The 144,179-nt window shown below is 42.0% G+C and overlaps 3 protein-coding genes across 8 annotated transcripts; 1 reads left to right on the top strand and 2 right to left on the bottom strand.

The window, feature by feature from the left end:
* Positions 1–30,558: 30,558 nt before the first annotated feature.
* On the bottom strand, positions 30,559–36,029 carry agtr2 (angiotensin II receptor type 2). Its single transcript, XM_003226711.4, has 2 exons — positions 34,937–36,029; positions 30,559–33,360 (listed from the first exon to the last, which is right to left on the bottom strand). Exon 2 carries the CDS (start codon positions 33,268–33,270, stop codon positions 32,119–32,121), a length of 1,152 nt encoding a protein of 383 aa, XP_003226759.2. The 5' UTR covers positions 33,271–33,360; positions 34,937–36,029; the 3' UTR covers positions 30,559–32,118.
* On the top strand, positions 34,566–48,920 carry LOC103280478 (nyctalopin). The gene is made up of 5 exons (XM_062964016.1): positions 34,566–34,569; positions 40,946–41,117; positions 43,718–43,940; positions 45,360–45,445; positions 45,643–48,920. Exons 1-5 carry the CDS (start codon positions 34,566–34,568, stop codon positions 47,039–47,041), a joined length of 1,884 nt encoding a protein of 627 aa, XP_062820086.1. The 3' UTR covers positions 47,042–48,920.
* A 1,302-nt stretch (positions 48,921–50,222) lies between these two features.
* Positions 50,223–139,525, bottom strand: pls3 (plastin 3). Of its 6 annotated transcripts, none has more exons than XM_062963734.1 (18): positions 139,425–139,525; positions 90,992–91,127; positions 87,389–87,477; positions 85,633–85,796; positions 82,095–82,224; positions 78,900–79,032; positions 74,069–74,150; positions 72,016–72,181; positions 69,065–69,207; positions 68,775–68,801; positions 68,564–68,659; positions 66,731–66,926; positions 62,950–63,028; positions 61,331–61,445; positions 59,577–59,710; positions 56,117–56,240; positions 55,872–55,996; positions 50,223–51,721 (listed from the first exon to the last, which is right to left on the bottom strand). In XM_062963734.1, the coding sequence occupies exons 3-18, from the start codon at positions 87,453–87,455 to the stop codon at positions 51,589–51,591; spliced, it is 1,914 nt and encodes a 637-aa protein (XP_062819804.1). In that variant the 5' UTR covers positions 87,456–87,477; positions 90,992–91,127; positions 139,425–139,525; the 3' UTR covers positions 50,223–51,588. The 6 variants fall into 6 exon arrangements, with proteins under 6 accessions (XP_062819804.1, XP_008117834.2, XP_062819803.1 ...); XM_008119627.3 differs by having other exon boundaries at positions 91,019–91,127; XM_062963733.1 differs by lacking the exon at positions 139,425–139,525 and adding an exon at positions 101,861–102,136 and having other exon boundaries at positions 91,019–91,127.
* Between the last annotated feature and the right edge of the window lie 4,654 nt (positions 139,526–144,179).

Here is a 144,179-nt window from a genome sequence, read left to right as displayed (position 1 = left end):
AATAGCAGATTCTCCATACGCATCTTGGGAGAGAAAAGAAGGGGAGAAGATGGCAAGTTCCAGGCAAAAGCAGCCTCAAGAACATTGCCCAAGGCACAACCTGGTAGAGATGGTCCAACTCAATGCCTATCTGGGCTACCATGCCCGCTCCAGCTGTGTCCCATTGAGAGGGATGGCAAACCCAAAACTAGCAATATCTTCAGGGATTGCCCAGAAGAGATGGGGATTCTTGGTGTGTTGTTTAAAAAAATAGGCAGCGTGCTCCAAGGATGATCCATCACTATCCCATGGGCAATAAAGGATTCTGGGCTTCCTTTCATACTTGTCCTTGGCTCTCCAAGGCGACTTCTTTGGCCAGACTAGAAAAGCTTTATGACAACAAACTCACAGCTACCTCAAAATGAGCAAACAATGAAACAGACAAAGAAACAGAAATTTCCCTTGGATGCATGACTTCCTATGTTTTCTTCCTCCATCTACTCCCCTTGCCCTTTTGAGTGTCATTTTGGTCAATTTGTCAGTGTTTTATAACTTACTAGCTGTGCCCGGCCACGCGTTGCTGTGGCTAGGACTTAATTTTTCTTTTCTTTTTGTTGTATGAACATAGAGGTGTGGATGAGAGGTTGTGCTGTCAATTTTCGAGGTTGTGGGGCGTTTAGTTTAGTTGTTTTGTCCGGTGCCATGATTCCATTACCCTTTTATATATATAGATCAGATGGTTGTTTGGGGAATTCAGAGGGAAGGAAGGCTTCAAATGGAACTGAGAATGCTTAGCTTGGAAAAAATGGAGAGGTGATATGATCTCTTTCTTTTCTTCCAGAGACTTAGAGCATGAGCTTACGACATGAACAGAGATTCCACCAAAAATTTAGGAACAATTTCTGGAGTGTAAAAACCTTCGACAGTGGAATAGGAGACACCTAAGAAGGCCCTTGGCTTTCCTTCATTGGTGGGCGACCATTTTTGGAGACGTTTTAGCAGTGGATCCTTGCATGGCAAGAAACTGGATGAAGAGATGCCTTGCATGACTAGGAATATTGCTAAAAAGAAGGTGCCAGAATCACACTGAAGCAAGAAATGTAGCCACATACAAAGGGCAAGCTTGTGACGCCTCAGGGCAGCGTGAGCACTGGGAACCAGACACGGAGGCCAATAAACATTCTAATATCTTTATTAAAGAAATAAAGGAGACTAACAAAAATAAGCAGAGTATATAGTCCAGCAATAGTCCTTTCAGAAAAGGTCAAATATAGTCCAGTAATGTGGAAGTAGATGTCCAGTATTAGAGTTCAAAGTTTTAAATCCGATAACCGAAACACACTCAAACTTCTAGGCTGTTTGAGTGGGGATTATAGCAAGGTTTGCCAAAGAGTTCCAGGTTTCAGTTCCAAGGCTAGGATACAAGGCAAGGCAAAGTTAGCCATGGTAGAGCTGAATCGCTGTCCAGGCTTGGCAGGGAGACGAGATGCAACGCCTGGTCTACTCGAGAGTAGCGCGCTGCAGAAACTAGAGTTGATGTGAATTCCTCAATTGACACGTTGAACACCGCAAAGGTCAGTCTGCGCCCAGAACTTTTATGGGACTACAATCTCCTCTCAACCCAGGTGTCTGAACACTCTTTCCCAAGGGAAAGTGGACTAAAGTCAACAACTTGCCAGATGCAATCCTCCCAGAGAACTCTCAAGGGAACTGGCTTAATTAGCGCTTGCTCTCTCCGCTAATCTAGCGCTTTTTCTCTGATTCTGCTTCTCCGAGCAAAATGTTTCCCAAAACAATCTTTGGTCAAAAGGAGCACTCTCTGGGGAACCGGGCTCTGGCGTAATTAACTGTAGGCTAAAACTGTCAACAGGGGACATCTGGAAGGGAGCTGAATCTTGCTGAGTCGGCGCAAACCCCATATCTTCGTTGGTCTGATCCATAATGGCTACGGGGTCATGACTCGAGGGTCTCTGAGACACTACAAAGCTTTTGCTACTCCAGAACAAGTCACGTCAGCTGATGGTCATATCTGGGGTTAGTCCTACGCTGGTCAATACAGAAATGCCCCAAAGCTCCCTTTCCCATTCCACTTGAACTGGTTACAAGGTGTACGTATTAGGCCGAGAATGAAGCCTTGGTAACAGTGAGTGAGACAGCCTCCATTTTGTTGAGGAATGCCAGGCAGCCATCTTGAGTGTGGTTAGAAAGGGGGAGGAGCTTAGAGAGAGATTCTTAGGATTGGCCAACCAGAGCAGATGGGAGGAGCCAAGTCTTAGAGTGCAGAAAAAAAAGCTCCAGGCAGTTCTGGTTTGAGGTTTGAAGAAGTGGGTTGTGTTTGAGGGTTTGAAGAGAGCAGTTTGGTTTTGGAGTTGGGAGAGTGTGTGTGTGAGAGAGAACTGAAAACTGTGGAAACTGACAGCCTAAGTCAGGCAGTTTGGATCTCTTGGGGGAGATAACTCAAGGGATTGTCTCTCAATATTGGGCTGGTTAATAGGACTCTAGGTTAGAGTTAATTAACAACCCAGGGGAACTCGTGTCTAGTCTCAGCAAATAGAGGGAGGGTTTTTGTGACCAATAGATAGATTGGTTGGTTGGAACTGTTTGAGACTAAGTGAAGTAAATCTGAAACATACAACTAAGTTAAGCTGAAGAACGTCTGTAACCAGTTATGCTTATGAACCTCTGTGAAGTAATCATTTACCTGTTTTCAAGAAAATAAATTTTTATTCTATTTTCAACTTTCAAGAGCCTCCACAGTGTATATTTTCCACCGAGAAGTCTTAATAAAAGTTCCAGCAATACAACAATAAAATACCACAGAAAAGCCTCATAGTGAACATCAGTTTGGGAGCCTAGGGGTAGAAAATGGTGTGGGCAGAAAAAAATGTGCCTCAGACACATTTAACAACAAAAATCCTAAAGACATTTTAGGTTGGTGGCAGCTACCATTTTAAAAGAAAATCTGTTATAATTAGTCTCTCAGCCTAGCCTTCCCGCTTTGCTCATATTTCCTTTATATTGGTGGTGGAGGTGGGATAATCTATATATATAAAAGAGTGATGGCATCAGGGCAGCGGACAAAACAACAAAACTACAGGTCCCCCAACCTCGAAATTTGACAACACAAGCCATCATTCATGGCTCTAGGTTGATACAACAAAAAGAAAAGAAAAATAAAGTCCTAATTACAGAGAGAGGAATAATAGTTTTTATCCAATTGCTGCCAGTTTGAAGGCTAAGCTCCGCCCACTTGGTCTCCTAGCAACCTACTCAGCCCAGGGGACAGGCACAGTTAGGCCTCACTTAGGCCTCTTCCACAGATTATCAGATTTTAACTGGATTATATGGCAGTGTAGATTCAATGCCCTTCCACACAGCTATATAACCTATTTAGAATCTTATATTATCTGCTTTGCAATGGATTATCTTGACTCCACACTGCCATATAATCCATTTCAGTGTGCATACTAAACATAAAGACAACCATACAACAGACATTCAATACCACCACTACCTCAACAATTTTTCACCAACACCACCAGACAACGCCAGAGCAACGCGTGGCCGGGCACAGCTAGTCTATATATATAAAAGGATAATGAAATTTCGGCCTAGGACAAAACAACAAAACTACACATCCCAGTAACACTACACTTGGCAGCACAACCCCTCATCCATGCCTCTACGTTCATACAACAAAAAGAAAAGAAAAAAAAGTCCTAATTAGAGGGAGAGGAATAATTGTTTTTATCCAATTGCTGCCAGTTAGAAGGCTAAGCTCCGCTCACTTGGTCTCCTAGCAATCCACTCAGCCCAGGGGACCCTTTACCTTAACTACCACCAATTCCTCAATACTTTATTTCCCATACCACCATACTTCGCCACAGCAACGTGTGGCCGGGCACAGCTAGTATATTATAAAAGGTTTCCCCCTTGCCATCGTTTCCTTTATACAAGGCAAGAAATGGTTCTTGGTTTTTGGTTCGGTTCCAGCCCTATGACTTCAATATGCAAAGGGCATTTGTTCCGAATTCCGTTATCAGTGTATGGAAAGTTTCACTGCATTTCAGGGCCAAGCGTTGAGATCCTGGAACCCGCTTTTGAAATCTGTTCCTTTCCATGGCTTCGTCACTCCAAACGCTCTTGGGATAAAACATCTAGGAAGAGATGGTGCAATTTGCAATCTCTTCTTTCTGCGAAAGTCCCCTCCGCCTTTTTCTTTCTTCACTGCATCCTCCCATCTCTCTTTCTCTCTCTGTGTCCCAGATTACGCAAACCTTCATGCCAACGGGAATGCCCAGAATTTTTCACACCCTGCGTTGGGTCGATGGCACTTAATGCAGGAATGTGCTGTTGAAACAACTCGTCACATGTTCCCGTTCTTTCCTCTCGGTTTCCAAAAAGGAAAAGTCGAAATGTACAGAGCTTACATTATCTGACACCTATTTATAAAGGTGATTTATCTTCCCTGGCGACAAAACTGTGGGTTTTAATTTCCGCATCTGTTCGTCCTGTTGTATCTGCCTGGTCTTATTTTGCGCACAGGGAACAAAACCGCACAATGCGATCACACACCCCTCGAGACTTCCTTCACAAGTACAAGGCGTCCAAAGGGAAATTGATTGAAACAATCGCTTTGGAGTTTGGCCACCAAGGAAGCCACAAAGGCAGGACTGGTTGGGCAGCTCCTTTTGGGTGCAAAATGTCCACAAAAGGCTCTCTCATCCTGTCACCTTCAGACTGGGAAAGATGGATATGAGAAATCAGAGCCAGTCGGCACACAAGGCAATGTTAAACTTGCCTAAGCGGTTCCAGTTGCTTAATATAGACACCAAAGCAGAGCTACATATAATCTATCTATCTATATAAAAGGGTAATGAAATTTCAGCCTAGGACAAAACAACAAAACTACACATCCCAGAAACACTAAACTTGGCAGCACAACCCCTCATCCATGCCTCTACGTTCATACAACAAAAAGAAAAGAAAAATAAAGTCCTAATTAGAGGGAGATGAATATTTGTTTTTATCCAATTGCTGTCAGTTAGAAGGCTAAGCTCCACCCACTTGGTCTTCTAGCAACCTACTCAGCCCAACAGACGGTCACCCAGATTCTTAATAATAATAATAATAATAATAATAATAATAATAATAATAATAATAATAATAATACTAATACAATCCTAAGGTTAGCAGATACCCCTAAGGATCATCCAGTTCAACTTCCTTATATCATGCAGGAGGACACAATCCAACCACTCCTCACAGATGGCCATCCAATATCTGCACAATAATAATACACATCGAATCATAGCATCAGACAGTTAGGAGACACCCCTAAAGGCCATCCAGTCCAACCCAATTCTGCCATGCAGGACACAATCCAAGCACTACCAACAGATGGCCACCCAGCCTCTCAAGGATCATCCAGATCAACTTCCTTCTACCATGCAGGAGGACACAATCCAAGCACTCCTGACAGATGGCCATCCAGCCTCAACAAGTTCTCACCAACACCACCAGACAACGCCACAGCAACGCGTGGCTGGGCACAGCTAGTATATATATAAAAGAGTGATGGAATCAGGGCACTGGACAAAACAACAAAACTACAGGCCCCCCAACCTTGAAATTTGACAACACAACCCATCATCCACGCCTCTAGGTTGATACAACAAAAAGAAAAGAAAAATGAAGTCCTAATTAGAGGGAGAGCAATAATTATTTCTATCCAATTGCTGCCAGTTAGAGGGCTAAGCTCCGCACATAGACCCCCTCTACCCTCACCACTTTCACAGTACACAAACAACCAAATGCATACTAAGCAACCATACCACACACATTCAATACCACCACTACCTCAACAATTTCTCACCAACACCACCAGACAACACCACAGCAACGCATGGCCGGGCACAGCTAGTAATAATATAATAATTATTTTATTTTTATACCCCACCCCATCTCCCCAAGGAGACTCGGGGCAGCTTACATGGCAATAAACAATATAAAACTCAACAATAAAAACAAATCATAAACAGATAAAATCACATATACCATGGCAACATTAGGAGAGAATGAGACTTAAGGCCTCGTCATAGGCTGATTTCTTCTGTTTTTACTCAATTTAAAGACATTTTAAAGATGGAGTCCCACAGAGCCCGTCAAACGACACAAGAGTACTTCGGTCGGATGCCAGCAAGTGTGTAGAAATTGAGGTTTTTTGAAGCCAGGGAGCTATCGACTTCAAATCTTCTCATTCAGATAGAACTGGCTAAAGGTGCTTATTTTAACGTGAGATGGGAACTATCAGATTTCTCTGTTTTATATCATTTTAGCGATGTGATAGTGTGGGCATTCACCTTCTGTTTCCATGAGTGCAGGGGACTTCAAACTACGGCCCACGGGCCAGATGCAATCCTTAAAGGCCATATACTAGGTTAATATTATGATATAATACAATGTAATAATAATTATAATTCACTATTATACAGTAGAGTCTCACTTATCCAACACTCTCTTATCCAACGTTCTGGATCAGGGGTCCCCAAACTTTTTAAACAGGGGGCCAGTCCACTGTCCCTCAGACCATTGGAGGGCCAGACTAGAGTTAAAAAAACACCTATGAACAAATTCCTATGCCCGCTGCATATGCCTCATTTTGAAGTAAAAAAATAAACAAAACAGGAACAAATACAGCCTTGATGATGATGAAGATGATGATAACAACAACAACAACAACAACAACAACAACAACAACAACAAAGAGGGTTGGAAGAGAGCCCTTGGGCCACTAAGTCCAGCCCCCTTCTGCCTTTGTGCACCCAAAGCACAAGCAAAGCAACCCTGACAGATGGCCTCCCAGCCTCAATGTTAATACAGTAGAGTCTCACTTATCCAACACTCGATTATCCAACGTTCTGGATTATCCAACGCATTTTTGTAGTCAATGTTTTCAATACATCGTGATATTTTGGTGCTAAATTCATATATACAGCAATTACAACATAGCATTACTGCGTATTGAACTACTTTTTCTGCCAAATTTGTTGTAAAACATGATGTTTTGGTGCTTAATTTGTAAAATCAGAACCTAATTTGATGTTTAATAGGCTTTTCCTTAATCTCTCCTTATTATCCAACATATTCGCTTATCCAACGTTCTGCTGGCCCGTTTACGTTGGATAAGCGAGACTCTACTGTAATAATAATAATAATAATAATAATAATAATAATAATAATAATAAAGAGGGTTGGAAGAGACCCCTTGGGCCATTGAATCCAACCCCCTTCTGCCTTTGTGCACCAAAAGCACAAACAAAGCATCCCTGACAGATGGCCACCCAGCCTCAATAATAATAATAATAATAATAATAATAATAATAATAATAATAATAATAATAATAATTGTAAGAGAAGAAGAAACCTCTTGGGCCATTTAGCCCAACCCCCTTCTGCACTTGTGCTGTGGGGGCCGGATAAATGGCTTCGATGGGCCGCATCCGGCCCCCGGGCCTTAGTTTGGGGACCCCTGTTCTGGATTATCCAACGCATTTTTGTAGTCAATGTTTTCAATACGTCGTGATATTTTGGTGCTAAATTCGTAAATACAGTAATTACTACATAGCATTACTGTGTATTGAACTACTTTTTCTGTCAAATTTGTTGTATAACATAATGTTTTGGTGCTTAATTTGTAAAATCATAAACTAATTTGATGTTTAATAGGCTTTTCCTTAATCTCTCCTTATTATCCAACATATTCGCTTATCCAACATTCTGCCGGCCCGTTTACATTGGATAAGCGAGACTCTACTGTAATTGTATATTTATATTACATGCAATATTACTAATAATATTGCAATATAGTCGTATAATATAATATATTGTATGTATATATACTTGTGTTGGAGCCTCCAGTGGCTCAATGTGTTAAAGCGCTGAGCTGCTGAACTTGCAGACTGAAAGGTCCCAGGTTCAAACCCAGGGCGTGGAGTGAGCGCCTGCTGTTAGCTCCAGCTTCTGCCAACCTAGCAGTTCGAAAACATGCAAATATGAGTAGATCAATAGGTACTACTCTGGCAGGAAGGTAACAGTGTTCCATGCAGTCATGCCAGCCACATGGCCTTGGAGGTGTCTACGGACAACGCCGGCTCTTCGGCTTAGTAATTGAGATAAGCACCGACCCGACAGATTGATGGATAGATAGATAAGATAGATAGATAGACAGACAGAAGATGGTAGATGATAGATAGATGGATGGATTGATTGATAAGATAGACAGACAGACAGACTAGAGATAGATACATAGGTAGATACATAGATGGTTGCAATAGATGAATGGACAGACAGACAGTAGTTGATAGATGGGTGGAGTGAGGGATGGAGAGACAGACAGATGATGCATCCATCATCTAGTCTGGATGGATGGATAGATGGATGGATGGATGGATAGATAGATAAGATTAGACGGACAGACAGACAGATGACAGATGATAGATAGATGGATGACCCCTCTTGCCTAGTTTCCAACAGACCTCACAAACTCTGAGGATGCTTAGAAATGGAGATGAGCATCAACCCCCAGAGTCGGACACGACTAGACTTAACGTCAGGGGAAACCTTTACCTTTTTATATATACTTGTAAATCGCCCTGAGTGCCCTTCGGGGTGAGAAGGGCGGGATATAAATGTCGCTAATAAATAAATAATAATAAATAATGTACTTGGCCCCTGTCCAAAACTTGTCCTTCGGTGTCTGTGGCTTGAGGGCAAAGGATCCTATGGAAAGTGGTGCATTAAGAGATGGGATTCAAAGAGGGAAAAGGTTATGGAAAGGCGTGTTAAAAGTGTTCTGGACTCCTCAAGGGAAGGGATTGGAAAAGAGGAGGGGAAAACCCCATTGAAAGGAGTGCTTTTAAACTGTGACACGGAAGGAAGCAACTCCAGATGGGAAATAAGTGGATGGCTGATCTAGAAGCGTGAGGAGGCGATCCTGTGTGACGGGGTGAGTAAATTCTCCATCTTCTTTAACAACCGAATCCATGAAATGCCATCCAAAGAAGATGATTCCCCGCTGCTGCTTCTTCCCACCCCGCAAAACACGTTTTGTAGGATGAGGTCCTTAGAAAATATTTGAAACATCATCCAAAAAAGTAGGTTTCTTGAGTGTCATGAAACTGGGCGTCTGATATGGTCAGGGATGCTTGTGCTTTGGGATTGCGGACATGAGTTGTTTTGCACAGGAAAACGGAATGTTTTATGCAAAACGTTGTTGTTCACAATGTAACACAATTTTTATTCCTGGGTTATAAATGTCATTTCATAATTGGTTCTGTTATAAAAACATGGAAAAAGTTTATTAAACTGTAACAACGTTGTTTTTGTGGGAGGGACATCCTGCAGCACATTTTTCAAATCTCAACCAATTCAACATATGTTGTCGGAGGTTTTCATGGCCGGAATCACTTTGTTGCTTCCAGGGATCTCTGGGTCTTCTAGTCTATATATATAAAAGGGTAATGAAATTTCGGCCTAGGACAAAACAACCAAACTACATATCCTAAAAACACTAAACTTGGCAGCACAACCCCTCATCCATGCGTCTACGTTCATACAACAAAAAGAAAAGAAAAATAAAGTCCTAATTAGAGGGAAAGGAATAATTGATTTTATCCAATTGCTGCCAGTTACAAGGCTAAGCTCCGCCCACTTCAAGGCTATACAGTGCTATTCAACCTGGCCAACCAAGATTTCCCCTAGATAGAAAACTCCCAAGCTCTGAAACCACAAGGCTACTCCATCCCATTGAACCTGGCCTAGCAAGGATGCCCTATGTAGAAAGCGGTCAGGCCTTTAAGCTGCAAGACTATTCAGTGCAGTTCAAGCTGGCCAAAGAAGGATTCCCCTACTGAGGAAGCAGCCAGGTTTCAAAGCTGCTCTTTGATTGAGGGTGCTACTCCGGCTACTCCAGAAAACGGCCAGGCTTTGAGGCTGGAAGTCTATTCACTGCTATTCCACCTGGCCAACAAATGATTCCCATAAGCCACAGCAATGCATGGCCAGGCAAAGCTAGTATATCTCTGTGCTCATTTTCCAGCAGAAGTTGTTCATAGACAGTGCTGGAGGACTTAAATGCCTCACAACCTCTGAGGATGCCTGCCATAGATGTGGGTGAAACATCAGGAGAGAATACTTCTGGAACATGGCCACACAGCCTGAAAGACATACAACAACCCTGACTTAAATAAAGTTTTAAAAAGCAATTGTTCTATTCACGGTTCTGCATTGTCGGAGGTGACAATCGGCATGGGACATTTCTTGTTGAGGGCCTTCAAAATGCTTCCAATTTATGGCAGTCCTAAGAGGACCGAAGGTGACCCTGTGATAGTGTTTTTTGGAGCTGAGTGTATGTAACTCACTAAAGGTCACTTAATGGGTTTCTATGGCTGAGCAAGGATTTGAATCCTGATCTTTAGATACCTCCCTACTGCACCATTAAGCAGAACTGGAGCAACACCCTCCATGAATTCACCCTCCCTGATCCTTTTGTTTTGTGTTTTTATCCTTAAGAAAATGGTGGATCTCAATCATCGCTTAAAAAACAAATGACTCACAGAGGGCTGGCCCAAACCACAGATACTTATCGTCCCCACACTTAATAGTTTGGGTTTGGATAAAGCATGTAAATGAGCAGGCACCATTTACAGGAAAAACAAGGCTGTTCCCTCTGCCGATCGACGCAAACCATGACTCAGGCCTCGATCCGGTTTAGAGCAAAAGATTGTTTAGGTGCAAACACCACCATCCGAGTGACTCCCATTTCCAGAAATTGCTCCAGTTTGAATGTACCAGGCCCACTTTTGAGCCTCACCATCCAAGAAGGACAATGGGGCTCAATTGTGGACAAGCTGGAGACCAAGATGACCCAAGTCTGGAAATTAAGCTTTATGAGAAATAACTTGGAGAACTCTCCATAGTTTCCTATTACAGTAGAGTCTCACTTATCCAACTTCCACTTATCCAACGTTCTGTATTTTCCAACGCCGTCTGCCTTTTAGTAGTCAATGTTTTTGTAGTCAATTTTTCAATACATTGCAATGTTTTGGTGCTAAAGTCATAAATGCAGTAATTACTACATAACGTTACCATGTACTGAACTACTTTTTCTATCAGTTTGTTGTAAAACATGATGTTTTGGTTCTTAATTTGTAAAATTATAATGTACAGTAGAGTCTCACTTATCCAAGCCTCACTCATCCAAGTTTCTGGATTATCCAAGCCATTTTTGTAGTCAATGTTTTCAATATATAGTGATATTTTGGTGCTAAATTCGTAATTACAGTAATTACAACATAACATTACTGCGTACTGAACTGCTTTTTCTGTCAAATTTGTTGTAAAACATGATGTTTTGGTGCTTAATTGGTAAAATCATAATGTAATTTGATGTTTAATAGGCTTTTCCTTAACCCCTCCTTATTATCCAACATTTTCGCTTATCCGACATTCCGTTTATGTTGGATAAGTGAGACTCTACTGTATCTAAAAAAGGTAAAGGTTTCCCCTGACGTTAAGTCCAGTCATGTCTGGCTCTGGGGGTTGGGGCTCATCTCCATTTCTAAGCTGAAGAGCCGGCGTCCGTAGACACCTCCAAGGTCATGTGGCCGGCATGACTGCATGGAGCGCCCTTACCTTCCTGCCGGAGCAGTACCTATTGATCTACTCACATTGGCATGTTTTCGAACTGCTAGGTTGGCAGAAGCTGGAGCTAACAGCAGGCGCTCACTCCGCTCCCGGGATTTGAACCTGGGACCTTTCGGTCATGTAGTTCAGCAGCTCAGTGCTTTAATACACTTCGCCACCGGGGCTCTACTGTATCTACATGATCCCAACCCAGTCCAAGCCCATTCTGCCAGGCAGGAAGACCCAATCCAAGCCCTCCAGACAGATGGCCATCCAGCTTCTATTTTAAAAGGCATAGAAACAAGGAGGTTTTATCACAATTTGAGGCACCATATGCCACTTTTGATCATCAGGACGTTATTTCTAATGTTTAAGTGGAATCCTTTTCCTTCAATTTGAACTCATTGCTACTTATCCTATCATTGATAGCAGTGGGAAGGGGATCTGGCCCCTTTCTTGATTATGAAATCCTCACAAATATAATCATGTCCCTGCTCAACCTGTTAGAAATATTGACACAACTGGCAGATCTGGAGGTTGGATCGTGCTGAAAGGCAAATGTTTGTTTCTGCTGTTCTTCAGAAGGACTTTTGGGTCTGATCCAGCAAGGTGGCTTCTCCTTGGTTGAACCAGCGCTGGCACAGAGAGCTATTGCTCAGAAAGCTATGATATTATTTAGCTTAGCCGTGCTTGGTTTGTTGACAAAAGGGTGGGTGACCCATTTGCTTGACTGGAAGAAGAGTGTGAGATCATGGGAATGAAAGCTTAGCGTTGCAGATGCACTTGGTGGAAGAAAAACCTTGTCTTACAAGCTTCTGTTGAATTGAAACCTCGCACTTTTAAAGTGAGTTACTGGGAAAACCCTCCCTTTCTTAAAGGAAGGAACTCAATCTGCGTGTTGTTATGGGCATGTGTTTGGGTCTACCAATGGAGACACACATTGATTTCATAGGGATGGTTTGGCCAGTTCCTTCCTCTGAAATAGAGCTTCCAGAACCAGGGCTTCCTTGGTTGTCCTTCTGGATTTAGGAAAGGTTCTTCTTTTTGGACTGTCTTCTTTTTGTGGTTTCCATGGCTGGTCTCCATAGTTGTCCATCTGCACTGTAGAAAAGAGGGCTGGTGTCATGTGTTTGAATCCACAAACTGAGCCTATTCTCTTGGGAAGATTAAGGGAAGATGGGTGATTGTGTTGGAATCCACAAACTGAGTCTATTCCCTTGGGAAGATTAAAGGAGGCTGACATCTAGCAGGTTGTTGTTACCAGTTCGTTCTCTTGGGAAAATGGGGAGCTCTTGAACTTCCATAAAAGTTCTGTGCACAGGTTACCTGTCGCGGAGTCAATGTGACTGTTGGATAGCAAACTTCGACTCTTGTTCCTGAGCTTCCCAGCGGCCTGTCGGTGCGCTTACTCTTGAGAAGACTGGAAGTTGCATCCCTTTCCTTGCCAAGGGTGGACTGCGTTTAGATCCACCACGAACAACCTTGCCTTGCCTTGAAACCTTGATCTGGACATTTATTCCAAGAACTTCCCTGGAAGACTTTGCTCATTTCCCCACTCAAACTGCCTGAGAGTTTGAGTGTGTTTCGGTTAATGGATTTAAAACTTTGAACTCTAATACTGGACATTGAATTTCATTCTATTGGAATATATTTCACCTTTCCTCAAAGGACAATTGCTGGACTATATACTCTGCTTATTTTTGTTCGTTTCTTTTATTTCTTTAATAAAGATATTAGATAGTTTATTGGCCTACGAGTTGAGTTCCAGTGTTCGCGCAGCCTAGAGGCGTTACAGTGTGTTTCTTCAGGGATCAGCATTGAATTTGATGATTCAACGTGGGTCTCAAAAAGGAAGAACCAGTCAAAGTCAACAGAGATGTGATGGAGTCACCCCATGCTCTGTGACTTAGGCCTTCTTCAGCGTGAGTCTCCACCATGGTTCTGTTGTAGATCAGCCATCATGGCCTGTATTCCATCAAGAGATGGAGTTGGAAACAGATGAGGCTGAGGATTTTGCAGACAATTCTGCTCCAGGCCGAGGCCCCATGATCTTGCAACTGCCTGATATGGTGGTTTCAGAAGAACCACTAATTGGCAAACATTCCGAAGTCTCTTCATCGTTACCCACACTAGATGGTGTTCACCTGGGTGAAGATGAGACTTTTAATCAGAAGGAATTTGTTACTAGAAATAGAAGTAAGTATGAGGAGTGAGAAGGTCTCAAAGATTAGCTCACAAGTCGGATGGCTAACTTTCCCATGGGAAGTTTTTGTGGCTCCTGTACTCCTTAATTTCACAGGCTCGGGATTTCTTAAAAGTGCTCCTCACTGTATTCTTGTTGCGGTGTCAACTTTGCCTTTCCTCGGAAAGGTTCCAGTTTCCAGTTCCTTGCCCGTGCCGAGTTCCCAGATCCAGGAGAGCCACGCCGAGCCGTGACTCCCGAGTAGACCTTGCCTTGCTACCATGTCTTCCTTGTTCCTGAACCGAGTTTGACTCTGCTTTGTTTACTTTGCTTCCTTGATCCTGCTACGGGACTTTTCAAGTAGATTTGCAACGATTTGTTCCTGCTATTGTTTCATGGACAGACTTTGATTTCTGAAAAGGAAGCTATCGAGCTTCACAATTGGATTACAATTTGGACATTGCTGGACTCTTTCTGGGTTGCTCTTTACTATATATTAAGGACTATTTCTTATTCTGACTTTCCACCTTAAATGCGCATACATATATATATTCTGCTTCAATAAACGGCTTGTGTGTTATATTGGCTCCGATCTGGTTTTTGAGTGCTTCCGCTGCCTTGGGGTGCAACAGGTTCCTTGACCCACAGAGAGCTTCTCGCCTCTGGTTACTAAATTAGGAAGTTCCCCAAATGGAAACAGGATGGTGTCTTGAAACTAAACCAAAAAGGCAACCAACCAATCATGACATTTACTCTTCCTTCCTTGCGTTGGACCATCACAGCAAACTTCACATGGCCCTCCTTTACCTTTCTACAGTGTGTTTTTTCTGTGATCAGATCTGGATTTGGTGATTCAAAGTATGTCTCAAAGAGGAAGAAACAGACAGTAGCCAATGGAGACATCAAAAATGATGAAGTAACCCAAACTCTGTGACTATTATTGTCATCCACCTTTGACTTAGAACTTAGGTCTCCTACATCATGAGTCTCTGTCATGGTTCCTTGGCTCACAGAGAGTTTCTCACCTCCGGTTGCTAAATTCGGAACTTTCCAAAATGAAAACAGGATGACATCTTAAAACTACAACAACTCAACCAACCATGTGGTGGATTCATTCTTCCTTGTGTTGCACCTTTGCAGACGATTTCTGGATCTGTAGTGGGTTGAGCATTGGACTGAAAGGCTTTGCCTTCCTTCACCTTTCCTTGGTGTGTCTTCTTAGGATTTGGTGATTTGAGGAAGTGGTTGTGGTTTCAAGACACCATCCTGTTTCCATTTTGGGAACTTCCTAATTTAGTAACCAGAAGTGAGACAATGTCCATGGGCCAAGGAACCATGACTGACACTCATTATTTAGAAAACCTGTCCTAAGCCAACAATGAATGATAGCAATAGCACGGAGCTTGAGATGACTTCATCACTCTTGACGTTTCTGTTGACTTCTGACTGATTCTTCCTCTTATTCAAGGCATGCATTGCATCACCAAATCCAGACTGATTCCTGAAGAAATCAACTATGATCAAGCATGAATGTCCATTAGTTTCCTTGGCTTTCATCCATTCTCACCTCCAGTTACTAAATGGGAAGCTTCCAAAAATGGAAGAGGATGGTGTCTTGAAACCACAACCACTCAACCAACCAATCAACCATGTGGTGGATTCATTCTTCCTTGCATTGAACCTTCACAGACAATGTCTAGACCTGTAGTTGTTTGAGCATTGGACTGAAATGCTTTGCCTTATTTCACCTTTCCTTGGTGTGTCTCTTCAGGGATCAAATCTGGATTTGGTGATTCGAGGAAGTGGTTGCAGTTTCAGGACACTATCCAGCTTCTATTTTAGGAACTTCCTAATTTAGTAACTGGAGGTGAGACGATGTCCAATGATGGACACTCAGGATGTAGAAAATCTAAGTCCTAAGCTAACAGTGGATGACAACAGTGGTCACAGAGCTTATGGTGACTTCATCACCCTTGACTTCTGGCTGCTTCTTCCTCTTGTTCAAGGCACGCATTGAATCACCAAATCCAGATCAAATCCCTGGAGGGATCAACCATGGATATCCATCATGTTATTTAGCCCGTGGCTAGTTTCTCACCTCTGGTTACTACACCAGGAAATTCCCAAAATGGAAACAGAATGGTGTCTTGAAACGGCAAGCACTCAACCATGTGGTGGATTCATTCTTCTTAACCTTGGACCTTCAAAGCAAATTTCTGGACCTGTAGTGGGTTGAGCATTGGACTGAAAGGCTTTGCCTTCCTTCACCATTCCTCTTCAGGGATCAAATCTGGATTTAGAGAGTCAAAATGTGTGTTTTGAACAAGAGGAAGAACCTGTCAGAAGTCGACGGAGATGTCAAGAAGGATGAAGTCACCACCAGTTCTGGTTTGATGAGGCACCTGCCTTTTTGGACGAAGAAGGCCATAGACCTTGTCAAGCTACAGCTCCCTGTTAGTGTGTTTCTGTTGTTAGATTGAAATGTTATATCAAGTTTTGCTGTTGGGTGTTTGCAACTGTGTGTTTCTGGCAAAGCATTCCAGCAGCGCATGGGTTAAGCTTAAGCCAGCTTGATTGATTGCCCACAGGATCAATAGGTCAAGGCTTCCATTTGAACTGTTCAGCATGAACTGAGGAATGCGGGAGCTGCCAACTTTGTATAGATAACAGCCTAGCCGAGTGAGTAGAGAAGATGCGCCATGTGTCCGGAGAGCTATGGCTTTCAGCAATTGTATATATTTGTATAATAAAACAATTAGACCTGCTGGGATCAGCAGTAAATAACAACTAAGCTGTAGTTTTGTCGGTGCCACTTTTGCTGCTGCATCATGTGGTCCTTCGGATGAGCAGACGGAGAGAGCTGACTTATCAAATCAGTCAGGGCGACGGATGGTTGATTCAACTCCCCATCCCATCATCCATACCCTGACACTCCCAGCATTCCACAGCATTGAGCCAGGGCAGTTCAAGTGGGGCCAAACTGCATCTGTTCTACAATGCAATGCACCCCTGTTCGGCTAGACTAGGCATGGGCAAACTTTTTTGCCTTGAGACCACATTGTGGGTGCCAGGAAGGCCGGGCCAGGAGGGAGGGAAGCCAGGCACATGCTGGGTGGGGCGGGCCAGGAAAGGGCAGGGCAGCGATCATCCTCAGGTTGTTCTTCCAGCATCTGGATGGGGCTGCTCACCCCATCCTCATGCTGGGAGAAAGGCAAGACACATGGCAACTGCCCCGATCCTCCTCCCCTGATCCTTGGGCTGTCCTCTTGGCATTATACCAGGAGGAGGGTGAGACAGGCGGTGGTTAAGAGTGCTCCGGAGGGCTCTCAGCCACCACATGCCTTCCTCAAGCCGTCCTCCTGGAATTATGCTGAGAGGAGGATGAGACATGTGGTGGCTGAGAGCGCTCCAGGGGCTCTTAGCAACTGCATGCCTCCCTCCCTCATCTTTTTGGTATAAGAATGCGATGGGCCACCATGTCCTTATGCCAAGAGTACAAGGAAAATAAGGAGGGCCTGACGTAAGCCCAGGAGGCCATATAAGGCCCTCGGGCCTTAGTTTGCCCATGCCTGTGCTAGACTTTCGGGAACTAACTCTCATGGGTTTTTAATGGTGTGCTGTTTTGTTGGTTGTTCAAAATATTGCATTTTATATGCCTCTAATAACATTTATTTATTTATTTATTTATTTATTTATTTATTTATTTATTTATATATTTGACTTGTATACCACTACTCCCAGTTTGGCTCGGAGCGGTTTACAGAAATAGATTAAAACAATACACTTAGCTTTAAAATAACAATAAAAACAATAAAAACAACAATAAAAACAGACATAGCCCCACGTTTTTCACCCATTGAAAGCTTGTCGGAAGAGCAAGGTTTTGCAGTTTCAACTGGCAAGGCATTCCATAAATGAGGGGCTACAATCAACAAGGCTCTCTGCCTAGTAGAAGACAAATGATAAGTCCGTATGTTAGGGACTTCAAGCAAATTTTGGTCTTCGGACCGAAGTAATCTCTGGGGTTGGTAGGGGGATAAGCGGGCCCTCAGGTACGCCGGCCCCAAACCATGTAAGGCCTTAAAGATTATATAACATAGGTTATATATGAAATTTGTAAAACTGCCATGACTGCAAAACCCTATGTCCATCATTTTAGTATAAGGTAAGGTAAAGGTTTCCCCTGACGTTAAGTCCAGTCGTGATTGACTCTAGGGGTTGGTGCTCATCTCCATTTCTAAGCCGAAGAGCCGGCATTGTCCATAGACATCTCCAGGTCATGTGGCCAGCATGACTAGATAGAGCACTGTTACCTTCCCGCCGGAGCGGTACCTATTGATCTACTCACATTTGCATGTTTTCGAACTGCTAGGTTGGCAGGAGCTGGGGCTAACAGTGGACGCTCATTCCACTCCCGGGATTTGAACCTGGGACCTTTTGGTCCGCAAGTTCAGCAGCTCAGCGCTTTAACACACTGCTGTGAATCTAAATGTTCCAAATGCTTTTAAGCCCAATTATATAATTGACTATGATGCATGTATTTTTTAAGCCCTCCCACATACCAAAACATTAATACAAGACTATAAACTATTGTTTCATTTGTCCCTGGCAGAAAAAGAGACAGAAACAAACATTTAAATGCTGCGGCTACTGGAGATGAGGAGGAAGAGGAGGAGAAGGAAGCTGTCATTGGGATTTCTCCCTTTCTAATTTGGTCTCTCTTGCTCAGAATTGCACAACAAGAATGAATGTTTGGAGTTCATTCAGAGGATTAGATAAGGAAGAAGAGTTTATTTATTGCTGCAACTCTAAAAATCCCTGAAAAGAGCAAAAGGTGAGCCAGAGGAAACAAAAGGTATTTCGTCACAGCACAGAAACTATTGAAGATCTATTTTGTGATGTTAGAATTCTTTTTTTAGACCAGCTTTTTTCTTTCTTTCTTTCTTTTGGCTTCAAGATCTACTTGAGGATTGGGAAATCAAAGCAAGAAAGGAAAAACTTGGCAGAGTTTTCAAAGTACAGTAGAGTCTCACTTATCCAACGTTCTGGATTATCCAACGCATTTTTGTAGTCAATGTTTTCAATGCATTGTGATATTTTGGTGCTAAATTAGTAAATACAGTCATTACTACGTAGCATTAATTTGTAATGAACTACTTTTTCTGTCAAATTTGTTGTATAACATGAAGTTTTGGTGTTTTATTTGTAAAACCATAACCTATTTTGATGTTGAATAGGCTTTTTCTTAATCTCTCCTTATTATCCAACATATTCGCTTATCCAACGTTCTGCCGGCCGTTTATGTTGGATAAGTGAGACTCTACTGTATTGCCAATTTGTTGAGATCCAACCTTTGGGAAGTTGAGTGGATTAGGACTCGGCTGCTCTCTAGTGGCCAAAGAGAACAGATACGTACAAAAGAATCAAATGTGTATTTTACATTGTTGAAATAATGCAGTTTGGCAGCACTTTGGCACCACTTTGACTCAATGCTATGGAATCATGGGAGTTGTAGTTTCATAAGGCCTTTAGCTTTCTCAGCTCAGGACTGTCAAACCACACTTCCCAGGATTCCACAGCATTGAGGCATAGCAGTTAGGTAAAGGTAAAGGTAAAGGTAAAGGTTTACCCTTGACATTAAGTCTAGTTGAGTCCAACTCTGTGGTGGTGCTCATCTCCACTTCTAAGCCGAAGAGCCAGCGTTGTCCATGGACACCTCCAAGGTCATGTAGCCAGCATGACTGCATGGAGTTCTGTTTCCTTCCCACTGGAGCTGTACCTATTGATCTACCCACATTTTTATGTTTCAAACTGTAGTAGATAACGTGAGAGATAACAGCAAGAGAGATCCTTTGAGAGGCCAAAAAGTCCGGTTTATTATATTCAGCTGAAGACTCTGGAAGTGGAATCTCTTCCGAAAGAAAAACCAGAGCCCTGAACAAGGCGTTGACATGGCCTTTTATACATTTTCAGACAAAGAACATGCTTCTACATACATCTCGTCATTAGTACGTCACTTCACATGCTTACATACATGGACATAAATATGCACAATCAGCATTTTCCTATCTAAGCACTCTTAAAGCGTGTAGCAAGTCACAGACACCAAAAAGAGAGATCCATCAAGAGGCCACTCTTGACTTGTCGAGCTGTACTAGGAACCAATTCACACTGGAATGTATAGATAACAGCTTGTTCTGTCAGCTTGTGCATCCCTAAAATCTAACACACAGAGAGTCCGATTTTTCTACATTTCACTGCTTCTAATGTGCATACAATATATGTCTAAAAATCCATATTTTTCAGTTCCTCATCAGAACTGCTAAGTTGGCAGAAGCTGGAGCTAACAATGTGAGCTCCCTCTGTCCTGCAGATTTGAACCGCCAACCTTTCGGTCAGCAAGTTCAGCAGCTCAGTGGTTTAACCCACTGTGCCACCATGGTCCCTGGAATAGCAGTTAAAGTGCATTAATTCTGCAGTGTAGATGCACACCAATTTGTCAATGTTGGGTTGATACAAATCTCGGGTTGGGTTGATACAAAGTGGATTTCCTCCAGCTGAGACACACTGTAGCATACAACAATAGATAATAAATAAACAAATACATTAAATATACACAACAACAACAATGAATGGTGTTAGAGCAGGCATGAGTAAACCTGGGCCCTTCAGGTGTTTTGGACTTCAACTCCCACAATTCCTAACAGCCTACCGGCTGTTAGGAATTGTGGGAGTTGAAGTCCAAAACACCTGGAGGGCCCAAGTTTGCCCATGCCTGCATTAGAGAGTCAATGTTGAAGTGTAAGAGCAAAGAGAGAGATGGGCCAAGTCCTTCTTAATCAGACTTGGAATCATAGAATCATAGAAGAGTCCCCAAAAGGTCATCTAGTCCAACTTACTTCTGTCAGTTAGGAAGACACAATCAAAGCCTTCTCAACAGATGGGCATCCAGAGAAGGAGACTCCACCAGACACCCAAGTCGCGTTTTCAGACAGCTCTTCTCATTATGACGTTCTTTCTGACAATAAACTCTTTTCCTGTCATTTGAAGCCATTGCTTCCTGTCCCTGTCATCTTCAACAGGATGCCTGGCCATAATTACTTGCACTTTATTGATTATTTTAGCCATGAAACTACCTCTCCCATGTGATGTCTTTCTGCACTTTGGCCCAGATCTGTTTTTAGCCTCCCGTTTTTAATATTTTATGCAGTATGTTGATTTTTATGACTGTTTTACTGATGTTGATGTCTTTTTGATGTGAAAAATTGTTTTTACTGTTTTATTGCTGTGATTGTACTTTTATGTCGGGCATGGCCCCATGTAAGCCGCTCCGAGTCCGGGGAGATGGGGCGGGGTATACAAATAAAGTTATTATTATTATTATTATTATTATTATTATTATTATTATTATTATTATTATTATTTTATTATGACACAGCAAACAAGATAGATATGCTGGATTTCATATCACAAAATCACAAGTCGAACACTTCCCAAGTGTCTAGGACTGTGTGATGTATTTTCGGATGATGCGTGCAGATCCCAGCAGGGTGGCCTTTTGCAGTTGGCAGATCGTAATTTTGTCAATGTCTATTGTTTCCAAATGCCAGCTGAGATCTTTTGGCACGGCACCCAGTGTGCCCATCACCACCGGGACCACCTGTACTGGTTTCTGCCAGAGTCTTTGAAGTTCAATCTTGAGGTCCTGATAGCGGCTGAGTTTTTCCTGTTGATTATTATTATTATTATTATTATTATTATTATTATTATTATTATTATTATTATTCAACAGGACATTTATTCAGATATTAAAACAGGGCTGTAATGTTCGCCAGGAGCCTCCGGTGGCTCAGTGTGTTAAAGCGCTGAGCTGCTGAACTTGCAGACCAAAAGGTCCCAGGTTCAAATCCGGGGAGCGGAGTGAACGCCCGCTGTAAGCTCCAGCTTCTGCCAATCTAGCAGTTCGAAAACATGCCAATGTGAGTAGATCAATAGGTACTGCTCCGGCAGGAAGGTAACGGTGTTCCATGCAGTCATGCCAGCCACATGACCTTGGAGGTGTCTATGGACAATGCTGGCTCTTTGGCTTAGAAATGGAGATGAGCACCAACCCCCAGAGTCGGACACGACTGGACTTAACGTCAGGGGAAACCTTTACCTTTTACAATATATTATATATTGATAAATTATTATAAATTAATAATAAATATAAAATATATGTATAATACACTATTATAATTGTATATTTATATTACATGTAATATTGCTAGTGGTGTTGTAGTGTAGTGGTACAGTATAATATGGTAGTGTATGCTGCTTACATTGTGCTATGCTAATAATATAATGTAATATAATATTATAATAATATAATAATATAATATAACTAGTAAGCTGCCCTGAGTCCCCTTCGGGGTGAGAAGGGCGGGATATAAATGTTGCTAATAAATACTAATAAATAATAATAATATCAGGAGGGGAGAAGCTGACTGCACACAAAAGGCATGACAACAAGCCTCCTGACTGCTGCTTCTCCTCTCTCTCAATCTAAGCAGAGCCATTCCATGTGACACCTGGAAGCTGAGACGTCTTGGTGTCTGTTTTCAGGCCTATTCCTAGGGTCATTCCTAGGGCAGGAAGGTAAGGGCGCTCCATGCAGTCATGCCGGCCACATGACCTTGGAGGTGTCTATGGACAATGCCGGCTCTTTGGCTTAGAAATGGAGATGAGCACCAACCCCCAGAGTCATTCACGACTGGACTTAACGTCAGGGGAAACCTTTACCTTTACTTATAATGTTCCCCTCGCAACCGTCTCTTATTTTTTAACAGGGACTAGACAGGCATCTGTCGGGAGGGCTTTGATTGTGTCTTCCTGCCTGACAGAATGGGGCTGGACTAGATGGCCCTTCCAATGCTGAGGTTCTATTCTGTTGCCTGGAGTTGAATTGCACTCAGTTCTTTGCATTTGCCAAGGATCGGATTCCCTTCTAAACCCGAACCCTGACACTTTGTTTACATGAGCAGAGGCCCAGCTGGAAATCCTTCTGCAACACGATTTGCCATTTTGAGAGCCTTAAAACCATTATTTGTGTAAAGAAGCAATCCAGCTGGGAAGGGGGAACCTTTCCAAAGACTAGAAGGGGTTTGCACTTCAGAAAAGTTATTTTTTCCCCAAACAAGAGGACAGGACGGTTGGAAGTACACACTTGAACTGCCGTAAAATAGGAGTAAAAGGCCAGCAAGGGAAGTCCCCCACTTCAGCCTTTTAGGAGGAAAAGAAATAGAGAAATTCACAATAGTTTGGTCGCTGCCAGAAATCTAGGATTTCGGGCTCGGGCTGTGGTGCAGGCTGGAGAGCAGCTGCAATGAATCACTGCAATGAATCACTCTGACCAGGAGGTTATGAGTTCGAGGTCCGCTTGGAGCCTATGTTTGTCTTGTCTTTGTTCTATGTTAAAAGGCATTGAATGTTTGCCTATATGTGTAATGTGATCCGCCCTGAGTCCCCTTCGGGGTGAGAAGGGCGGAATAAATAAATAAATAAATTTTAATTTATGTAAATAAATAAATAAATAAAATTTTCCCCACCTGAACTACTATGGCTCAATGCTATGGACTTCTGGGATTTGCAGTTTCACAAGGTCTTTAAATGTCTCTATCAAGGAGTGCCGATGCTTCGCCGCACTATCGCTCCCAGGACTCCGTTTGACCCCACTTTAACTGCCATGGCTCAACACTATTGAACCCTGGGAGTTGTAGTTTCACAAGGTCTTTAGCTGGCTCTGCCAGAGTACTGTTGCATCACCAAACTATAACTCCCATTTGACCCCACTTTATCATGGCTCAATGCGCAATCATGGGATTTGTAGTTTCTTAAGGTCTTTGACCTCCTCTGCCAATAAGTGGAGATGCCTAACCAAACTATAACTCCCAGAATTCAGCATGACCCCGCTTTAACTACTATAGATAAATGCTATGCAATCCTGGGATTTGTAGTTTTGCAAGGTCTTTGGCCTCCTCTGCCAATAAATGTGTGTTCCTAACCAAACTATAACTCCCAAAATTCAGTGTGACTTGACTTTAACTATCATGGATCAATGCTATGCAATCCTGGGATTTGTAGTTTCACAAGATCTCCGAGCTCCTCTGCCAATAAATGCACATGCCTAACCAAACTGTAACTCCCGGGATTCAGCTTGACCCCACTTCAACTCCTCTGGGTCAATGCTATGGAATTCTGGGATTTGTAGTTTCACAAACTGTAACTGCCATTTGACCCCACTTTAACTATCCTGGGTCAATGCTATGGAAATCTGGGATTTGTAGTTTCATAAACTGTTACTGCCCTTTGACCCCACTTTAACTATCCTAGGTTAATGCTATGGAATTCTGGGATTTGTAGTTTCACAAACTGTAGCTGCCATTTGACCCCACTTTAACTATCCTGGGTCAATGCTATGGAATTTTGGGATTTGTAGTTTCACAAACTGTAACTGCCATTTGACTCCACTTTAACTATCCTAGGTCAATGCTATGGAATTCTGGGATTTGTAGTGTTACAAACTGTAGCTGCCATTTGACCCCACTTTAACTATCCTGGGTCAATGCTATGGAATTCTGGGATTTGTAGTTTCACAAACTGTAACTGCCATTTGACTCCACTTTAACTATCCTAGGTCAATGCTATGGAGTTCTGGGATTTGTAGTTTCACAAACTGTAACTGCCATTTGACTCCACTTTAACTATCCTAGGTCAATGCTATGGAATTTTGGGATTTGTAGTTTCACAAACTGTAGCTGCCATTTGACCCCACTTTAACTATCCTGGGTCAATGCTATGGAATTCTGGGATTTGTAGTTTCACAAACTGTAACTGCCATTTGACTCCACTTTAACTATCCTAGGTCAATGCTATGGAGTTCTGGGATTTGTAGTTTCACAAACTGTAACTGCCATTTGACTCCACTTTAACTATCCTAGGTCAATGCTATGGAATTCTGGGATTTGTAGTTTCACAAACTGTAACTGCCATTTGACTCCACTTTAACTATCCCAGGTCAATGCTATGGAATTCTGGGATTTGTAGTTTCACAAAACTGTAACTGCCATTTGACCCCACTTGAACTCCCCTGGGTCAATGTTCTGCAATCATGGGATCTATAGTTTTGCAAGGTCTCTTGCCTCTTCTGCCAAAGAAGGCTGGTGCCTTGGCAAACTACAAATCCCGGGGCCCACCACTCCCAGCTCTCCTTTCTTCCTCAGAGATGCTCTTTGAAAGAAGAAGATCCCTTCGAAGGAAGAAGATTGTAAGCTTTTAAGCAGCAAAGCCCTTCTTTCCCCTTTTAGCCGACTGACCCGGATTCGGAGAGCCAGCCAAGCCAAATGCCTGAGCAGGACTCTTGAACCGCCAGGAAAAACAAATGGAAGGAGGCCAAAATCTGCTTAAGAGGTTTTGCATCTCCAAGAATGGCCTTCCAGAAAAAGGCAGCAAATCTCTGTGGGATTGAGAGACAGAGCGAGAGAAACGGAGAAGCAGAGGGTGTCGAGTTAATGTAGTTTGACACCAGTTTTACTGCTGTGACTCAATGCAATATAATTCTGGGATTCGAAGTTTGGTGAGGCACCCACACTCTTTGGCAGAGAAGGTGAAAGACCTTGCGTAACTACAACTCCCAGGATTTCTATAGTATTGGGCCACAGCCGGTCAAGCGGGGTCCAACTGCATTCATTCTGGTGCCATCCATTTTAGTTGGTTGGTGAGGTCCTCTCCGAGTTGCATTCCAAAATTTAATGATTCTCTGAAGCTATTTTGGTAGAATGGAGCCCCGGTGGCGAAGTGTGTTAAAGCACTGAGCTGCTGAACTTACAGACCGAAAGGTCCCAGGTTCTGCCAACCTAGCAGTTCGAAAACTCACAATGTGAGTAGATCAATAGGTACTGCTCCAGCGGGAAGGTAACAGCGCTCCATGCAGTCATGCCTATGGCCACATGACCTTGGAGGTGTCTATGGACAACGCTGGCTCTTCGGCTTAGAAATGGAGACGAACACCGGGGAGCGGAGTGAGCGCCTGCTGTTAGCTCCAACCAACCTAGCAGTTCGAAACAGGCCAGTGTGAGTAGATCAATAGGTACCGCTCCGGTGGGAAGGTAAGGGCGCTCCATGCAGTCATGCCTATGGCCACATGACCTTGGAGGTGTCTATGGACAACGCTGGCTCTTCGGCTTAGAAATGGAGACGAACACCGGGGAGCGGAGTGAGCGCCTGCTGTTAGCTCCAACCAACCTAGCAGTTCGAAACAGGCCAGTGTGAGTAGATCAATAGGTACCGCTCCGGTGGGAAGGTAAGGGCGCTCCATGCAGTCATGCCTATGGCCACATGACCTTGGAGGTGTCTATGGTCAACGCTGGCTCTTCGGCTTAGAAATGGAGATGAACACTGGGGAGCGGAGTGAGCGCCTGCTGTTAGCTCCAACCAACCTAGCAGTTCGAAACATGCCAGTGCGAGTAGATCAATAGGTACCGCTCCAGCGGGAAGGTAACAGCGCTCCATGCAGTCATGCCTATGGCCACATGATCTTGGAGGTGTCTATGGACAACGCTGGCTCTTCGGCTTAGAAATGGAGACGAACACCGGGGAGCGGAGTGAGCGCCTGCTGTTAGCTCCAACCAACCTAGCAGTTCGAAACAGGCCAGTGTGAGTAGATCAATAGGTACCGCTCCGGTGGGAAGGTAAGGGCGCTCCATGCAGTCATGCCTATGGCCACATGACCTTGGAGGTGTCTATGGTCAACGCTGGCTCTTCGGCTTAGAAATGGAGATGAACACTGGGGAGCGGAGTGAGCGCCTGCTGTTAGCTCCAACCAACCTAGCAGTTCGAAACATGCCAGTGTGAGTAGATCAATAGGTACCGCTCCGGTGGGAAGGTAAGGGCGCTCCATGCAGTCATGCCTATGGCCACATGACCTTGGAGGTGTCTATGGTCAACGCTGGCTCTTCGGCTTAGAAATGGAGATGAACACTGGGGAGCGGAGTGAGCGCCTGCTGTTAGCTCCAACCAACCTAGCAGTTCGAAACATGCCAGTGCGAGTAGATCAATAGGTACCGCTCTGGTGGGAAGGTAAGGGCGCTCCATGCAGTCATGCCTATGGCCACATGACCTTGGAGGTGTCTATGGTCAACGCTGGCTCTTCGGCTTAGAAATGGAGATGAACACTGGGGAGCGGAGTGAGCGCCTGCTGTTAGCTCCAACCAACCTAGCAGTTCGAAACATGCCAGTGTGAGTAGATCAATAGGTACCGCTCCGGTGGGAAGGTAAGGGCGCTCCATGCAGTCATGCCTATGGCCACATGACCTTGGAGGTGTCTATGGTCAACGCTGGCTCTTCGGCTTAGAAATGGAGATGAACACTGGGGAGCGGAGTGAGCGCCTGCTGTTAGCTCCAACCAACCTAGCAGTTCGAAACATGCCAGTGCGAGTAGATCAATAGGTACCACTCCAGCGGGAACGTAACAGCGCTCCATGCAGTCATGCCTATGGCCACATGATCTTGGAGGTGTCTATGGACAACGCTGGCTCTTCGGCTTAGAAATGGAGATGAACACCAACCCCCAGAATCAGACATGGCTGGAATTAATGTCAGGGGAAAACTTTACCTTTTATTTTGGTAAAAAGGGACTCAGCTCCTCCAACTGAAACCAATGGTGAATCTACACCAATGTTTCTCAACCTGTATGTCGGGACCCTTGGGGGGGGGGTCATGAGGGGGTGTCGGGGGGGGGTCACCAAATACCATCAGAAAATACATATTTCTGATAGTCTTGGGAACCCCTTTGTCAGAGAAGGCTGAAGATCTCTTCCTGTTTGGAGACAGACAGTGAATCCTCCCACCAAAAGCCTAATTTGCCCAATTCTATCATTGGTGGGGTTCAAGGAGCTCTTTGATTGTAGGTGAACTATAAATCCTAGCAACTACAACTTCCAAATGTCAAGGTCTATTTTCCCCAAACTCCACCAGTGTTCACATTTGGGCATATTGAGTATTTCTGCCAAGTTTGGTCCAGATCCATCATTGTTTGAGTCCACAGTGCTCTCTGGATGTAGCTGAACTACAACTCCCAAACTCAAGATCAATGCCCACCAAACCCTCCCAGTAGTTTCTGTTGGTCATGGGAGTTCTGTGTGCCAAGTTTGGTTCAAAATGGCAAAACCAATCCCCCCCAACGCCACCAGTATTCAAATTTGCGAGTATCGGGTATTTGTGCCAAATTTGGTCCAGTGAATGAAAATACATCTTGCATATCAGATATTTAAAGTAAAGGTAAAGGTTTCCCCTGACGTTGAGCCCAGTTGTGTCCGACTGGGGGTTGGTGCTCATCTCCATTTCTAAGCCGAAGAGCCGGCATTGTCCGTAGACACCTCCAAGGTCATGTGGCCAGCATGACTGCATGGAGCACTGTTACCCTCCCACCGGAGCAGTACCTATTGATCTACTCACATTTGCATGTTTTCGAACTGCTAGGTTGGCAGAAGCTGGAGCTAACAGCAGGCGCTCACTCCGCAGAACAGCAGGCGCTCAGGGATTTGTACCTGGGGCCTTTCGGTCTGCAAGTTCAGCAGCTCAGCGCTTTAACGTACTTCACCACCGGGGCTCAGATATTTACATTACGATTAATAACTGTCGCAAAATGACAGTTATGAAATAGCAATGAAAATGATTGTTGTTTTATTGATTGTTTTATTGTTATGTTTTTATATTGTTTGTGATTTGGGCTTGGCCCCATGTAAGCCGCCCCGAGTCCCTTCGGGGAGATGGGGCGGGGTATAAAAATAAAATAATAATAACAACAATAATAATAATAATAATAATTATTATTATTATTATTATTATTATTAGGGATCACCACCACGTGAGGAACTGTATTAAGGGATCACGGCATTAGGAAGGTTGACAACCACTGATCTACACTGTACAGCAAATGCAATTTGCTGCCATTTGACCTGCCTACGGGATCCTAGGAGTCGTAGTTTGGACCTTGTGAAACTACAATTCCCATGAGTGGTGCATTAATCTCACATTTGTACATTTTGCTTTTTCCTCCTTTCCAATTTGTGATGTTTTGGGGGCATCTTTTTTGGGGGGGAGCCAACGAAGAGATTTACAGATCCCTCAACTTTGCACGATTTCTTTTTTGTATTCTGTTCAATGAACTTTGGATTTGGAAACCTGGACATCCTTCATTCCAGACCAAGGAGAGAAGAGGAGGAGGAATGCAGCCGAGGCCAAGCGGCAAAGAGGTCCAGCTGGCCCCAGATGTGTGGCAAGAGGCCATGTTGCTCCATGCCATAAATCAAAGAGGCATCTTGCAGCGTTTGCTGCTGCTGTGGGACCAAGGGGAAGGAACGCCTTGTCCTTAAACCGTGTTTACTCACTATAGAATAGATCAACAAGAACGGTCTTCTTTGCAGAACGTGCAAAGCCTTTCCATCAGTGCAAACCCAGCCCCATTTAGCCATCCTTTCTGAGGCACCGACAGTGGAACAAATTTGCAGGGATTTACACAACTTGATATAGATGTACAAAATTGTAAATATTGTCCTTGCAGCTAGGAAGGGGTCGGTTTGTCCTTTCCCTTTCAGCGATGCTCATTGCTCAAGCGAGCATTTGTTCATTACGACAGAACAAAAATGAAACACAACACTTGATTTGGACAGAATATGAAATTTTCTGCATATAGATAGATAGTACTATATATACTCGAGTATAAGCCTAGTTTTTCAGCCCTCTTTTTAAGACTGAAAAAGTCCCCCTCGGCTTATATTCGGGTGAGAGTCCTGGCTGGGTTATATTTGGGTCAGCTTATACTCGAGAATATATGGTACATTTATTATTTTTCTCTATTATTATTGGTATTATGGTAGAGTCTCACTTATCCAACATAAACGGGCCAGAAGAACGTTGGATAAGCGAATATGTTGGATAATAAGGAGGGATTAAGGAAAAGCCTATTAAACATCAAATTAGGTTATGATTTTACAAATTAAGCACCAAAACATCATGTTATACAACAAATTTGACAGAAAAAGTAGTTAAATGCGCAGTAATGCTATGTAGTAATTACTGTATTTACGAATTTAGCACCAAAATATCACGATGTATTGAAAACATTGACTACAAAAATGCTTTGGATAATCCAGAACGTTGGATAAGTGAGTGTTGGATAAGTGAGACTCTACTGTATTTTATAATACAATATAATACTAATCATGCAATATAATAATATTAATTATATATTATATATTACATGTAATATTACAAATAATATTACAATATATTGATATAGTACAATATGGTAATTTATTGCAAGTATTGTGCTATGCTAATAATATAACATTGTATGTAAATTTAATTTGTAAGCCACTCTGACTACCCTTCGGGGTGAGAAAGGTGGGATATAAATGTATTAAAGAAATAAATAATAGACATTTGGGGACAAAAGGGGACTTTCATCAAGGATTACCCCTCTTATTTAGTGAGGCAAGGTCCTCATTTTTGCAACTCTCTGTGCAATCTTCCCATCTTCTGAAACTTTTGGGGAAAGAAATAGCAGAAGCAGCCAAAAAATCAAAACAAACTCCAAACCAACAAAGGAGGTTTTTGCAAGTGGATGACAACATTGTATGAAGCCCCCATAAAACCCAGGCAGTGGCCCAGAGTGTCTCCGAAATCACTTTATTTATATAACTTGGCCTGAAGTGAGTTGCCAGGAATTCTCCCATTGGGCTTTTGCCCCAGAAAAAGATTTTCAACACACCAAAAATAAAAGGGCATCCGTGGGCTGGCAAGCCTCCTGGTATGTCTTGTATCTCAGACTTTCCCCCTCAATGGCCATAAAAACAGAAAGCATCTGGGCTCATGATGTCCTTGCGATGTTTACTGAAGAGGGATTATTGCATCCCCGGTTATTTATTTTAAGATGCTGCAATGAAAATATACGAGGGCTCTTTCCAAAGAAAGAGTATTCCCCCCAGAAATGAAAAGCAGGGTTTTCGCTGAACAGTTTGTGCTTTGGTGAAATGGGGACAAACAGAAGAGGTACATAAGGCGCATCTACATTGTAGAACAAATGCAGTTTGACAACACTGGTGCAATATTATGGGATCCTGTGAGTTGTTAGATAAAGCACCAGCACTCTTAGTCAGAGAAGGCCAGCTATTTTGTAAATCTACAAATCTACAAATCTACAAATCCCATGTTTCCATAGTATTGAGTCACTACAACTCTGAGGTTTCCATAGCATTGAACCATGGCAGTTAAAGTGGTATTAACCTACATTCATTATACAGTGTACATGTACCCATAACAGAGAGACCAGAACATCCATAGAAGTGCCAAAACGTCTAATGAAATATTTCCATAGCTTGTTCAGGAAACTCATAATGGCTCGGTTTGAGGTCTTTCTTCCATGTTCGGCATCTACCAAAAACTCAATGGCACAATGGGTCAGTTTGAGATCTTTCCTCCATGTTTGGCATCTACCAAAGACTCAATGGCACAATGGGTCAGTTTGAGATCTTTCTTCCATGTTTGGCATCTACCAAAGACTCAATGGCACAATGGGTCAGTTTGAGATCTTTCCTCCATGTTTGGCATCTACCAAAGACTCAATGGCACAATGGCACATGTTTGGCATCTACCAAAGACTCAATAGCACAATGGGTCAGTTTGAGGTCTTTCCTCCATGTTTGGCATCTACCAAAGACTCAATGGCACAATGGGTCAGTTTGAGGTCCTTCCTCCATGTTTGGCATCTACCAAAGACTCAATGGCACAATGGGTCAGTTTGAGGTCCTTCCTCCATGTTTGGCATCTACCAAAGACTCAATGGCACAATGGGTCAGTTTGAGGTCCTTCCTCCATGTTTGGCATTTACCAAAGACTCAATGGCACAATGGGTCAATTTGAGGTCTTTCCTCCATGTTTGGCATCTACCAAAGACTCAATGGCACAATGGCACATGTTTGGCATCTATCAAAGACTCAATGGCACAATGGGTCAGTTTGAGGTCCTTCCTCCATGTTTGGCATCTACCAAAGACTCAATGGCACAATGGGTCAATTTGAGGACTTTCTGTTCAGCATCTACCAAAGACTCAATGGCACAATGGGTCAGTTTGAGGACTTTCCGTTCAGCATCTACCAAGCACTCAATGGCACAATAGGTCAATTTGAGGTCTTTCTGTTCAGCATCTACCAAAGACTCAATGGCACAATGGGTCAGTTTGAAGCCTTTCCTCCATGTTTGGCATCTACCAAAGACTCAACGGCGTCTCCTCCATGTTCGGCATCCACCAAAGAGTCAACAGTTTTGACTGAGTTGATTTTGCCGGCACGAAAAATATCCCGATTGCTATTAAACTGGTAGAGGCTCAGCTTCAGCAGATGTTGGAGCCTGTCCTGGAACTGCCTTCCGATGAAGTAGTACAACAAAGGGTTGATGCAGCTGTTGGTGAAGCCCATCAAGAGGCCGAAAGGCAAAGCGGCGTCAATAGCGGAGGTGACCTGGCAGTCGCTGATCACCTCCATCCAAAACAAGGCATCCAGAAAGGTCAAGATGTGGAAGGGGAGCCAGCAGATCAAGAAGGCCACCACCACCGCAGCCACCAGCTTCAAGACGTGGTCCCTCATCTGCTTGGTCTTCCTGAACCCCCTGGCCTTCATCAAATGGATCCTGATGGAAACATAGCACACAGTGATAACAGAGAGTGGGATGAGGAACCCCAATGTGTTCTTCACCAAGGCAGTCCCGGCTGACCATTTCGAGTACTTCTCCAATGGATAGGCCATGATGCAAGCGGTTACATCCAACTCTGGGATATACTTGGTGTTCCTGAAGTAGAAGGTGGGCAAGGAAGCCAAAGCAGCTAATCCCCACACTGTGAAGGCCACAACTGACGCCTTCCTCGGAGTTCCTTGTTGGGACCTGAAGGGGTGAACAATGGCCTTGTAGCGGTTGCCGCTCATGCAGGTGATGAAGAAGATGCTGGCAAACATGGTTAAGGAGAGGAGCGAGCCGGAGATCTTGCACATCGCCGAGCCGAAGAGCCAGTTGTACCCATAGGCGTAGTAAGCGGCCCAGAAGGGGACAGTGACCAAGGTGAGGAGATCGGCCACCGCCAAGTTGACAATGTAGATGTTGGCTACCGTCTTTGGCCTCCGTTGCCAACACAACACCGCAACAACGATGCTGTTGCCCACCAGTCCCAGGATGAAGATGAAGCAGTAGAGCGTTGGGATGACCACAAACTGGTAGTTGGAGCGGAGGACCGGACAAGGAGAGGACAAGTTGGAGGCATTCGTCGAGGTTGAGAAGAGGTCATGTGGCGTCTCTTCCCTGGAGAGGGTCATGGAGTCATTGTTGGAATCCATAATGGAATCCAATGAAGAAATGTGGATTGTGGTGAACTCACAGGCATGGGATAGTTTTGCTTTGTTGCCAAATGCTAAGGCTTTGTTGTCCTGAAAGAGAGAAAACAAATAAGCCGCGGGTTGCATATTTGTGCTCTGCGATTGTCAAAGTTTGTTAAAAAATTTACTTTTTTGGCTGTCATATCCAACCATCCCAAACAGCATGGCCAGAACCCATTGTAACTGGGGACTGTGGAGGTTGTAGCCCCAAAAAGTAAGTTACCAAAGCTCACATAATCATAAAGAATGTGATTGTTTATCACAGGAGCTCGGAGTCTCTGATTTGCGTTTCGTTTATGAGAGAAAAGGACGATGATGATGATGATGATGATGATGATGATGATGATGATAATTCAATCTAATAACCAAGCATTAAATAACAAGGAGTGCTCACCTAAAGGTTACAATGATTTTGTCAAAAATCATTCTAATTGTTGAATGACTTTGAAACCAAACTTCCCGTATAGTATTATTATCATTATTATTATTATTATTATTATTATTATTATTATTATTATTATTATTATTATTATTATCATTATTATTATTATATTATTATCATTATTAATTATATTAATAATAAATAATTATTATTAATAATAATAATTAATAATAATAATAGTATTGCAATACTATAAGTAATATACTATAACCTCCCTTATAGAATTAATAAGGAACCTACTTTTTTAATCATGTCAGAAGCGAATTGAGAACATACTGCAAGTTGCTTCTGGTGTGAGAGAATTGGCCGTCTACAGAGATGTTGCCCAGGAGATGCCTGGATGTGTTACCATCCTGCTGTGAGGCTTCTCTCATGTTCCCACAAGCTAGGGCTCACAGACGGGAGCTCACCCCGCCTCACAGATTTGAATCGCTAACCTTCAGGTCAGCAGTTCAGCCGGGACAAGGGTTTAACCCATTGCACCACCGTGGCTCCATAGGAATAATAATAATAATAATAATAATAATAATAATAATAATAATAATAATCTTATACCCCGCCCCATTTCCCCGAAGGGACTCGGGGCGGCTTACATGGGGCCAAGCCCGAACAGAACAATAAAAACAAAACAATAAAACCAATATAACCAATAGGAATCTACTGAAATATTTTTTGTGACTCTGGATTAATATTACGATTAAGATTCTTCCAAAACCTTGTCTCTATTAAAGCAATTTAAGTCCCAATCTTAAATTGATGAGCCTTAATTCATTATATGTTGGGTCAATCAATAAGAGTTCAAATTTACTAGCAAATGAGTAAGAAAAAATTAAATTTTAGCTCTCGTGTATCCAAGATCAAAGAGAGGTTGAATTTAGGGAATTTACTAGCAAATTACCAAGGGTTTAACTTCAGCTTTGAAACTGCTCCGTTAGAGAGAAATCTTCAAATTAGTACCACTGGTTTCTTTTCGAGGTTCAATGTAAGTAGATATCTATGTTTTAAAAATAAAAACTAATTGCAAAATGAAGTAAACCGCTCATTAAATCTCTGATACGATCCAGATGTTGCCAAACGCTGCTGCGAGTGGCAGTTTCACATCAAACCATGCTCTCCTTGGAAAGAAGCACAATTTTCACTGCAAATAAATACTCCAAAGCTCAAAGAGGAAAAGTGGCTGTTTACCTTGGATAGGTCTGAAAGCTAGTGGGTTTCGGTCCGCATTGGGTCCAACACTGATCTCCGAAACACAGGCTCTCTGGGCTGCTTCCTTCAAGGAGAACCAAGTGTCTTCTTTTGACAAAGTTGGGAATGCAACTCTGACTGCAAAGAGAGACACAGAAAGGGAGGGGATTTCATATTTGTGGCAGCCAAAAATGCCCTCGCCCCTCTGAGCGAGCATAAGTTATGCTCATGCATCCATCCGTTGCCGGCCAAGTTTGCAGCTTTTGGGAGGCAGAGCTCAGGGAGTTGTGACATTCCTTTTCCTTCATAGCCAATGGGAGAGGAAAGCCCAGAAATTGAAGCTTAACCAAGTAGAGTTGATTGGAAAGAAAAACAGTTTGCATCTTCCAGCTCCCTTTTGGCACCGGTTTTCAGTATTTCTCCCCGCCACCACCTCATTTTTTGATTTGGTCTACACTGGCAAATAATGCAACTTGGAACTGCATTATATGGTCAATGGAGACCCACACAATGCGGTTTGAATGGCATTGAGCTGTCTTTGTATGGTCTACACCAGGGGTCCTCAAACTTTTTAAGTGGAGGGCCGATTCATGGTCCCTCAGATTGTTGAGGGGCCGAATTATCATTTGAAAAAAAACCCGAACAAATTCCTATGCTCACTGCATATGTCTTATTTGTAGTGCAAAAAACAAACAAACAAAAAAAAACCAACAACAATAATTTATTTATTTATTTATTTGCTACATTTATACCCCACCTTCTCTCACCCCGAAGGGGACTCAGAGCGACTTACAAGTTGTATGTACATACAATATATTATATTATTAGCATAGCACAATATTAGCATTATATATTACTATATTGTACTATACCATTATACCGTAATATTATTAGTAATATTACATTTAATATATAATATATAATTAATATTATTATATTATACAATATTATTATATTGTATTATTATTATTAGCCGCCCTGAGTCCCCTATTGGGTGAGAAGGGCGGGGTAGAAATACTGTAATAAATAAATAAATAAATATTATATTGTATTACATTATAATATTTATTATCAATATTATATGTATACACAATATATTATATTATTACCATATCATTCATTTACAATATTTCATTTACAATATTGGTAAATGAAAAAACAATACAATATTTAAAAATAAAAATAATCTTAACCAACATACTGTGAACTTATCAGGATTTCAGTGGGAATTGTGGGCCTGCTTCTGGCCAATGAGATAATCAAATAGGATTGTTGTTGTTGTGCCTTCAAGTCATTTCAGACTTTGGGCAAGCCTAAGTCTAAAACTGAGGGTGGGGGCCAGGTAAATGGCCTTGGAGGGCCGCATCCGGCCCCCGGGCCTTAGTTTGGGGACCCCTGGTCTACACTGACCATACAATGCAGTTCGGAAGTGAATGACTGTATATACTCGAGTATAAGCCTAGTTTTTCAGCCCTTTTTTTAAGACTGAAAAAGCCCCCCTCGGCTTATACTCGGGTGAGGGTCCTGGTTGGCTTGTATTTGGGTCAGCTTATACTCGAGAATATAAGGTACATTTATTATTTTTCTCTATTATTATTGATATTATTACATTTATTATTTTTCTCTATTATTGTTGCTACTATAACATTTATTTTACTCTATTTTTATTATTATTAATACATTTATTATTTCCCCCTGATCTTATTATTATTATTGCATTTATTATTTTACTCTATTTATTATTACAGTAGAGTCTCACTTATCCAACACTCGCTTATCCAACGTTCTGGATTATCCAACGCATTTTTGTAGTCAATGTTTTCAATATATTATGATATTTTGGTGCTAAATTCATAAATACAGTAATTACCACATAGAATTACTGCGTATTGAACTACTTTTTCTGTCAAATTTGTTGTATAACATGATGTTCTGGTGCTTACTTTGTAAAATCATAGCCTAATTTGATGTTTAATAGGCTTTTCCTTAATCTCTCCTTATTATCCAACATATTCGCTTATCCAACGTTCTGTCGGCCCGTTTACGTTGGATAAGTGAGACTCTACTGTACATGTATTATATTACTCTATTATTATTAAAAGGATACATAAGCACATTTACATTGAAGAAGATGAGAATAATTATTTGATCAGAGTTGGACAGTCTTATCTTGAATTAGAGCTTTATGTAAATATTCAAAAACATTTAACCTACTGATGCCTCAATTAATGTAATTTTATTGGTATCTATTTTTATTTCTGAAATTTACCACCCTCGGCTTATACTGGAGTCAATGTTTTCCCACTTTTTGTGGTAAAATCAGGTGCCTCGGCTTATATTCGGGTCGGCTTATACTCGAGTATATACGGTATATTGCAATGTAAAAGGTAAAGCTAAAGGTTTCCCCTTACATTAAGTCCAGTCATGTCTGACTCCGGGGGTTGGTGCTCATCTCCATTTCTAAGCCGAAGAGCCGGCGTTGTCCGTAGACACCTCCAAGGTCATGTGGCCATAGGCATGACTGCATGGAGCGCTGTTAACTTCCCTCCGGAGCGGTACCTATTGATCTACTCACATTTGCAAGTTTTCGAACTGCTAGGTTGGCAGAAGCTGGAGCAATAGCGGGCACTCACTCCACTCCCGGGTTTTGAACCTGGGACCTTTCGGTCTGCAAGTTCAGCAGCTCAGTGCTTTAACACACTGCGCCACTGGGGCTCCCAATGAAATGTAGATCCAGCTAAAGTCTAATAATGGTGCATCTGTATTGCAGAATTGGAGCTCCCAGTGGCGCAGTGGGTTAAACCCTTGTGCAGCAGGACTGATGACTGGAAGATTGGGTTGCTGATCTGAAGCTTCCCAGTTTATATTATTTATTTTATTTATTTATTAAACTTGTATACCACTACTCCCAGTTTGGCTCGGAGCGGTTTACAGAAATAGATTAAAACAATACACTTAGCTTTAAAATAACAATAAAAACAATAAAAACAACAATAAAAGCAACAATAAAAACAGACATAGGCCCAAGTTTTTCACCCATTGAAAGCTTGTCAGAAGAGCAAGGTTTTTCAGGCTTTCCGAAAGGCAAGTAGGTCTCGGTTTGAATCCAACCTGGGGAGAGTGCGGATGAGCTCCCTCTGTCAGCTCCAGCTCCATGTGGGGACATGAGAGAAGCCCCCCACAAGGATGGTAAAAACATCAAAACATCCGGGCAATGTCCCCTGGGCAACGTCCTTGCAGATGGCCAGTTCTCTCACATCTGAAGCAACTTGCACTTTCTCAAGTCACTCCTATCACAAGAAAAAAAAACTTGTAGAATTAATTCAATTTGATATCAGCTCAACCGCCATGGCTCAATGCTATGGAATCCTAGGAGTTATAGTTTGGAGAAGCATCAGTACTCTTTGATAAGGTAAACTACAATTCCCATAACTTTGAGCTATGGAATCAAAGTGGTGTTAAACTGAGTTAATTCTACAGTGTAGCAGCACCATCAAGATTTTATAGGATTTTGGCTTCATGGTGCTATAATTCTGTAGCATAAAAAAGGCCAAGGACTATATGGTCTGGATATATTGTCCATAAGGTTTTTTTTTTTAATCGTGTCAGAATTGAGGCAAGTCGCTTCTGGTGTGAGAGAATCGGCCATCTCCAAGGGGATGCCCGGATGTGTTCCAGGGGGCTTCTCTCATGTCCTTGCATGAGCTAGGGCTGACAGATGGGAGCTCACCTTGTCTTGTGGATTCAAATCACCAACCTTCAAGTCAGCAGTTTAGCCGGCACAATAGGTTACATTGCGCCACTGTGGCTCCTCATCCATAAGGGTGAAGTCAACATTAAGGATTCAAGGAGATAAATTGTTGGAAACCTATGATCGAATACTTGCAAGAAGAGAAAATTAACTGTTGTATAAAGTTTGAGTAAGGAAATTCCAGGGGTTAACAACATAAAATAAAGGTAGTTAAATATGTGTAACTACAAAACTAAAAGACAGGAAAAATAAAACAAAAGGACCATATCCAGAGCTCTGGAAGTAACAAGGACATTAAAGCAACTGTATACATGTATATCCCAAGCTGTTGTTGTGGGTCTTTTTGTTTCTGTTTCTGTTTTTGTTTTTTTGTTTTTTTTCTGTTGTTTCAATATTGTCATTCACCTTTTATGTCAATGTTTCCCTTTTATGTTGAAGTTACCTACCCTTTCTTCCCCCTCCCCCCAATACCCTGACTTCATGTATGTTTTTTATTATATGGTGAAAAAGAGAATTATTATTGTAACAAGAAATGTGCGAGTTGCTTACAAACTGCATAATAAAAATATATACCAAAAAATGAGATAAATTGGAATTAAAATATGCAATGCATCTGTAAAGAAGTGTGTTTTTATTTTGATTTATAGATGTCATGTTTGTTTAATTTCATTTTAAAAGTCATGTTTGGCTATGTTTAAAAGGGTAAGTATTAGTTACCAGTGTGAGGGGGATGGTAGCCAGCTCAGCATTCTGAGGCAGGTTACCATAGCAACGAGGGCGGAGCCAACCGCCGTTTGAAGGAAAAGGAGGGAATGTTTTAAAAAACAGTTTAGTCTGTGATCTGAGAGTCACAGGAAATAGACTGGTTCCAGGTTAAGGGAAACCAGGGAAGTTCAAATTTTAGTCTGTGATTTTTAGTCACAGGGAAGACACTGGTTCCAAGTTAGGGAAACCAGGGGAACTCAGATCTCTGGTGGTGTTAAATTAAGCAAGTTAGGTGACTTGTTTAGATTTATTTGTAGAGTCTGAGTAGGAAGGGAAAGCAATCCCAGTTGGATCCAAAGTGATCAGTTAATAGCTTTGCAACGATTATCTAAGTGTCTTTAAAAAAGTTACTGCAACCACCAAGCTCTGTGACTGAAATAAACTTGTTTTTGTTCTTCAATATCCAAGTCTCTGTCACCTATATTCAAAATTAAGTAACGCTACCATCTAAAGTGAATAAGAATAAAGAAAATAAATTCCCCTCTGCCTGACATCTCCACAATTGGTGGCCGCGGTTAGATAAAACATATTTATATTGGTGGCAGCGGATATAGTTAAATATATAATAATACTAGCTGTGCCCGGCCACGCGTTGCTGTGGCATTGTCTGGTGGTGTTGGTGAGAAATTGTTGAGGTAGTGGTGGTATTGAATGTCTGTTGTATGGTTGTCTTTATGTTTAGCATGCATTTGGTTGTTTATGTACTGTGAAAGTGGTGAGGATAGAGGACACTGTTTATGTTGGATTAGTGAGACTCTACTGTATATTTGTAATCTTATATTAGCTACCTAGAACTGCCCCTTCTACACAGCTGTATAAAATGCACACTGAAGTGAATTATCTGGCAGTGTGGACTCAAGATAATCCAGTTCAAAGCAGATAATATAAGATTCTAAATGGGTAATATAGCTGTGTGGAATGGCCTTGAGACTACACTGCCATATAATCCAGTTAAAATCAGATAATTTGTATCTTATAGGCAGTGTAGAAGAGGCCTGAGGCCTAACTGTGCCTGTCCCCTGGACTGAGTAGGTTGCTAGGAGACCAAGTGGGCGGAGCTTAGCCCTCTAACTGGCAGCAATTGGATAAAAACAATTATTCCTTTCCCTCTAATTAGGACTTTATTTTTCTTTTCATTTTGTTGTATCAACCTAGAGCCATGGATGATGGGTTGTGTTGTCAAATTTTGAGGTTGGGGGGCCTGTAGTTTTGTTGTTTTGTCCGCTGCCCTGATGCCATCACTCTTTTATATATATAGATAGATAATTAATAAAAAGATTCCTCCTCTAACCCACATCTCCACAATTGGTGGCAGCGGTGGGATATAAAGATTCCTCCCTACCACATCATTACAGCATCTGATAAAGAATTAGAATATATTATGCATCCGACATAACTGCGGTTGAGAAAAAGAAGACAGTTTGGAGGAATGGCTGAGGTTTCTCTGATCGTTTTAAAATGGCGGCATTAATTTTCCTTGCATTGCTTGAAAGGAAAACCTGTGGAGGTTTTCTGCGGGAAAGGAGGCAAAAATGTGGGAAGTTTTCCTGGAACGGTGCACAAAGCTCAGAAGGATAATCGCAAGAAGAAGGAGATCGTTCAGCTTAAGAGTGATCCCAAGCATCATGTACTGATAATCAAGGGCAAGATTAGAGGCCAGAGATGGTCAGCATTAGCCTAAGGTCATCCCAGGTTGTGGATCTCTATGGAAGGGGTTTCCATACAGACATGGATGGGATTTATCTCCATTCCTGGTGGGATGAAAAACTACTGGAGGAGTTAATGCCCTTCAATTTCACGTGCCAATCAAAAGTAACCTTTATAGGTCCTCTAGTGCAATTCTATGTTATGCCTTCCCTGGACCTTGACCATTGGGTCCCAGTGGAAGACCTAGAAAAGCTAGAAGAATAGCTTCTGTAGGCATTTTCTGGGTCTTCCAGCACAATTCTGCGGCATGCCTCCCCATAGAGTTGCACTAGATGACCTAGTAAAAGGTAAAGGTTTCCCCTGACGTTAAGTCCAGTCATGTCTGTGGGGGTTGGTGCTCATCTCCATTTCTAAGCCAAAGAGCCGGCATTGTTCGTAGACACCTCCAGGTCATGTGGCCGGCATGACTGCATGGAGCGCTGTTACCTTCCTGCCGGAGCAGTACCTATTGATCTACTCACATTGGCATGTTTTCAAACTGCTAGTTTGGCAGAAGCTGGAGCTAACAGCGGCCACTCCCTCCGCTCCTGGGATTTGAACCTAGGACCTTTCAGTCTGCAAGTTCAGCAGCTCAGTGCTTTAACACACTTCGCCACCGGGGCTCCTAGATGACCTAGAAATGCTATAATATTGACCTCTTTAGGCATTTTAGGCATTTTTAGGCACAAGTCCTTTGTTTAAAACTGCTATCAAGGTCCTATAAATATTTCTATATGTTTGTATTGAATCATGTCAGTCTTTAGAGTGCAGACTCTGCTGACATCCACTTTGGCCAAGGTGAATAAAAACCTCTGTTCTTTGCCTTCATTCTGCCTGTGTCTTATTCGGACATTTGAGAGCTTAACATACCGGGCTCCAAACCCGTGGTTCTTGCGGAGCTGAAAACACTCAATGCTTTGCTAGAAGAAATGTGGGTTATACGAGGGCTATCCAGAAAGTAGATAACGTTTTGGAATTAAAAATGAACAAAGTATGGGAGAAAACATTTACCATATGCAGTTGAAAGCCAGACCCAAATACTGTTAATGTGGGATTTGTGTATTGATAGTGTTTAAATGCAATTTGTGTCTTGGTTTGTATTGCATACTGATTGCATCATCCAGAGTGTACTATAGTCTGTAAAGGGTTAATTACTGAGAAGCTGTGATGACCTTGATGTGTGGCTGGAACTGGGGAGTGTCCAGACACAAGTGTGTATGCATTACTGATTGCATCAGTTCAGTTCTGTTCTGATGTCTGCCTAGAGTGAGAGTCCTGTGTCTGTGTTCGTCTGCAAGCCTGTTTGTCTTGTACAGTAAAACTTTGTATATAGTTTTACCAACGTCTCTGGGTGTCTCTTCGTTCTGCGTTCCACTGACTCCATCTACTGCTGCGCTGCAAATTACTCTGATAAATACCACTTCTCAACATAGTCCCCATTGAAATCTAGGCACTTCTCATAGCGATAAAAGAGTTTGGAAAGTCCTTCCCCACCAAACTTTGCCGCTTGGCTTGCTTCCTCAACCAGGCAGGCATCCCTTCCTGCAGCTGCGCATGTGCATGCGCTGAGCTTTCCCCCACGCTCGTCCTGGATCGCTCTTCTAAGGTTTTGCAAGAAGCACACCTTTCCTGTCCCAAAAAACAGTCGCCATAACCCTTCTTGCAAGCATTTGCAAAACAGAAGAGTGATCCAGGATGAGCGTGGGGAAAAGTTGAGCGCATGTACATGCGCGGCTGCCTGGTTGAGGATGCAAGCCAAGCGGCAAAGTTTGGTGGGGAAGGACTTTCCAAACTCTTTTATCGCTATGAGAAGTTCCTAGATTCCAATGGGGACTATGTTGAGAAGTGGTATTTGAGTCTGGCTTTCAACTGCATGTGGTAAATGTTTTCTCCTATACTTTGTTCATTTTTAATTCCAAAAAGTAATCTACTTTCTGGATAGCCCTCGTACATTGAACAAACAAATGATAGCCAGTTCCTTTTTAAAATTAAGATTCAAATCCTGGGGAAAGGCAACTCAGCTTGTGCTGAAAACTGATCCGGCCTCGTGCCCATAATGTTTATTCTAAGGGAGGCCCTGAGAGGGTTATTGAGCTTCCAGACTCAACAGACTTTCTTCACACATTCGCCTTCCAAGTGGACCGAGGGGAAATGTTTTTCAGACACAGTCATCCTCTGTTCCTTTCACCCACTTTCTCAGTCTCCCTGTTGTATGTGTCTGCCTTCAAGTTGTCCATCGACCCTATTATTCAGGCCCTGTTATTCATTGGTAGTCTCCCATCTAGATCCTAACCAGGGCTAGCCCTGCTTGGCTTCCAAGGCCAGGCAGGTTATTTTGGGCTCCCATTTCCATTGCCTAAGAAATAGTGAAAACCAACTAACAAGATGTTAGACCTTTCTTATCTAAGGCCAACCGCTGTTCTATTTCTCCACTCTCCTACACAATAAAAAGGGGGAAGAGAATAATTTTTAAAAGAAGGGATCCTGGCATTTTTGTGATAATGTTTATTTTTATCAGCATGTTTTGAAGATTGGCATGGAAATGCATTGCAGAGGTAACATATCCACTAAAAATCCAGGAATGTTACCCATGTCAATATGGGGCTCCCACCCAATTTCCAAACAACCTTTTTAAAGGGTTGTTGTATGTTTACCAGGCTGTATGATCATGTTTCAGAAGTATTCTCTCCTGATGTTTTGCTCACATCTATGACAGGCATCCTTAGAGGTTGTGAGGTATATGGAGAAACTAGGCAATATAAACTAAGGTTTATATTTCTGTGGAACGTCCAGGGTGAGAGAAGAACTCTTGTCAGTTGGACAAGAGTTCTTTTTTAAAGGAGGAAAGAAGGGGGAGGGAAGAAGAAAAAGAAGAAGAAGAAGAAGAAGAAGAAGAAGAAGAACAACAACAACAACAACAACAACAACAACAACAACAACAACAACAACAGAAATGCGGCACACCTTAAACACCTCCTTCTTCCTCCTTTTTATACTGCGAGACTTAAGGGTGCATCTACACTGTGAAATTGATGTCGTTGAATCCTATTTGAACTGCCATGGCTCAAGTCTCTGGGATCCCGGAGATTTGTAGTTTTGCAAGGTCTTGAGCCTTCCTTTACCAAGCCTGCTGGTACCTGCTCGAACCTCAGCTTTCATAATTCCATAGCATTGAGTCATGGCAGTTAAAATGGTGCCAAACTGCATGAATTCTACAGTGAAGACATCCCCTCCCTTCGTCGTAGCAAACAAAATTTTTTATATCTCGGCCTTATCTAGAATTGACCAATGGCTTCCACAAGGTCTTCCACCAAGGTCTTCCTCACCTTCCACACCTACTTTGGCACAAGTGATACCAATGACCTCACTTGTTTACTCTGAGCTTTCTTCTCTCTCTGGAACTTCTTGAAGAAAGGCACCATCTCACAGGAAGGGAGGAGTACAGGCCCTGTGTTGCACATATTACTTTGGTTCATACAAAGTGCTTATATTGTCCATATAAAGGCTATAGGAACCTCCGGTGGCATAGAGGATTAAAGCCTTGTAACTTGAAGGTTGGGTTGCTGACCTGAAGGCTGCCAGGTTCGAATCCCACCCAGGGAGAGCGCGGATGAGCTCCCTCTATCAGCTCCAGCTCCATGCAGGGACTTTCCTCCCACAAGGATGGTAAAAACATAAAAAAACATCTGGGTGTCCCCTGGGCAAAATCCTTGCAGACGGCCAATTCTCTCACACCAGAAGCGACTCAGGTTGCTCCTGATATGAAAAAAAAGCTATCTATCTATATAAAAGGATAATGAAATTTCGGCCTAGGACAAAACAACAAAACTACACATCCCAGAAACACTAAACTTGGCAGCACAACCCCTCGTCCATGCCTCTACGTTCATACAACAAAAAGCTCCAGCTACTCCAGAAAACAGCCAAGCTTTGAGACTGCAAGGCTATTCACTGCTATTCCACCTGGCCATACAACAACCCTGACTTAAATAAAGTTTTAAAAAACAATTGTTCTATTCACGGTTCTGCATTGTCGGAGGTGACAATTGGCATGGGACATTTCTTGTTGAGGGCCTTCAAAATGCTTCCAATTTATGGCAGTCCTAAGAGGACCGAAGGTGACCCTGTGATGGTGTTTTTGGGGGCTGAGTGTATATAACTCACTAAAGGTCACTTAATGGGTTTCTATGGCTGAGCAAGGATTTGAACCCTGATCTTTAGATACCTCCCTACTGCACCATTAAGCAGAACTGGAACAACACCGTCCATGAATTCCATAAGCCACAGCAACGCGGAGAAGCGGAGAAGTAGCCCATTCCAGACCAAACCTTTCTTTTCTCTTGCATTTGGTTACTAATGCCATTGCTGTCTCCTCTTTGCAAGGCATGTCATCCTTCCACCTGGTGCTTGGACACACTGAGCAGGGATTATTAGCCTTCATTTGACTAATTCCCTCATCCTCCGGCTTCCCCCACCCTGCTGCCTGGCCTGTGGCCGACTTAAGCTCTCTCGGTTTCATTGCACTCACCCGGCGCCTTGTCCTTTGCTGGTCTTCCTTTTTTGCCCGGTGCCATCATCCATGCTCTTTGCCCTATGCCAAGGCTATGCGTGTCTCCTTCCTCCTGCTCTTCCTCCTGCTCCTCCTCCTCTCTCTCTTGACCAGTCCTTTGGGGTCCGGCCGGGGCTCAAGCCGCCTGCCGTGCCCTCCCTCCTGCAAATGCTCCCCTGACGCCATCATTTCCTGCGACCGAGCCGGCCTCCGACACCTCCCGAGGGACATTGCAGCCTCCACCATTTCGCTCAACCTCTCCAACAACTTCCTCCGCCTCCTAACCGCCGACGCCTTCAGCAACCTGACTTACCTCAACAACCTTTGGTTGAGCCGCAACAACTTGACCTTCTTGTATCCCGGGGCGTTCAAATCCCTCTGCAACCTGAGGGTGCTCCACCTGAGCCAGAACTCAAGGCTGACCTACCTCCACGCCAACACCTTTGAAGGCCTCAAGAACCTCATCAGCTTGGACCTCTCCCACTGCAACCTCTTTGAAATCCATCCATTCGTCTTCTCCCACCTGCCGTCCTTGGAAGCCCTCGACTTAACCTCCAACAACATGCGCTACATCCCGGAGGCTTTCCGGAAACTGGTGCACCTGACAAAGCTCTCCCTGGAGAGGAACAACATCGAAGCCATCGGGACGGACTCCCTGAAAGACATGGTGGCCCTGAAGGACCTGAACCTGCGCAAGAACCGCATCTGGACCATCCAGAAGGATGCGTTCCTCCGACTGGACAGGTTGGGCGTGTTGAATTTAGGACACAACCGCCTCTCCGATTTTCCTAAGCAGCTCTTTGCTGGATTAACGCGGCTCAGGACCATGCACCTTGAGGCCAACCATCTCACTGGGATCAGCTGCCCCTTTGGCAGCCTACGCAGCCTGCGGAAGCTTTACCTCAACAACAACCACATCGCCTCCATCGCCGACTCGGCCTTCTCCGCCTTGAAGGAGCTGGACTTCCTCCACTTGAACCGCAACAACCTGAGTCGCCTCTCCAGCCATCTCTTTGCGGACCTCCCCAAGCTGAGGCGCATCTCTTTGTCCCACAACCCTTGGGAGTGTGACTGCTCCATGTTGTGGTTGGCCACCTGGATCCTCACCTACCAAGGGCTCATTGAGGGACTCCACTGTGCCAACGAGACCTCTCTGCTCAGCCTCCTCGACCGGGAGGCTTTCTTGAACTGTCCACCACCTCCAAAGTTCACGCGAGAAGATGGTTGTGATGGGGGACACCAAAACGGCGCATCCCATCTCCCTGCCCTTTCTCAGAAACTGGTCTATGCCCTGCTTCCCTGGTGGGGTTCATTTCCTTTCTCCTTCCTGCCATCCAATCTTATCTCATTGTGAGCACTTCAGTTTTGGGAAGATGCACCAAACAAAAAAGAGGTAAAAGTGGATTTCTTCTCTGTTAGCAACACACTCCGCTTGCTCCAACAAAACTGCCGTGCTCAATTAACCAGAAGTGCCATTCTTGCTGCAGGCAGGATAATAGGAGGCAAATTTCACTATTGTTAGACTGGGATAGAGATGGACAGGAGAGCTTAGGAGGGCAGTTCAGGAGGTCAGGGTTTGATGGAGGTTTTGCTAACTCTCTTATATTGATGCTTTTTACTATGAGTCTTTCAACATTATACATACAGTAGAGTCTCACTTATCCAAGCTTCGCTTATCCAAGCCTCTGGATAATCCAAGCCATTTTTGTAGTCAATGTTTTCAATACATCATGATATTTTGGTGCTAAATTCATAAATACAGTAATTACTACATAGCATTACTGTGTACTGAACTACTTTTTCTGTCAAATTTGTTGTATAACATGATGTTTTGGTGCTTAATTTGTAAAATCATACCCTAATTTGATGTTTAATAGGCTTTTCCTTAACCCCTCCTTATTATCCAAGATATTTGCTTATCCAAGCTTCTGCTAGCCTGTTTAGCTTGGATAAGTGAGACTCTACTGTAGTTAAGTTTGCTTCCAGGACCCAAAATCCATTGATCCTTAAGTCCCAATATTCTCATAAAGGTAAAGGTTTCCCCTTTGAGTTCTGTTTGTGGATTATAACTTTGAAAGACTTTGCAGAACTATCTTTTGAACTATTGTGGACATTATATTATGGACTACTGAATCTATTGACACTTTCCGCTGTTTACTTGCATACACACACACACACAAACATAGGTAAAGGTTTCCCTTGATGTTAAGTCCAGTCATGTCTGACTCTGGGGGTTGGTGCTCTTCTCCATTTCTAAGCCCAAGAGCCGGCTTTGTCCGTAGACACCTCCAAGGTCATGTGGCCGGCATGACTGCATGGAGCGCCCTTACCTTCCCGCCGGAGCGGTACTTATTGATCTACTCACATTGGCATGTTTTCGAACTGCTAGGTTGGCAGGAGCTGGAGCTAACAGTGGTCGCTCATGCCGTTCCCGGGATTTGAACCTGGGACCTTTTACTATGAGTCTTTCAACATTATACACAGTTAGGTTTGCTTCCAGGACCCCAAATCCATGGATTTTTAAGTCCCAATATTCTCATAAAAGTAAAGGTTTCCCCTTTGAGTTCTGTTTGTGGATTATCACTTTGAAAGACTTTGAAGAACTATCTTTTGAACTATTGTGGACATTATATTATGGACTACTGAATCTATTGACTTTTTCCGCTGTTTACTTACATACACACATACACACAAACATAGGTAAAGGTTTCCCTTGATGTTAAGTCAAGTCATGTCTGACTCTGGGGGTTGGTGCTCATCTCCATTTCTAAGCCCAAGAGCCGGCATTGTCCGTAGACACTCCAAGGTCATGTGGCCGGCTTGACTGCATGGAGCGCCCTTACCTTCCTGCCGGAGCGGTACCTATTGATCTACTCACATTTGGATGTTTTCGAACTTGCTAGGTTGGCAGAAAATATATTGTATATATATTGTATATACATATAATATTGGTAATAATATTATTATGTAATACAATATTATACTAATAATACAATATAATAATATTAATTTTATATTATATATTAAATTTAATATTACTAATAATATTACCATATAATGATATAGTACAATATAGTAATTGAATGCTTATATTGTGCTATACTAATAATATATTGTATGTACATTTGATTTGCAAGCTGCTCTGAGTCCCCTTCGGGGTGAGAAGGGATATAAATGTAATAAAAGGTAAAGGTTTCCCCTGACGTTAAGTCCAGTCATGATTGACTCTGGGGGTTGGTGCTCATCTCTATTTCTAAGCCGAAGAGCCTGCGTTGTCCGTAGACACCTCCAAGATCATGTGGCCATTGGCATGACTGCATGGAGCGCTGTTACCTTCACGCCGGAGCAGTACCTATTGATCTACTCACATTGGCATGTTTTCGAACTGCTAGGTTGGTTTGAGCTAATAGCAGGCGCTCACTCCGTTCCCCGGATTTGAACCTGCCGGGGCTGGGCTGTGGAGCAGGCTGGTGAGCAGCTGCTGCAATAAATCACTCTGACCACGAGGTCATGAGTTCGAGTCCAGCCCGTGGCGGGGTGAGCACCCATCAATTAAAAATAAAATATAGCCCCTGCTCATTACTGACCTAGCAACCCAAAAGATAGTTGCATCTATCAAGTAAGAAATAAGGTACCACTTATAAAAGTGGGGAGGCAAGTTTAACTAATTTACAACGTTGGAATGAGGAAGTGAGGAAGTGCCATCAGAGTGGATGAAGAAGCAGCTGCTCCCCCCTGTGGCCAGAATCGAACATCCCCTCAGGAGAAGATTAAATTGCCTCTGCGTCTGCCTCTGTCTCGGTTCTATGTGTATATGGGCATTGAATGTGTATAATGTGATCCGCCCTGAGTCCCCTTCGGGATGAGAAGGGCGGAATATAAATACTGCAAATAAATAAATAAACCTGGGACCTTTTGGGCTGCAAGTTCAGCAGCTCAGCGCTTTAACACATAAATAAATAAATAAATAATATTATAATGATATTGTATTACAATATAATATTATTATCAATATTATATGTATATACAATATATTATATTATTAGGTAAAGGTAAAGGTTTTCCCCTGATGTTAAGTCCAGTCATGTCTGACTCTGGGGGTTGGTGCTCATCTCTATTTCTAAGCCAAAAGCCGGCGTTATCCATAGACACCTCCAAGGTCATGTGGCCGGCATGACTACATGGAGCGCCGTTATATTATTAGTATAGCATAATAATAGTATTATATTGTTATATTGACACAGGTTGCCTCGGCACTATCAGAGGGTTTCGTGAGACCAGTCGCTCCCGTTGCAACGGTGTAGTAATGGTGAGGCTGCGGACCACATTTTAGTTCTTAGAGCCACTGGTGGTCCATGGACCACAGGTTGGGAGCCACTGGTGTAGATGCACTAGTAGATCTCTACTTGTGCTGGAGAGGAAAAGAACCAGACAACTGGGACTTCACTTGAAGTTTACCCAAAGCAAGGTTTCGAACCCACATCTCAGAACTCAAAAACATGACAGAGCTAGGTTTTGATAGAAATCAGATCCGCTTGTATTTAAACGGTTTTATTTTAACTATTGCTTTTGCCACCACATTACATCATTTGGAGTAACTCAAGACAGCAATACGACCTCAAGGGATAGCTAACGTTTTGCCAAAGCCAGAGTACGGACAAAAGGCCTTCTTCTTTGGTGATGCCGCTTTCCTTTTCCCCCTTCCCTTTATAAAAAAATAGTTTCTTCCTTCTCGGCACGTTTGGCTCTTTAAGTCCCTGATGTTTGTGGGACTGACCTGGTCCCATCTGTCTAGCTCTGAAAATAATAGTATCTTAAATATTGCATTTTTTTAAAAAAAATCCACAGATCTAAAAAGAAGTTTCGGTGCCTAAGGGAAAAGACGAACAGAACCGAAGTTGGATTTTTAGAAATTGCATTGGTTTGGTTCTCTGATGAATGCCTCAAAAGGTGGTCCTTCTCCCCCAAAAGGAGTGATTTTTTTAATACCAAAAAAAAAGAAAATAAGCAAAATAATGGAAAATATGGTGAAGCTGTACAGGAAAAGAGCACCACCGTATTTGGAAAATACTGCTGGAAGACTTGTCTTTGGAAGTACCATTGCTTATATCCATACCATGATGGCACAGAATATGGATTCCTGATAGCTTGGAAGTCTCCCTTTAAAAAAAAAACTAACACAAAATAATAACAATATTTAAAAACACCCTCATGTTCCTAATCCTAATATGGAAAGAGAAGATTTGAACCAATGCCTGGTCAATGCAACCTTTCCAAATGTGAGATTCCTGGTCACAAGATTTCCAGGAGTTGGAACCAGACTTAAAATCATACTGAATAGCGTTAAAACCGCAGGCGTATGTTATGCAAAATGTTAGAAAGAATGCCTGGTTTGCACCGTTTATTATATTTGCTGAAATATGTAGCCTTTCTCTTTACAGCCAAGATCTCCCTTTTTGGTTTCTCTACATGTTGCATCTGCATAGCTTTTGAATGGAGACTGCAATGGACGTGGCTTGAGTTTAATGAAAAACTCATTATGACGTGGACCAGCACAAATCATTAAAAAGGGCCTTTTGGGGGGGATTTGGTTAAGACAAAGGAATGAGATGTGTCCTGGAAAGGCGACAAAGATGCCAGCAGCCGTCTCCTCTTGGGAGACACACAAATGCACTTGAGAAAACCCCCTCTTTAAAATTTCTGGGGCTGGGAAAAGGGAGCGTTTGGGTTGGGTTTAGGGGGTTCCCACCGTACTCCCACTTTGCAAAGCCAAACAAAGAGTCCTTCTCAAAAAACACAAAGACGCAACAAACGAAGTCCTGGAAGCCGGCAGCATTTCGGTCCCGAAAACAGCTGAACTGGGGAGGTGGGCTTGGGTGCCTTTGGTTTGGCGCTTGCTCCTCAGACCCGCTTCATTCCGCGGCCCATCAAGCAGGCAAAGACGGTCATCACCATCTTGGGCTTGACTTCCACCAGGTCGTCAGGAAGAGCGTAGACCCGGGCTCCAATCCTCCGAGCCATTGACACGGCATACCTAGGGCCAAAGACAAGGAGAGGTTGGCTACCTGAATGTCTGAAACCAGGAGAGGATGGACATCTCAAGGGTTCAAAACCAAGAGAGTTGGACACCTTTAAGGTCAGAAACCAGGAGATAATGGACATCTGAAGGGTCAGAAATCAGGAGAGGATGGGCAACTTAAGGGTCAAAAGAAATTAAAGGTTGGACATTGAAGGGTCAAAAACAAGGAGAGGATGGACATCTCAAGGGTCCAAAACCAAGAGAGGATAGACACCTTTAGGGTCAAAAACCAGGAGAGATTGGACATCTTTAAGGAGAGAAACTAGGAGAGAACGGACATCTGAAGGGTCAGAAATCAGGAGAGGATGGGCATCTTAAGGGTCAAAAGCAATTAGAGGTTGGACATTGAAGGGTCAAAAACAAGGAGAGGATGGACATCTCAAGGGTCCAAAACTGAGAGAGGATAGACACCTTTAGGGTTAAAAACCAGGAGAGATTGGACATCTTTAAGGAGAGAAACCAGGAGAGAATGGACATCTCAAGGGTCCAAAACCAAGAGAGGTTGGACATCTTTAAGGTCAGAAACCAGGAGAGAATGGAAATCTGAAGGGTCAGAAATCAGGAGAGGATGGGCAACTTAAGGGTCAAAAGCAATTAAAGGTTGGACATTGAAGGGTCAAAAACAAGGAGAGGATGGACATCTCAAGGGTCCAAAACTGAGAGAGGATAGACACCTTTAGGGTCAAAAACCAGGAGAGATTGGACATCTTTAAGGAGAGAAACTAGGAGAGAACGGACATCTGAAGGGTCAGAAATCAGGAGAGGATGGGCATCTTAAGGGTCAAAAGCAATTAGAGGTTGGACATTGAAGGGTCAAAAACAAGGAGAGGATGGACATCTCAAGGGTCCAAAACTGAGAGAGGATAGACACCTTTAGGGTCAAAAACCAGGAGAGATTGGACATCTTTAAGGAGAGAAACTAGGAGAGAACAGACATCTGAAGGGTCAGAAATCAGGAGAGGATGGGCATCTTAAGGGTCAAAAGCAATTAGAGGTTGGACATTGAAGGGTCAAAAACAAGGAGAGGATGGACATCTCAAGGGTCCAAAACTGAGAGAGGATAGACACCTTTAGGGTTAAAAACCAGGAGAGATTGGACATCTTTAAGGAGAGAAACCAGGAGAGAATGGACATCTCAAGGGTCCAAAACCAAGAGAGGTTGGACATCTTTAAGGTCAGAAACCAGGAGAGAATGGAAATCTGAAGGGTCAGAAATCAGGAGAGGATGGGCAACTTAAGGGTCAAAAGCAATTAAAGGTTGGACATTGACGGGTCAAAAACAAGGAGAGGATGGACATCTCAAGGGTCCAAAACCGAGAGAGGATAGACACCTTTAGGGTCAAAAACCAGGAGAGATTGGACATCTTTAAGGAGAAAAACTAGGAGAGAACGGACATCTGAAGGGTCAGAAATCAGGAGAGGATGGGCATCTTAAGGGTCAAAAGCAATTAGAGGTTGGACATTGAAGGGTCAAAAACAAGGAGAGGATGGACATCTCAAGGGTCCAAACCCAAGAGAGGTCAAACACCTTTAGGATCAGAAACCAGGAGAGATTGGACATCTTTAAGGAGAGAAACCAGGAGAGAATGGACATCTCAAGGGTCCAAAACCAAGAGAGGTTGGACATCTTTAAGGTCAGAAACCAGGAGAGAATGGAAATCTGAAGGGTCAGAAATCAGGAGAGGATGGGCAACTTAAGGGTCAAAAGCAATTAAAGGTTGGACATTGACGGGTCAAAAACAAGGAGAGGATGGACATCTCAAGGGTCCAAAACCGAGAGAGGATAGACACCTTTAGGGTCAAAAACCAGGAGAGATTGGACATCTTTAAGGAGAAAAACTAGGAGAGAACGGACATCTGAAGGGTCAGAAATCAGGAGAGGATGGGCATCTTAAGGGTCAAAAGCAATTAGAGGTTGGACATTGAAGGGTCAAAAACAAGGAGAGGATGGACATCTCAAGGGTCCAAACCCAAGAGAGGTCAAACACCTTTAGGATCAGAAACCAGGAGAGAACCGACATCTTTAAGATCCAAAACTCAAGAGAGGTTGGACATCTTTAGGGTCAGAAACCAGGAGAGGATGGGCATCTTAAGGGTCAAAAGCAATGAGAGGTTGGACATTGAAGGGTCAAAAACAAGGAGAGGATGGACATCTCAAGGGTCCAAAACCGAGAGAGGATAGACACCTTTAGGGTCAAAAACCAGGAGAGATTGGACATCTTTAAGGAGAGAAACCAGGAGATAATAGACATCTGAAGGGTCAAAACAAGAAGAGGATGGGCATCTGAAGGGTCAGAAACCAGGAGAGGATGGGCATTTTAAGGGTCAAAAGCAATTAGAGGTTGGACATTGTGTTGGTGTATATTGTTGTTAGATCGAAATGTTAGATCAATTGTTTGCTGTTTGGATTGTGCATCTGTGTTCCAGCAGCACATGGGTTAATCACAAGTCAGCTTGATTGATAGCCTGCAGAGCCAATAGGTCAAGACTTCTGGACTTAGCTTGGAAAGAACATTCATCATCGGGAGTGGCCTGCTTGAGTTGTTCGCAGACGCTCGACAAAGAGAGAGGTCATGCTTTACCCTTGCTAGAGAAAGCATGAGTCCTAAGAGCAATGGACTTTGTAAATGTATATAGATGTATATAATAAAGCCTAAGAACCGCTGGGATCAGCAGAATTACGACTGAGGTGTCGTTTGTCGGTGCTGCTTTCGCTGGATGCTTAAGCGGTCTGACTAGAGAGGAGTTGGTGAAAGTTCAGACTCACCAATAAATCAGGGTGTTTTGGAGTCAATTAAAAACAAATCACACACCCTGTCAAATTGAAGGTTCAAAAACAAGGAGAGGATAGACATTTCAAGGGTCCAAAACCAAGAGAGGTCAGACACCTTTAGGGTCAGAAACCAGGAGAGAACAGACATTTCAAGGGTCAGGAACCAGGAGAGGATGGGCATCTGAAGGGTCAGAAAAACAACAGGAAAAACTCAGCCGATCTCAGGACCTCAAGATTGAACTTCAAAGACTCTGGCAGAAACCAGTACAGGTGGTCCCGGTGGTGATGGGCACACTGGGTGCTGTGCCAAAAGATCTCAGCCGGCATTTAGAAACAATAGGCATTGACAAAATTACGATCTGCCAACTGCAAAAGGCCACCTTACTGGGATCTGCGCGCATCATCCGAAAATATATCACACAGTCCTAGACACTTGGGAAGTGTTCGACTTGTGATTTTATGATACGAAATCCAGCATATCTATCTAGTTTGCTGTGTCATACAATAATAATAATAATAATAATAATAATAATAATAATAATAATAATAATACATCACACAGTCCTAGACACTTGGGAAGTGTTCGACTTGTGATTTTATGATACAAAATCTAGCATATCTATCTTGTTTGCTGTGTCATACAATAATAATAATAATAATAATAATAATAATAATAATAATAATAATAATAATAAATCACACAGTCCTAGACACTTGAGAAGTGTTCGACTTGTGATTTTATGATACGAAATCCAGCATATCTATCTTGTTTGCTGTGTCATACAATAATAATAATAATAATAATAATAATAATAATAATAATACATCACACAGTCCTAGACACTTGGGAAGTGTTCGACTTGTGATTTTATGATACAAAATCTAGCATATCTATCTTGTTTGCTGTGTCATACAATAATAATAATAATAATAATAATAATAATAATAATAATAAATCACACAGTCCTAGACACTTGAGAAGTGTTCGACTTGTGATTTTATGATACGAAATCCAGCATATCTATCTTGTTTGCTGTGTCATACAATAATAATAATAATAATAATAATAATAATAATAATAATAATAATACATCACACAGTCCTAGACACTTGAGAAGTGTTCGACTTGTGATTTTATGATACGAAATCCAGCATATCTATCTTGTTTGCTGTGTCATACAATAATAATAATAATAATAATAATAATAATAATAATAATAATAATAAAAGTAGTAGTAGTAGTAATTTACTTGTACCCTGCCCTATCTCCCCGAGGGGACTCAGGATAAGCCACTTAGTGTCTCAGGAAAGATCCGCAAGAACGAGGCTTACTTGGCGTTGCTGTGCTTGTCTTCTTCTGATAGATCTCCTGTCTTCACCAGGTCATAATTTATGCAGCCGGGCTGGATCGCATCAATTAAATCCACCACCGCCAAACTGCTGCTAATACTTTTGTCCTTAAAAGGGAGGAAAGGGACACATCTCAGGAGGAATAACAACCAAAGAAGGTGTTTGCACACACACCAAAACCAGTTCAACGGCAGAGAAGGACCAACTCAATGGAATAAGTCGCCTACCTTAAAGCTCTGGATGGAGCTGCTTTTCCCAGCGTCTCTCAAGGTCTGGTTCACCCAGCTCACAATAATGTCGTCATTGGCTTTCTGGCCATCCCCAAGGTCTTCCAAGATGTTTAAGGTATGTCTGAGGAAGGCAGATGGTATTAGTCAAGATATGAGAGGGAAAGACGAATATCACTATGACGTCGCCCTAATAATAATAATAATAATAATAATAATAATAATAATAATAATAATAATAATAATAATAGACAAAATTGAAGGAAAAGCTGATAAGGAGAAGACCTGGCTCTGGCTCACGAATGGGACCCTGAAGAAGGAGACAGAAGGCCTGATCCTTGCAGCCCAGGAGCAAGCCATCAGGACCAAGGCAATTAAGGCCAAGATCGAAAAAATAGGCTGATGACCCAAAATGCAGACTGTGCAAGGAAACTGATGAAACCATTGATCATATCCTCAGCTGCTGTAAGAAAATCGCACAGACAGACTACAAACAGAGGCACAAATATGTGGCCCAAACGATTAATTGGAACTTATGCCTCAAGTACCACCTCCCAGCAGTAAAGAACTGGTGGGATCACAAACCTGCAAAAGTATTGGAAAATGAGCACGCAAAGATACTGTGGGACTTCCGAATCCAGACTGACAAAGTTCTGGAACACAACACACCAGACATCACAGTTGTGGAAAAGAACAAGGTTTGGATCATTGATGTTGCCATCCCAGGTGACAGTCGCATTGACGAAAAACAACAGGAAAAACTCAGCCGCTATCAGGACCTCAAGACTGAACTTCAAAGACTATGGCAGAAACCAGTGCAGGTGGTTTCGGTGGTGATGGGCACACTGGGTGCCGTGTCAAAAGATCTCAGCCGGCATTTGGAAACAATAGACATTGACAAAATCACCATCTGCCAACTGCAAAAGGCCACCCTACTGGGATCTGCACGCATCATCAGAAAATACATCACACAGTCCTAGACACTTGGGGAGTGTTCGACTTGTGGTTTTGCTAAACGAAATCCAGCATGTCTGTCTTGTTTGCTGTGCCATACAACGTCGTTGTGTTGATAATAATAATAATAATAATAATAATAATAATAATAATAATAATAATAATAATAACTTTATTTATATACTGCCCTATCTCCCGGATGGGACTCAGGGCGGTTTCCAATCATAAAAGCAACACAAACATTACATAGCAACATAATAACACATTATTAAGCAAAGTAAAAATACAATTATAGAAATAAATAACACTTACACGACCTGATCAAGGGGACGGGAACCATAAAACCAATATATTGAAATGTATCATTTTAGGCTAGAGCAATCTTGTGCAATATATTCAGGCCCAGAAATTGGCGGTATTCCAATTCCTTTTTCTGCTTTGGTCTTTCCTATCTACATATAGGGAAACCAATGAATAGCAGGATTTCCAATACAAGCCAAATCAGTGTTTTCCAGATCTTCAGATGGTTTCGTCAGTTGACAGGAAGGAAAAAGAAGGGGACAGTCTCAATGCCTTCTAAACATATGTTGTTGAAGGCTTTCATGGCCGGAATCACTGGACTGCTGTGAGTTTTCCGGGCTGTATGGTCACGTTCGTCTCGACAATTCGCCCACGCAGGCATCCTCAGAGGTTGTGAGGTCTGTTGGAAACTAGGCAAGTAGAGTTTATATATATCTGTGGAATAAAGTCCAGGGTGGGAGAAAGAACTCTTGTCTGTTTGAGGCAAGTGTGAATGATGCAATTGGTGACCTTGATTAGGATTGAATGACCTTGAAGCTTTAAAGCTTGGCTACTTCTTGCCTGGGGGAATCCTTTGTTGGGAGGTGTTAGCTGGCCCTGATTATTTCCTGTCTGGAATTCCACTTTTTTAAGTCTAAATAAAATGACCTTGAATGACCTTGAATTCTGGTCTGTTTGAGCAAAGTGTGAATTTTTAAATGTATTTATGTGATTTTCTTTTATTGTGTATTGCTGGGCTTGGTCGGCATGTGAGTCGCCCCGAGTCTCTTCAGGGAGATGGGGCGGGATATAAGAAAAACATTGTTGTTGTTATTATTATTATTATTATTATTATTATTATTATTATTATTATTGTTATTAATGTTGCAATTGGCCACCTTGATTAGCACTGAATGACCTTGAAGCTTCAAAGCTCCCTGCCTAGGGGAATCCTTTGTTAGGATGTGTTAGCTCCCAACAAACAATCAGGGCCAGTTAAGACTTCCCAACTGGAGCCTCTGGTGGCCTAGGGGATAAAAGCCTTGTAACTTGAAGGTTGGGTTGCTGACCTGAAAATGCCAGGTTCGAATCCCACCTGGGGAGAGCACGGATGAGCTCCCTCTATCAGCTCCAGCTCCATGTGGGGACATGAGAGAAGCCTCCCACAAGGATGGTAAAACATCAAAACATCCGGGCGTCCCCTGGGCAACGTCCTTGCAGACGGCCAATTCTCTCACACCAGAAGCAACTCCAGTTGCTCCTGACACGAAAAAAAACAAAACGCCTCCCAACAAAGAATTCCCCCAGACAGGAAGCAGTCAGGCTTTGAAGCTGCAAGGCCATTCAGTGCCAATCCAGGTGGCCAATTGCAACATTAATAATAATAATAACAACAACAACCATGTTTTTCTTATATCCCGCCCCATCTCCCTGCAGGGACTCGGGGCGGATCACATGGGGACCAAGCCCAGCAATACACAATAAAATACAATCACATAAATACAATAGAGTCTCACTTATCCAACATAAACGGGCCGGCAGAACGTTGGATAAGCGAATATGTTGGATAATAACGAGTGATTAAGGAAAAGCCTATTAAACATCAAATTAGGTTATGATTTTATAAATTAAACACCAAAACATCACGTTATACAACAAATTTGACAGAAAAAGTAGTTCAATACACAGTAATGCTATGTAGTAATTACTGTATTTACGAATTTAGCACCAAAATATCACGATATATTGAAAACATAGTCATTGTTGAATGTTTTTAGGTTGAATGTTTTTAGGTTGAATGTTTTTATGTTGAATGTTTTTATATTGTGGAATGATATTTTAAATTGTAAGTCGCTCGGAGAACTCGGGTGGCGACTAATTAAGAAATAAAGTGAAGTGAAAACATTGACTACAAAAATGCGTTGGATAATCCAGAACGTTGGATAAGTGAGACTCTAAGGTACATTTAAAACATTCACACTTGCCTCAAACAGACAAAGAGTTCTTTCTCCCACCCTGGGCATTATACCACAAATATATAAACCCCACTTGCCTAGTTTCCAACAGACCTCACAACCTCTGAGGATGCCTGCCATGGATGTGGGCGAAACGTCAGGAGAGAATGCTTCAGGGACATGGCCATACAGCCTGGGAAACTCACAGCAACTCTTCTGAACAAGTTTGAAAACACCAAGCCCTATTTGGACATATCTGGCCATTGAGATACCTCCTCATAAGCTGCCACACCAAAGCCAAGGTGAGCGTTGGGTTGCCGTCGTTGAGATCTTGGCCTCCGATGCCAACCAGGGAGAACTTGGCTGGGTGCTTCCCCAAGTCGACGGCGTAGTTGCAGTTTTCGAGCTGTCGGCAGACAAAAGAGCCATGGAGTTAGTTGGGTTAAGGCTACAGCACTGCCTTCACACTGACAAAGCTGGGCCTTTTGTGTCATGGAGCCTACAGATCCATATTCTCTTGTATTACACTATGCAACACCATTTTTGTTCCTGGGTAATAAAGGCCATTCCTAATTGGCTCTATCATAAAAACATGAAAAAAATTATTAAATTGCAAAAACTTTGTTTTGGCAGGACATCCTGCTATAACACATTTTTCTCTAGTTTTCAACGACTTTCTCATAGGGTCTCAACCAATTCAACCTAGTTTGTGGCAGCCACAAAAACAACGTTTCTGCAGTAGAACAACTACCGTATATACTCGAATATAAGCCGAGGCACCTAATTTTACCACAAAAAATCGAGAAAACATTGACTCCAGTATAAGCCGAGGGTGGTAAATTTCAGAAATAAAAATAGATACCAATAAAATTACATTAATTGAGGCACTATTTACCATTTATGTGTTTTAAATGCAATTTTTTATCCTGTATTTTTGTTTTAATTGATATATTGTATTACTGTTTTATTTTTTTATAGTGTGATTTGTATTATGTTGCCTATGTTTTGTCCTATGTTGTTTGGGCCTCTGCCCCATGTAAGCTGCCCCGAGTCCCCACGGGGAGATGGTGGTGGGATATAAATAAAGTTTTATCATTATTATTATTATCAGTAGGTTAAATGTTTTTGAATATTTACAAAAAGCTCTAATTTAAGATAAGACTGTCCAACTCTGATCAAATCATTATTCTCATCTTCTTCAATGTAAATGTGCTTATGTATCCTTTTAATAATAATAGAGTAAAATAATACATGTAATAATAATAATAATAATAATTATTATTATTACGGTAAAATAATACAAGTAATAATAAATAGAGTAAAATAATAAATGCAATAATAACAGTAAGATCAGAGTGAAATAATAAATGTATTATTATTAAAAATAAAAATAGAGTAAAATAAATGTAATAGTAGCAACAATAATAGAGAAAAATAATAAATGTAATACCAATAATAATAGAGAAAAATAATAAATGTACCATATATTCCCGAGTATGTATGTATGTATGTGTGTGTTTGTGTGTGTGTTTGTGTGTGTGTGTGTGTGTGTGTGTGTGTGTGTGTGTGTGTATGTATGTATATATATATATATATATATATATATATATATATATATATATATATTACAATATTTAGATCCCGCCCTTCTCACCCAATAGGGGACTCAGGGAAGCTTACAATAAAACACATTTATAAAATTGTACAATACATTGTGAATCAATTAAAAACTTATTAAATTACATCAGACATTCTAAAAGACTGGGTCTGTCAATTGAGTATAAGCTGACCCAAATATAAGCCAACCAGGACCCTCACCCGAGTATAAGCCGAGGGGGGCTTTTTCAGTCTTAAAAAAAGGGCTGAAAAACTAGGCTTATACTTGAGTCTATACAGTACTTCGAAAGTATGAGCCGCACAATGATTTCAAGCGCCCATGGATAGTTCCATCCCATACCTAAAATGGCAGCAACATGCATGCATTGAAGCACACATGCACACCACATGATATGTCCATCACCCTTACCTTCTTCATATTTGCCCCCAGTTTAGGGTAAGGTGGCCGATTGACTTTATTCCAGTCGACAGGGACTTTGATCTTTTCGTAGAGCTGCAAGATGACCAAGGCGTCCTGCAGGTCTCTAAAACAGAGAGAGCGAGCACCCGTGAGTCCTCTTGAGCATGGCTATGTTTGGGTCCCTGTCACTTTAAAAAGACGTAGCCCAAGTTCCATATTACAGTAGGACCGACCCATAACCCTGGGGGAAATGGGAACGCATGGACCCTATTGAAGTGAATGACTTTTAGTGGAAGCACATTACAGGATAATGTTGGGTGAGCAAGAAAATTGCTCCAACATGATTCCATGGTCAACTTCTGGAAGAAACATACCAAGTAGGCTTGCTCAAAAAATTCGATTTCCCCGTTTATCGTTATTAATTCGTTTGTTTTGTCGCTTTTGAAGCGATATTCGAATCGCATTATCCTGTCGTGTGGATCCCGCGGTTTCGAACCACGATAGGCAATTTTTCTGATGTCGTAATTTTTTTTCGTTAGGTAAACAAGCATTTGCAAATCACCCAAACTTGTTTCAGTGCACTGGGGCAACCTAGCATGTTGTTTCCACCTTGTGGCCAATCGGAGAGCACGTTTAACTCAGGGGAGGGGCTTGTACGTCCTGAATGAAAACTGCAGGGAGCCTCGTGGCTCATTCGGCCCGGGGATCTGGAGAGAGAGGGTTTCTTTCTCACTAGCTCATCCCTCAGTACCAGCAGAACTACTTGTAATGCGTACAGAGCAAGTAACATGAATACAACACTGGAGATAATTTCAAGAGCCACAGGTAAAAAATCACTTCTGTAGCCCTTTTATTTTCTTGCACTGCACAAATGGCTGGCTCTCTTAAGCTTATCAACGCTTGCAAAGTCTGGCAAACGGTGCAATTCCCATAATCCACACAAATAGAACTTGGGCAAAAGGGAGGCTGTATTTTTCCCTTTTATTTTCTTGCACATTAGTGCAGTAAGTGCACATTGGCTGGGTATCTTACTCCTATCAACGCTTGCAAAGTCTGGCAAACGGTGCAATTCCCATAATCCACACAAATAGAACTTGGGCAAAGGGGAGGCTGTATTTTTCCCTTTTATTTTCTTGCACATTAGTGCAGTAAGTGCACATTGGCTGGGTATCTTACTCCCCCCCCCCCCCCCGGCCAGGCTGTTTTGGGCCACAGCACATGCGTGTCCGCCATTAACAAATTACTTTTGAAACTAACAAATTTTCGTTAAATTTCAAAAAAATTTGAGGGCAAAATTCGGAAATGACATCAGAAACGAAACGCTAGCGCCCCCTACTTTTGAAGCGAGTTTAGAATCAATTTTTACATGGATCGCTCTAGCCTAATACCAAGGGATCATGCCAGAGGACCGAGACAGGATGCCTCTAGTATTGCTTAGTCCTCCAGAGCAACAAGATGGTCAACCTCTAATAGGAGCATGCCACAGAATTGTCCTGGAGAAACCAAAAATGCCTAGAAAGAAGACACTTTTTTTGGACCTGTGGAAAACAGTCCTGAAAATACAGGGATTGTTCTTCATTGATGCCTGGCAGCTTTCACAAGACAATAGATGTGAGCCCAAGGCTTACCCATAGAGATGGTTGACGTGAGGGTTCACCCCGAGAGAGTTCATCCAGTTGCGGAACGTCCTCTCTTCACGGGTCTCACCTAGAACGAAAAAAAGCAAAATCTCACAAAAGGTTGGTTCAAAGATCGTCTAAGCCAGGGATCCCCAAACTAAGGCCCGGGGGCCAAATGCGGCCCATCGAAGCTATTTATCCGGCCCCCACGGCACAAGGGCAGAAGGGGGTTGGGCTAAATGACCCAAGGGGCCTCTTCTTCTCTTACAACCATTATTATTATTATTATTATTATTATTATTATTATTATTATTATTATTATTATTATTATTATATTGTATGACACGGCAAACAAGATTTCGTATCACAAAATCACATTATTATTATTATTATTATTATTATTAACATTGAGGCTGGGTGGTCGTCTGTCAGGGGTGCTTTGCTTGTGCTTTTCGTGCACAAAGGCAGAAGGGGGTTGGAGTCAATGGCCCAAAGGGTCTCTTCCAATCCTCTTTATTATTATTATTATTATTATTATTATTATTATTATTATTATTATTATTATCTGACATTGAGACTGGGAGGCCATCTGTCAGGGGTGCTTTGCTTGTGCTTTTGGTGCACAGAGGCAGAAGAGGGTTGGAGTCAATGGCCCAAGGGGTCTCTTCCAACCCTCTTTATTATTATTATTATTATTATTATTATCAACACAACAACGTTGTATGGCACAGCAAACAAGATAGATATGCTGGATTTCGTTTCGCAAAACCACAAGTCGAACACTTCCCAAGTGTCTAGGACTGTGTGATGTATTTTCTGATGATGTGTGCAGATCCCAGTAGGGTGGCCTTTTGCAGTTGGCAGATGGTGATTTTGTCAATGTCTATTGTTTCCAAATGCCGGCTGAGATCTTTTGGCACAGCACCCAGTGTGCCCATCACCACCGGGACCACCTGTACTGGTTTCTGCCAGAGTCTTTGAAGTTCAATCTTGAGGTCCTGATAGCGGCTGAGTTTTTCCTGTTGTTTTTCATCTATGCGACTGTCACCTGGGATGGCAACATCAATGATCCAAACCTTGTTCTTTTCTACAACTGTGATGTCTGGTGTGTTGTGTTCCAGAACTTTGTCAGTCTGGAATCTGGATTATTATTATTATTATTATTATTGTTTTTATTATTCATTATTTTTATTATTTTATTGTATGAAACAGCAAACAAGATAGATATGCTGGATTTCATATCACAAAATCACAAGTAGAACAGTTCCCAAGTGTCTAGGACTGTGTGATGTATTTATTATTATGATTATTATTAACATTGAGGCTGGGTGGCCATCTGTCAGGGATGCTTTGCTTGTGCTTTCTGTGCACAAAAGCAGAAGGAGGTTGGACTAAATGGCCCAAAGGCTCTCTTCCAACCTTCTTTATTATTGTTGTTGTTGTTGTTGTTGTTGTTGTTATTTTTTTTATTATTATTATTATTATTATTATTACTAGTTTATTGTATGACACAGCAAACAAGATATATATGCTGGATTTCATATCACAAAATCAGAAGTCGAACACTTCCCAAGTGTCTAGGACCGTGTGATGTATTATTATTATTATTATTATTATTATTATTATTATTATTATTATTATTATTATTGCTTGGTGGCCAACTATAGTCCAGCCCTCCAACAGTCCGAAGGATCGTGAACTGGCCCCCTGTTTAAAAAGTTTGGGGACCCCTGGTCTAAGCTATTGTTGTGTGTCTCCAACATATGTGGGTGTTTCCTAACATGGATGCTCCTTGGTCAGATGTGTCCAGAAGAAGCTAGTTTTGGAGACTAGCCCGGAGGGGAAGTAAAGGAGAGAATTCCAGGAGAGCAATAAAACAAGCCTTTTATTATTATCACAGCTGATGGTAAGGCAAAACAGCCTTAGGTACCCATTTTGTGGGTCCGTACCATCGCAAAATGTGTGTAGCAAACAAAGGATTTTATATCTCGGCTTATCTAAAATTGACCAATGGCTGAGGATCTTCCTCACCTTCCACACCCACTTTGGCATAAGTGATACCTGTGACCTCACTTGTTGATTTCAAGCTAACTTTTGGTCTTGGAACATTCTGGAGAAAGGCATCAGCTCACAGGAAGGGAGGGGCATATGCACAGGCAAGGCTACATAGAAAATAGTTTACTATTTTCTGGCTTATGGTCCCTACATTAGCACTCCAGGAGATCAGGATGCAAGGCATGGAAACACACTGGGTGGCTTGGGGCATGTCACACTCTCTCAGCCTCAGAGGACAAACTATGTCAGCCCCAAGTCTCTTCGGGGAGAGGGGGCGGGATATGGATGTTGTAATTAATCACCTTGATTAGCATTTAACGACCCAGTGGCTTTAAGGCCTGGCTTCCTCTTGCGTGGGAGAATCGTTTTTTGGGAGGTGTTAGCTGTTCCTGATTGCTTGCTGTCTGGATTTCCCCTGAGTGTTGTTCTTTTTTTAGGCTTTTCCTTAATCCTTCCATATTATCCAACATTTTCGCTTATCCAACGCTTATATTTGTATTTTTCAGTGATTGGTTTGGGGGGGGGCGCCAAAATTTCTGTTCACCTATACTGTATATACTCGAGTATAAGCATAGTTTTTCAGCCCTTTTTTAGGACTGAAAAAGCGCCCCTCGGCTTATACTCAGGTGAGGGTCCTGGTTGGCTTATATTTGGGTCAGCTTATACTCGAGAATATATGGTACATGTATTATTTTTCTCTATTATTATTGGTATTATTACATTTATTATGTTTCTCTATTATGGTTGCTACTATTACATTTATTTTTATTATTTTTATTAATACATTTATTATTTCACTCTGATCTTATTATTATTATTATTGCATTTATTATTTTACTCTATTATTATTAAAAGGATACATTGAAAAAGTCGAGAATAATGATTTGATCAGAGTTGGACGGTCTTAACTTAAATTTGAGCTTGATGTAAATATTCAAAAACATTTAATCTACTGATGCCTCAACTAATGTAATTTTATTGGTATCTATTTTTATTTCTGAAATTTTCCACCCTCGGCTTATACTGGAGTCAATGTTTTCCCAGTTTTTTGTGGTAAAATTAGGTGCCTCGGTTTATATTCGGGTTGGCTTATACTCGAGTATATACGGTACTTGAAAATTACCTTGGACCTGCTCTGAGAGGGATCTTTCATGCCCAACAACTTTGGATTTGTGGGTCGGGGAAAAGAGAAGATTTAATACATTGTTACATTGCCCTTTGTACACTTGGTTAACTTCTGACATGATAAATAAATGGAAGAGCTCGGGCTGTGGGCTGAGCTCGGGCTGGGGCTGTGGCGCAGGCTGGAGAGCAGCTGCAATGAATCACTGCAATGAATCACTCTGACCAGGAGGTTATGAGTTCGAGGCCCGCTCGGAGCCTATGTTTGTTTGTCTTTGTTCTATGTTAAAAAGCATTGAATGTTTGCCTATATGTGTAATGTGATCCGCCTTGAGTCCCCTTCGGGGTGAGAAGGGCGGAATATAAATGCGGTAAATAAATAAGAGAAAAATGGAGACATGTACGGATGGAACAGATGCCTGATCCTCTCATTCGACCTCTTTTGCAAAGAGGTTTATTATCCCATTGCCTCAATGCCCAGTTTCTGGCCCTGAGGCCACCCTTATACCCAGCTATTCCAGAGCAGCCACGGAAAGGTCGAAAGTGGGACCAGCCACCCCTCTCCTTGCCCTGTTTCGCTCCCCTTCTTCATTTCCTTGGAGGCCTGCCTCACCTTCCAGCAGCGTCCAGTCAATGTCCTGGTTCTCCGGCTTGGTGAGGGCCGGGTACTTGTTGAAGAGGTTGGCCACAAAGGCCAGGTTCAGCTTGGGGTTGCCGCTCACCACGTCCGCCGGGGTCACAAACTGCCGGCAGCCCAGGCGGTCCGCTTGCTGGAGCATGCACTCGGCTCTCTTCAAGTCATCTTTCTCCTGGAGAAGCAGAAATTGCACATTTAAAAAAAAATAGTTTTATTTAGTTATATAAGTAACGTATAACATTGTCACGGTCACCTTTACAAAAAAAATAAATAATAATCCACATATTCTCATAACATTCTGAGGATGCCTGCCATAGATGTGGATGAAATGTCAGGAGAGAGTGCTTCTGGAACATGGCCATACAGCCTGAAAAACTCACAGCAACCAAGTGATTCTGGCCATGAAAGCCTTCGACAACACAATTGAAGTAAGGTTATGCTCCAAATCAGGTTACGCTGAGGACAATTATTATTATTATTATTATTATTATTATTATTATTATTATTGTTATTGATTTTGTGATACGAAATCCAGAATATCTATCTTGTTTACTGTGTCAGACTGTCATTGTGTCAATAATAATAATAATAATAATAATAATCATCATCATCATCATCAAAAATCCAGAATATCTATCTTGTTTGCTGTGTCATACAATAATAATAATAATAATAGTAATAATAGTAATGATAATAATAATGATAATAATAATAATAATATGGTAGGCATCCTCAGAGCTTGTGAGATCTGGAAAACGCATAGCAATCCATTATTATTATTATTATTATTGTTGTTGTTGTTGTTGTTGTTGTTGTTGTTGTTATTACAGGTTTCAAAGCAGTATAATAATAATTGATTTTGTGATATGAAATCCAGCATATCTATCTTGTTTGCTGTGTCAGACTATGTCATTGTGTCAATAATAATAATCATCATCATCATCATCATCAAAAATCCAGCATATCTATCTTGTTTGCTGTGTCATACAATAAAAAATAATAGTAATAATAATGATAATAATAATAATAATAATATGGCAGGCATCCTCAGAGGTTGTGAGATCCGGAAAACGCATAGCAATCCATTGTTGTTGTTGTTGTTGTTGTTGTTGTTGTTGTTGTTGTTGTTATTATTATTATTATTATTATTATTATTATTATTATTACAGGTTTCAAAGCAGTATAATAATACAGTAGAGTCTCACTTATCCAACACTCGCTTATCCAATGTTCTGGATTATCCAACACATTTTTGTAGTCAATGTTTTCAATATATCGTGATATTTTGGTGCTAAATTCATAAATACAGTAATTACTACATAGCATTACTGCGTATTGAACTACTTTTTCTGCCAAATTTGTTGTCTAACATGATGTTTTGGTGCTTCATTTGTAAAATCATAACCTAATTTGATGTTTAATAGGCTTTTCCTTAATGCCTTCTTGTTATCCAACATATTCGCTTATCGCTGAATTTAGCACCAAAATATCACGATATATTGAAAACATTGACTACAAAAATGCGTTGGATAATCCAGAACGTTGGATAAGCGAGTGTTGGATAAGTGAGACTCTACTGTAACAGGTAAAGTGCTGCAGGTTCCCTGGATACAGCAATAGCTGAAGTGCTATCAAAAAAGGGAACTCTCCAAACTCTGAAATGTAGCTGGGCATTAACTATTTATGAAGCATCAACTATTTACTCTCCCAGTCTGAAATTTTCAAGAATTGCCCCCATTAGCTATGATCCAGAAACCTATAAGGTTTATAAATTTCACAAGAGGACTCCCACCCCTCACATATACTCACATTGAAGCCGGACATGTTGATGTCGATCTGCGGCTCTCCTTCTTTTTGTCCTTTGGGTGCAATTTGGTTGAGGAGGTGGAAATAGGCCCTGGAATCCTGCGATGGGCGAAATCCAGAAGAAAAACCCATCAGCCAATTGCGTTTCCCATCGCAAGACTGGCACAAATCTATGTTAGGAACCCAACTATGGAAGAACCAAGGATGTTTGTACCTTTACACAGCTATTGAAGTCAGTAAGCTTGGGAAACCAACATCCCAAGAAGCAAAGAGAGAGGGATTGAGGGGAGAAGAAACAGAGGAGAAGGGGAGCAAGAATCCGGGAAGCATGAGGAGGAAGAAGAAGAAAATCAAAGCAGTTAGATACAGAAGTCAGTTGCAGATGCAAAAGGAAGCAAAAGAGACCAACTCACGGATCGGATCGTTCTGCAGACTCCCGTGGCCCATTCCAACCCCAAATTGCTCCAGCAAAATCCCACCTAGATGATAGATTTTGAGAGATACCTTGATCTCGGAGCTGAAGTTGTTGATCTTGTGCCACCCGGCGTTTTCCAAGTGGAAATTGGCCCAGCGCAGGAGCAGCTCTTCCGGGGACAGCTTCATGAGGTCCTCCAAGGTCTCTCCATCTCGAAGCAGAGCGGCCAACGCTGGGAAGGGAACAAAGGAGGAGGAGGAGGCGACACACATGAATACTTAAAAAACAGTCCCGTCCTCCCAAATGACCCTCGATTCAGTGGTGTTGGGCAACACTTTTAATTAAGAAGAGGCCTAAATCCAGCCATTCATCCCAGTCAGACAAAGGAGGGGCACACAATGCTCCCTTTCTGCAAAATCGCAAGCGAAGGCCAAAATACTGCAGGGAAAAAGAGATATAAATGGGAGCTAGTTATTATTATTATTATTATTATTATTATTATTATTATTATTATTATTATTTTATTATGACACAGCAAACAAGATAGATATGCTGGATTTCGTATCACAAAATCACAAGTCGAACACTTCCCAAGTGTCTAGGACTGTGTGATGTATTTTCGGATGATGCGCGCAGATCCCAGTAGGGTGGCCTTTTGCAGTTGGCAGATGGTAATTTTGTCAATGTCTATTGTTTCCAAATGCCGGCTGAGATCTTTTGGCACGGCACCCAATGTGCCCATCACCACCAGGACCACCTGCACTGGTTTCTGCCAGAGTCTTTGAAGTTCAATCTTGAGGTCCTGATAGCGGCTGAGTTTTTCTTGTTGTTTTTCGTCAATGCGACTGTCACCTGGGATGGCGACATCAATGATCCAAACCTTTTTCTTTTCCACAACTGTGATGTCTGGTGTGTTGTGTTCCAGAACTTTGTCAGTCTGGATTCGGAAGTCCCACAGTATCTCTGCGTGCTCATTTTCCACGACCTTTGCAGGTTTGTGATCCCACCAGTTTTTTTTTTTACTGCTGGGAGGTGGTACTTGAGGCATAAGTTCCAATGAATCATTTGGGCCACATAGTTGTGCCTCTGTTTGTAGTCTGTCTGTGTGATTTTCTTACAGCAGCTGAGGATATGATCAATGGTTTCATGGGTTTCCTTGCACAGTCTGCATTTTGGGTCAACAGCTGATTTTTCGATCTTGGCCTTAATGGCCTTTGTTCTGATGGCTTGCTCCTGGGCTGCAAGGATCAGGCCTTCTGTCTCCTTCTTCAGGGTCCCATTCGTGAGCCAGAGCCAGGTCTTCTCCTTATCAGCTCTTCCTTCAATTTTGTCAATTATTGTCACTTTTATTATTATTATTATTATTATTATTATTATTATTATTATTATTATTATTATTATTATTATTAGATTGCTGTGAGTTTTCCAGGCTGTATGGCCATGATCCAGAAACATTCTCCCCTGACGTTTCGCCCACATCTATGGCAGGCATCCTCAAAGGTTGTGAGGTCTGTTGGAAACTAGGCAAGTGAGGTTATATATCTGTGGAATAATGTCCAGGGTGGGAGAAAGGACTCTTGTCTGTTTGAGGCAAGTGTGAATGTTGCCATTGGCCAGCTTGATCAGCATTGAATAGCCTTGCAGTTTCAAAGCCTGGCTACTTCCTGCCATTGAAATCCACAAACATGTGGACAATTTCAACAGAACGGAGGAAACCATGAGAATGAACAAAATCTGGCTACCAGTATTTAAAAACTTTAAAACCAGGACAGTAAATAACAAACAACACACATAAAAAAAACCAGGGGAATTCCAGACAGGAAACAATCAGGGCCAGCTAACACCTCCCAGCAAAGGATGCCCTCAGGTAGGAAGTGTTGGTACATTTTTGGGTGTAAGGGTGAAATGATGAATCATGTGTTTTTGCTGTTAGAGGTTTGCAACTGTGTATACCAGAAATGTGTTCCAGCAACTTAACTGTTAACGGCAGGCCAGTTTGAGTGATAGCCTGCAAGAGTCAATAGGTCATGACTTCCGGTCTGGCAGGACGTTTGTCATTCTGCCCTGGAATGTGCTCTTATCAGCAGTGCAGTGTGTGTGAGCTTCGCTGATTGGCAAGGAGAAAGCATGTCTGCTATGAGTGATGGACTTTGCAACTTGTAAATATCTTGTATATATATAGAATAAAGTCTTAGAACCGCTGCGTTCAGCTGATTAACGACTGAGGTGTCGTTTGTTGGTACTGTTTCTCCCGAGGAGCAAGCAATCTGACCAAGGATGAATTGGTGAGAGTCAATGGATCACCAATAAATCAGGGTGCTGCGGAGCTGATTTTTTTTTTAAAACCCCACCCTGACAGGAAGCAGCCATGCTCTGAAGCTGCAAGGCTATTCAATGCTAACCAAGGTGGGCAATGGCAACGTTCTCACTTGCCTCCAACAGACAAGAATTCTTTCTCCCACCTTCGACATTATTCCACAGACATATACACCCAACCTGCCTAGTTTCCAACAGACCTCGCAACCTCTGAGGACACCTGCCATAGATGTGGGTGAAACATCAAGAGAGAATGCTTCTGGAACATCACCATACAGCCCGGAAAACTCACAGCAACCCCCCCCCCCCCAATATATGTATGTATTCTTTTTCTGCTGGTGCTACTGTAATTAGTTTGCATCTTACAATCAATAGTGTCTTAGGATTAAGAGAAATACGGCAATATTTCTTTTTGAGGTTGGAATAAGTGCCCATGCTACAGACCTCCTTTCATTCCATTTGAAGGGTCTGCAACTCAGCTCTGAGCATCCCATGAATGTTTTATCTCCCTCTTTTGCTACAGAGAGCAGACATAGGTTGAAGGCCTGCTAATGCACTATGCCAGCCATTGCATTGTGTTCCCCAGGACCAGCTGCATCAGCAAAAGGAAGGCAGTCCTGAGCAGCCAATGGGGCAAACAGATAACTTGCTGAATAAATGACTCTTGTGGCCGTCTGCCTAAGCAATTGCCCTGGGTTGGCTGGTTCCAAGGGGTCATCCTTACCTTCGTTTCGGCTGAGTTCAATGTCCGCAAACAAGCCGATCTTGATGATCTGCCAGAGGAGCCCCAGGACCAAGTGCGGCTTCCCTTCCCGAAGGTCCTCGGCCCCGATGTTGACCACATGGCATCCAATGGCAGAGGCTGAGTTCAGGGCCAGGTTCAGGTTTTCCTGCCGAGGAAAAGAGACCGGGTTGGAGAGGGATCCCTCTCTGTGTGGCTTCAGATTCCCTTTCCTTGTTTTGTGACGACTGCATCCTCCATTGCAACCCCATGTTGCTCTTCAAGGAAACTCCATGGGAACCCTATCCACTAGACATGTCCAAAAAATCGTTTTGAATCGTATATCGGAATTATTTCAGATTGTTTTAGCTTTTTGATACACATTCCGAGACATTGTCTCACAGTGCAACCAGCAATGTAATTCAAACCATTGTTGGCCCATTCTCTAATTGTCTCTTAATGTTTCGTTAATTTTTTTTCCCCCCAAATTTTTTTTAATATATTTTTTAAAATATTTTTAAAAAATTGTTTCTGAAACCTACCTTGAATGGGAGCTTAGCGCAGCCTAACTTGGCTGCCGCTCCCCAGCCAATCAGAAGCTTCCACGATGGATGCAAAGGTGGGGGCTAGTGTTGATGAGGATAGCTCAAGAAATGAGGGTGGGAGAGCCCTGTAAAAGTCCCCCCCCCCGGGTTCCCTTTTTTTTTTTTTGGCGATTGCGCATGCGCGTCCGCCAATTTAGAAACATTTAGAATCATCACGAATTTTCAGAAATATCCAAAAATTTTGGGAGAAAAAATTGGAAATACTTTCTATATCGAAGTGCCAGCGCCCCCTACTTTAGAAACGAGAATTGAAACATTTTTTTCATTGATCGGACATGCCTATCCACTGCTTTCCCAGCAAGACCTCACCACTGAAAGTTTGCAATACTCTCCCTCTTTGGCAGAAGAGAGTTGGACTTTCCTAGAGTCACTAAGCAAATGTGTGTGACTGAACCATTTGAAGTCTGGTGCCCCAGAGTTCTAGCCTGGTGCCCAAACGCAAAGGGCCTCCCCTAAGGCTGAGAGAGTGTGACTTGTCCACAGTCACCCAATCAATTTTCACGGCCGAATGGGAATTCAAACTCTGGTCAATGTTTTCTGGATTAAGATACACAATCTATATATATAAAGGGTAATGAAATTTCGGCCTAGGACAAAACAACAAAACTGCACATCCCAGAAACACTAAACTTGGCAGCACAACCCCTCATCCATGCCTCTACGTTCATACAACAAAAAGAAAAGAAAAATAAAGTCCTAATTAGAGGGAGAGGAATAATTGTTTTTATCCAATTGCTGTCAGTTAGAAGGCTAAGCTCCTCCAACTTGGTCTCCTAGCAACCCAATAAAAAATAATAAAAAACACTAAAAATTAATACAATAAAATACTATAATAACAGAAAATAACTAAAAATAATACAAGAAAATAATAAAATATAATAAATAAAAATATAACTTACAATAAAATTAATAAAAAAAATTGCAAATAACGTCAAATAAAAATTACACAACAATTTTTAACCAATACCACCACCACTTTGCCACAGCAACGCGTGGCCGGGCACAGCTAGTTAATTAATAAAAACAACCTCCATCTCCACATCTCCGCAATTGGTATCAGAGGTGGGATTTTTAAAAAGATTTATCCCCCTTTCTGACATCTTTGCAGGAGAGAAAGAAAACAAAGAAGGGAAGGAGAAGGGAAAGACGCAGAGAGTTGGTACGCAAATTATTGTGCCCAGAACACTTTTCCATTTCTAACCAATTCACAATGCAGCCTTAGTCACCCAGAGCCCTTCTTCTTCTACTTCAATTAAATATTTGCAGAAAGAGCATCCGATTGCAAGGAAGGGGAGGCTCTTGTTTCCTTGTAAAACAAAGAGGCTGCACAAAGGCCAAGCCTTGACTGGTTAAAGGCAAACAGAACCTCACTCCGTTCTCTCTGGGATCAGCTAACAGATGCGGCATTATTTCAGCCCTTTTGCAAAATGAATGAAAGAGAGATTCCTCACCTGAATGATGAACGGTGTGAGCTTCTTCTTGTTGATCACTCTCTCGTCAATTGTGTCGGGGACAGAAAGGTTGACCATTTTACTGGATGGTAGAGAGGAGAGGAAAATGTACATTAAAAGACATGTGACAAGAGGAAGAACAACACAGACTTACCACTAAGAGCTGCAAAATCAAGTGGAAAGCAATGCTTCCAGGTTAAAAAGAAACTCATTGCAATTTATAAGAATTGACAACAAACTCAATAATCATCAATCATGATTAATACAAATCAAAAGTTGCCTTGACAAAGCATAGCAAGGAAGTATGGATTCTTCATAAAAAATGACAAAAGACTATACTAATATTATAATATATTGTATATACATGTAATATTAATAATAATATGATGATGTAATACAATGTAATAGTACCGTATATACTCGAGTATAAGCCGACCCGAATATAAGCTGAGGCACCTAATTTTACCACAAAAAAACTGGGAAAACATTGACTCCAGTATAAGCCGAGAGTGGTAAATTTCAGAAATAAAAATAGGCACCAATAAAATTACATTAATTGAGGCATCAGTAGGTTCAATGTTTTTGAATATTTACATAAAGCTCAAATTTAAGATAAGACTGTCCAACTCTGATCACATCATTATTCTCATCTTCTTCAATGTCAATGTGCTTATGTATCCTTTTTAATAATAAAAGAGTAAAATAATACATGCAATAATAATAATAATAATAATAATAATAATAATAATAATAATAATAACTACTGGTCTTTCTTTGTGATTGTTAACCCTTATCCCTATATTTTTTTTCTTTTTTTTTTTCTTGTGTGTTTGTACTGATAATCCTCACTTCCCCGTCCCTTTGGTTTTTTTAATGTCTTTATATATATATTTTCTTTGTTTACGTTTTTATGTCTTTGCACTTATCCCCGTTTTTAATGGTGCACTGTATTTGAAAATCATAAATAAAAATTAAAATAATAATAATAATAATAATAATAATAATAATAATAATAATAATATAGATATAGTACAATATGGTAATTTATTGCCAGTATTGTGCTATGCTAATTATATAATATTGTATGTAAATTTGATTTGTAAGCTGCTCTGAGTCCCCTTCGGGGTGAGAAAGGTGGGATATAAATGTATTAAATAAATACATCAATAAATAATAAATACAGGAAAATAATACAAGTAATAATAAATAGAGTAAAATAATAAATGCAATAATAATAATAATAATAAGATCAGAGTGAAATAATAAATGTATCAATAATAATAAAAAATAGAGAAAATAATAAATGTAATAATACCAATAATAATAGAGAAAAATAATAAATGTACCATATTTTCTCGAGTATAAGCTGACCCGAATATAAGCCAACCAGGATCCTCACCTGAGTATAAGCCAAGGGGGGCTTTTTCAGTCTTAAAAAAAAGGCTGAAAAACTCGAGTATATACAGTAATTATAATTCACTATTATAATTGTATATTTATATTATATGCAATATTACTAATTAATATTGCAATATAGCCGTATAATATAATATATTGTATGTATATATACTTGTAAACTGCCCTGAGTCCCCTTCGGGGTGAGAAGGGCGGGATATAAATGTCGTAAATAAATGTCGCAAATAAAAGAAGCCCTTATTTTAATTATCTGTTCAAATGAAATCAATTTTGTTTTGCTCCGTTATGATGAATTTTATTGGTCTGGGGGTTTTTTTGCCTTGCTCATTTTGGCAAATTATTTGGTTAATCGTTGCAACAAATGGTTTAATAAATCATTTTAACAAATGAGTTGTTAAGTCGTTTTCGCAAATGATGCACTAAATCACTTTAGCAAATGATTTGCTAAACCAATTTACCACATGATTCGTTGAATCATTACAGCAAAATGACACTAAAAGTTAATATTTTTAGAGAGCCCCTTGCTCCCATGTATCGGCATTTGTAGGCTCTTGAGATGGATGTTGACAATAGGATCACAATGGAGGACCTACAAAAGCCATGAGAGAACATTCCTGTAGGTATTTGTGGATCACCCAGATGGAGATTAATCATAAAATCGGACCAGAGAATCTACAAATGCTTAAGAGAGAACATTTCTGTAGCTATTTGTTGGTTCTCCAGATGGATATTGACTACAGAATTGTGTTGGAGGACCAACAAATGTCTACAGAGAATAGTTCTATAGGCATTTGTGGGTTCTCAAACAGATGTTGACCATAGGACAATGATGGGCAATCTTTTGCACTTGGTGTGTCAAAATTCACCAAAAAACCTAGCATGACTTGGGTGGTGTGTCACTTCGAGAAAAAAACCATAATTTCACAATATGTATAGTTTAAATAACAAAAATATATAACTGTATTCAATAAATCAAAAACTATTTACTACCATTATTTCCATGTACAACAATCTATGGCACCTCTTGCAGTTTCCATGCTGATTTCTCTCTATTCTAGTTTCAATTTAGCCATGAATAATGAATAATATAAAAATAATATAATAGTAATAATATGATAATATACTACAATAATAATATAAAAATAATAGAAATATTATATAAATAAATAAATGCAATGTGCATAATTCCCATGGAGTAAACAACAAAACCACTGGACCAAATCACACCAAATTTGTCCACAAAAGACATAGACATCCAATCAATCTGCATGCGGCAGCGTGTCAGCAAAAATGGTGTGATGCCTCAGGCACCTTTGGTCCCTGACCCTGGGGCCATTACGGTCCAGGACGAAGAAGATTTTGGTTTTTTTCCCACGTCAGCAAGATTCAACTCCTTTCCAGATGCCAGAGCCAATTAAGAATGCCCTTGAAACAGAGCCGGCTCTCCCAGATTCTCCTGAAGGTTTGGTGTTTGATCGTAAGGCGTTTTTCAAAACAGAAAGGTCCCAGAGACAAGTTTTGAGGAGAAGTACCAGATTAGCGGAGCGTGGTGACTATGGCTAAGCCCAGTTCTCTTGGGAAGAATTGGGGTGTCGGACACCTGGCGTGGCAACATGACAAGCTCAGTTCTCTTGGGAAGTTTTAGGGAGTCTGGCACCTGGTTTGGGGGAGCTTATGAACTTCAATAAAAGTATTACGCTGGGAACTTTCCTGTGTGGTGTCAACTTTACTTCAGACTAAGAAGCATCATCGTCTCTAGCTTTTGGAATCCAAGCGGCCTGAAGGTGTGCTTACTCTTGAGTAGACCGGGCGCCGGTCTACCTCCTTGCCCAAGTTTGGACTGCGTTTCAGCTCCTGTACATCTAGTTCCTGCCTTGTCCTGAAATCCTGGTTTTGGACATTTATTCCAGAGAACTCTCCTTGCCACTTTGCTCTTTTCCCCACTCAAGTCGAGTATGAGTGTGTTTCGGTTTCTGGACTTTGGACTCTAATATTGGACATAAGACTTTCACTTATTGGACTAATTTTGATCTTTCCTGAAAGGTCAACTGCTTATTCAACTTTGCTGCTTATTTCCTTTTGGAACTTTAATTGCTTTAATAAAGATATTATATTGTTATTGGCCTCTGTGTTGGTTTTCAGTGCTCGCGCTGCCTAGGGGTGTAACAAATGGCTAGGCGTGTCAGTGCTGACACGCGTGTCATAGGTTGGCCATAACTGCCTTAGGATCACAATGGAGGACCTACAAATGTCTAGCCCAGTGGTTCTCAACCTGGGGTCCCCAGATGTTTTTGGCTTACAAGTCCGGAAATCCCAGCCAGTTTACAAGCTGTTAGGATTTCTGGGAGTTGAAGGCCAAAAACATCTGGGGACCCCAGGTTGAGAACAACTAGTCTAGAGAGAACACTTATTTAGCCATTTCAGGGCCCCCAGGTGGAAGTTAAACATAAAATGGTACCCAAGGACCTACAAATACCCAAAGTAACAGTTCTGTTGGCATTTTTAGATCAGATTGAAGTCAACTATAGGGTCACACTGGGAGAGCTACAAATGGCTAGAAAGAACACTCTTGTGGGTATTTGTAGGTCCTCCAGATGGTAGCTGACCATACAATTGTCCCTGGAAATCTACAAATATGTAGCAATAATACTTCTGTAGGTATTTGTTGATTCTCCAGATGGATGTTGACCATAGGACCACACTGGAAGATGTACAAATGCCTAGAGAGAACATTTCTTTAGCCATTTGTAGGACTCCCAGATGGAAGCTAACTATACAATTGTACCTGAGGATCTACAAATGCCTAGAAATAACAGTTCTGTAGGCATTTCTAGGTCCTCCAGATCAAAGTTGACCATAGAATCACACTGGGGGTGCTATGAATGCCTAGAAAGAACACTTTGTAGGTATTTGTCATTCCTCCAAATAGAAGTTGGCCATAGAATTGTTTCTGAGACCTACAAATGCCTAGAAAGAACACTTTTGCAGGTATTTGTAGGTCCTCCAAATGGATGTTCGCCATAGAATTGTACCTGAGAACCTATAAATTCTTAGAGAGGACATTTCTGTAGGTATTTGTTGGTTCTCTAGATGGATGTTGACCATAGAATTGTCTTGGGAGACCAACAAGTATCTACAGAAAACAGTTCTGGAGGCATCTGTAAGTCCTCTAATGCAATATTATGGCAAAATTCATGTCCTTTGAGGAATATGGGAGCATGCTGGAGGGCCTTCCTGGGCACTGGACTTTTCTTGGGTCAAAATGAAATGTTGCAAACTTTCCTAGCACCAACTGCGTTTGCCTCAAATGCCTTGAAGCAAGGACTTTTCAAACTTCACTGCAATGCAGGTCCAGCTACAGCTACATTCCTGCATGAAGGTCTCTGCAACCACAAAAAGCTTCCTCAGGACTCACCAAAGAACAATCCCATCGCCAACAGCTTTGAAGAGATCATCCGTATTTGGGTTCATCGGAATGACGTGCCTACAATCCGGGTCGTTTTCCAGGGCTTTGTTGATCCAGTTCACAAAGGCGTATTTTTCTTCCTCTAAAAGAGGAGGGAAGACAGTTATGTGTTGTCAAAGGCTTTCATGGCCGGGATCACAGGGTTGTTGTATGTTTTCCAGGCTGTATGGCCATGTTCTAGAAGCATTCTCTCCTGACGTTTCGCCCACATCTATGGCAGGCATCCTCAGAGGTTGTGAGGTACCTCACAACCTCTAAGGATGCCTGCCATAGATGTGGGCGAAACGTCAGGAGGGAATGCTTCTAGAACATGGCCATACAGCCCGGAAAACATACAACAACCCCGAAGACAGTTATGTTTGCGGCTTGAAGGGTCGTACCAGGAAAAGAATGAGAAAAGGATAGGATGCTCGGCAGCAGAGAGTGCTTTCCATCCCGCCCAGATTTGCAAGCCTTTGGGGTTCTCCTAAGATCTGGGCTTTCAATGAGGTTCCACATTTGCAAGACTTGAGGAGGCCTTCTATTAATCTCCCAATGTGGCAACTCCTGGTGCCTTCCAGTTATGCCAAAAATGCATTTTGTTAGTTTTGGCCAATCAACTCTCTCATCCATGATGGTCGTTTTGGATCCTGATCCGGTCTTCTAGAGCAGTGATTCCCAAAGTGGGCGCTACCACCCCCTGGTGGGTGCTGCAGTGATCAAGGGGGGCGGTGATAGCCACAGGTGCATTTGGGGGCGGGGCCACAGGAGGGGCGGGGCCTCTTCCCAAGTGCCGGAGACAGGGCTGAGCCCCTGAGGCACCTGTTAGGACACAGGGGGCGGAGCTAGAGGAGTGGGCGGGGCCTCTTCCCAAGAGCCCAAGACAGGGCTGAGAATCTATATCAGGGGTCCTCAAACTTTTAAAGCAGAGGGCCGGTCAACAATCCTTCAGACTGTTGAGGGGCTGAATGATCATTTGAAGAAAAAAAATGAACAAATTCCTATGCACACTGCATATGTCTTATTTGTAGTGCAAAAACAACAACAACAACAATAACAATAACAACGATGAAAGAAAAATACAATATTTAAAAATAAAAACAATTTTAACCAACTCAAACCGATCAGGATTTCAATGGGAAGTGTGGACCTGCTTCTGGCCAACGAGATAGTCAAGTTAATTAGGATTATTGTTGTTGTGTGCCTTCAAGTCATTTCAGATTTTGGGCGAGCCTAAGTCAAAATTTATTTATTTATTATTTATTTATTTACTACATTTATATCCTGTCCTTCTCACCCCGAAGGGGACTCAGAGCAGCTTACAATTTATATCTATATACAATATAATTATATTATTAGCATAGAACAATATTAGCATTATATATTACTATATTGAATTATACCACTATCTTGTAATATTACTAGCTGTGCCCAGCCACGCGTTGCTGTGGCGTTGTCTGGTGGTGTTGGTGAGAAATTGTTGAGGTAGTGGTGGTATTGAATGTGTTGTATGGTTGTCTTTATGTTTAGTATGCACACTGAAGTGGATTATATGGCAGTATGGAGTCAAGATAATCCAGTTCAAAGCAGATAATATAAGATTCTAAATAGCTGTGTGGAAGGGCCTTGAATCTACACTGCCATATAATCCAGTTCAAATCTGATAATCTGTGGAAGAGGCCTAAGTGAGGCCTAACTCTGCCTGTGCCCTGGGCTGAGTGGGTTGCTAGGAGACCAAGTGGGCGGAGCTTAGCCTTCAAACTGGCAGCAATTGGATAAAAACTATTATTGCTCTCCTTGTAATTAGGACTTTATTTTTCTTTTCTTTTTGTTGTATCAACCTAGAGCCGTGAATGATGGGTTGTGTTGTCAAATTTCGAGGTTGGGGGGCCTGTAGTTTTGTTGTTTTGTCCGCTGCCCTGATACCATCACTCTTTTATAAATATAGATTAGTAATATTACATGTAATATATAATATATAATTAATATTATTATATGGTATTATTATTAGTATTACATTGTAATATTTCTATCAATATTATATGTATATACAATATTATATTATTAAAATTGATATAAAAATATTATATTATAAAACTGAGGGCAGGGGCCAGGTAAATGACCTTGGAGGGCTGCATCCGGCCTCCAGGCCTTAGTTTGGGGACCCGTGATCTATACCTCTCCTGAGGTGCTTGTTGGGACACAGAGGGCGGAGCTAGGGAAGGGGGCGGGGCCTCTTTCCAAGAGCCCGAGATAGGGCTGAGCCTCTACATTTCTCCTGAGAGGCCTTTTAGGTCTAAAGAGTGGGGCTAGGGGTGGGGGCGGGGCCTCCTTCCAAGATCCCGAGACAGGGCTGAGCCTCTACATTTCTCCTGAGAGGCCTTTTAGGGCTAAAGAGTGGGGCTAGGGGTGGGGGCGGGGCCTCCTTCCAAGAGCCCAAGACAGGGCTGAGCCTCTACATTTCTCCTGAGAGGCCTTTTAGGACTAAAGGGCAGGGCTAGGGGCGGAGTCTCTTCCCAAGTGCTTCTGTAGACCTCCCCTGAGGCGCTCGTTAGAAAACGGGGGCGGGGTATAGAGGTCCCACCCCCTCCTCTAGCCCCGCCCCTTGTGTCCTGGCAGGCACTGCAGGACAGGGATAGAAGCTCAGCCCTGCCTCAGAGCTCGTAACTCCGCCCATCCCGGTCCTGGCGGCCCATTTGTGGCCCCGCCCACCTCTACATCTTGGACTAGGGGAGAGGCTCAGCTCCGCCCTCTTGAGCAGGAGCCACGCCCACCCCCTCTAAGCCACTCCCCCTTCCCTGGCGGTGCTGAGTCATATTTTTTTCTGGAAAGGGGGCGGTAGGCCAAATAAGTTTGGGAACCACTGTTCTAGAGTATGAGCTCTCCCTCCCAATTTGGTTCCATCTACAAACTGGATCTGCATCCTCTCTAGACCTTCCTCTGTTCCATTAATGAAGACCCTGAACAGACCTGAAGGGCCCAGGACAGAGCCCTCTTCATGGGTCCCACAGAGTCCCTTCTTTCCAGGATGGAGAGGAGGAACCATTGGGGAGAAGCAACCTTTGGGTCCGGTCACTCAACCCATGACAAATCCACCCCACAGCAGTATTGTCCAGCCTCTATTTCAGTTTTATTCCAAAAGCAAGCAAAACTTGGGAGGAATACCTGAGTAGGAGTGTTGGGTTCCCTCACTGGAGAGTTCGGATGTCCCGCCAATGGCACAAATGCCTTCTTTTCGGTTGATGGCTTTCCTGAAGGTTTTGGCGATGTCACTGCTTTTCACCTCTTGAAAGATCTGGAAGCATTAGGTACAATAACCATCAATATTACTGTAGAGTCTCACTTATCCAAGAATCACTTATCCAAAGTTCTGGATTATCCAATGCATTTTTGTAGTCAATGTTTTCAATATACTGTGACATTTTGGTGCTAAATCGTAAATACAGTAATTACAACATAACATTGCTGTGTATTGAACTACTTTTTCTGTCAAATTTGTTGTATAACATGATGTTTGGGTTGTGGACTGTAGCACCCAGCATCCACTTATCCCTTCCGGCAACTACCAACCACCATCAACATAGAATCCAGGAAGGCACTGTCCAATCCCTCCTGACAGATAGCCATCCAGCTCAATTCAAAAACCTCCAGGGAAGGAAACTGCACTTAAAGGGGTCCCCAAAGGGTATCTAGTCCTACCCCCTTCTGTCAGGAACGAAGGCACAATCCAATCCCTCCCAACAGATGGTCATCTAGCCTGTTTCAAACTCTCCACTGAAAGAGGCCCCAAAAGGGCATCCAGTCTAACCCTGTTGTGTCAGGCAGAAAGGCACAATCCAATGCCTCCCGACAGATGGTCATCTAGCCTCTGCTTCAAAACCTCCAGAGAAGGTGAATACAATGGACACCTAAGCAGCACACATTTCACATTTATTGTATATACTCGAGTATAAGCCTAATTTTTCAGCCCTTTTTTAAAGACTGAAAAAGCCCCCCTCGGCTTATACTCGGGTGAGGGTCCTGGTTGGTTTATATTTAAGTCAGCTTATACCCGAGAATATATGGTACATTTATTATTTTTCTCTATTATTGGTATTATTACATGTATTATGTTATGGTTGAGCCTTCGGGCTCCGATAATAGAAGAAAGGGGCATAAGACTCCTCGAGAGTCAGACTCTTTCGAGGAGCGTGAACGAAAACGGCTCCGGGATTTGTTTACAGACCCGACAGATGAGGACTCATTTGAGGGTTTTTCTGAGGGTTTGGAGGAAGAGATGGCCAGCTCGGAGGAGGATGACATGGAATGGACTCGTGTGAGGGAGGATTTGGGTGTTGGGGAAACAGGCAATGAAAGCATGGGAGGTGAGTGGCGGGTTGCAGGATCAGACCCATGGATTGGCTGGAGGGATGGAGCGGGATCCACAGCTGGGGATGCTGTGGGGCGTAGTCAAAGGTGCTTTAGTTCTGATGAGGATGATGAGTTTGGGGCGCCTGGAATTGGGATGGCAGCTGACAGCGATGATGAGCTTGAACTGGGATAAATTGGGGTTTGGGATCAATGTCTAATTGCGTTGGGCAAGGTAATCTGGACGGACGCTTGGGCTTTTGTTGGGGAACTTCCTGAAGACGGGTGTGATTCGTTGCTGGATACGTAAGTTTACCAAGGACACTGGGCATCGACGGCGGGAGGAACTGTGCGGGGTTTTTCTCTGTGCAACTTGTGTTTAATCTCAATAGCTTGGACCCCCGTCGTCTTTTTGACGGGCAATACCTACTCACACTGAATTGACGCTGGACTGACTGACTTCGATTCTGGATTATCACTTCTGCTGCTTATCGGTGAGACCTTTGGATTCCTAGACGACTACGTTTGGCTATTGACCTCTGGACCGGATTGGGACCCTGCTAACTGCCGTTTCCCTGACTGCTGAGCCTGGACCTGGATATCGTTGGCTGTTGAACCTTAAATTGAATCCTGACTACGACCACGTTTTCCTTCGCTGCAGGGAGGAATAAACAAGCCTGGTTTAGTCTCCTGCTGTTTCTGAGTAGCAGAAAGGAATCTGCTACCAGTCTGTTGTTTACATTCTGACTCCTGTTGATCCTCCTTTGTTTGCATTGTTTGCCAGGCTGAAGTAAGCACTTTTGATTTAATCCGGATTATACTTCTGTTTAACCCGGTTTTTCCCTTTGAGTTGTTTAAGCTCAATCTGAGTTGTTTTTGTGTTACCTATCACACTGAAGTCAAGTGTTTGCCCTGTTCTTTGTCTCCTACGGGCATTTTTAGTTCTGTAATCTCAATAAACTGAGTTTTGCTTTACTCACTGGCGTTCTGTCTATGACATATTATTTTTCTCTATTATTGTTGCTACTACAGTAGAGTCTCACTTATCCAAGACTCGCGTGTCCAAACTTCTGGATTATCCAAGCCATTTTTTGTAATCAATGTTTTCAATATATCGTGATATTTTGGTGCTAAATTCATAAATACAGTAATTACTACGTAACATTACTGCGTATTGGACTACTTTTTCTGTCAAATTTGTTGTATAACATGATGTTTTGATGCTTAATTTGTAAAATCATAACCTCATTTGATGTTTAATAGGCTTTTCCTTAATGCCTCCTTATTATCCAACATATTCGCTTATCCAAGGTTCTGCCGGCCCATTTAGGTTGGATAAGTGAGACTCTACTGTATATCTCAAACTCAAGGTTGGACGTTTTTATGAGTGAGATCCCTATCATACCATACCGTTACAACACTATTATTCCAATTTAGTTGCTACGGCAATATTGTATGGAATTCTCCGGTGTGTGTTTTAGGGAGCTTTTAGTTTTCCCAAAGTCCGAAACTGAAAATCGATGTTGCCATGGCAAGTACAAGTGAAACGATAGTGCTATAATAGCGGAATGTGTTAATGTGGGATTTGTGTATAGATAGTGTTTAAATGCAGTTTGTGTCTTGCATGTATTGCATACTGATTGCATCATCTAGAGTGTACTGTAGACTGGAAAGAGTTAGTTACTGAGAAGCTGTGTTGACCTTGATGTGTGGCTGGAACTGGGGAGTGTCCAGACACAAGTGTGTATACATTACTGATTGCATCAGTTCAGTTCAGTTCAGTTCTGTCTGCCTAGAGTGAGAGTCCTGTGTCCATTGTCTTCAAGTCTGTTTGTCTTTATTACTGCTTTCAGTAAAACTTGTATATAGTTTTACTATTGTCTCTGATGTCTCTTCGTTCTCCATTCCACTGACTCCATCCAACTACTGCTGCGCTGCGTAAATTACTCTGACAGAATGTGCTACAGCCCTCCATCCAAAATATGTATTGATAACTCAGCTAGGAAGCTGTGAGTCTTAAACTACAACTCTCTCACTATGAATTCCACATTTCTCCCCAAGTACAAATCCCAGCATCTGTATAAATGGAGACAAGACTACTAAAAGTGGCACAAAGCTGGTTGAAACATGCAATGGAGATACATCCCAAGTGATACATAGAGTGATGTTGTGTGAAAGACAGAAGGTTCAAAATCTTAAGAATTTTTTAAAAATGTGAAAAAATTGCTAAGTTTTGAATGAGTCCAGTGTTGCTTGAAGAGCAGATCCAACCAGGCTTTTGAGGGACTCCCAACCTGTCTTGTAAGAATATGAAGTTCTAGTAAGAGGCATGATTCGGGGTCTGCAGCACACTTACGTAGACAAACTCTTCGAAGCTGATCTTCCCGTCTTTGTTCTTATCCCCGTCGATCATGAGCTTCTGGATGATCTCCCTCACTTTGTATCCGGGGAGTGGAAGGTTGGCCTCCTTGAAGAGTTCATGCAGCTCATAGTTGCAGATGAATCCATTGCTGTTGAGATCTGTTGCAAGAAAGAAAGGGAACCCAGTTGAAAGGCAGTTGACCACAAAACAGTTCTGGAGAACCTCAAGGTCCCTGGAGAAGAGGTTCTCTCTTGGGATTCCCTTGACTGCTAAAGGACCCAGAGATCCCTAAAGACAACATATTAATCAAATCTGCAAAAGTTAAATCAAGGAATCCTACTGGAAGACGTAGAGATTCTGAAAGAAAGCCACTTTTGCAAGGCCTTTCTTCCCAAAAGTGCCAGTGCCTGCTCAAACTATAAACTATAAACTATAAAGGGTTCCATAACACTGAACCATCATAGTTGAAGTGCATTAATTCTGCAGTGTTAAAGGTAAAGGTTTCCCCTGACATTAAGTCCAGTCATGTCTGACTCTGGGGGTTGGTGCTCGTCTCCATTTCTAAGCCGAAGAGCAGGCGTTGTCCGTAGACACCTCCAAGGTCATGTGGCCATAGGCATGACTGCATGGAGCGCCGTTACCTTCCCGCCGGAGCGGTATCTATTGATCTACTCACATTGGCATGTTTTAGAACTGCTAGGCTGGCAGAAGCTGGAGCAACAGCGGGTGCTCACTCCGCTCCCGGGATTTGAACCTGGGACCTTTCGGTCTGCAAGTTCAGCAGCTCAGTGCTCTAACACACTTCGCCACCGGGGCTCAATTCTGTAGTGTAGATGCATTCTATTGGAACCCTTTCAGACCCATCTGTTCTTTGGCGGCGAGGACTGACCCATCCACTAGGGGGCGGCAGCATGCACACTCCAGAAAAAACAGCAACAAATGGGGTTTTCTATAGGCTTGAGCCCCGGTGGCAAAGTGTGTTAATGCGCTGAGCTGCTGAACTTGCAGACCGAAAGGTCCCAGGTTCAAATCCCGGGAGCAGCTTGTTAGCTCCAGCTGCTGCCAACCTCGCAGTTCAAAAACATGCAAATGTGAGTAGATCAATAGGTACCGCTCCGGTGGGAAGGTAACGGCGCTTCATGCAGCCATGCCGGCCATATGAACTTGGAGGTGTCTACGAACAACGCCGGCTCTTCGGCTTAGAAATGGAGATGAGACCAACCCCCAGATTCAGACATGACTGGACTTAACGTCAGGAGAAAACCTTTACCTTTACCTATAGGCTTATGCAATTCAGTTAAGGCAATACGTGTTTGGTATCCGAATTTCATTAGGTACCCAGATCCGTTTTCAGGAGCCTCACAAAAATTGGCTAAATTTTGTTTTTGGTGAGGTAGCTGAATGATCCAGAAAGATCCTGTCCATTGGTGGGAATGGGGAATGTATGGGTCTCCCATTTCAGTTTCTGGGATTCTTTTCTTTCTTCCTTTCGAGGGAACCTGGGTTTGAGGAACAGGGTTAAGGAAGCATGTGCCATGTGCTCCAAAATAGAAGGGAAGAAGCCAGATCCAGATCCTGTAACGGTAAAGGCTGAGCCTTTACCGTTACAGCCAGCTGAACAAGCCGAATTGGCCGAAGGGAACCGACCAATCTGAATTCATGCACAAGCCTAGTTTTCTACCCTTTTCCTACAGATTTGACATCTGGCTCTTGATGCTTAAATGCACTCTTTGCAAACCCCAAGACATACCAACTTTGGCAAAGGCCTCTCTGAGTTCTTCCAGTTCATCTTTGGATATCTGGGTAACGTTGGCCATTTTTATGCATCAAAGGCAGGACCTGCAAAGGGACGGGAGAGAAATGAGACCTTCATGAACCAGGAAAGGAAAAGAAAACCAACAAATTAAAGACTAATATTCATATTTTTAAAAGATGTTTTTAAGATGTTTTTAAATTGTTAGATTTTAGCCTGTTCTTGTAAGCTGCCCCGAGCCCTAGGGGAGTGGCGGCATATAAGTTTGAATAATAAATAAATAAATATTTGTATCTATGAGTTTTAGCATAGATAGAGCATAAGCCTTGGGGAGAGGTGGGTAAAATTATTATTATTATTATTATTATTATTATTATTATTTTATTATGACACAGCAAACAAGATAGATATGCTGGATTTCGTATCACAAAATCACAAGTCGAACACTTCCCAAGTGTCTAGGACTGTGTGATGTATTATTATTATTATTATTATTATTATTATTATTATTATTATTATTTTATTATGACACAGCAAACAAGATAGATATGCTGGATTTCATATCACAAAATCTCAAGTCGAACACTTCCCAAGTGTCTAGGACTGTGTGATGTATCATTATTATTATTATTATTATTATTATTATGACACAGCAAACAAGATAGATATGCTGGATTTCATATCACAAAATCACAAGTCGAACACTTCCCAAGTGTCTAGGACTGTGTGATGTATTATTATTATTATTATTATTATTATTATTATTTTATTATGACACAGCAAACAAGATAGATATGCTGGATTTCATATCACAAAATCTCAAGTCGAACACTTCCCAAGTTTCTAGGACTGTGTGATGTATCATTATTATTATTATTATTATTATTATTATTATTATGACACAGCAAACAAGATAGATATGCTGGATTTCATATCACAAAATCACAAGTCGAACACTTCCTAAGTGTCTAGGACTGTGTGATGTATTATTATTATTATTATTATTATTATTATTATTATTATTATTATTATGACACAGCAAACAAGATAGATATGCTGGATTTCATATCACAAAATCACAAGTCGAACACTTCCCAAGTGTCTAGGACTGTGTGATGTATTATTATTATTATTATTATTATTATTATTATTATTATTATTATTATTATTTTATGACACAGCAAACAAGATAGATATGCTGGATTTCGTATCACAAAATCACAAGTCGAACACTTCCCAAGTGTCTAGGACTGTGTGATGTATTTTCGGATGATGCACGCAAATCCCAGTAGGGTGGCCTTTTGCAGTTGGCAGATCGTAATTTTTATTTATTTTATTGTAATTATTATTATTATTATTTTGTTATTATTATTATTATTACAGAATGCTGGAGAAAACGTATCAAAGGAAAAGAAATACTGTACTTCAAACCAAAAATTCTATTTATCAGGCTGTTGTTGTTGTTGTTGTTGTTGTTGTCAGGCTGTTCTTGTTCTTGTTGTGTTATTAAATATATTATTATAGCCCGCTTTTTCTCTCCACAAAGGAGACTCAAACGTTAGAAATTACAATTCTTATTTAACAGCAAAGATATGGCGGACTAATGCTAACAAAGGAGGGTTCGGAGCCATAAGAAATGGAGAAACGCCCAGAGATTAAACACCGTCGAAGAGCATGGGAAATGGCAAATAAACAGAAAGGCTCACGGTGCCTCCAGACCAGCAGCACCTGATCCACTAAGAGAAACAGACCTCAGCTGGAAATCTTTGCTCCTTGATGCAGGTCCCATAAGGCTAGAATGTTTTCACCAAGAAAAGGAACGCCCTCGAAGCAAGAGCTGGCATTTTTTGCAAGCTCAGGGTCCTATTTTGCTCCAATTTGCTCCCATTTCTCATATCACTGTGCATTTACCACTCCTTCACAAAGATTTTGGTACAGTAAAAAGGGTCTTCTGACCAATGGTTCTTCTTCTTCATACTGAGAGGAGTGAATTTTGGAGGGGGGCATAAAAGAGGGCCTTTCGGAGCTATTTGGGATCTTTATCAATGACTCAGATAATGAAATGCAAAACAGGCTGATCACGTTTGCAGATGGGACCAAAGCTATGACTCCAGAGGACAGTATCACAGATGAGAGAGTGGATTGGCCAAACCTAACAGAATGAATGTCAACAAGGGGAAAAATAGGACATGATGGGGGACACCTTGAAAGGGATCTAGGAGATTTAGTTGCCCACAAACTGAACATGAGGCAACAGTGTGATGTGGCAGCTAAAAGGGCCAATGCGATTCTAGGCTGCCTCAATAGGAGGATAGTGTCCAGACGGAGGAAAGTCATGGTGCCCCTCTCTTCTTCTGCTTTGGTCAGAACTCATCTGGAATAATAACCCTGTCCCCAGTTCTGGGCAAAGCAATTCAAGAAGAGGGAAAGTGTCCAGAGAAGGCAGGCCAAAGTGGTCAAAGGTCTGGAAGCCATGAATCCCTCAGAGGAGTGGCTAAAGGAGCTGAGGATGTTTAGCTTGGAGGAAAGGCCGAGAGAAAGGGACATGAGAGCTCGGTTTAAACACTGGAACGGAGGCCAAATTGAGGAAGAAGCAAGGCTTGTTTTCTGCTGCTGTAGAGACCAATGGAGTCATGGATTCAAATTGCAGAAGACGTTAGGAAGAACTTCCTGAGGATCAGAGCTGTTCAAAAGTGGAATACGTTCAATGAGGGTCTGGTGACGTTTCCTTCTCTGAAGCAGAGGCCGGGTGGCCATCTGTTGGGAGAGATTGGATTGTGCCTTCCGTGTGGCTGAAGGGGGTTGCACTGGGTGTCCTTTGGGGGTCTCTTCCAAATAGGATCCTAGAAAGTTGTGATAACAAATCCCACTTGGGTCCATAAGCTAAGCAGAGTTGGACATCAAGAAGCATTTAGATGGGAGATCTCATATTGGGCATTTTAGACCGAGGAGGGTCATTTTTCCCCAAAGGACCAAAAGCCCCAGGACTATTGTGCCCAGATGGAGAAGGTCAAAAGGACAAGCAAACCACCATCTCCATCGTTGGGATGAATAATCCAATCCATGGGATGAACAGGTGTCACAGATAGTAATATCATATTGATATCGAGTCTCATGCGCCATTGAATCTAATGCACACCTCAGTTTCCAAAACTCTGAACCAAAAAAAGGATTTTCTGCGCTCTTTGGCCAAAAAAGGTGCCTGCTTATAATTCCTTCGTTGTAAACAATTGTGCTAGGATACCAAAACTTCTAGCACCGGGAAGGAAAACCTCGGGATACATCTGTGCTGTAGAATAAATCCACTTTAATTGCCTTGGTTCAATGCTATGGAGTTAACGGGGCTGTAGTTTGGCAAGGTTTGAGCCTTCTCTGCCCAAGAAGGCTGATGCCTCCCCAAACAAGAAATCCCAGGATGAGCTTCAGTCATTTAATTAGAGGCGAGGTCCCTCAAAAAGGAGCTCCTGAAGCAGCTTCCCCTTTTATTTTGGCTCAGCATTAAGATGACTGTAGGAAACAAATGTAATGCATACCCTAATTTTGGGCAGATCATTTAGCCCCAAAAGGGTGAGCATTAGATTTGAGTAAATACGGTAATACCTATTGTGCGTCCAAGACTCTTCTTACCCCTCTGTTTGTACTCAGTGATTGGGCTCAATCCTTCATCTGCGGACACATAGAGAGGCAAAGCTGGACGGCGAGAGGGAACCACTCCAATAGCGTTTCAGGGCCTGATCTGGAATCACAGAGAGATGTGCCGGTTAATCAAATCATGCCTCACCAATTCCATTAAAACACTGGGAAAGGGTGAGGTCACTGCCTGTTTTGAGAAGCTGGGTCTCATAAAACCACTTCCATTGTTTCCACGTGAGATTCAGCAGCAGCAAAACAAGGGCCAAGACCTAACTTTGTTCACAGATCAGGAAGAAAAAAATCTAAAAAAGACCATATAGCCCTTTTCCACCATTGCTCCGGGTTGAGTATTGATATAGAGTCATATCTATCTATCTATTAGGCTTGCTCAAATAATTCGTTTTCCCCGTTAACCGTTATTAATTCGTTATTTTCGTTTGTTTTGAAGCAATATACGGCATTGGTTGTCCACACGTCTGGATATCGCGGTTTCGAATCGCGAGAGGCCGTTTTTCGTTATGTCGTCGTTTTTTTCGTTAGGAAAAAAAAGCTTTTGCAAATCACCCAAACTCCCACCATTCAGGCCCTTTCCTTTTGCCCCTCAGCAAAAGGGGCGTCACGGGCTCAGCCAATGGGAGGGGGCGAGGGGGAAGGAGGCCGAGGAGGAGGAGGAGGAGGAAGACGGAGGGGGGAAATGGCCGCCGCCGCCGCCTCGCCTCAGCTCAGGCCTGGTGTCTCTCTGTGAGGCGGGAAGGCGGCGGATGGAGCCGGGAATGGAGAGACCGAGAGAGACAGAGAGGGGCCCGGCGGTGAGGTTTTGACGTCTGTGCGAAGCTAGGCAAGTGGGGTTTATATATCTGTGGAAGGTCCAGGGTGGGAGAAAGAACTCTTGTCTGTGGGAGGCAAGTGTGAATGTTGCAATTGGTCACCTTGATTAGCATTGAATAGCCTTGCAGCTTCAAAGCCTGGCTGCTTCCTACCTGGGGGAATCCTTTGTTGGGAGGTATTAGCTGGCCCTGATTGTTTCCTGTCTGGAATTCCCATTTTCTGGGTGCTGTTCTTTTACTGTCCTGATTTTAGCTTTTCTGTAGCTAAAAATGCATATAAAATTGATTCTATAGGGAGGATAAATGATTGGATTTCAACTCCTACAGCTTGGCTTTCTCTGCCAATAATGGTACCCATCTTGGATATTGTAAGGGATTTATTATTATTATTATTATTATTATTATTATTATTATTATTATTATTATTATTATTATTAGACCTTGCTCCCAGGAAGGTGCCTTCACTGTGGCTCCCAACTTATCTATCTACCTTTCCACATATTCTCCACATTGTGTGTATGTGTATGTATATTATATATACATGAGCCCCGATGGCGAAGTGTGTTAAAGCACTGAGCTGCTGAACTTGCAGACCGAAAGGTCCCAGGTTCAAATCCCGGGAGCAGAGTGAGTGCCCGCTGTTAGCTCCAGCTTCTGCCAACCTAGCAGCTTGAAAACATGCCAATGTGAGTAGATCAATAGGTACCGCTCTGGCGGGAAGGTAATGGCACTCCATGTAGTCATGCCGGCCACATGACCTTGGAGGTGTCTATGGACAACACTGGCTCTTGGGCTTAGAAATGGAGATGAGCACCAACCCCCAGAGTCAGACATGACTGAACTTAACGTCAAGGGACACCTTTACCTTTACCTATACACACACACACACAAACAAACACACACACACATATGCAGGGACTATATATATATATACACAGTATATATCACACACACACCAATTTAACAAAGTTTCAGCCACAAAAACAAAGTTTCTGAAGTAGAACAATGACTTTCACAGTAAAGACAACCCAATTTAACAGGAAATAAGACTTTCAAACCAGGAACAGATTTCTGCAATTATTAAAAAATGGTTTATTATAAAAGCTATGAAAATTCGCCAAAAATCAGAGGATAAGGGAAACGTTCCAAATTTTGGTGAGCTATCAGTGTTAAATGTGTTCTACCACTGTACCAAGTTTGAAGAAGATCACTAAAAAAATGAGGGTGGGAGAGACCTGTAAAGTCCTCTCCCTCTGTGCTGTTTTTGGGAATTGCGCATGCGCGTCCGCCATTAACGAATTAATTTAGAAAATAACGAATTTTCGTTAATTTCGAAATTTTTGGGGGGCAAAATTCGGAAATACCTTCAAAAACGAAACGCTGCCCCCCTCTACTTTTGCAACGAGTTTAGAATCAAATTTTTCGTGGATCGATCAAGCCTACTATCTATACAGTAGAGTCTCACTAATCCAAGCCTCGCTTATCCAAGCCTCTGGATAATCCATTGTAGTCAATGTTTTCAATATATTGTGATATTTTGATGCTAAATTCATAAATACAGTAATTACAACATAACATTACTGTGTATTGAACTACTTTTTCTGTCAAATTTGTTGTATAACATGAAGTTTTGGTGCTTAATTTGTAAAATCATAACCTAATTTGATGTTTAATAGGCTTATCCTTAATCCCTCCTTATTATCCAAGATATTCGCATATCCAAGCTTCTGCCGGACCGTTTAGCTTGGATAAGTGAGACTCTACTGTATATATAAAAGGGTAATGAAATTTCGGCCTAGGACAAAACAACAAAACTACACATCCCAGAAACACTAAACTTGGCAGCACAACCCCTCATCCATGCCTCTACATTCATACAACAAAAAGAAAAGAAAAATAAAGTCCTAATTAGAGGGAGAGGAATAATTGTTTTTATCCAATTGCTGCCAGTTAAAAGGCTAAGCTCCGCCCACTTGGTCTCCTAGCAACCCACGCAGCCCAGGGGACAGGCAGAGTTAGGTCTCACTTAGGCCTCTTCCCCACTGCCCATAAAATACAGATTCTCTGATTTGAACTGGATTATATGGCAGTGTAGACTCAAGGCCCTTCCACACAGCTATATAATCCATTTATAATCTTATATTATCTGCTTTGGATTATCTTGACTCCACACTGCCATATAATCCACTTCAGTGTGCAGTCGGACACAACTGGACTTAATGTCAGGAGAAAACCTTTACCCTTTACCTTCACTACCACCAATTCCTCAGTACTTTATTTCCCATACCACCAGACTTCACCACAGCAACGCGTGGCCGGGCACAGCTAGTATCTATCTATCTATCTATCTATCTATCTATCTATCTATCTATATCTATATCAATTTATAGGTAAAGGTAAATGTTTCCCCTGACGTTAAGTCCAGTCGTGACCGACTCTGGGTGTTGGTGCTCCATCTCAATTTCTAATCCGAAGAGCCGGCGTTGTCCGTAGACACCTCCAAGGTCATGTGGCCGGCATGACTGCATGGAGCGCCCTTACCTTCCCGCCGGAGCGGTACCTATTGATCTACTCACATTGGCATGTTTTTGTACTGCTAGGTTAGTAGGAGCTGGGGCTAACAGCGGGCGCTCACTCCACTCCCGGGATTTGAACCTGGGACCTTTCAGTCAGCAAATTCAAAAGCTCAGCAGTTTAATCCACTGCGCCACCGGGGGCTAATACTACATCGAATAACATTACACTGAAAGTTTGGACATTTGGGGATTTTGTGACACAGCACGCCACAAAACTGTGGCTGTGGCGCAGGCTGGATAGCAGCCAGTTGCAACAAATCACTCTGACCAAGAGGTCATGAGTTCGAGGCCAGCCCGTGCCTGCGTCTATCTCTGTCTCTGTTCTATGTTTATATGGCATTGAATGTTTGCCTTATATGTGTGCAATGTGATCAGCACTGAGTCCCCTTTGGGGTGAGAATAGCGGAATATAAATACTGTAAATAAATAAAATAAATAAATAAAAACTGGAGATCAGAGGTGACATACGGCCCACAGGTTGGACATCGGGTCCTCTGTTCCCCACATTTGCAAAGTGCCATTTGCAGAGAGGAATGACAAACACAGTTAACACAGTTTGCCACAAAGGCTTCCCCGCTTCAGACCCGGTATATTGCAAAAACACCCATTTCCTGATGAACCTTCCCCTATTTTTCTGCAGCGGAAGGCTTAATGTGGTTTCCTTATTTACCAAATTCCCTTCGTGCCAAAGACACTCTTTGGATGGCTCGATTTCTTTCGCACACATTCCTCTCCAAACACCTCCAAAGAGGAAACAGACCTCACAACGTAAGATGAGAAAGAGGAATTCCAGGGGCCCCGCGTGGGTCCTTGAATGGCTTGCCCACCAATGTAAGAGAAAACGCAGTGCAAAACAGACTCCAGAGTTCACATCGTGGGAGTTGTAGTTTTATAAGGTCTTGAGTTTTTCCCAACCAAGAGGGCTGGTGCCACACTACAACTATGTTGGTAATGTAATCTATATATATAAAAGAGTGATGGCATCACGGCAATTCACAAAACAACAAAAGTACAGGCCCCCCAACCTCAAATTTTGACAACACAACCCCTCATCCATGCCTCTACGTTCATACAACAAACAGCTCCAGCTACTCCAGAAAACGGCCAGGCTTTGGGGCTATTCACTGCTATTCCACCTGGCCAACAAAGGATTCCCATAAGCCACAGCAACGCGTGGCCGGGCAAAGCTAGTTATCTTCTATATAAACAACTTTTAGTGGCACTTGTTATACAAGCTGCAAAAGAAGGGCATTATGGTGTCGTATTAACATCAATCTAAACTGGATTTGACTAGAAACAGTGGTAGATCATAGCCCCATCCCTTTGGAATCTCTTACGTTTACTAGTCTATATATATAAATGAGTGATGGCATCACGGCGACCAACAAAACAACAAAACTACAGGCCCCCAAACCTCGAAATTTGACAACACAACCCATCATCCACGCCTCTAGGTTGATACAACAAAAAGAAAATAAAAATAAAATCCTACTTAGAGGGAGAGCAATAATTGTTTTTATCCAATTGCTGCCAGTTGGAGGACTAATCTCTGCCCACTTGGTCTCCTAGTAACCAACTCAGCCCAGGGGACAGGCAAACTTAGGCCTCGGCCTGTTCCACAGATTATCTAATTTGCACTGGATTATATGGCAGTGTAGACTCAAGGCCCTTCCACACAGCTATATAATCCATTGATAGTCTTATATTATCTGCTTTGCACTGGATTATCTGGACTCCACACTGCCATATAATCCACTTCAGTGTGCATTTTATACAGCTGTGAAGAAGGGGCCTCATATAATCCAGTTCTAAGCAGACAATATAAGATTATAAATATAATATGTAATAATTACTGTGATATAGAATCATAGAATCATAGAATAGTAGAGTTGGAAGAGACCTCATGGGCCATCCAGTCCAACCCCATTCTGCCAAGAAGCAGGAAATCGCATTCAAAGCGATTAATAATAATACAGAACAATATAATCTCTAAAATCAGGACAGTAAATAAAGAGCAACACTCTGAAAGCATAAGCCACAGCAATGAGTGGCCGGGTAAAGCTAGTAGTATATATTGCAATGAATACTTTACTTAAGGTATCCACTACTTGTATTCTCATTCACTACGTTAGTATAGTTCTTAACATAAAGGAATACACTTGGCAACACTTACAAAGGTGTTATGGAAAAACTATTCCTATTTATAGTTTAAGTGCCAGTTATGTTAAATAGAAATAAAAACCAGACAAAGTCTTATTGTTGACTTAATAACAATCAAAATTGCTGTCGCAGTATTGAATCGAGTTAAATAAACAGTTCTTAACATGCAGATGTACAAAAAGGCAACCCTTCACATAAGCCTTAACATTAAACTGTTGTAGTCTCTAGTTTGGTTTCAATCTTGTCAAATCGAATAAATGAAAAACAAGCAGAATCTACTGCCCTCTTGATAGTGTTCTCAAGTGTTGCTGGAGCGTGGAATAAGACAGTTCAGTAATTAATATAACATCTGTATAAGTTCTTCTTAGAGTAGCTCCTGGATACCAGACATATAACAATATCTTAAGGGTTGGATGAATAGGTTGTTGTTTCTAGGTGTTGATACCAATCAGTTGTAGGATTAATCTATTTCCTCAGATGAGTAGGATGAGGATGATGATAATAATATTAACCTCAAAGGCTGGATCTACACCGCCATATAATCCAGTGTTTGGATCCAGATGATCTGCTTTGAACTGGATCATATGAATCAAAACTCATATTACAAACTGCACGATATTTCAAACTGCACGATATGGAAGTAAATGGGACCACGGTCAGTGCAGACCCAAACAATGCAACTCCAGCTCATCCAGTTCAAACAAATAATCTGGATTATATGGCATTATATGGCCAAAGAATTAAGACTCATTCCTTTAGTTCCTCTTTTTTTTTAGCAGCCTTCTCAAATAAAATATGCATTGCTGTCTGGTGTATTTATATGCATTTTATATACAGTAGAGTCTCACTTATCCAACATAAACGGGCCGGCAGAATGTTGGATAAGCGAATATGTTGGATAATAAGGAGGCATTAAGGAAAAGCCTATTAAACATCAAATTAAGTTATGATTTTACAAATTAAGCACTAAAACATAATGTTTAACAACAAATTTGACAGAAAAAGTAGTTCAACACGCAGTAATGCTATGTAGTAATTACTGTATTTATGAATTTGGCACTAAAATATCACGATGTATTGAAAACATTGACTACAAAAATGCGTTGGATAATCCAGAACGTTGGATAAGCGAGTGTTGGATAAGTGAGACTCTACTGTATTGTATGCCGCTTTGAAGCCCTGTTCTGCCAGGTAGCAGGACACCATCAAAGCCCCCCAGACAGATGGCCATCCAGCTTCTGCTTCAAAAAGGAGCTGCGGCTCCTTTTTCAGGGAGATTTCTCTGGCTGTGTCTTCTTGCGTAGGTGCATTTCCTTTTATTATTCTTCTGTGTCAGGAATGCCTTTGCAAGCCTTTTGGGAGTTCTCTCTCCTCTCCAACCTCCAGTTTTACGGTGACACTTCGTCCCTCTCTTTTTGAACCTTTGTGGTCTTTAAGGCCTGCCTCTGTCTGACTTTGGATGACCTTGCTGGGAAAAACATGTGTGCAAGTCGCTGTTTTGGAAGAAGAAAAGCCACTCCAGGAGATAGACTCAGGACCCAAGGGTCACCGGCTTTTCAGGTTCAGGAATGTGAAACGGTTTGCTTTTCGTGCCTCCGAGGGACTTGGGTTTTGCAAACTGTTTGCAGTGGAAACGCCTTTAGAGTTGCTCTCGTTGTTGTCAAAACAGGCCAGAAAGGTGTCACGGCTTCACCTTTGTCGAACTACAACTCCCATGATCCCATAGCATGGAGCCATGGCACCTAAAAGGAGGATCATTCTGATTTAATTCTGTAAAGTAGATGCAGTGGTTGGTTCTCACCAGCAATATTTTAAAGAGGAGTTTTCAAAGCTCTCTCAACAGATGGCCATCTAGCCTCAGTTTAAAGACCTCCAGAGGTGGAGACTCTACTGAAAGAGACATCTAGTCCATATAAAATCCAGATTATCTGCTTTGAACTAGATTATATGGCAGTGTAGACTCACATAATCCGGTTCAAATCAGACAATGTGGATTATCTGCTTTGATAATCTGGATTATAAAACAGTGTAAAAGGGGGCCAGGGCTGGATCTACACTGCCCTATATTCCAAGATCAGATCCCAGATTATCTGTTTATCCCAGATTATCTGGCAGTGTAGATTCATATACATTAGAGTCTTACTTATCCAAGACTCGCTTATCCAAGGTTCTGGATTATCCAAGGCATTTTTGTAGTCAATGTTTTCAATATATCACAATATTTTGGTGCTAAATTCGTAAATACAGTAATTACAACATAACATTACTGAATATTGAACTACAGTAGAGTCTCACTTATCCAACATAAACGGGCCGGCAGAAGCTTGGATAAGCGAATATCTTGGATAATAAGGAAATATTAAGGAGAAGCCTATTAGACATCAAATTAGGTTATGATTTTACAAATTAAGCACCAAAACATTATGTTATACAACAAATTTGACAGAAAAAGTAGTTCAATACGCAGTAATGCTACATAGTAATTACTATATTTACGAATTTAGCACCAAAATATCACGATGTATTGAAAACATTGACTACAAAAATGCGTTGGATAATCCAGAACGTTGGATAAGCGAATGTTGGATAAGTGAGACTCTACTGTACTTTTTCTGTCAAATTTGTTGTATAACATGATGTTTTGGTGCTTAATCCTAACCTAATTTGATGTTTAATAGGCTTTTCCTTAATCCCTCCTTATTATCCAAGATATTCGCTTATCCAAGCTTCTGCCGGCCCGTTTAGCTTGAATAAGTGAGACTCTACTGTAATCCAGTTCAAAACACATAATCTGGGATCACATCCTGGGATATAGGGCAGTGTAGATCCAGTTTAAGATCCCTTCGCTTTACCAAAGACAAAAGATTTGCCAAGTTTCTGATTTTCTGTGAGTTTTTCCAGCTGTATGGCCATGTTCCAGAAGCATTCTCTCCTGACATTTCACCCACATCTATGGCAAGCATCCTCAGAGGTTGTGAGGTCTGTTGAAGCCTCTGTGTCAAACTAAATCAATACATCACTTATTTAGGAGTATCCCAATTCCATCTACACCTCCCTATGAGCAAATGTGCCGTGGCTAATGCTCCCTTTGGCGTGGCCAGTGCGTTTGCCCTTAGTCAACATGATCTCATTGGGTGGCTTCTCTTTCTGGACTCGGCAAAGGCTTCATCAATACCTGCCTCCTCTGGTTAAATCAGTAGCCACTTTCTCATCCATCTGTCAGTGGCTTGAAGGGTGGTTTCCTCTGGCCTGGGACTGGAGTTTATGCAATTCTTTATGGAGTGTGTATCCTTTTCGGATTTAAAATTATTATGGGTTGTGCCCATGTCATAGGTGCAAAAAGTAAACAAATTGGATTGGCTGTTTGGCTGCTGCATTTAATCTATGGCCAACACCATTGTATTAATTATTATAATTATATTGTATGACACAGCAAGGCACCCCGGAGGCGAAGTGTGTTAAAGCGCTGAGCTGCTGAACTTGCAGACCGAAAGGTCCCAGGTTCAAATCCCGGGAGCGGAGTGAGCACCCACTGTTGCTCCAGCTTCTGCCAACCTAGCTGTTTGAAAACATGCCAATGTGAGTAGATCAATAGGTACCACTCCGGCGGGAAGGTAAGGGCGCTCCATATGGACAACGCCGGCTCTTTGGCTTAGAAATGGAGATGAGCACCAACCCCCAAAGTTGGACACAACTGGACTTAACGTCAGGGGAAACCTTTACCTTTTATGACACAGCAAACAAGATAGATATGCTGGATTTCGTTTCACAAAACCACAAGTCGAACACTTCCTTATTATTATTGTTGTTGTTGTTGTTGTTGTTATTTTATGACACAGCAAACAAGATAGATATGCTGGATTTCGTTTCACAAAACCACAAGTCGAACACTTCCTTATTATTATTGTTGTTGTTGTTGTTGTTGTTATTATTTTATGACATAGCAAACAAGATAGATATGCTGGATTTCATATCACAAAATCACAAGTTGAACACTTCCCAAGTGTCTAGGACTGTGTGATGTATTTTCAGATAATGCGAGCAGATCCCAGTAGGGTGGCCTTTTGCAGCTGGCAGATCATAATTTTGTCAATGTCTATTGTTTCCAAATGCGGGCTGAGATCTTTTGGCACGGCACCCAATGTGCCCATCACCACCGGGACCACCTGCACTGGTTTCTGCCAGAGTCTTTGCAGTTCAATCTTGAGGTCCTGATAGCGGCTGAGTTTTTCCTGTTGTTTTTCGTCAATGCGACTGTCACCTGGGATGGCAACATCAATGATCCAAACCTTTTTCTTTTCCACAACTGTGATGTCTGGTGTGTTGTGTTCCAGAACTTTGTCAGTCTGGATTCGGAAGTCCCACAGTATCTCTGCATGTTCATTTTCCAATACTTTTGCAGGTTTGTTATCCCACCAGTTCTTTACTGCTGGGAGGTGGTACTTGAGGCATAAGTTCCAATGAATCATTTGGGCCACATAGTTGTGCCTCTGTTTGTAGTCTGTCTGTGCAATTTTCTTACAGCAGCTGAAGATATGATCAATGGTTTCATCGGTTTCCTTGCACAGTCTGCATTTTGGGTCATCAGCTGATTTTTCAATCTTGGCCTTGATTGCCTTTGTCCTGATGGCTTGCTCCTGGGCTGCAAGGATCAGGCCTTCTGTCTCCTTCTTCAGGGTCCCATTCGTGAGCCAGAGCCAGGTCTTCTCCTTATCAGCTTTTCCTTCAATTTTGTCAAGGAACTTTCCATGCAATGTTTTGTTGTGCCAGCTGTCAGCTCTAGTTTGTAGTGCGGTTTTCTTGTACTGGTTTTTTGTCTGCTGTGCTTTGAGGAGTTTCTGATTTTGACTTCAATCAAAGCAGGTTCTTCACTTTGTATTATTATTATTATTATTATTATTATTATTATTATTATTATTATTACTATTATGACACAGCAAACAAGATAGATATGCTGGATTTCGTATCACAAAATCACAAGTCGAACACTTCCCAAGTGTCTAGGACTGTGTGATGTATATTATTATTAGTATTATTACTATTATGACACAGCAAACAAGATAGACATGCTGGATTTCGTATCATAAAATCACAAGTCGAACACTTCCCAAGTGTCTAGAACTGTGTGATGTATTTTCGGATAATGCGTGCCGATCCCAGTAGGGTGGCCTTTTGCAGTTGGCAGATCGTATTTTGTCAATGTCTATTGTTTCTAAATTATTGTTGTTGTTATTATTATTATTATTATTTCGAGGTCCCTTTCGTCTCCTTACCTTGCCCAGTCCGGATTTGGGAGAAGATCGGACCCGTTCGGCTCACCGATCCCGGTCCCAATGTCGGAGCTCCCCTCCACGCCCAGAAAGTTAAATCTGGAAGCCCAGCATTCCTCTCCCGATAGTAATCCTAAGCAAGCAAGTCACAACACTTCCTGCCGGAGCACGAAGGAAGGAGCAAACAGAGACCAGGAGGCCCAGATGATGATGATGACGGCTGAGAGAGACAGAGGAGGAGGAGGAAAAAAGGAGGCATTCCAGCTTTCCCCTCCCTCTCTGCCTGCTGTGTCTAGAAACTTGCATTACACAGCAAAACCCGCCCGACGTAGACGCACCACCAACCAGTCCAGGCCTTTGTTGGATTCGGTGACGTTTGACTTGCAAATTCAAGCCAGAGTTTGCAGCTGCACGGAGAGGGCAGCCTTTGCATGCATCGCTCTGAGAGACTCACTGGTCCACGAAAAGCACCATCCCCTAGACGAAGCCCATAAAGAGGTTCTGTTTTGTGCATCAACCCTTTATTTTGCCCGCTTTGGATCAGCGGCTGGGGTTTTCTGTCTAACCAATGTCTTTTATTGTTGCTACACTGGAAAAATATGTCTCCATTAAGCAGGAAACTGACTCACCTCCTGAATGGTATTCCTTTGCCGTGACCTAGAAATTCTCCCCGCTGTTGCTTTTCCCAATTGGAGGCTAAACTGAAGAACAGGGATCCTCAAACCTTTTTAAAAGAGGCACAGTTCAGGGGCCAGACTATGGTTTGTTGTTGTTGTTGTGCTGTTGTGTGCCTACAGACGTAAGGCAACTCTAAGGCAATCCTTGGAGCCCCTAATAGCGCACTGTGTTAAAGCACTGAGTTGCTGAACTTGCAGACCGAAAGGTCGCAGGTTCGAATCCGGGGAGCGGAGTGAGAGCCCGCTGTTAGCCACTTAGCCATGGACATGACTGCATGGAGTGCCATTACCTTCCTGCTGGAGCAGTACCTATTGATCTACTCACATTTGCATGTTTTCGAACTGATAGAGGTTGGCAGAAGCTGGAACTAACAGTAGGAGCTCACCCTGCTCCCTGGATTCGAACCGCCAACCTTTCGGTCAACAAGTTCAGCAGCTCAGCGGTTTAACTTGCTGTGCCACTGGGGGCTCCCTATATATAAGGTAAAGGTTTTCCCCTGACGTTAAGTCCAGTTGTGACCGATTCTGGGGGTTGGTGCTCATCTCCATTTCTAAGTCGAAGAGCCGGCGTTGTCCGTAGACAACTCCAAGATCATGTGGCCACTGGCATGACTGCATGGATCAAGGTTACCTTCCCGCCGGAGCGGTACCTATTGATCTACTCACATTTGCATGTTTTCGAACTGATAGAGGTTGGCAGAAGCTGGAACTAACAGTAGGAGCTCACCCTGCTCCCTGGATTCGAACCGCCAACCTTTCGGTCAACAAGTTCAGCAGCTCAGCGGTTTAACTTGCTGTGCCACTGGGGGCTCCCTATATATAAGGTAAAGGTTTCCCCTGACGTTAAGTCCAGTTGTGACCGACTCTGGGGGTTGGTGCTCATCTCCATTTCTAAGCCCAAGAGCCGGCGTTGTCTGTAGACACCTCCAAGGTCATGTGGCCATAGGCATGACTGCATGGAGCGCTGTTACCTTCCTGCCGGAGCGGTACCTATTGATCTACTCACATTTGCATGTTTTCAAACTGCTGGGTTGGCAGAAGCTGGGGCTAACAGTAGGAGCTCACCCCGCTCCCTGGATTCAAACCGCCAACCTTTCGGTCAACAAGTTCAGCAGCTCAGCAGTTTAACTTGCTGTGCCACTGGGGGCTCCCTATATATACATATATTAGTAATAATATTGTAATGTAATACAATATAATACTACTAATAATACAATATAATAATATTGTAATATAGTAATAATAATAATATGTTAAACATAAGACTACTGATAATATATAGTACTATATAATGATATACTGTTTTATTTACAGTATTTTTTTATTTACAGTATTTATATTCCACCCTTCTCACCCCGAAGGGGACTCAGGGCGGATTACAATGAACACATATATGGCAAACATTCAATGCCAACACACAAACAACATACATTAGACAGACTCAGAGGCATTTTTAACATTTTTCCAGCTTCACGATTCCGGCCACAGGGGGAGCTGTTGCTTCACCGTCCAGTAGTGGCTGTACTTCCTCATTCCTTTCCTCGTGTTTTGCTGGCAGTTTTATGGTGTTGTAAATTAGCCTCCCGCATAAAGCGTCCCTAAATTTCCCTAATTGACAGATGCAACTGTCTTTCGGGGCTGCATAGGTCAACAGCAAGCCGGGGCTATTAATGGTCGGAGGCTTAACCCGACCTGGGCTTCGAACTCATGACCTCTCGGTCAGTAGTGATTTATAGCAGCTGGTTACTAGCCAGCTGCACCACAGCCCGGCGTAATGTTTTTGCGGACCAAAAGGTCCCAGGTTCAAATCCCGGGAGCGGAATGAGTGCCCGCTGTTAGCCCCAGCTCATGCCAACCTAGCAGTTCGAAAACATGCCAATAGGTACTGCTCCTGTGGGAAAGCAATGGTGCTCCATGCAGTCATGCCGGTCACATGATCTTGGAGGTGTCTACGGACAACGCCGGCTCTTCGGCTTAGAAATGGAGATGAGTAACACGACTGGACTTAACGGCAGGGGAAACTTTTATCCTTACTCTAAGGCAACCCTCTCACAGACTTTTCCTGTCAAGATTTATTCAAATTTTCTATTTGAGAAACTGAATTTGTGGTTTTCCCATAATTTTGCTCCTTTATTTACTATTTAATTCAGCCAGCCAACCATTTGATAGTAAGAACCATGTTGTGTAAACAACGTAAGATCGCTGTGACAGCCTTGTTCTGAATGACAGAATATTTTAACAAATCTTTCCGGTTTCCTGAATTATTTTTGAAATGGGATATCAGTGAATTTATAATTTTCACATAGGAAAGTTCATGAAATTTGTTTTCCGCTGAGGCTGAGCGAGTGGGACTTGGCTAAAGGCACCCAGTGGGGTCGGAGCCACAGTCCCAGGTTCGAAACACTTTGCTACACTTTATGGATTCTTTTTCTCTCTGTTTACTACCTCCCACGATCCATTGTTCGAGGATTCCTGCTGTAAAATGACTGCAGCTTGGCACCACTTGAATTGCCATAGTTCAATGCAATGTCATAGGGAAAGCTGTAGTTTTACAAGGACTTCAGCCATCTCACCAAACTACAGCTCTCAGGATGCCACAGCCTGGAACCAAACAATAGATCGAACGGGAGCCTTTTAATTTTTTCCCCTCCCCAATGTTTTAATTCCTAATTCCCCGTTCCATCCCTGCTTTGGCCCAAATGAAATACATTCGCCTTGGGCCAAACCGTGCCTTGAAAGTGTTTTGCATCCACTTAATGTGCATTTCATTTCATCCTACATCAGGAAACGCCATTATGCAAATGACATGCCAGACATTGTGCTCATTCAGTAGCTGCAAGGGATGACTTTTCACTCCTGAAAAGTCAGATCTGCGGAGCTTGAAGGTGCCTGAGAGACCTTATAGTGCATGAGAGACTATGGCCCCATCTACACCAACCATATAATCTGGTTTCTGAATGTATATAATATGCTTTAAATTGAATTTATGAGTTTACATTGCCATATAATCCAGTTTAAAGCAATCTGCATCCAGTGTTTCCTAAATGTTAGTGTTCGATCTAAGGTGACACTGAGATATGTCTACTTTTACAACCTCTCCGTTTTAATCCATGTTTTTATTAGTTCTTGTCATTTGTTTTTATTGGCTAATGTTTAATTTTTTATAATTGTGCATGTTTTTTGTCTATTGTTGTGTTTTATATTGCTATTGTTTTATTCGGGCTTGGCCCCATGTAAGCCACCCTGAGTCCCCTTTGGGGAGATAGAGGCGGGGTATAAAAATAAAGTTGTTGTTGTTGTTGTTGTTGTTGTTGTTGTTGTTATTATTATTATCCAGAAACTGGATTATGTGGCAGTGAAGATGCAGGCTGAGAGTCACCCTTGTTACCATCCTGTGGGAGGCTTTTCTCATGGGAAGCTGGAGCTGACAGATGGGAGCTCTGCCTGCTCTTTGGATTTGAACTGCTGTCCTTTTGTCAGCAATCCTGCCAGCATAAAAGTTTAATCCAATGATAAAGACTGTTGAATGTTAACTGTGTTTTCACTCAGACCTTAAGCTCATCAACATGAGCACGGATGGGTACCTTTGCTAGTGTATATCATCATCATCATCATCATCATCATCATCATCATCATCATCATCATCATATTTTCCTCTCTCAAAAGAAACTCAAATGCTTCAAAGTTTTGTCAGCTTTTACAGTCATCCTTCTACATTTACAGGATTTGTGTCGTTTGGGCTTGGAACCATGTAAGTCACCTGAAGTCCCTTCGGGGAGATGGAAGTGGGGTACAAAAATAAAGTTGTAATAATACTTATTATTATTATTATTATTATTGGGATCTGAATGCATTATTCGCCAATTCATCACACAGTCCTAGACACTTGGGAAGTGTCCAACATGTGATCCAATACAGCAGCCAGTAGAGTGTCTGCTGTGGACTCATCTTGTTGTGTTTCAAATAAGAAGAAGAAGAAGAAGAAGAAGAAGAAGAACCTGTTTTGATTGACGTCAAAAATCAGAAACTCCTCAAAGCACGCAGACAAGAAATCAGTACAAGAAAACTGCACTACAAACTAGAGCTGAGAGCTGGCACAACAAAACATTGCATGGAAAGTTCCTTGACAAAATTGAAGGAAAAGCTGACCTGGCTCTGGCTCACAAATGGGAGCCTGAAGAAGGAGACAGAAGGCTTGATCCTTGCAGCCCAGGAGCAAGACATCAGGACAAAGGCAATGAAGGCCAAGATCGAAAAATCAGCTGATGACCCAAAATGCAGACTGTGCAAGGAAACCGACAAAACCATTGATCATATCCTCAGCTGCTGTAAGAAAATTGCACAGACAGACTACAAACAGAGGCACAACTATGTGGCCCAAATGATTCATTGGAACTTATGCCTCAAGTACCACTTCCCAGCAGTAATGAACTGGTGGGATCATAAACCTGCAAAAGTATTGGAAAATGAGCACGCAAAGATACTGTGGGACTTCCGAATCCAGGCTGACAAACTTTTGGAACACAACACACCAGACATCACAGTCGTGGAAAACAAAAAGGAATGGATCATTGATGTCGCCATCCCAGGTGACAGTCGCATTGACGAAAAACAACAGGAAAAACTCAGCCGCTATCAGGACCTCAAGACTGAACTTCAAAGACTCTGGCAGAAACCAGTGCAGGTGGTCCCGGTGGTGATGGGCACACTGGGTGCCGTGCCAAAAGATCTCAGCCGGCATTTGGAAACAATAGACGTGGACAAAATTACGATCTGCCAACTGCAAAAGGCCACTCTACTGGGATCTGCACGCATCATCCGAAAATACATCACACAGTCTTAGACACTTGGGAAGTGTTCGAATTGTGATTTTGTGATACGAAATCCAGCATGTCTATCTTGTTTGCTGTGTCATAAAATAATAACAATAATAATAATAACTTTTGCATGTTTGATTGTTCGCCAATTTGAATAAAAAATGACCTCCTTGGGAACTTGTGATTTTGTGATACGAAATCTAGCATATCTATCTTGTTTTGCTGTGTCATAAAGTAATAACAATAACAACAACAACAATAATAATAATTTTTGCATGTTTGATTGTTCACCAATTTGAATAAAAAATGACGTCTTTAGGAACTTTTAGGTTCTCCAATGTGACTCAACGGCCAACTTCCTGCTGGAAGATGATGGTGATTTGATTTGATATCACTTTCACGTCAGGGTCCTACACCCCAGACACAACAAATGTAGAAAGTTAATTGTATTCCGTTGGTCCTACAGGAGAAAAACCCGACCTCTTAACATCTTCCTCCAAGGCAGCTCTCTGTCAATGGAGCCTGGAGCAAACCAGCTCCTGTTCAACCTGCTCCAGAAAAAGCAATGCTGTTCTGGTGCGTCTGGGATCCAAAGGGCATGGAGGGAAAACCACCCAGGTCTTGGAACCTCAGAGGGACCCAGCGGCAGAAACAAGAAAGATCAGACGGATCTGGAAGTGAGCCAAAGGGATGCCTCTTTGGAGGCACATCTGCTTTTGTAAACAGACCGGAAAAGGCTTCCTCCGAAACCTATCTGCAACGTCTACCTGCCCAGGCAGCGCCAAGGGAGAATGACACATAGGAAATAACCTCATGGTTGCATCACTCCAGCATTGTACAGTTGTGGACTGTAGCACCCAGCATCCACTTATCCCTTCCGGCAACTACCAACCACCATCAACATGGAATCCAGGAAGGCACCATCCAATCCCTCCTGACAGACAGCCATCCAGCCTCAGTTCAAAAACCTCCAGAGAAGGAGACTACACTTAAAAGAGGTCCCCAAAGGGTATCGAGTCCTACCTCCTTCTGTCAGGAACAAAGGCACAATCCAATCCCTCCCAACAGATGGTCATCCAGCCTCTGTTTCACTCTTCAGAGAAGGAATCTCCACTGAAAGAGGCCCCAAAAGGGCATAATAATAATAATAATAATAATAATAATAATACAGTAGAGTCTCACTTATCCAACACTCGCTTATCCAATGTTCTGGATTATCCAAAGTCTCTGGCAGAAACCAGTGCAAGTGGTCCCGGTGGTGATGGGCACACTGGGTGCCGTGCCAAAAGATCTCAGCCGGCATTTGGAAACAATAGACATTGACAAAATTACGATCTGCCAACTGCAAAAGGCCACCCTACTGGGATCTGCGCGCATCATCCAAAAATACAGTAGAGTCTCACTTATCCAACGTTCTGGATTATCCAACACATTTTTGTAGTCAATGTTTTCAATATATCATGATATTTTGGTGCTAAATTCGTAAATACAGTAATTACTACATAGCATTACTGTGTATTGAACTACTTTTTTGTAAAATTTGTTGTATAACATGATGTTTTGGTGCTTCATTTGGAAAATCATAACCTAATTTGATGTTTAATAGGCTTTTCCTTAATCTCTCCTTATTATCCAACATATTCACTTATCCAACGTTCTGCCGGCCCGTTTATGTTGAATAAGTGAGACTCTACTGTAATAACTTTATTTTGATACCCCGCCTCTATCTCCCCAAAGGGAACACAGGGTGGCTTACATGGGGCCAAGCCCGAATAAAAACAATAGCAATATAAAACACAACAATAGACAGAAAACATGAACAATTATAAAAATTTAAACATTAGCCAATAAAAACAAATGACAAGAACTAATAAAAACATGGATTAAAACAGAGAGGTTGTAAAAGTAGACTGGGTAAGGTGCATCCAGTCTAACCCCGTTGTGTCAGGCAGAATGGCACAATCCAATGCCTCCCGACAGATGGTCATCTAGCCTCTGCTTCAAAACCTCCAGAGAAGGTGAATATAATGGACACCTAAGCAGCACACATTCCAGCGCAGGCTGGTGAGCAGCCAGCTGCAGCCAGCTGCAACAAATCACAGCTCACATTCTTTGGCGGCCTCTCATCCAAATACTAACCAGGGCTGACCCTGCTTAGCATCCAGGATCAGAGGGGATTAGACGTCATTGGGATATTGAGGCCTTTTGTGGGTGTGTCTCTGTGCCTCCAAGTCATCCATCAATGCCGTGCAACCCCATGAATATTCAATAGGGTTTTATTCGAGGAAGAATACTCAGAGCTGGCTCTTCCAGATCTTTCCTCGGAAATATGGCCTTAAGCTACTGGGATGCGCTGGTGGCCTCCCACCCAAGTTTTGCTTTAGAAATGAGATGGGATCGAGTGCCTTTAAGGCATTTACTATGATACCTTAAATTACACAAACTCACTACACTGACAAGACTTGGGCGAGTTACTATGATGTATTACTATGATACATGGTGGTGCAATGGGTTAAACCTTTGTGCCGGCTGAACTGCTGTCCTGAAGGTTGGGTTGCTGACCTGAAGGCTGCCGGTTCAAATCTGTGAGACGGGGTGAGCTCCCTTCTGTCAGCTCTAGCTTGTTTAATTATGCCACACAGCCCGAAAGACATACAACAACCCTCTTTCAACAAAATGACAAGAAGGAGGAAGGAGAGCTTCTTGGAAGAAAGTAATAAAAGTCTCTGCAAAGCCTTGCGGGGGAAATGAAAAGAAAGCAAAGAAGCCTTGTAAATGCAATAATTAACTCATGAGTAGGGAATGGGTGAAAGGGATTAAACAAGATATGCAAGTTCTGAACGATTCCTCGGAGCAAGAAGAAGCCAAGGAAGAGCGCATCTGCACTGCAGAAGGAACGCAGTTTGACACCACTATGGATATGGAACCGTGGGAGTTGTAGCTTGGCAAAGGCTTCAGGGTGCCACCACAACTACAACTCCCAGGAATACCATTGTATTTGGGCCCCAGCAGTGTAGATCAGACCTTTCTAAGGAACCTCCATTGGGAAAGAACCCCAGAGGGCATCTAGTCCAACCCCCTTCTGCCACAAAGGAAGTCACAATCAAAGCCCTCCTGATAGATGGCCATCCAGCCTCCATTTAAAAACCTCCAAAGAGGTTTAATCACTACAGAAGCAGGACGCTAATGCTGTTCCAAGTGTTATGGGTAGGTACTGCAATAAAGAGCTAGGGCAGTGATGGTCAACCTATGACACGCGTGCCAGCACTGACACGCCTAGCCACTTTTGCTGACACGCTGCCGCATGCAGATTGATTGGATGACTAATGTCTTTTGTGGCCAAATTTGGTGTGATTTGGTCCAGTGGTTTTGTTGCTTACTCCATGGGAATTATGCACATTACATACACACACACACACACATATATATAGTTGTGCCCGGCCATGCTTTGCTGTGGCAAAGTATGGTGGTTTGGGAAATAAAGTATTGAGGAATTGGTGGTCGTTAAGGTCAAGGGTAAAGGTTTTCCCCTGACATTAAGTCCATTATAAATGGGTTATATAGCTGTGTGGAAGGGCCTTGAGTCTACACTGCCATATAATCCAGTTAAAATAAGATAATCTGTGGAAGAGGCCTAAGTGAGGCCTAACTCTGCCTGTCCCCTGGGCTGAGTGGGTTGCAAGGAAACCAAGTGGGCGGAGCTTAGCCTTCTAACTGGCAGCAATTGGATAAAAACAATTATTCCTCTCCCTCTAATTAAGACTTAATTTTTCTTTTCTTTTTGTTGTATGAACGTAGAGGCATGGATGAGAGGTTGTGCTGCCAAGTTTAGTGTTTCTGGGATGTGTAGTTTTGTTGTTTTGTCCTAGGCCGAAATTTCATTACCCTTTTATATATATATATAGATATATATATATATGGGCCCCTGGCGGCAAAGTGTGTTAAAGCGCTGAGCTGCTGAACTTGCGGACCAAAAGGTCCCAGGTTCAAATGTTATGATTGAGCCTCATGGCTCTGTTACTGACAGACGTGGGCGTAAGACTCCTCGAGAGTCAGATACTCTCGAGGAGCGAGAAAGAAAAAGACTGCGAGACATATTTGCAGCACCATCTGACGAAGGGTCTTTCGAGGGGTTTTCGGAAAGAATGGAGGAGGGGCAGGTTAGCTCAGAGGAGGATGAGATGGATTGGACTCGGGTAAGGGAGGAATTGGGGGCCACTGGCCATGATGGGGCAGAAGATGAATGGGGACCTTCAGGATTAGACCCATGGCTTAGCTGGAGGGATGGGACGGGATCCACAGCTGGAGATGCTGCTGGGCGTAGTCAGAGGTGTTCCAGCTCTGACGAGGAAAGTGATGAGGAAACGCCCGGGTTAAGGAGGACAGCTGACAGTGATGAAGATTTGTAACTGGCATAAAATGGGGCTTGGGAGCAATTGCAAATTGCGTCGGGCAAGGTAATCTGGGCAAACGCTTGGGATCCGTGTGTGTGTGGGACGCTTCCCTGAAGACTTGTGTGCTTTCCTGTGCTGAGACGTAAGTTGTTTGGAATCCAGGGTCAGACGGCGGGAGGGATTGTGTGGGCATTTGTTTGTGCAAACCTGTGCTTACTCTTATTAGCTTGACCTTCCGTCGTCTTCTTGACGGACGCCATCTCCTGCTTTGAGAACTCGGACTGAACTGACCACGGCTTGTCTTCCCCCCTTCTTGGACTTGGAAAAACTACAAACGTCTGCTTCTGGCTTTGATCTACGGAACGGAACTGGTCTACTCTACTGCAACAATCCTTGGCTAATTCGCTCGTGTTGGAGATCCTGTCTGCTGTGTGTGTGTGTGGGAGCGACGCAAAGCACAGTGTTGGCAGCAGAGAGGAATCTGCTGCCAATTAGTTGCATTCTTTGTATCTTTTGTTCCTTGGCTTTCGTTTACTTAACACCCAGGCTGAAGCAAGCAGTTTGTTTTTACCCGGATTAAACTCCGGTTTAATCCGGTTTATCTTTTGAACATTTACTTTTGCCCCTTTTTGCTCCTAAAGGCAAAAACTGCCTGGCCCTTGTGTTTTACGGGCATTTTTGAGTTCTGTAAACTAATAAACTCTGTTACTTTGAATCTTGTGGCGTTCTGTCCTTGACAGATTGCCCGACGCCCATAAAAAGTTTATTACAGCAATAAACCCGTCAGGAAGACGATGGATGAGTTAAGAGCCAAATTAGACCAATTGCAAACGGCTTTTACCGTTAGCCAAACAGCTCATGCTGTGAAAGGACATGTTGTGACTCCTGAACGCTTTGACGGAACCAGGTGCAAGTTGCCAACCTTTTTGGCACAAGTGGAGCTTTATTTTTCTCAGCTCAGTGCTCATGCTTTTCCTACAGACACTAGCAAGGTGGCCTTTATTTTGAGTTTGTTGACCGGTCCCGCAGGACAATGGGCCACTAATTTAATTTTGGGAAATGACCCAGTCAAGGACAATTTGAATAATTTCAAAAAGTTGTTAACTGATACTTTTGGAGATCCTCTCCGCACGGAGAACGCTGGGTGGGCTCTGTATCGGTTGAAACAGGGAAAGGGGACTGTTTTGGATTACCTAAATAAGTTTAACCTGTATCGCCACCAGCTGGATTGGGGGGAAAATGCATTCATGCTTTTATTTACTGCCGGGTTAAATGATATGCTCCAGGATGAATTAGCACGCTTGGAGCCGGCTGAAAGCTGGGACGCCTTAGTAGCTAAGGTGCTGCGTTTAGACGCAAGGTTCGAGGCTCGTAAACACTCAAAAGCAATGTGTGCGCCACCCATGCATGTAACCAGGGCACCTGTGGTGATGGGGGAAGAGCCCATGGAGCTTGGGGTCTTTAAAAAACTGTCTACAGAGGAAAAGAGCCGTAGGAGGCAGTTGGGCTTGTGTTTGTACTGTGGGAATGCTGGGCATTTTGCCAAAAATTGTAATGTGAAACCTTCCCAGCTTTCGGGAAAAGGCCAGCCCTAGTGCGACGTGAGTCCAACGCACTAGGGCTCCTCAAGCAGTCAACTGAGGGGAGGAAGCATGTTTTCGTACCCATTACTTTATCTGTTGGGGGAAGGGAACTTGTTTCTACTTTGGCACTGCTGGACTCAGGGGCTACGGGCTCTTATGTAGATATTGAGTTTGCTAAGAAGCATGGCATTCCTAGAGTGCGCAAGGCATGCGACGTGTGGGTGGAAGGAGCAGATGGGAGACTGCTGGAGACTGGGGTGGTTAACCAGGAAACCTCAGCAGTAACGTGGGAGGTGCAGGGAGTAACGGGAACGTTTGTGTGGGATATTACGAGCTTGCCTAGATATGATGTGATCCTGGGGATGGATTGGCTAGCTGTAGTAAACCCACAAGTAGATTGGGCAACACGTAAAGTGATCTTAAAGAGGCAGGATTGTTGCACTTTAAATGTTACTCATTCTGATATGGAGGGAGTGCCTGCTGAGTATGGGGAGTTCTCTGATGTATTTTGTAAAAGAGAAGCGGACAAATTACCACCGCACAGGCCATATGATTGCGCCATCAAGTTGGCAGAAGGTGCGAAACTGCCAGCAGGGAGGCTGTATGCCTTGACTGTACCGGAAAGGCAAGCTTTGCGGGAGTTTCTAGATGAAAATTTAGCCAAGGGGTTTATTCGCCCATCTAGTTCTCCAACTGCGGCACCAGTATTCTTTGTAGCCAAAAAGACTGGGGAACTTAGGCTGGTCTGTGACTATCGGATCCTAAACAAATACACCATTCGGGATAGGTACCCGCTCCCTTTAATCTCGGAACTGTTATCAAGGGTGCAAGGGGCTAAGGTCTTTACCAAGCTTGACCTGCGGGGGGCCTATAACTTAATCCGTATACGGGAAGGGGATGAATGGAAGACGGCATTTAACACGTGTTTCGGATGCCACGAGTTCCGAGTCATGCCTTTTGGGCTTTGTAATGCTCCTGCGGTCTTCCAGAGGTTCATGAACGATGTGTTCAGGGACCTAATTGACCAATTTTTAGTGATTTATTTGGATGATATCTTGATTTTTTCTAAGGACGAGAAAGAACATCGTCAACATGTCAAGCAGGTTCTGCACCGACTGCGGGCTAATGGGCTTTTCGCCAAGGCTTCTAAGTGCGTCTTTCATGTGCCTGAAGTGGAGTTCCTAGGTCATGTAGTGTCAGGTAGGGAACTTAAAATGGACCCACATAAGGTTGACGCCGTCAACTCATGGCAGGAGCTGAAGACTAAGAAGGATGTACAAAGGTTCTTAGGTTTCGCTAATTACTACCGGGAGTTTATTCCGAATTTTGCAAAGCTCACGGTACCTTTGACGCAGCTTCTGCGCAAGAAACAGCCATTTGTGTGGGGGCGGGAAGCTCACGAGGCGTTTCTACAACTTAAGTCTAGTTTTCAATCGGACAACATACTAACCCATCCTGATGTTGACAAACCGTTCGTGGTAGAAGCGGACGCTTCTAGCTACGCGTTGGGGGCTGTATTGTCTCAGAAGGATTCCTCAGGGACCTTGCGTCCCTGTGGATTTTACTCGCGGCAACTAACACCCTTCGAGCAGAACTATACCATATGGGAGAAGGAGTTGTTGGCGATTAAGGTGGCGTTTGAGGTGTGGCGGCACTGGCTTGAAGGGGCACGGCACCAGATCGTGGTCAGGTCTGATCATAAGAACTTAGAGCATTTGCAAACAGCAAAGAAGTTAAACCAGCGTCAAATCCGCTGGGCTTTGTTTTTCTCCAGGTTTAACTTCAAGGTGCAGTTCGTGGAGGGGAAGGCAAACTTGCGGGCCGATGCTTTATCCCGCAAGCCAGAATTTAAGACCAATGAGCAGGTAGTATGTCAGACCATCTTGCCTACTGCCTCGCTGTGTGTTGTAGATAATGAGCTCGGGTTACATGACCAGATCCTTGAGGCTCAGAAAGATGATGTGTGGACTCAGGAGCAACTGATGCTGCTCTCAGCAGGTAACCGTACCATACTACCGCATCTCCAAGATCAAGATGGGGTATTGGTGCGTAGGGGGCAGGTTTACGTACCAGTGGGAGCCCTCAGGTTGGAGGTGATTAGAGCCCACCATGACGAACCCATGGCTGGGCACTTTGGCAGGTTCAAGACCATACAGCTTATCACCAGGAGCTACTGGTGGCCAAAGATGCGGCAAGACATTTTGCGCTTTTGTGACAGCTGCGCCGTTTGCCAGCAGAGTAAGACGCCTGTTGGGCGCCCTAGAGGCTTGTTGTCGTCTTTACCTGTTCCAGAGAGGCCATGGCAAATCATTTCCATGGATTTCATTTCAGATTTGCCTAAGTCTGGGGGTTATACTTGTATTTGGGTGGTGGTGGATTTGTTTAGTAAACTGGCTCATTTTATTCCTTGTTCAACCATTCCGGCGGCCCCTACGTTGGCCTTACTATTTACAAAGCACATTTATCGCTTGCACGGAGCACCCGAGGTGATTATTTCCGATAGGGCTCCGCAATTTGTGTCACGCTTTTGGAAACACTTCCATGAGTGTTTGGGGACTAAGTTAAACGTGTCGTCCGCCTTCCATCCGCAAACGGATGGACAGTCGGAACGGGTTAATGGGCTCTTAGAGCAGTATTTGCGTTGTTTTTGTTTAGATCAACCCACGGCTTGGGTGAAGTGGTTACCGGTGGCGGAATTTGCTTACAACAATGCGGTGCACACGTCTAGTCAGCATACGCCGTTTGAGCTTACTTATGGCTTTCATCCACGGGGAGGTGTGGCGCCGTCGACCAATGTGGTCTCTTCGGACCCTGTGTACCGCTCTACGGAAATGGCTGCATTGCATGATGTTGCCCGTCGCTTACTGTTGGAAGCTAAGGCAACGCAGAAGACTCAGGCTGACCGCCACAGGCAGGCAGGGGAGGAGTTGGAAGAAGGGGATTTGGTGTGGTTATCTTCCAAACATATTAAACAGGCTGGGGGAAAGTTTGCGCCTCGGTATTTGGGTCCCTTTCCTATCGTTAAAAAGATTTCTTCTGTTGCGTTTCGTTTGCGTTTACCGTCTAGTTTAAAGGTCCATCCAGTCTTTCATCGTTCGCTGTTGAAACTTGATACATCTAGTCGTCGTGGTGCTATAGCGGAGGGTATCACTGCCACTTCTCCGCCATCGGGGGAGGAGGCCTTTGTGAGAGGGGATAGTGTTATGATTGAGCCTCATGGCTCTGTTACTGACAGACGTGGGCGTAAGACTCCTCGAGAGTCAGATACTCTCGAGGAGCGAGAAAGAAAAAGACTGCGAGACATATTTGCAGCACCATCTGACGAAGAGTCTTTCGAGGGGTTTTCGGAAAGAATGGAGGAGGGGCAGGTTAGCTCAGAGGAGGATGAGATGGATTGGACTCGGGTAAGGGAGGAATTGGGGGCCACTGGCCATGATGGGGCAGAAGATGAATGGGGACCTTCAGGATTAGACCCATGGCTTAGCTGGAGGGATGGGACGGGATCCACAGCTGGAGATGCTGCTGGGCGTAGTCAGAGGTGTTCCAGCTCTGACGAGGAAAGTGATGAGGAAACGCCCGGGTTAAGGAGGACAGCTGACAGTGATGAAGATTTGTAACTGGCATAAAATGGGGCTTGGGAGCAATTGCAAATTGCGTCGGGCAAGGTAATCTGGGCAAACGCTTGGGATCCGTGTGTGTGTGGGACGCTTCCCTGAAGACTTGTGTGCTTTCCTGTGCTGAGACGTAAGTTGTTTGGAATCCAGGGTCAGACGGCGGGAGGGATTGTGTGGGCATTTGTTTGTGCAAACCTGTGCTTACTCTTATTAGCTTGACCTTCCGTCGTCTTCTTGACGGACGCCATCTCCTGCTTTGAGAACTCGGACTGAACTGACCACGGCTTGTCTTCCCCCCTTCTTGGACTTGGAAAAACTACAAACGTCTGCTTCTGGCTTTGATCTACGGAACGGAACTGGTCTACTCTACTGCAACAATCCTTGGCTAATTCGCTCGTGTTGGAGATCCTGTCTGCTGTGTGTGTGTGTGGGAGCGACGCAAAGCACAGTGTTGGCAGCAGAGAGGAATCTGCTGCCAATTAGTTGCATTCTTTGTATCTTTTGTTCCTTGGCTTTCGTTTACTTAACACCCAGGCTGAAGCAAGCAGTTTGTTTTTACCCGGATTAAACTCCGGTTTAATCCGGTTTATCTTTTGAACATTTACTTTTGCCCCTTTTTGCTCCTAAAGGCAAAAACTGCCTGGCCCTTGTGTTTTACGGGCATTTTTGAGTTCTGTAAACTAATAAACTCTGTTACTTTGAATCTTGTGGCGTTCTGTCCTTGACATCAAATCCCAGGAGCAGAACGAGCTCCCACTGTTAGCCCCAGCTCCTGCCAACCTAGCAGTTCGAAAACATGCAAATGTGAGTAGATCAATAGGTACTGCTCCAGCGGGAAGGTAACAGCACTCCATGCAGTCATGCCAGTGGCCACATGACCTTGGAGGTGTCTACGGACAACGCTGGCTCTTCGGCTTAGAAATGGAGATGAGCACCAACACACAGAGTCGGACACGACTGGACTTACCTTACATATATATATATATATATATATATACACAGTAGAATCTCACTTATCCAACATAAACGGGCTGGCAGAACGTTGGATAAAAGAATATGTTGGATAATAAGGAGGGATTAAGGAAAATCCTATTAAGCATCAAATTAGGTTATGATTTTACAAATTAAGCACCAAAACATCATGTTATACAACAAATTTGACAGAAAAAGTAGTTCAATATGCAGTAATGTTATGTTGTAATTACTGTATTTATGAATTTAGCACCAAAATATCACAATGTATTGAAAACATTGACTACAAAAATGCGTTGGATAATCCAGAACATTGGATAAGTGAGACTCTACTGTATGTGTGTGTGTGTGTGTGTATGTGTGTATATATATATATATAATTTCTATTATTATTCGATTATTATTGTAGTATATTATCATATTATTACTATTATATTATTATTATATTATTCATTATTCATGACTACATTGTAACTAGAATAGAGAGAAATCAGCGTGGAAACTGCAAGAGGTACCATAGATTGTTGTACATGGAAATAATGGTAGTAAATAGTTTTGGATTTATTGAATACAGTTATATATTACAATTATATATTTTTGTTATTTAAATTATACATATTGCGAAATTACAGGGTTTTTTTCTCGAAGTGACACACCATCCAACTCATGCTAGGTTATTTGGTGAATTTTGACACACCAAGCGCAAAAGGTTGCCCATCATTGAGCAAGGGTGTCTCTCTCTTTGGCTTGCATTCGGAGGGGTTTCTCTTGCCTTTTCCTCTGCAGACTGAAAGCCAAAGACTCAAAGCTAAATTTAAACCATGCCTCCCTCTTTGTTCCCCGTCTTGTCAGCGCCAGGAAATGAATGGGTAGAAAGGGCTTATTAGAGGCTCCGGGAGAGAGGCTTTTGCCTCCAGATTGTGCATTTTGGAATTTCTGCACCGGAAAAACCAGACCAAACCCCCAAAGAGAAATGAAAAAGTGCTTATTTGCATTATATTGACGGATTATTTTTCATTTAGGTAACTCAACCCAAACAGCAACTTTTATGAACTTCCTTGAATCCCAAACCTGGAACAATGACAAATGCAGCAAAGCGACAACTGAGGTTCCATCTACACTGCCATGTGATCCAGTTTCTAAATCCAAATTATCTGCTTTGAACTGGATTATAAGAGTCTACACTGACCGTATTAATTTCAAACTGCATTATATGTCAATGTAGATGGGACCACAGTCAGTGCAGACCCACACAATGCAACTCCATATCATTCAGTTCAAAGAGATAATCTGAATTATATGTCAGTGCAGATCCATACAATGCAACTCATTGCAATTAAACTGCATTTATATAGGTCTACACTGGACATATAATGATGTTTCAAACTGCATTTTATGGTAATGAAGATTCAGTATATGTTGCACCCTACCTCCAGCATTCAAGAGAGACGGGTAAGATGTTGTTGTTGTTGTTGTTGTTGTTGTTGTTGTTGCTTTTGTTATTATTTGTTACTCACCTCTCCACAAGACTCAAGGTGGGGTACAACAAAAGCTAGATCTACACTGTTATTATTATTATTATTATTATTATTATTATTATTATTATTATTATTATTTTATTATGACACAGCAAACAAGAAAGATATGCTGGATTTCGTATCACAAAATCACAAGTCGAACACTTCCCAAGTGTCTAGGATTGTGTGATGTATTTTCTGATGATGCACGCAGATCCCAGCAGGGTGGCCTTTTGCAGTTGGCAGATTGTAATTTTGTCAATGTCTATTGTTTCCAAATGCTGGCTGAGATCTTTTGGCACGGCACCCAATGTGCCGATCACCACCGGGACCACCTGTACTGGTTTCTGCCAGAGCCTTTGAAGTTCAATCTTGAGGTCCTGATAGTGGCTGAGTTATTATTATTATTATTATTATTATTATTATTATTATTATTATTATCTGCTCTTCAAGGAAGGTACAACATAGGAGGGTCGGGTTTTAGCACAGCAGGTTAAACCACCAGCTGCAGTAAATCTTGTCAATCAAAAAGTTGACCGTTCGAAGCCCGGGTCAGAGTTACCTCCTGACCTTTAGCTCATCTTCCACCTACCTAGCGGTTCAAAAGCAACATGTGAGTAGATAAATAGGTACCGCTTAAAAGCGGGGAGGTATTTTGAGTCACTCATAAGGAAATGCCAGAAAAATGCCGGCAATTCAATCAAGGAGGAAATTTACGAACAAAGCTCTTCGACAGAGAGATGGAGCAACAGCACACCCCGCCCCGGCTGGAACCAAGCATAAGCCTCCAAGATGCCAAAGATGGGAAAAGCCTATATATATACCTCTATCTATGTACAATTGTCTGTCTTGTCAGTGCATAAATGGCATTGAATGTTTGCCGCATAATCATGTTCTGTGATCCACCCTGAGTCCCCTTCAGGGTGAGAGGGGCGGAATATAAATACCGTAAATAAATAAACATAGGCTGGATTTACACTGCTATTATTATTATTAATTATTATTATTAGCACCTCTCCTCACGGCTCGTGAGATAAACACAGGTTAGATCTATACTGCAATTATTATTATTACAGTAGAATCTCACTTATCCAACATAAATGGGCCGGCAGAATGTTGGATAAGTGAATATGTTGGATAATAAGGAGGCATTAAGAAAAAGCCTATTAAACATCAAATTCGGTTATGATTTTCCAAATGAAGCACCAAAACATCATGTTATACAACAAATTTGACAGAAAAAGTAGTTCAATATGCAGTAATGCTATGTAGGAATTACTGTATTTATGAATTCAGCACCAAAATATCATGATGTATTGAAGACATTGACTACAAAAATGTGTTGGATAATCCAGAATGTTGGATAAGCAAGTGTTGGATAAGTGAGACTCTTCTGTATTATTATTATTATTATTATTATTATTCATCAAACAAGATCACTATGCTGGCTTTTGTATTGGATCCCACGTCGGACACTTCCCAAGTGTCTAGGACTATGTCATGTATCGGCGAATAATGTGTGCAGATCCGAGTAGGGTGGCCTTTTGAAGCTGACAGATGGTAAGTTTGTCAGCGCCTATTGTTTTCAAGTGCTGGCCAAGGTCTTTAGTCACTTCACCCAGTGTGCCAATCACCACTGGGACCACCTTTACTGGCTTGTGCCAGAGTCTTTGCAGTTGGATCTTTAAATCCTCCTCCTCATCATCATCCAATAGGAACCAAGCCACAGGGGTTATTCCACAATGACTAACCATACTAACTCAGACTCACTCAACCAGAGAAATCAGCCATAGCAGAGCACTTGATGAACCAACCCGGGCACAGTATATTATTTGAGAACACAGAAATGCTTGACCAATCCAACTAGTATCATGTCAGACTACACAGAGAAGCCATTGAAATTCACAAGCATGTGGACAACTTCAAAAGAAAGGAGGAAACCATGAAAATGAACAAAATCTGGCTACCAGTATTAAAAAAAACCCAAAAATCAGAACAGTAAATAAGAAGCAACACTCTGAAAACAGAGGAGTTCCAGACATGGGAACCAGGGGCAGCTAATGACTCTGAACAAAGGATGCACCCAGGCAGGAAGAAGCCAGGAGATGAAGCTATTCAATGCTAATTAAGGTGATTAACTACAACATTCACACTGGCTTCCAACTGACAAAAGAGTTCTTCTCTCACCCTGGACTTTCCACAGATACAGTAGAGTCTCACTTATCCAACACTCGCTTATCCAACGTTCTGGATTATCCAACGCATTTTTGTAGTCAATGCTTTCAATACATTGTGATGTTTTGGCACTAAATTCGTAAATACAGTAATTACTACATAGCATTATTTCATATTGAACTACTTTTTCTGTCAAATTTGTTGTATAACATAATGTTTTGGTGCTTAATATGTAAAATAATCACCTAATTTGATGTTTAATAAGCTTTTTCTTAATCTCTCCTTATTATCAAACATATTCACTTATCCAACATTCTGCCGGCCCGTTTATGTTGGATAAGCGAGACTCTACTGTATATATAAACCTTCCTTGCTTAGTTTCTCCATACCTCACAACCTCTGAGGATGCCTGCCATAGATGTGGGCGAAACGTCAGGAGAGAATACTTCCAGAACATGGCCATACAGCCCAGAAAACATACAACAACCCCACATGCCCTTTGCATATAACGTCCACATCCCGAAATTCAAACTGTTAAGTCCACGCTGTCTCTCCAAGAATTATTAACCCAAACTCCAAACAGATTTTGTTTCCCAAGGCTTCCTATTCCTGGTATCAACGTTGCAAAAGACTTAAGCAAAGAGTCATAGATTTTTCATCTCAGCAAAGAGGAAGAACGGGAGGATCAAGGAGCGTGTGTCTTCAGGAGAAAATAAGGATTGCAATCTTCTCCGGTCAGATAAGTCAGTTGCCAAAAGAGAAGGAGAGTTTCGCAAAGCAGGACAACGAAGAGTTGGGAAATAGGTTGCTGGCCGTAGGTTTCCAAAACAGGCCAGAAAAGAGGTGGCTTGTTATTATTATTATTTTTCCAAGTGTTTACCTTCGGAAAGCAGGCAAACGGCTGCCTGCCTCAGCAAGAGAAGGGCCACTTCTTTGCAGGAATGTCTCTTTTCTCGTTCCAAAACAGAACCGCGAGAACAGGCCAAATAAAAGAGGCAGACAGGGGTCAAACCTCTCTAAATGGAGCTGGCCTGGCAACAGGCTTCTGAGCGAAACAAACTTGGCAGAGGAATGCATTCGATGGGTGACTCCCTTTAAAGGTGTCTTCCTCTCCTTGCAATACCTTTGCTTCTTTTCCAACATCTTTCATGGAAGAAACAGAAAGAAACGCCCACTTCTTTCCCTTCCGAACGTATTGCATTATGTGGCAGTTTGCACTGCATCATGTGGCAGTTTGCATTGCATCATGTGGCAGTTTGCATTGCATTACGTGGCAGTTTGTATTGCATTATGTGGCAGTTTGCATTGCATCATGTGGCAGTTTGCACTGCATTACGTGGCAGTTTGCATTGCATTACGTGACAGTTTGCATTGCATTACGTGACAGTTTGCATCGCATTATGTGGCAGTTTGCATCACATTATGTGGCAGTTTGCATCACATTATGTGGCAGTTTGCATTGCATTACGCGGCAGTTTGTATTTCATTATGTGGCAGTTTGTATTGCATTACGTGGCAGTTTGTATTTCATTACATGGCAGTTTGTATTTCATTACCCGGCAGTTTGCATTGCATTACGTGGCAGTTTGTATTGCATTACGTGGCAGTTTGCATTGCATTGCGTGGCAGTTTGCATTGCATTGCGTGGCAGTTTGCATTGCATTATATGGTCAGTGCAAATCCATATAATATAGCTCGAATGGCATTATACGGCCGTGTAGAGGCAGTGTCTGTATAGCAAAATGCTCTCTCTGAAAACTCCACTAAAATTGAACTACCTGGAATGTAATGACGCAGAAACAAATGTTTAAGTGGCTTCCTTGAACAATCTCAGCCCCCAAAAGCTCCCAACCATTGAGACTCCAGTGCTGATATGGGATCCCAGTGTAAACAGCTCCTTGCTTGACGGGAAAGGCTTTGGGTGTCTGCTCCCTGTCCGTCCTTTCCCCTGAAATCCCCGTCTTGGGTGTGCCTTGGTGGAGGCCAAAATAACCATTATGTTCCCAAACCAACTTGACGGCTGGCGGCCTTAATTTATAGCCTCCCCATCTTCTGGTATTTAGGGAAAGTGACTTCACTTCTGGAGGGTTTTAAAAACACAATAACATCTGGAGGAAAATCCATTCTAGCGCTGGTATTCATTGGCAGCGAATGCAGAAAATGCGGAAGGAGCCAGGCCTGCTTTGTTTTGCACCGGACCCTTTTCGAGATTTTTCCTTCCACTCCATACAGTCAAAGCAGAACCTGGTAGCGATGAGAGCCAAACCAAGGGACTTTTTCCAATGCAAAACCATTCAAAGTGAATGTCATCTCGGCCTCGAGAAGCCAGGGTCAAACCAACTGGGAAGCATCTTTCACGTCATAAAAGCAATCGTGGGCCCCTAGGAAACCTAAATGCATGCTTTGCGCTGTCTGGGAAGGCTTCCGTTCAGATCGATATGTGGCGTAAAGGGAGCCACTTAAAAACCGACCCGCTGCCTGTCCTCGGTTGACTCTTTACCACACAATTATTGCAGTTCAATATCACTTTAGTGGAAATGAATGCATACTGTGGGGATAACTATTTGATAGATGATGGCCATAGATAGATAGATAGATAGATAGATAGATAGATAGATAGGTAGGTAGCCAAAGAGATAGATAGATGGGTTGCTGTAGGTTTTCCGGGCTATATTGCCATGTTCCAGAAGCATTCTCTCCTGACGTTTCGCCCACATCTATGGCAGGCATCCTCAGAAGTTGTGTTGGAAACTAGGCAGGTCGGGTTGATATATCTGTGGAATAATGTCCAGGGTGGGAGAAAGAACTCTTTGTCTGTTGGAGGTAAGTGTGGATGTTGCAATTAATCACCTTGATTAGCACTGAAAAGCCTTGCAGCTTCAAAGCCTGGCTGATTCCTCGCTTGCCTAGTTTCCAACAGACCTTACAACCTCTAAAGATGCTTGCCATAGATGTGAGTGAAACGTCAGGAGAAAATGCTTCTGGAACATGGCCATACTGTCTGGATAACTCATAGCAACCTAGTGATTCCAAGCCTTCGACAACAGATAGACAGATGAATGATTGACTGATGATATGTAAATAGAAAGCTAGTAGAGTAAAGGTAAAGGTTTCCCCTGACATTAAGTCCAGTCGTGTCCGACTCTGGGGGTTGGTGCTCATCTTCATTTCTAAGCCGAAGAGCCAGCATTGTCCGTAGACACTTCCAAGGTCATGTGGCCGGCATGACTGCATGGAGCACCCTTACCTTCCCACTGGAGCGGTACCTATTGATCTACTCACACTTGCATGTTTTCGAACTACTAGGTTGGAAGAAGCTGGAGCTAACAGCGGATGCTCACTCCGTTCCCCAGATTTTAACCTGGGATCTTTCGGTCTGCAAGTTCAGCAGCTCGGCACTTTAACACACTGAGCCACCGGAGGCTCCAAGAAAGCTAGAGAGATAGCCAAATAGATAGATAATGATTGATAGATATATATGATAGCCAAAAATAGATAAGGAGTGACTGATAAATGATTGATAGATAGATAACCAAAGATATATAGATAGGTAATTGATTGATTGATTGATGGAAAATATATAAGTAGATAGATAGAGAACGATTGCTAGATGGTAGATAATGATTGATTGCTATATGATGGACAGATAGCCAAAGATCGATTGATAGATGATTGATTGGCTGATGATATATAAGTAGATAGATAGCCAAAGATAAATAGATATAGACATAATACACAGACAAATAGACAGGCAGATGCACTCAGTCACACACCAGTGAAAAAACCATAATGCTTAAAAGAGTTACTTCTCTTAACCTGAGAAATCACCTCTATGGTCTACCTGGCATATTATTATTATTATTTTATTATGACACAGCAAACAAGATAGATATGCTGGATTTCATATCACAAAATCACAAGTCGAACACTTCCCAAGTGTCTAGGACTGTGTGGTGTATTTTCGGATGATGCGCGCAGATCTCAGTAGAGTGGCCTTTTGCAGCTGGCAGATCGTAATTTTGTCAATGTCTATTGTTTCCAAATGCCGGCTGAGATCTTTTGGCACGGCACCCAATGTGCCCATCACCACCGGGACCACCTGCACTGGTTTCTATTATTATTATTATTATTATTATTATTATTATTATTATTATTATTATTATTTAATTATTGCCATCTGGCAGATGGTACGGGCTGACAAAGACAAGGACAAACAGACTGAAGGATAGTTTTTATCCTAGAGCTGTGGCTATGTTGAACATTGCATTGATGTGGCATTGGGGGGGGGGGGGTGGAGGGATGGGTGTGTTGTTTTGTGATGTGTACGGGGGAAGGCATGTCATTTTGTTGTGAAATAACACACCGACAAATAAAGCTAGTCTATTCTGAAATTATGTTGGAGGACCTAGAGATTACTATAGAGGCAATATTTCATGGGACCACCAGGTCCTGCAGCATAATTCTATGGTTGCGCACCAACAGATGTAGAAACAACATTAATTCCACTGTGCAGATGCACCCCAAGAGGTTCTGTTTCTGCAAAGCAAGACAATGAGCTGGCAGATTCAATGGGAATGATGCCAATTGTTGGCATATGCCTCCCGGTGCCTGGTGTTGTCGCATTTGTCACAAAGCAGCTGTCAACAACACATGACAGAGATGAGAGAAGAGAAAATGCACTTGAACATTTGCTGGGAAAGAGGCAGAGGAGTCGGCGCCTGATCCCTCATTAAGGCAACAAGCTCAGCATCACAGACAGACAAACATCTCAATTTTATGGCAGACGAACAACTGCAGAGCCAGGAAGTTCAAAACATACAAAACCCGGTGCGATGCCATTGCATGCAGCTGCTCTGCAAACTTCGCAAAAGAACAAATGAATACTGTATATACATACATATATATGTGTGTGTGTGTGTGTGTGTGTGTGTATATAGAAGAGTGATGGCATCACGGCAGCAGACAAAACAAAAAAAGTAAACACCCCACAACCTCGAAAATTGACAGAACAACCCCTCATCCATGCCTTTAGGTTGATACAACAAAAAGAAAAGAAAAATGAAGTAATAATTAGGAGAGGAATAACTGTTTTTATCCAATTGCTGCCAGTTAGAAGGCTAAGCTCCGCTCACTTGGTCTCCTAGCAACTCACTCAGCCCAGGGGATCCTTTACCTTAACTACCACCAATTCCTCAATACTTTATTTTCCATACCACCATACTTCGCCGCAGCAACGCGTGGCCGGGCACAGCTAGTATATAAGTATAAACCTAGTTTTTCAGCCCTTTTTTAGGACTGAAAAAAACCCTCCTCGGCTTATATTCGGGTTAGGGTCCTGGTGGGCTTATATTCAGATATTCAGGTCGGTTTATACTCAAGTATATATGGTATATTTATTATTTTTCTCTATTAATTATTATTACATTTATTATTTTACTCTATTATTGTTACTTTTACATTTATTTTACTCTATTTTTATTATTATTAATACATTTATTATTTTACTCTATCTATTATTACATTTATTATTTTACTGCATTTATTATTATTATTATTATTATTATTATTATTATTACATGTATTATTTTACTCTATTATTATTAAAAGGATACATAAGCACATTTACATTGAAAAAGATGAGAATAATGATTTGATCAAAGTTGGACAGTCTTATCTTAAATTTGAGCTTTATGTAAATATTCAAAAACATTGAACCTACTGATGCCTCAATTAATGTGATTTTATTGGTAGAGTAGAGTCTCACTTATCCAGCACTCGCTTATCCAATGTTCTGGATTATCCAAGGCATTTTTGTAGTCAATGTTTTCAATACATCATGATATTTTGGTGCTAAATTTGTAAATACAGTAATTACTACATAGCATTATTGCGTATTGAACTACTTTTTCTGTCAAATTTGTTGTCTAACATGATGTTTTGGTGCTTAATTTGTAAAATCATAACCTATTTTGATGTTTAATAGGCTTTTTCTTAATCTCTCCTTATTATCCAACATATTCGGTTATCCAACGTTCTGCCGGTCCGTTTATGTTGGATGAGTGAGACTCTACTGTATTTTACTCTATTTTTATTATTATTAATACATTTATTATTTTACTCTATCTATTATTACATTTATTATTTTACTGCGTTTATTATTATTATTACAGTAGAGTCTCACTTATCCAAGCCTCGCTTATCCAAGCCTCTGGATAATCCAAGCCATTTTTGTAGTCAATGTTTTCAATATATCTTGATATTTTGGTGCCTAATTTGATGTTTAATAGGCTTGGATAAGTGAGACTCTACTGTATTATTATTATTATTATTATTACATGTATTATTTTACTCTATTATTATTAAAAGGATACATAAGCACATTAAGATTGAAAAAGATGAGAATAACGATTTGATCAGAGTTGGACAGTCTTATCTTCAATTTGAGCTTTATGTAAATATTCAAAAACATTTAACCTACTGATGCCTCGATTAATGTAATTTTATTGGTATCTATTTTTATTTCTGAAATTTACCACCCTCGGCTTATACTGGAGTCAATGTTTTCCCAGGGTTTTTGTGGTAAAATTAGGTGCCTCGGCTTATATTCGGGTCGGTTTATACTTGAGCATATACGGTATCTCATTTATTTCACTTGTCCTCTTGCATATCTACATCATCACCATTATCATAATTATAACAGTTCAAGGGGGAGCAAACTGCATTAATTCTCCAATGTAGATGCATTCCAAATCTGAGACAACTTGTTGCATTTCACAGTCTATTTTGCAAGGAGGAAAAAAACCCAAAACAGGAAGCACCGTCTTGGTTGCATTCCACTGGGATTATGCAACCCGATAACTTTTGTAAACACTGCCAACTTGGGCCCCATCTACACTGCTACATAACACAGTTTCAAACAGCAGTTTCACTGCATTATATGGTAGTGTAGACTCATTTAACACAGTCCATAGAATGCAGTTAGACTGTATTATGAGAATGCATTATTTGGCAGTGTCATTGGCACCTTGATGAGGAAGCATCCAGGGAAGGACTGGGGTACATGGGTCCTCCAGGTAATGCAATCCCATCATCCACTACTATTGAACAGAGCAGATCATTTATTTATTTATTTATTTATTTATTATTTACAGTATATATATTCTGCCCTTCTCACCCAGAAGGGGACTCAGGGCGGTTCACATTGCACCCATATAAGGCAAACATTCAATGCCATAACAGAGACAGAGACAGACACAAGAGGCAATTTAAACCTTCTCCAGCTTCCAGCTGACAGGCAGGCACTGGCTGGCCTCGAACTCATGACCTCTTGGTCAGAATGATTTGTTGCAGCTGGCTGCTAACCAGTCTGCGCCACAGCCCGGCCTAATTTAATACATTTATATCCCGCCCTTCTCACCCCAAAGGGGACTCAGAGCGGCTTACAAATTAAATTTACATACAATATTATATTATTAGCATAGCACAATACTGGCAATAAATTACTATATTGTACTATATCTATATACTAGCTGTGCCCGGCCACGCGTTGCTGTGGCAAAGTGGTGGTGGTATTGGTTAAAAATTGTAGTGTAATTTTTATTTGACGTTATTTGCATTTTTTATTAATTTTTTTGTAAGTTATATTTTTATTTATTATATTTTATTATTTTCTTGTATTATTTTTAGTTATTTTCTGTTATTATAGTATTTTATTGTATTAATTTTTAGTATTTTTTATTATTTTTATTGGGTTGCTAGGAGACCAAGTTGGAGGAGCTTAGCCTTCTAACTGGCAGCTATTGGATAAAAGCAATTATTCCTCTCTCTCTAATTAGGACTTTATTTTTCTTTTCTTTTTGTTGTATCAACCTAGAGGCGTGGATGATGGGTTGTGTTGTCAAATTTCGAGGTTGGGGGGCCTGTAGTTTTGTTGTTTTGTGGGTCGCCGTGATGCCATCTCTCTTTTATATATATAGATTGTAATATTATTAATAATATTACATGTAATATATAATATATAATTAATATTATTATATTGTATTGTTAGTATTATATTGTATTACAAAATAACATTATTAATATTATATGCATATACATATAATATGAATAACGGGAGTTGCAACAGAATAGCTGGAACTCTCCAGCAACTAGCAAAAAAATACATTAAGAAACATTGCATTCATAAAGCTGTCTTGATATAATATAGTAAAATGGTGGCTTTATTTGTCTTAGTTTTTAATTCCTTTATATCAATATGAATATCAAGTCAATATAGAATGTTTGGTATAGTATAGTATGAGTTAGACCTGTTTTTAATGGTATCTCTCAAGCAACCAGATGCTAATTTATCTGGAATATACCAATCCCTGTAGATGTTAGTTAACTGAGAGTCAACTATATTATTATTATTATTATTATTGTTGTTGTTGTTTTTGTTGTATATACTTGAGTATAAGCCTAGCTTTTCAGCCCTTTTTTAAGACTGAAAGAGCCCCCCTCGGCTTATACTCGGGTGAGGGTCCTGGTTGGCTTATATTTGGGTTAGCTTATACTTGAGAATATATGGTACATTTATTATTTTTCTCTATTATTATTGGTATTATTACATTTATTATTTTTTTCTATTTTTATTATGATTATTAATACATGTATTATTTCACTTTGATCTTATTATTATTATTGTTGCATTTATTATTTTACTCTATTTATTATTACATAAATTATTTTACTCTATTATTATTAAAAGGATACATAAGCACATTTACATTGAAGAAGATGAAAATAATGATTTGATCAGAGTTGGACAGTCTTATCTTAAATTTGAGCTTTATGTAAATATTCAAAAACATTTAACCTACTGATGCCTCAATTAATGTAATTTTATTGGTACAGTAGAGTCTCACTTATCCAACATAAACAGGCCGGCAGAACTTTGGATAAGCGAATATGTTGGATAATAAGGAGGGATTAAGGAAAAGCCTATTACACATCAAATTAGGTTATGATTTTACAAATTAAACACCAAAACATCATATTTAACAGCAAATATGAAAGAAAAAGTAATTCAATACGCAGTAATGCTATGTAGTAATTACTGTACTTACAAATTTAGCACCAAAATATCACGATATATTGAAAACATTGACTACAAAAATGCGTTGGATAATCCAGAACGTTGGATAAGTGAATGTTGGATAAGTGAGACTCTACTGTATTTATTATTATTATTATTATTACATGTATTATTTTATTCTATTATTATTAAAAGGATACATAAGCACATTTACATTGAAGATGAAAATAATGATTTGATCAGAGTTGGACAGTCTTATCTTAAATTTGAGCTTTATGTAAATATTCAAAAACATTTAACCTACTGACGCCTCAATTAAAGTAATGTTATTGGTATCTATTTTTATTTCTGAAATTTACCACTCTCGGCTTATACTGGAGTCAATGTTTTCCCAGTTTTTTGCGGTAAAATTAGGTGCCTCGGCTTATATTCGGGTCGGCTTATATTTGAGTATATACGGTATTTATCTGGCATCTACCAATCCCCATGGGTGCTGGTTAAACGAGAGTCTACTGTTATGATTATGATGATGATTGTGCTGGAACTGTATAAATCCCAGTTCCTTTTGTCATCGGCACCAGTTGCTTCTGAACAATACACTTTTCATTCTGAGGCTGAAGATTTCCACTGAATCTGACTCCGTGCAAAACGGCATCCGACTCCTCGGATGGTTATCAATGAACGATTCTCCCTCCTTTTGCACTCGCCGGACAAAGCAAGCGGTCACTGAGGAGAACCCCTGTCCTCCAGGCGCCTCGGGCTGAACGGTCTAGTTGCAAAAAAGGAAGAATAACCCATTCAGGGAATGACATCCCCTTAATACCACAGAACCAGCACCGAGGGTCTCCAAATTGCAGTTGAAAGCCTATACAAGTCAAGCCTGATGGCCAATGCAGTGGAACTTCCATCATTCAATGTTATGGAAGCCTGGGAGATGGTACCAACGTTCATGTGCCGCAGCTTTTCAGAGAAATGAAAGATGCAGCTCCTGCAACGATAGAACTAGAAGGTGTCGCTGCATGAGGCAGAAAGTCAAAACGGCCTCATTGCATGGACAACAAAAAGGAAGGGAAAAGACAGGCATCCAATAATCTCCCAGTTAACCCAAGGCACCCAATGGGGTTAATAGGTAAAGGTTTCCCCTGACGTTAAGTCCAGTCATGTCTGACTCTGGGGGTTGGTGCTCATCTCCATTTCTAAGCTGAAGAGCCGGCGTTGTCCGTAGACACCTCCAAGGTCATGTGACTGGCATGACTGCATGGACAGCCCTTACCTTCCCACCTATTCATCTACTCACGTTGGCATGTTTTCGAAGTGCTAGGTTGGCAGGAGCTGGGGCTAACAGCAGGCGCTCACTCCGCTCCCGGGATTTGAACCTGGGACCTTTCGGTCTGCAAGTTCAGCAGCTCAGGGCTTTAACACACTGCGCCACCGGGGCTCCAACAAAAGGGAAGGGAAAAGACAAGCATCCAGTAGCCTCCCAGTTAATCCATGGCACCCAATGGCATTGGTAGCTGCTGGATAAATGGTGTTCCTGGTTGCTTCAGAAATCAAAAACTCATTGAAAACCCCATACTGTACTATATCATTGACTTAAAAGCAAATTCAGAGAAATAAAGACAAAGGAGAGGAATGGAGGCTGGAATGAGTACAGTATAAAGAAGAAAATGATGCTTCTGTCTCTTCACTTTGTGCTTTCTGCTTCCTGGCCACAACTTTGTGCTTCTACTATTTTAAAGTTATCTTTCTTTTTTATTGCTCCATGTGAATGCGCATTTATACATTTTTTTTATTTATAAAGTACATTTTCTTATTTATTTATTCATTTAGGTTAAGGTAAAGGTTTTCCCCTGACTTTAAGTCCAGTCGTGACCGACTCTGGGGGTTGGTGCTCATGTCAATTTCTAAGCTGAAGAGCCGGCATTGTCCGTAGACACCTCCAAGGTCATGTGACCGGCATGACTGCATGGACCGCCCTTACCTTCCCGCCAGAGCGGTACCTATTCATCTACTCACGTTGGCATGTTTTCGAAGTGCTAGGTTGGCAGGAGCTGGGGCTAACAGCGGGCACTCATTCTGCTCCTGGGATTTGAACCTGGGACCTTTTGGTCCGCAAGTTCAGCAGCTCAGTGCTTTAACACACTGTGCCACCAGGGGCCCCTATACTGTACTATATCATCGACTTAAAAGCAAATTCAGAGAAATAAAGACAAAGGCAGCATAGTTTTCAGCCTCTTCTACACTGCCATATAATAATAGTAATAGGCCTCCAACTCCCAGGTGATCTTGCTAGCTTGTCCATTGGCCAAAGATTCTGGGAGCTGCAGTCCCAAACACATGAAGAGCCACAAGTTGGACAACACAGACTTGAAGGACCACAATGGCAGCTCCTATCAGACCGAGCGGCAAAAGGTATTTAATGAGCAATATTTCATTATGGAGCATGGGAACGGGAAGAGAGCAATCTAGCAGGGCTCCTGAGTAACAGAAGCAAAACTTCCCTGTGTAAACCAAGCCCTGATCTTAGGGTGGGGAGGAGGGTGTGGGCCACGCAATGGGCGGAATAAAAGGAAGAGTCAGCGGCTGAGTCATGAAGCAGCCGCCTCGCTCAGTGGAACATTCAAAAGACCGTACACTGTGCGCACCATGCATCATGCTCAGAGCATTACCTATCACCCACACGATTGTTCCCATGACCAACTTCCCCCCAAATCCACAGCCTCATATATGGAACTCAAACTGCATCAATTCTATAGTGTAGACACTTTCCTTGATGTCATTCTCTAAGCAGGTGAAAGAAATTGGCCTTTTAGATGCCATCTTAATTTTATTTCTTGTCACATCTTTTTTTTGGCATTTATAACTGCTGGTAACTTTGTGCATCGACTGATGGCACTTTCCATGCAAAGGGTGAACCTTTTAGCCATTTCTGTTTTCATTCGGGCAAACTTTGCCAAAGCAGTTTTGAGCGTTGGATTCGAATCGCCACTTAGCTGGGCTGTGGCACAGGCTGGTTAGCAGCTAGCTGCAATAAATCACTCTGACCAAGAGGTCATGAGTTCGAGGCCAGCCTGTGTCCCGGTGACAATTAAAATAAAAAATAGCCCCTGCTCATTGTTGACCTAAGCAACTAATACAGCGAGTATTAATACTCAATAAACCATACAGTCATGCATAGATGTCGTGAAACAAATCGTTCTGTTTCAAATCAAAGATACTCTGCATAAGGTTTTATTCTACTGCGAGTATTAATGCAAAACGATTTGTTCCATGACATCTATGAAAGACTGTATGGTTTATTGAGTATTAATACTCGCTGTATGGTTTATTGAGTATTAATACTAGCTGTATGGTTTATTGAGTATTAATACTCGCTGTATGGTTTATTGAGTATTAATACTCGCTGTATGGTTTATTGCGTATTAATACTTGCAATAGAATAAAACCTTATGCAGAGTATCTTTGATTTGAAACAGAACGATTTGTTCCATGACATCTATGAAAGACTGGTTTCATAGATGTTTCATAGATTCAAAGTATGGTTTATTGAGTACATGCTTGAATTGTTTGAACTAAATAACAAAAACCCTACCACCAGACGAAGACTAAGTAGTCGAAACCAGTTGTGGATCAGGGGGCTACTCTTCTTTGAAGAAGAAACAAGAAAATAGCCAAGAAAGTTATTTACCATTCATCATACTGTGAATGCAACAGTTTGATTGGCTTTTGTAACCATTTATCTGAAATTTATATTTGTTTATTATGTATAATACAATGTTTAATGATATTTAATACATGGTTATTATTCCATTTAGTGGACACTTGCTAGTTCAAGTCCTTGGGGACCCATTTTTTCTTATAAGTACCCTGTTTCCCTGAAAAGAAGACATCCCCAGAAAATAAGACCTAGTAGAAGTTTATCTGAATTGCTAAATATAAGGCCTCCCCCGAAAGTAAGACCTGGTAAAAATTTTGTTTGGAAGCATGCAGGATCGGTAAATGTATATACCATGGATTGTTGTACATGGAAATAAAGGTAGTAACAAGAAATAATAATAATATAATAATAACTTTATTATTGTATCCCATCTCCATCTCCCAGAAGGGACTCCCAGAAGCAATAAAATATAATATAGAAATCCTTGAAAGGATTCACAGTTTGGTTATGCTGGTTTGTGATGACAACTACTTCAGTAGATTATAAATTTTCATTTTTAAAAAAATTCAACCATAAATGTGAATTCTTCTTTGTGGAAAAACAAGACAGCCCCTGAAAATAAGACCTAGTGCATCTTTGGGAGCAAAAATTAATATAAGACAATGGCTTATTTTTGGGGAAACAGGGTACACCACCAGACTCCCATCTATATATATGATGGCATCACGGCAACCCACAAAACAACAAAACTACAGGCCCCCCAACCTTGAAATTTGACAACACAACCCATCATCCATGCCTCTAGGTTGATACAACAAAAAGAAAAGAAAAATAAAGTCCTAATTAGAGGGAGAGGAATAATTGTTTTTATCCAATTGCTGCCAGTTAGAAGGCTAAGCTCCACCCACTTGGTCTCCTAGCAACGCACTCAGCCCAGGGGACAGGCACAAGAGTTTGGAGACATCCCTAAGGGCCATTGAGCCCAACCCTTTCTACTATGCAGCAGGACACAATCCAAGCATTCCCAACACATGGACAACATATAAATACTATACAATACTACACAGGGACATAGACCCCCTCTACCCTCACCACTTTCACAGTGCACAAACAACCAAATGCATACTAAATATAAAGACAACCATACAACAGACATTCAATACCATCACTACCTCAACAAGTTCTCACCAACACCACCAGACAACGACACAGCAACGCGTGGCCGGGCATAGCTAGTTAAATATATTTCACTTTTGAACAGCTCTGACTCTCAGGAAATTCTTCCTAATATTTAGGTGGCATCGCTTCTTCAGTTTGATTCCATAACTCCACTGAGTAGTGATTTCTACAGCAGCAGAAAACAAGCCTTGCCTCTTCGTAAATGTGGCCTCTGCATGAGACTCAAGGAAATACGGTACTTTGTGAGCATGAAACATCGAGGTCTCAGTTTTTGAAACTGAAGGCAAGCACAGCCTTTGGTCAGACCGCGGTCTAAGTGTCTTTCCATTGGGTTGTTGTATGTCTTTTGGGCTGTGTGGCCATGTTCCAGAAATATTCTCTCCTGACGTTTCGCCCACATCTACAGCCTCAGGCCCCTTCCTTTTACCCCTCGGCCGCTTAAGCGGCCGAGGGGTAAAAGGAAGGGGCCTGAGGCTGTAGATGTGGGCGAAACGTCAGGAGAGAATACTTCTGGAACATGGCCACACAGCCCAAAAGACATACAACAACCCTGTGATCCCGGCCATGAAAGCCTTCCATTCTCTTGGGCCAAGAGGCAAGGATGCTGAGCCCCAATCGCCCACTGCTTCTTTGACGTTTCCTGCCAGGAAAGGCTTGCAATACAAACAAAAAATACAAACAAATTCCAATGCACACTGCATATGTCTTATTTGTAGTGCAAAAACAACAACAACAACAACAACGAAAGAACAATGCAATATTTAAAAATAAAAACAATTTTAACCAACATACATTTATCAGGATTTCAATGGGAAGTGTGGTCCTGCTTCTGGCCAATGAGATAGTCAAGTTAATTAGGGTTGTTGTTGTTGTTGTTGTTGTTGTGTGCCTTCAAGTCATTTCAGATTTTGGGTGAGCCTAAGTCTAAAATGTATTTATTATTTATTTACTGCATTTATTTACTACATTTGTATCACACCCTTCTCACCCCAAAGGGGACTCAGAGTGGCTTACAAATTATATGTACATACAATATATTATATTATTATCATAGCACAATATTAGCATTATATATTACTATATTGAACTATACCACTATACTGTAATATTATTAGTAATATTATATGTAATATAGAATACATAATCAATATTATTATATGGTATTATTATTAGTGTTATATTGTATTACATTATAATATTATTATCAATATTATATGTATATACAATATATTATATTATAAAACTGAGGGTGGGGGCCAGGTAAAGGACCTCGGAGGGCCGCATCCGGCCCCCGGGCCTTAGTTTTAGGACCCCTGGCTTACACACTGACACACTTAGGACTCTTCCACACAGCTGTATAAAATCCACATTGAACTGGATTATATGGTGGTGTGGACTCAAGGCCCCTTCCACACAGCTGAATACAATAACACATTTTCTGCTTTGAACTAGAATATATGGCAGTGTGGACTCAGATAATGCAGTTCAAAGAAGATATGGTGGGGGGGGGGGTTTGCGTCAGGAGCAACTTGAGTCGCTTCTGGAGAGAATTGGCTGTCTGCAAGGACGTTGCCCAGGAGACACCCGGATTCATGTTATTTGAGTGATTATATTCCTTCTGCTTATGTGATTGTTTTAGTCAATTGTTATGTTTTGTTTTTGTTTCTAATTCTTATAGCGTTTTATAGTGTTTTCAGTGTTTTATTGTACAATGTTTTATGCTGATTTTATATTGGAAACCGCCCTGAGTCCCTTTCGGGAGAGAGGGCGGTATACAAATAAACTTTTACTTACTTACTTACTTACTTGCCCAGGAGACACCCGGTTGTTGTTGTTGTTGTTGTTGTTGTTATTATTATTATTATTATTATTTAGCCCAACCCCTTCTGCCTTTGTGCACCAAAAACACAAGCAAAGCACCCCTAACAGATGGCCTCCCAGCCTCAATGTTAATAATAATACAGTAATAATATTTCTTTTTCATGTCAGGAGTGACTTGAGAAACTGCAAGTCGCTCCTGGAGTGAGAGAATTGGCTGTCTGCAAGGACGTTGCCCAGGGGACGCCCAAATGTTTTGATGTTTTACCATCCTTGTGGGAGGCTTCTCTCATGTCCCCGCATGGAGCTGGAGCTGATAGAGGGAGCTCATCTGCACTCTCCCCAGGTGGGACTTGAACCTGGCAGCTTTCAGATCAGCAACCCAACCTTCAAGTCACTTAGTCCACTAAACTATCTGGGGGTTCCGCTTGATTACCCACTCAGTCTTTCCTGTTTTTTTTATTAATGTTCCCATTAGAAAATGCACAAGGATGTGGGTGAACTAAAATTCCCAAAAACCTTGGGTCAATCCTTCCCAAACTCCGCCAGTATTCAAAGTTGGCCATCTTGGGTCTGTGTGCCAAATTAGGTCCAGATCGGACGTCGGCTGCATTCACTGCTCTCTTGATGTGGGTGAACTACAACTCCCATATGCCAAGGGCCATCACACCCAAACCCTGCCAGTATGCAAAGTTGGCCATGTTGGGTCTGTGTGCCAAATTAGTTCCAGGTCAATCGATGGTGGAGTTCAGAGTATTCTTAGATTGCAGGTGAACTATACATCCCAGTCCCTACAACGCCTATAAATCATGGTGAATTCTCCCCAAGCCTCTGTTGACTGCGTGCCATAGAAAAGAATAGGAAAGGGTTAAGGGAGAGGCAGTGGGCGGAGTCATGCAAATGACAGCTGATGACTGAACAAAGGATGCCCCCAGGCAGGAAAAGCCAGGAGATGAGGCTTTTCAATGCTAATTAAGGTGATTAACTACACCATTCACACTGGCCTCCAACTAACAAAGAGTTCTTCTCTCACCCTGTACTTTCCACAGATACAGTAGAGTCTCACTTATCCAAGCCTCTGGATTATCCAAGCCATTTTTGTAGTCAATGTTTTCAATACAGTAGAGTCTCACTTATCCAACATTCGCTTATCCAACATTCTGGATTATCCAATGCATTTTTGTAGTCAATGTTTTCAATATATCGTGATATTTTGGTGCTAAATTCATAAATACAGTAATTACAACATAACATTACTGCGTATTGAACTACTTTTTCTGTCAAATTTGTGGTATAACATGATATTTTGGTGCTTCATTTGTAAAATCATAACCTAATTTGATGTTTAATAGGCTTCTCCTTAATCTCTCCTTATTATCCAACATATTCGCTTCTCCAAAGTTCTGCCGGCCCGTTTATGTTGGATAAGTGAAACTCTACTGTGTATCGTGATATTTTGGTGCTAAATTCGTAAATACAGTACAGTAGAGTCTCACTAATCCAAGCTAAACGGGCCGGCAGAAGCTTGGATAAGCAAATATCTTGGATTATAAGGACTGATCAAGGAAAAGCCTGCATATTGAACTACTTTTTCTGCCAAATTTGTTGTCTGACATGATGTTTTGGTGCTTCATTTGTAAAATCATAACCTAATTTAATGTTTAATAGGCTTTTCCTTAATGCCTCCTTATTATCCAACATATTCGCTTATCCAACATTCTGCCGGCTTGTTTATGTTGGATAAGTGAGACTCTACTGTATAAACCTTCCTTGCTGAGTTTCTCCATACCTCACAACCTCTGAGGATGCCTGCCATAGCTGTGGGCGAAACGTCAGGAGAGAATGCTTCTGGAACATGGCCATACAGCCCGGAAAACATACAAAGCAGACATCCTTGCAACCTGACATCCTTGCAAGCAAATGTTGGAGCTGGGCTTTGGGCAAGTCTGCCTTGGAGACGCGCACGCGCACGAGCGCACTCCCGACAAGAGGCGCCTAAGTTGAGATCTTTTTAAAAAGGGAAAGGGACCGGATGCAAAGTTCTTCTTCGCCCCCCAAAGGTGAATCCCAATGGCGCAACCAACACTCACCCTTCGGCTGCTCTCCTCCTGGTCCGCTGAGCTCCCTCCGTCCTCTCCTCGCCTTCCTCCTCCTCGGTTCTGACTCTCCACTCTCTAAGTCCCGCCCCCGAAGCGCACAGGGATTGGGCCCCGCGATTGGGCCAGAGGCACGTCACTCAAAGGCCTCAAATCGTGATTGGAGGGAAAGGGAAGGGAGCAGGACCCCGCCTCCTCTGGATTCCTCTAGGGCAGGGGTCTCCAAACTAAGGCCCGGGGGCCGGATGCGGCCCTCCAAGGCCATTGACCTGGCCCCTGTCTTAAACTTTAGACTTAGGGTTGACCTAAGTCTAGCTGGTCTTTGGAGGTCTCTTTGCTTACCTATGGTCTTATGAAACCATCTAGATGGCCTTCGAGGTCCCTTTCCTTATCTATGGTCTTCTGATGGCTTGATGAGATCATCTAGGTGGCCTTTGAGGGTCCCTTTCCATACCTATGGTCTTATGAAACCATCTAGATGGCCTTTGAGGATCCCTTTCCTTACCCATGGTCCTATGAAACCATCTAGATGGCCTTTGAGGTCCCTTTCCTTATCTATGGTCTTCTGATGGCTTGATGAGAGCATCTAGGTGGCCTTTGAGGGTCCCTTTCCATACCTATGGTCTTATGAAACCATCTAGATGGCCTTTGAGGATCCCTTTCCTTACCCATGGTCCTATGAAACCATCTAGATGGCCTTCGAGGACCCTTTCCTTATCTATGGTCTTCTGATGGCTTGATGAGATCATCTAGGTGGCCTTTGAGGGTCCCTTTCCATACCTATGGTCTTATGAAACCATCTAGGTGGCCTTTGAGGATCCCTTTCCTTACCTATGGTCTTATGAGACCATCTAAATAGTCTTTGGAGGTCTCTTTGCTTACCTATGGTCTTAGGAGATTGTCTAGATGGTCTTTGGAGGTCTCTTTGCTTACCTATGGTCTTAGGAGATTGTCTAGATGGTCTTTGAAGATCTCTTTGCTTAGTTACGGCCTTATAAGACCATTTAGATGGCTTTTGGAGGTCACTTTCCTTACCTATGTTCCTATGAGACCATCTAGATGACCTTTGAAGGTCCCTTTCCTCACCTATGGTTTTATGAGATTGTCTAGATGGCCTTTGGGGACCTCTTTCCTTACCCACGGTCTTATGAAACCATCTAGGTGGTCTTTGAGGTCCCTTTCCTTACCAATGGTCTTATGAGACCATCTAGATAGTCTTTGGAGGTCTCTTTGCTTACTTATAGTCTTATGAGATTGTCTATATGGTCTTTGAAGGTCTCTTATGGTCTTATGAGACCATCTAGATGGCTTTTGGAGGTCACTTTCCTTACCTGGGTTCCTATGAGACTGTCTAGATGGCCTTTGAAGGTCCCTTTCCTTACCTATGGTTTTACGAGATTGTCTAGATGGTCTTTGGGGACCCTTTTCCTTACCCATGGACTTATGCCAACGTGTCAAGGTGGCCCCCCCGCAGATGCCACCTTGACGTGGTGGGGGGGCTTAACCACTCCAATGATGAATGAGGGCTGTGCTGGCGGTAGTGTAACAGGTCCAACCAAGCCAGAGAGGCCTCAGCTGAGGAATGGAACCAAGAGCACCTAACCCATTAGCATTATGGAGAATCAAACCAAAACAAAGCCTATACTGGCTTAGTCATTGCCCAAGATAAAAAGGACCGCAGTGGATGCTGTTGATTCTGGACATCCATCAACAAGTGGGCTACGGAATCAAAATACAAATGAACAGTCACAGAAGCGGCAAAAATATACAATGCCAGAAAACCACACTATTATTATTATTATTATTATTATTATTATTATTATTATTATTATTTTATGACACAGCAAACAAGATAGATATGCTGGATTTCGTATCACACAGTCACAAGTCAAACACTTCCCAAGTGTCTAGGACTATGTGATGTATTTTCAGATGATGCGTGCAGCACCCAATGTGCCGATCACCACCGGGACCACCTGCACTGGTTTCTGCCAGAGTCTTTGAAGTTCAATCTTGAGGTCCTGAGAGCGGCTGAGTTTTTCCTATTGTTTTTCGTCTGTCACCTGGGATGGCGACATCAATGATCCAAACCTTTTTCTTTTCTACAACTGTGATGTGTGGTGTGTTGTGTTCCAGAACTTTGTCAGTCTGGATTCGGAAGTCCCACAGTATCTTTGCATGCTCATTTTCCATGATCTTTGCAGGTTTGTGATCCCACCAGTTCTTTGCTGCTGGGAGGTGGTACTTGAGGCATAAGTTCCAATGAATCATTTGGGCCACATAGTTGTGCCTCTGTTTGTAGTCTGTCTGTGCGATTTTCTTACAGCAGCTGAGGATATGATCAATGGTTTTGTCGGATTATTATTATTATTATTATTATTATTATTATTATTGAAAACCCAATTCTACAGTTTCATAAAGGGAGTTGTATGCTTTGCAAAACACACATTGGGGTGGTATTGATAGAAGTCTCTGTCTTTGATAACTTTTGCACATTTTTATTATTATCTTATTACACAACGTAACACAATGGTTGTCCCTGGGTTATAAATGTCAAATGAGCATCCGATTCTAACTGGAACTTTTGAAAAAAAGTTACTTTTCAAGAGCATTTTAAAAAAACAGACAAAATGTATCCATTCACTTCAGAACAAAAGTTACAGAAGGGATGGAAATATAACCAAAAAGTGCAACAAGGAACTTGAGAAATGTTCCTTTTTTCCAACATTGTAACACAGCATACATTTCACTCGCAACACAACGGCAAACAAGTAACAAGAATTAATTGCAATGTTTTGAAACAGTATCTTTGCAAAGTGCAGCTTCCATCATCTTCCATCTGACGTTCATTCATTAGGAGGTTCTTGCAAAGTTATGCTTTTAGTTTAACATCCTGAAGAAGGTTTTATATGGCAGTGTAGATGGGGCCGGAGAGAAGCAGCTGGAAAAGTGGGGTTAATTGTGACGTATAGGTCCCTTCTACGCTTCCATATAAAATCCAGATTATCTGCCTTTAACTGGATTATATGGCAGTGTAGTCTCCTATAAACCAGTTCAAAGCAGATAAAGTGGATTATCTGTTTTGATCATCGGGATTATATGGCAATGTAGAAGAGGCCTCAGAGGGTTTGCGATGCCTCATGTCTGTATGTTACCATTTGTTGGTGACGGCAAATACTTGAGAGGAATCAAATTTCCTTTTTGTGCCCATAATGGGAAATACAAGCCGCTGAGGTTTAGTTGCCTGTTTTCGGCATCCCCTCCCCTCTACAACTTCCTCTATTTGTTCAAGATTTCGCCATTGTTTTGTAAATTGTTCCTTCCACTTCCTGTTTCTTCACCAAGATGGCCCATGCATTTATTTAATGTGAAAGAAACAGCCTTTCTAAGGCCCCATCTATACTGCCTGGGCGGAATCCAACCTGGGGAGAGCGTGGGTGAGCTCCCTCTGTCAGCTCCAGCTCCATGCAGGGACATGAGAGAAGCCTCCCACAAGGATGGTAAAAACTTCAAAACATCCAGGCATCCCCTGGGCAACATCCTTGCAGATGTCCAATTCTCTCACACCAGAAGCGACTTGCAGTTTCTCAAATCGTTCTTGACACACACACAAAATCTATATTGCCATATAATCCTGTTTCTGGATCCAGATTATCTGCTTTGAACTGGATTATATGGTAGTGTTGATCCAGCCTGTGGCCCCTTCTGCACTGCCATATACAATCCAGATTATCTGCTTTGAACTAGATTATATGGCAGTGTAGACTCATATAATCCAGTGCAAAGGAGACCTGCTTTGATAATCTGGATTATATGGCAGTGCAGAAGGGGCCTGAATTAATATACAGTAGATTCTCACTTATCCAACATAAATGGGCCAGCAGAACCTTGGATAAGCAAGTATGTTGGATAATAAGGAGGGATTAAGGAAAACCCTATTAAACATCAAATTAGGTTATGATTTTACAAATGAAGCACCAAAACATCATGTTATACAACAAATTTGACAGAAAAAGTAGTTCAATACACAGTAATGCTATGTAGTATTTACTGTATTTATGAATTTAGCACCAAAATATCATGATGTATTGAAAACATTGACTACAAAAATGCGTTGGATAATCCAGAATGTTGGATAAGTGAGACTCTACTGTACTTGGGTATAAGCCTAGTTTTACAGCTCTTTTTTTAAGACTGAAAAAGCCCCCCTCGGCTTATACTCGGGTGAGGGTCCTGGTTGGCTTATATTTGGGTCAGCTTATACTCGAGAATATATGGTACGTTTATTATTTTTCTCTTTTATTATTGGTATTATTACATTTATTATTTTTCTCTATTATTATTGCTACTATTACATTTATTTTACTCTAATTTTTATTATTAATACATTTATTATTTCATTCTGATCTTATTATTATTATTATTACATTTATTATTTTACTCTGTTTATTATTACATTTATTATTTTCTGCATTTATTGTTATTATAATTAAATGTATTCTTTTACTCTATTATTATTAAAAGGATACATAAGCACATTGACATTGAAGAAGATGAGAATAATCATTTAATCAGAGTTGGACAGTCTTATCTTAAATTTAAGCTTTATGTAAATATTCACAAACATTTAACCTACCGATGCCTCAGTTAATGTAATTTTATTGGTATCTATTTTTATTTCTGAAATTTACCACCCTCGGCTTATACTGGAGTCAATGTTTTCCCAGTTTTTTGTGGTAAAATTAGGTG

Source organism: Anolis carolinensis, unplaced genomic scaffold (assembly GCF_035594765.1).
Source record: "Anolis carolinensis isolate JA03-04 unplaced genomic scaffold, rAnoCar3.1.pri scaffold_12, whole genome shotgun sequence".
Classification (NCBI taxonomy): Eukaryota; Metazoa; Chordata; class Lepidosauria; order Squamata; family Dactyloidae; genus Anolis; species Anolis carolinensis.
The sequence above is the reverse complement of the archived record's forward strand: the minus strand, read 5'-3'. Positions and strand labels throughout refer to the sequence as shown.

Coding starts and splice junctions, on each gene's coding strand:
- agtr2 (XM_003226711.4), bottom strand. CDS start 33,270: ATGGATTCCAACAATGACTCCATGACCCTCTCCAGGGAAGAGACGCCA.
- LOC103280478 (XM_062964016.1), top strand. Junction 41,118..43,717: donor AAGATTAGAGGCCAGAGATG/GTCAGCATTAGC, acceptor CTAAAAATCCAG/GAATGTTACCCATGTCAATA. Junction 45,446..45,642: donor CAACGCGGAGAAGCGGAGAA/GTAGCCCATTCC, acceptor GGCCGACTTAAG/CTCTCTCGGTTTCATTGCAC.
- pls3 (XM_062963734.1), bottom strand. CDS start 87,455: ATGGCCAACGTTACCCAGATATCCAAAGATGAACTGGAAGAACTCAGA. Junction 79,033..82,094: donor AACCCAACACTCCTACTCAG/GTATTCCTCCCA, acceptor CTCCTCTTTTAG/AGGAAGAAAAATACGCCTTT. Junction 59,711..61,330: donor TGGGGGCAAATATGAAGAAG/GTAAGGGTGATG, acceptor GTCTGCCGACAG/CTCGAAAACTGCAACTACGC.